General features: G+C 43.7%; 1 protein-coding gene across 2 annotated transcripts; it reads right to left on the bottom strand.

Moving 5' to 3' along the window:
* Positions 1 to 11,606: 11,606 nt before the first annotated feature.
* INSC (INSC spindle orientation adaptor protein) lies at positions 11,607 to 120,322 on the bottom strand (the record flags this gene model as incomplete). Of its 2 annotated transcripts, XM_080911384.1 has the most annotated exons (13): positions 11,607 to 12,061; positions 15,378 to 15,454; positions 17,266 to 17,421; positions 19,977 to 20,043; positions 27,052 to 27,230; positions 31,446 to 31,617; positions 49,688 to 49,813; positions 55,595 to 55,708; positions 69,014 to 69,137; positions 71,287 to 71,339; positions 72,290 to 72,635; positions 94,575 to 94,675; positions 120,227 to 120,322. In XM_080911384.1, the coding sequence occupies 13 exons, from the start codon at positions 120,320 to 120,322 to the stop codon at positions 11,933 to 11,935; spliced, it is 1,740 nt and encodes a 579-aa protein (XP_080767510.1). In that variant the 3' UTR covers positions 11,607 to 11,932. The 2 variants fall into 2 exon arrangements, with proteins under 2 accessions (XP_080767510.1, XP_080767511.1); XM_080911385.1 differs by lacking the exons at positions 49,688 to 49,813; positions 120,227 to 120,322 and having other exon boundaries at positions 94,575 to 94,669.
* Between the last annotated feature and the right edge of the window lie 629 nt (positions 120,323 to 120,951).

A 120,951-nucleotide genomic window follows, 5' to 3' on the forward strand; every position in this document is an offset into this window, starting at 1 on the left:
CTTATTGATGGGGTCTGTCCATTCAGAAAACTTGTGTTGTAAAGTGCATACAACAGCATATAACTCCAGCTCCAGGATATCTGATGCCTTCTGATGACCTCCCAGGGCACCTATACATATGTTGCAGATGTTTACAAAGGCTCTCTCTCTCTCTCTCTCTCTCTCTCTCTCTCTCTCTCTCTCTCTCTCTCTCTCTCTCTTACACACACACACACTTTTTAAAAAGGGTCTAAAACCACATTCTTGTCTGTCTAAAGCAACACTAAATTATAATGGAAGCTTGAGCTTTTGGTGGACATGAATCCAGTCCATCTCAACCAAAGGCACTTGATGTATATCAGCCACATGAACTACTTACTTCATCCTGGTTGAAGGCTCCATATTTACATCTTTATAAATTTTCCCAAAGAAATAACTGGGATTAGATAATTCTAAAGAGACAATTGGGTAGTGAACTTGTACCTAGGAGCCAGTGGACCAAAACACGACAGGGTTTTCTTTCTTTTTCTTTTGCTTTTTTCCTACACAAAGGACACAGCAATTGCTAAGCCTGATCCTGAAAACAAGGTCTTTGTTTTGTGTGGTTACCACATGGTCTCGTCCTCTCTCTTTGGAATTTGACAAGCAAATTGGCATTTGTGTTTCTGAGACTGTCATAGAATAGTGATTGTTAATTATACCCTAGATGTCCTGCCTCATTCTGCCATGGATGTATTATGCTAAATGTGTTTAGTGAGCAAAAGATCTTAAATTTGATTTCAAGTTGCCTATCTCAGCATGCCAGTCAGACCCGCCCCAGGTCAGAGAGCTCTTGAGGGGGCTGCTGGGAGTTATCCTGCTTCATAATCCCTGGTTCTAACATAGAGCAGGAAGTATTCAGAGGGTCCAGCAGATGTCAGTGTGAAATTCATGAACCTCTTTGGGTTGCATATTAACATATGGGATTACATCACCCACTGCCCTAGAAAAGATACTGTCTGAATGTTAGTTTCAGAAACAGTAGTTTGCATGAGAATCTGTCTCTCTAACTGGTAAAAATTCTGACCTTACATCTCAACCCCAAAGCTAGATTAGAGATGCAGTTTTCGTGCTAAAGGAACTTCAGGGAATGAGATGCATGAATAAGGTGTCTGTCTCTAAAACTAAATCTTCTTATGCCCACTGTCTGGTTTTCCCTGAACAGCCCCACTGAGTTGATTCTCACATATTGACACCCATAGCCAGGGTTTTAAGTTATTTGATGCTTTGTCATTAGCAGGTGACCTTGCCACACCAGTCATGGGTATGTCAATATCAATATGCCTCTAATTTTTTAAATTTTAGGACTCTTTGTATATTAAGAAAATGATGGGGACTATATAGCAAGTATGTCCACCAGTTAGATTTAAAAACTATTGACATTTTACTATGAGTGCTGACAGTCTTTTATTTTATTATTAATTAAATTGTCTAATATACTCCTTCCTAGTTCCAGCTCCCTCCCTCTGAGCATGGTTTAGGGATTACCTTTAAGTTAATGTGTATCACCCCTGTAATTGTTTTTTGAAACTGATATAACAAAGCCCTGTAAGCTAGGTGTCTTAAGGGACAGCGATGTATCCTCGCATGTTTCTGGAGGCTAGGCCCTCAAGGAGATGGCAACCCAATAGGAAGTCTAACATTATTAACTAACCTGGACCCCTGAAAACTCCCAGAGACTGAGCATATACAGGCTGTTCTGAGCACCCCTGAACATATGTATCAGAGGGCTGCCATGTCTGTCCTCAGTGGGAGAGGATGAACTTAATCTTGCAGAGACTTGATGTCCCATGGTTGGTGAGGGGGGAGGGAGGCTGCCCTCTCAGAGGCAAAGGTGAGGGGATATGGGAGAGGAACTCCGAAAGGGGAAACCAATGGGGGGGGGAGCATTTGGGATGCAAATAAATAAATATATAAATTTTAAAAAGATTTTGAAGCAAAGGTATCTAGCAGGGCTATGGTTGTTAATACTGTCAACTTAACAAGATCTAAAAGTCACCTAGGAGACAAGCCTGTGTGGCATATGTGAGGGATTATCTACAGGGGCTGAGGGAGGGAGGCCGGTCTTTGGGATGGGAGTCTGAGGTTGAGCAGAAGGTGAAGTGAGCCCAAGCGGACTCACTGCTTGCTCCTTCCTGACAGCAGCCACCACGTGACAAGAGACCTCAAACTCTTGCTGCTGTGACTCTCCAGTCAGGATGGACTGCACCCTCAAATTGTCAGCCAAAACTCCCTTCCTTAAGTTGCTCTTGTCATATAGCTTGGCACATAAACAAAGAAAATCAGTATTAAAAGGGCCTCTTGGGAGATCAGGGCTAGCTTAGCTCTTGCCATCTGAGCTCCTGGTACTTCCTTGGTTGGGGCAGCAAAAGTACAACTTTATATAATACCCCTTGCAGGTAAGCCTAAACTTCCTCATGTGCCTATCATATTTGACTAGAGGCCCAGCTAACTATGATAGGACTTCACATTAATTAATTACATTTGCCGTGACCTTAACCTCACATTCTAATACATTTTCTCGTATAAATCTCAGGGGAATCAAAGTCAACCCACACTACCATCTAAGTGCTATTGCTTTCATAATAAATCATTTTCAAATAACTGTGCCATAATACATAATGCATTCCCAACTTTGGCATGAGTAGCATTGTACTGAGCCTATTTTTCAAAACCTTCTCTTTTTTAACCGAAGGTATATTTTTGAGAAATACTCCCATTCCCAAGACATTTACGCCACTTCATCATGTGAATTTGTCACCATCAATCTATTCTCTCTACTGAAATGTAAAATAACAACACGGTTCAAATTGGCACCTAACCAGAAATAATAAAATCACGTATCTTAGACATGGCTCACGGGAGCTCTCTGATTTTGGCCCTTGCTGAGATTGTGTGGCTCCAACTGCCTTTCACATCCTTGCAGTGTCTGAGTTCTTACCTGTTAAGGATATTCCAGGCAGTAAGAAGAAAGCTACTTCATACTGCAAAACACTGTTAAACAAGGAAGAGGTTTTAACTGATACATAGGTTTAAGTGTAGTGTTTTGACGTGTCTAAAATGTCAGCTGAATGTCCCAAGCTAAAGGTATAAACCTTTAGGGAGTAGGTGGAAGACCCATTTCCTTGACCTCTAAGAAGGTCTTTAAAATAGGGAATTGATCTCACTCCTTTTGTTTGTTTCTTCTGAGTAGATATGCTCATTTTTTTTGCAGATCGCAATGTACTCATTCTGGACTGTTGCATTAACTTTTCAAAGGTAGAGGAAAAGAAAGTGGAGATTTGGAAATAATATTTAATAATAGCTTCCTCATGATGCATAGGGTCATTCAACAGAATTGGGAGGCTGTGGCTGCCTCTCTCACCTTTTCTCTTTCTCCACTCACTAAATTTAAACAGTGCCTGGCTAGTGACTGCACATCATTGTTTATTTGCGTATATTAAACATCCTCATGTGTATTTCCAGACTGTTCAGTGTCTCTTCATATGCTCTTAAGATGTTAATGCCACAAGGGTGTTTTTATTGAGCCTTTTATTGATTCTTTGTGAATTTCATACTATCTCACTCCTTTAACCATGACTCGCACCAAGCAGCCAATCTGCAAGGACCTTCCAGACCTACATGACCTTCTAGGCATGCCTCACGACCTTTCTGCTTGTGTGCAGTCTGTGCTGCTCAGTAGTTTTTGTCACTGTGCCCAAGATCTTGGGAAATGAAGTAAATCTCGATCAGAGAGTCAGAAAACATGGCATGCCTGAGGTAAGTTAACCCACAGCAGAGGTAAGAGACCACCAGCAAGTCCAAGGACTCTGCAAGGTCATCTAAGACATAAATAAAGGAAGGCCATGCTTATAGAGAAATATCACAAGGTCCCTGGTCACAGAACTCCCATGATGGATGAACATACAAGGCTTCCTAGGAAGTCATCTCAGACAAAGAGATGCCAACAGCCTTACCCAGTACCACTTCTTAGATGGTGTTGTGACATCCAGATCTGAACTCCTTTGGCTTTTCTGAACCCAAGCAAGTGGATCTTAGAACATCAATGCAAATCCCACTCCCTGAAGATTCCAGGAGAAAGCTCCATGACAGTTCTAGACCCTGGATGCTCAAGGAAATTGCTGGGAAATAAGATAGAAGCTACATTCTGGAGGCTACAAGGGATGTTGGAAATGAATTCAGGGAAGAGATCCACTTTCGTTGCCTGATGCTCTGACTATTAAAATAACTCATTCAGGACAAGTATAGAGAACAAGGAAAATCTTGTGTGAACATGTATTGTTGACGTGGCATGACCATGTCAAGAACCCCAATGCCCCAGATCCATGCAAGTAGTGAAGCCTCCTGTGGGTGAGACCCAGATGAATGGTAAAACTTTCCTCTGGTCTGAGTGTGAATGAAGAGGAAGTATGCTTTCTTCCCCTTGCAGTTTACAGCCTGAAGATTACTTCCTACAGAGTCTGCTTCTAATTAGTTAAACCCACCTCCTTGTTCTGCTGTAAATAATAACCCTGGCTTTTTATTTATCTTATTATTATGAAATAATCCTACCCCCTTGTTCAGCTGTATGCAACAATTTTACCTCCCTGTTCTACTGTGTATGATAAATACGCTGAGTTTCTGAGTGATATAGCTTCTCCTCCAGAAAGCCATTGTACCCAGTCCCCGCATTTCTCAGAACACAATCTGTCCTTTATTCATGCCATTGCAGCTGACAGAAAGGCTGATCCCTGGAGATACACTAGGGCACCCAGCTGGTGCAATGGCTCTGGCAGTAGAGTTAACTCCCCCAAAGCCCTGTGAAAATACTGGATATGCAGATGCTCCTAGAATGCTAGTGCTGTAGAGGCAGAGACCGGAGGATCCTGAGGACTTGCTGCCTAGCCAGTCAAGCTGAATTGGTGATGGATAATGATAGGGGAAGACAACCAATGTTAGTATCTGGCCTCCATGAACATATGTACTGTGTGTCCTCCACACATATACCAGACATTCAAACAAGCAAACAAGTAAGAATAGCTTGTTCAAATTTTGGAAATCCTCTCAAAGGCCCTTCGTACAAAAGTGTCAAGTAGAAATAAAATTGTGTGTTAGCTGTTTGTGTGATGTGTCCTCCAGACATACCACATAAATGGATCTCCCCAGGTGGACTTTGAAATGCTTCAGAGACATAGATCAGTTCATTGCTAAGTCTTAACTAGTGTTAAGATCCAAGAAATAAAGGTTTCAAGCACCCTTAGAATTAGCACCCAACCCCACCTACTCTACTCTCCCAGCCACGGCCATGGCATTTCTCGAGAGTTACGTGTACTCAGAGAAAGCACAGTCCGGGCAGGAGCAGTGAGTAGGGCTTATATTCCAGAAGCTGCTCTTTGTCCAGCCTTCCCTGAAGACAGATACTCAGTGAATCTCATCTACCTACGAGGCAATTCTCCGCTGTCACCTGTAGTCACCAAGTCTCACCCTACAGCGAGAAATTCGTTTTGTTTTGTTTTGTTTGTTTTGTTTTGTTTTGTTTTTTTAACTTAATGGTGGATTCTGCCTACACTGAGAGTGATTCTCTCTCAATCTAGAAAGGAGAGAGGCCATGATCATAAAAGAAAATGCCAGGCTACTGTGTCTATAAAGGGATGAGAGTCTTGCTTCTGAATAATGACAGGATTTAAAACATAAGCACAGAAAATTTTATGGATTTTTCTATGGACTTCCAGTTTCCTTTGAAGGTTTGAAATCAAACGAGGCTCCCCCACCTCTGTAAATTGTGTGTGTGTGTGTGTGTGTGTGTGTGTGTGTGTGTGTGTACATTCACATTAACACTTAAATATCCTCATTTTTGCTACCAGCAATCAAGTAGAGTTCCCCCTCTGAATAAAAGTCACTGTGAAGGAGATAATAAGATTATGAACATAGAAATTTTCTCCGATTCCTACCTAGAGATTTTAAGAAGTAAAATAAATACATCTGTTTCCGAGGCTGTGGCACCTTGAAGGTGGAATCCATAGTGTGCACTATCCACTTGTCTTGCCTTTTTACCAAAGCTTGAGTAGAAATTGGAAGTCATCAAGGGATTCTGCTTTCATTAAGTTATAGTCACTCCCAATCCTGTTCTTTCTCTCTGAGAAAATAATCATGCTTACTTCAGTAATTTCAACAAATAAAGATTGTGAATATGTAGATATATATTAATTAACTTAGAATGGCAATTATTTTCTCAATGAAGACACACACACACACACACACATACATTCAAGTGTAGATGTGCCAAGGACAGTGATTATCAGCTTTGGTCCAATCCTGTTGACCATTACTAGTTGAGTGTTCATGGCAATGAATAGTTTCTCTGATATTACGTGCTTATTGGTAAAAGGGGATCAGGAAGGAATCCTGAGAGCTTCTCTAGAATTTAATGATGTAGAGCCTGCACAAAGGCTGATAGAGAGCTGATGCTAATCATGGCAGCTATCTTAGGGTTTCTCTTGCTAAGATGAAGTACCATGACCAAAGGAGGAGAGGGTTTATTTGGTTATACTTCCACATCATAGTCAATCACTGAAGTCAGGACAGGAACTCAAACAGGGCAGAAATCTGGAGGCAGGAGCTGATACTAATGCTGTGGAGGGATGCTGCTAACTGTCTTGCTCCCCATGGTTTGCTCAGCCTGCTTTCTTATAGAACCCAGGACCACCAACGTAGCACCTCTCACAATGGGCAGGCCCTCCTACATGTGGGACCAGGAAACCTGGTCAGACACAACTGTGAAATTAGGCTATGCTTATTGAGAACTTGTTCTTAGACACTATTCTATTCACTTTGCAATCATGGAAACATTCAGGTATGACCTACAACTCTATGACTCAGGTAATATCATTTCCTCTTCATATAGATGAGGAAAATAAAGCACAGTGAGACATGCTTCATGCCCAAAGATTCACATAGAACCAGGATTCAAACCGACAGCATGTAGTTTTAGCCACTCTGCTTTATAGCAAATGAACCCACCTGACACCAGCTTACCACCTCACAGTCTACATCCAAGATAATCCCAGCAATGACCTCTACTTCTTTTTCTTCCTTGAGCCACCAGCAGCCCCTCACGGTATATTGGCTAAAGGAAGGACTATGGCTCTAGATAAACCTCAAGCCTTTCTAGAAAGTGATTGCTACTAAGTTCCTGCTCTCTGTGTAATTGGCCTCTGAAGTCACACAGACATGGGTTCAATCATAATCAGCATTAACTCTGTTTTTTCGTTGTTTTTTGTTTTGTTTTGTTTTGTTTCTTTTACGTTGCTTCTTAGTATCTTCAAGCATCAACTTTCAGTTGCAATGGAGACTTCCTCACAGCACTGCCATCACACCTTTTCTGCTGATCACAGTGAGTCTGCAGAGAAGATACAGAGAGATAAATGTTGGCTTCCAGCTCTCCCTCTACTCCCTCTCCCTCTCCTTTTCTCTCCCTCTGGTCTGTGTGCATGTGCATGCCTGTTCTTTTTATTCAGTGTGGAACTCCAGGCTACAGGCTGCTCTGCCAACATCCAAGATGTGTATTCCCTCCTTAGTTATTTCTCTTTGGAAAACATCCTCATAGATAAACCCAGAGGTGCATTTTCCAAGTGATTTTGAAGCCATTCAAGTAGACAGAGAAGATAAAACACCACAGTGGGATTAAAATTAATCCAATTCTTTGGGACAAAATTAAACAAATTGACTGAGCTAACAGCTGCCTCTTTTCTCCCTCTTTAAGTCTCAGATTTTTCTGCCTGGAGACTTTATGCTGTTATGACTTTCAGCCTAGAGCTCCCCAGGGGCCCAGAAGCTGATTGTCCAAGCTAGTAGAGTCTATGACCCAAAGACACTTGAAAATTGCTGAGGCTTTGATGACCTCACCAGTTAGGGCTTAGTTATGTCATCCTGCTTGGGGGTTATGGGCATATCCTTTTCCCACATCCTGTGGATCAGAACTCTAAACTCTACCCAGATCCCTACTTCTTTCTCTCATTCCTATTTTAAACTTCCTCGCTCAAAAGATCACCTTTCTGAATTATATTGACCTTTAAGCACTTTAAGTCTTATTCTGAGTTTTTCATTCAATGTCCAACTCCCTTTCTTATTCTGTCTCGTTCTTTAGGTTATCAGTAAAGCTTCCTTTAGGTATAACACCATATCTCCATACTATGAATGTGTGTTGCACAAAGACATTGCTGCAGGGACAATAATTACTTTGAGGTTTAATAAGTCAGGACACGGCATGACAAAGCTGTGAATTCCCTGAGGACAGGACCTCTCACTGAGTATCTTTCAGTGGAGCAGGCATGTTGTCATTTGCATCTTGGTACCTTTGAAGAGGCTTCTTTCTTACTGAAAACCATAACTAATATTTGAAAACTAGACCGATACACCTACTGCTCCCAAATTTCATTAACCACATAGAAAGCCAATAAGACAGTCTTTTTGACTTTTGAACATTTTCTTTAGCTCTTCACTTGGAACTCTTTCCCTTGAAGTCAAATTTTAGTGCTGATGTTCCCTTCAACTCTCAGTGTTTAATCCATGCGCTTACTCATAGCACTGCTCTATCATAACTGGCAATTGTCTAGGTAGACCCAGAAGGGTAAGGCATAAAGGGAAAGGAGATACATCTTTGGTTCTGGATGCTTCATTCTCATGAGAGTAGTTGTCTGGCGAATGAGAGCTGGGTGATTTTGACACAAGCAGGTCTATCTCCATTGGCTTCCATCCTGCTCTCTCCTCAAGGATCTGGTCCCTAAATATGCCATCATATGGCTCTCAGAGCAGCAGACAAGACAACAGGGGACGCCAGAGGGAAGTCAGATATGAGCAGACATCTGGTCTACTGCTTCTCCGCTCACATCAGGGGCTGAGTCTCTGTTATATCCACAATTGCTTCTTTGGCCTGGGGCAACTTGGTTATCTCAGATAATTTTGGTACCCAAGGTTGCTAAGAGCAGTCTACTGTCAACCCCTGGTTGGCTCAACAGTCTCCGGTGATTCACTGAACTCATAACTCCCCAAGTAGTCCTTTTACTAGACATTTTTATTTGAATTGAGTTGAATTCTATATCCATGACTCTGCCTGATATTCATACACATTTGCAAGCATTACATTAAAGATTTTCAACATATCTATTACTCCTTTTCCTTAATCTCAGCTATTTTTGTCTTACTGACCAACTAGCCTGCAGAACTAGTGAGCAGAACTTTGACCTGCAACCCACCAAGTCTTCAATCTGTGTGTTTAGGGGAAAAATCACTTTCTTCCTGTCAACACAGGCTCCGGTTTCTTTAATAACTAAATGCAAAGATCAACTAAACCAGTGGTGCTCCAAGTGGGGGTCCAAGTGGCATCCAAAGATTCCCAAAGTCAAGGCTATTTTCATCACTCCAAAGACTTACTTATTTACCTTGTATTTTCACTTGATGACATTACTAATGGGACATAAGTAATGGTAAATAACACTGTGCATTTGAGGTTCAAGAGAGTGGCACCAACTGTATACTCCTACTGAATTCTGCCACAACCTCTAAAGTCTGAGTAACAATTCCACTCAGGAATAGTCTTAATGCAGTACTTGGAAATGTTAATTTTAGTAAATATTGATCCTTTGGCCTGTGCTGTTTTAGTTTCTGGAACTCTTATTGACAAAAATGAGAACTGGACTCAGCATTTTAACTTTATTCCGAGCTATAAAGGGAGTCACCTCCAAGGAGAAGGCAGATACATAGCTAAATTGTGATCTAGTCATTTTCCCCACTATTTCTACTCAAAAGATTAACTGACAGGCAAACAACAGACTGAAACATCTGAAAGACATTTTTCAAAAAGAATGAACCAAGTTGGATGTCTTTCAAAAGAAGATAACTGAAAATATTTGTCCTGAGTAATATGATTTGTGCTTTCAGGCATGGTACCGTTCCTGTATTTTGAAATCCTGATGAGACCAGGCATGATATCAACAAGGCATGGTAAAAGGTGTCAACATCTAAACAACCATCTCATGTAATTAAATGAGATCCATCAAAATGCTTCTCGCTTCAGCTAGAGAGATGGCTCAACGGTTAAAATCCCTTACTCTTCTGGTACAGAACCTGGATCTGGTACACTCGCATGGTGGCTAATAGCCATCTATAACTACAGATCTGGAACATCTAATCTCCATGTGTACTGCACACTCATATTGCAGAGACATACAAGCAGGCAAAAGAAACATATACATAAAATAGAAAACAATCTTTGAAGATAAATAAAAACTAAGTGTGCAAGCTTTGGACAGGGACTCGGAGCCATTTATTTGGTGTCTGAGCACAATTGTCTCAGCCATAAAGAGATTTTCTTTATTTCCTCATCTGCAGAGTGACCTTGCCTGGCTAGGAAAGAATTAACTAAATAATATATGGGTAAAGACTAATGTATTCATAAGAAATTAATGTAGAAGCTTCAAAGCAAGTGCTTGAACTTAGACAATAGCATGCAAGTGTCCCGCTACTCATCACTGTCACTCTAGGGGGTCTATGGAACAGCAATGGCTCTGGCAATAGAGTTTGCCATATTCATATTCCAGCATAACTTATAAACCACTATCCTCAGCCAGGTGATCTAGTAGTATGATCACATATAAAAATATATCCACGAACAGTGATGAACTGCCATATGATTATTGTGAGGAATAAAAGAGGCATTAGGTGCTTGGCTCAGGACCTGAAGCAATATATTAACTCGTTTATATTAGTAATTGGGTGTTCGAGAAATATTTCTTGACCTTTATAAAACCATTATCATGGGGGCAGGCAAGATGGCCCAGAGAGTAAGGAATTTACCATCATACCTGTGGACCTGAGTTGGAGCCTCAGGACCCACATGGTATAATAATGTAAACAACTTCCACAAGTTATCCAGTTATCCTTTGACAGACAGACACACACACACACACACACAAATCATGTCACAGCACAATGACATCATAACTTTCAGGTCTCACAGATGCGTAATACTACTGAGCAGCAACATTGAAAGAGGAGCTTTGTGGAGAGGTTGGAGGCTCACTCATGTGCTGTGAATATTGTCACCATGCTCACTTTCCATCTATGAGCCTGGGGACCAGCCATAGATGGACACAGAGCTGGTAAAAAATTCTCAGTCTCAGGCCATTTAGGCACCACCTCCTCCCAGCAGCCTCCTGTGGAGGACTCATGTACCATGTCTCAGTGCAGGACACGCCTCACCAGAAGGTATGGGTTTCCCAGGACAGAGGAACCAAGGGAAGCTAAGTTTGGGTATATTGACAGTCATATGTTAAATATTCTTATAAAAACAAGACAACTCTCTCTGTGCCTTAAACTGATGGAGAAGTGCCTGTGGCGTGAAACCATGAGAACCAAAACCCGAGTTTAAAGATACAACGCAAGCAGAAAATAAAGATATATTTTCATAATTCCATTTATTAAAGAAAAACATTTCCTTACAGTGTATCTTTTCAACTGCAAAATTCACTGTAAATTTCTGAAAAAGAATAAAGCTAACTTTTAAAAAAGGCTGGGTAGTTAAAATGATCTAATTCAAAGTTGGGCTTTTTGTTTGTTTGTTTGTTTGTTTTGTTTTTTACATAGGCAAGAATATATTTGAGAGAGAAGAAGCGCTAGAAAGGGGAGTCACCTGTGACAGCCTGTCATGGTAGCCTTGACACAATTCATCTTCTGCATCTACATAGCCACAGAAGCCAGAGAGAGAAAGGGGTGGGGGGAAGAGATTCCCGAGGACCAGCTACTCACTGATGATTTCTCTTCCTGTTTCATGTAAAAAATAAATTACATATAAATAAGGAGCTGAGAAGGGATAATGAGTTGAGTGCACACAGTGTGTCTCCTCTCCCACGCACAGTGTGTCTCCTCTCCATGCCCCCTACACAAAACTCTCCTCCATATTGCTACAGAGCAAGAAGGAATCCACAAGCCGAGGCTGGACCAGCTGCTGGAAGTCAGAGTCCTGAAGGCCTTCGGGACAGACACCAGCCAACCGACGAAGGGCAGCCTGTGGAGAGAAGAGAAGACACTGTCAGACTGCACCCCACATGGGTATGTGCTTCCTTCAGCTGCCCCAGAGATGCATTTGAGAAATGTCACATACGAACCAAAAAATTTCATCTGATTACCTGACCCTTGTCTGATGATACTTTAAAAAAAAAAATCACTCTGGGAAACTATTCATTTTAAAGATCTGCTTTTAAGAATCTAGTCAAGTAGTGATGTATGTACGTTCAAAATGAGTTCTTCCCAGTGACTGGAACTTCCAGAGGCCTCCATGAACTCAAATTATTGCTCTCAATGAGTAAATTCCAGAAACAAGGGTTATTCACCCAAAACTGCAGCAAGTCCCTCACAGAGCACTAAAAGATGGGAAGAAAAGAGAAAGGAGGCGGGGAAGCTGGAGTCAAGGTGGAGAAGGATGCTGGGAAGTCAAAAGAGGGAGAGATGGAGACAGGCGGAGGCAGTATAGTGAGGTGGCCTCGCTTTTGGATGCTCAAGTATTAAATGAAGACAGTTGCCTACGGAAAGCTACTTTGCTATGGAAAAATCAATCAGTTTGCCAAAGGCAATCAGTGCTATTACTTTCTCAACACAAGAGAATTGAATTGTCCTCCCTCCACCGGAGGACAACCTTCAGGCCAGAAGGAAGGCATAGGAACAGAAAAGAGGTTCCCAACTCCACCTGCCTGGCCAGGCTCCATGCATCTGTCATCTTGCTGCCCAGAGGCCTGTACCCAATTTTGGAGCCTTTAATGAGCTAGACAATGGATATTCCCCAGCATCAGTGGGCAATGTGGGCAAGTCAACCAACTGTAAAGTCAGACAATAAATAGGAGCCAAAGTCAAGGTCATGTAAAAAGTCATAAGTCAATACAAAGGTGTTTCCCCTTAGAACATTCTAAAATCAGGGGAGAGTGATAACTCCTCCTCGAAGTTAAAACAGTGAGACTAATGCCTTGAGAGAGTGGAAAGGAAAGAGCATGGCTAGAAACAAGATGGTCTGTTCAAAAGGCCCAATCCTCCAGAGAATTATATCGAAAGACAATCGGGAAACTAAGGTTATACACTGTGTATTTCCTGCTTTTGTAGCACAGAAGGATCCTGGAAAATATCATCAGATGGGGATTTAGCTCTGAGCCTCCTGGGCTGTAACAGAGTTGCAAAGATGGGGTTTGTTTGGGGTATGGGTCAAGTCAGTGCTGCCAGGCAGAGTTGCACAAGAACTGGAAAGAGTAGGGGGCCTTCAAGTCTAGTGCCAGGGCAGAGCCACACTTAGAAGGTCAGTAAGTGGACAATATGTGAAGGAAATAGTGAAGAGCCATGGAAAATTTAATGCATGTCTGATACAAACACCTTAAGTCAGACTCTCACAGGAGAATGCACTCAGCACACACATGGGGGATGGGTGAGAAAGTGACCACCCACTTGTCCACAAGAACAAGTGTAGTCCCTTTCCAGTTGAAAGCTCTCGAAGAGATCAAAGATATCAGCCAAAACGTCTATGTACTCTCTCAAGAAACGGTGAAAATGCCAGTAGTAATAGCAAGAAGCCCTCACGATGGAGGCATCCTAGTGTCCCAAGTGCTCTCGGTGTCCTTAACTTTAGCTATCAAGCCCTTCAGCCTGGCAGTTGCCGCTGCCAGAGCAGTGAAGATCAGGGAGTTGGGGACAATGACTATGTGTTTGTCAGCTAATAATTCTTCCTCATTTTGTTTGATAGAAAAATAGGCCCAAGAAGGCCCATGAACTCGGAGGAGAAAGGCTCTCTCTCTCTCTCTCTCTGTCTCTCTCTGTCTCTCTCTCTCTCTCTCTCTCTCTCTCTCTCTCTCTCTCTCTCTCTCTCTCTCTCTCTCTCTCTCTCTCTCTCCTTACTAATTCCTCTCCAAACAGCACTTTGGTTGTCAATGTTGTAACAAACTGGATCTTTCTGATGTCTGACATTGCTCTTCAACAGAAATCACAGACATCTTCAGACCCCATAAAAGATATTGACAGTATCTCCAAATAGTATTTACTGTCACGATCAATCACATTTTAACATGCTGTGTGCATAAGTATAGAATAGTTTTTAATGTAATTGGTGCCATTTTCAAACTCCACATTAATTTTCTATGCATTTAAAAATTGGGAGGGAAACTTATTAGGAACAAAAAATCCAGACTGGATGGGGGGGATAGAAGCGGCTAAAGGGGGTTAATATGCTTGAAATACACTATATACTGTGTAAAATTGTGGACAAAGGATTCACAGAAGAGATTAAAACTCTTCCCCAGACTTCCAGAGGCACAGTGGAGACGAGAGTGTCCCAAAGGTCATAGAATAAAAGCAGGAAAGTGTTTTTTTTTCCCAAGTGTCCGCACAACTATATCACCACAGCCTAGCAGTGGAAACAACACATAAATTCAGCAAATATTTACTAGATAAGAGTTATAGCACTTTGATCTACTCAACGACACACAGCTCCCCAAGGACATACCCGCTGATGGCAATGCCAACTGCTCCTACAAATGCACAGTGCCCATGTGGAACTCCCAGAGATGATCTGAGCTAAGTCTAAAATGGGACAAGAGGAAGGCTTTGCAATAACTCAGACTTGAAGAAACCCCTCACCCACAGCTTCTCCCATGTGTTCTTGAGGGCCAGAGATTTGGCGCTCTCTTCTGAAAGCTAACAGCTTCTCCATGAGCCCATACTTCAGTCTGCTCTGTGGCTTGTCACAGCCCATAGGAAGACAAGTGTGACCAGAGCATGCACTGCCCATCTGCTAGAGCAGGTTAGGTCAAGGTGAACCCCTTGTCCCCAGAAGTGCAAAGCTCCTCGGATGCACTTGCTTGGGTTCAAGGAGGAGATCTTAGCATCTGGTTGAATAACTTTCAGTTTGTCATGCTTTCTGCTGTGGGCCGGGCAGAAGTTTTCTCCTGAGAGTAAAAGGAGAAACCTTTCTCATCATTGTTCACAATGGACAGACAGCTGTCTACTTCCTTGCCCCTGTATTCTGGAGTCTTCATAATATCAACACTACCACTTAGCAACCCTACAGCTCACCTCTCTGGCTTCAATCTGCTACTGGCAGTACCTAGGACCTAAAAGGTCTCTGGGGTGGTAGGAGTTGGATGGAGAACAGCTTCTCTCTATCCTCATTTTACATATAGCTTTCATCACATTGACAGGAATGAACATTAGCATTACCATTTTAATATGAGAAAGAAAAGCCTGGAAAGGTATCAAGGCTTAGCCAACTCTGAAAGAACCAGCTGCCCTGGCCTCAGTCTACCTTCCTTAAAGCCCTGGGGTGAGCTGAAGGCACGTTGAGAACTCACCAAGCAGGCTACCAGGACAGCGTCGCTACTGTTCCTCTCAGAGGGGGATCTGCAGAGCTCAATCAGGCGAGACATACCTGTACAAGACACAAGCAGATCACGACAACTGAGTCAGAGAAGCGTAGCCAAGTGAGCCGGAGGCTCCGGCCAGCTTCACTCACGGTACATTTTAGCGCCTATCCGCAGAGGAGAAGCTGAACCAGCTGAAGGAATATTTCCAAGAGACTTTCTGCTTCCCGCTCAAGGGCAAGAAAAGTAGTGTCAAAGTCAAACCCCTAAGTGCCAGAGCAATGGCCAGGGCTGATTGTCGCCAAACACTGTGAGCATATTGCGCATTTTCTCTAAGCAAGGTCTCTGGCGCACATACTTTCTGTTTTACGAGTACAATGTTTACCATTCATGCCTAGGCACTGGGCTCTCCCAACTACATTGCCCCAGCTGGCTATGTCAGAAAATACATCTTAGCTAACAATATAGAAAACGATAAACCCCATTAACATTTCCAACAGGTTTACTGAGAAAATGTTGTCACACGCCACAAAGAACATGTATGACCTTGCTAAAACATTCATCAACCCACACAGAGAAGCAGGGCCTGTTCCATCTATCAGATGGGCTTTGAGCATCAGTCTCCTGATTCTCACGTGTAGACCATTCTCCTGGAATCACTCAGGGCGGGTACTCTGTACCTGTAGGTTCTCAACCTTCCTAGTGCTGTGACTTGTAACACTGTTCCTTGTGCTGTGGTGGCCCCAACCATAAAACTATTTCATTGCTGCTTTGTAACTGTAACTCTGCTGTGGTGGAACATAAGTATCTGCAGGGTGTGCACAGGTTGTGCACTGCTCTGGAGCTTAGCATAGAATGGAGGTTCTGGGAATGTTGGTGTAAATAGGGCGTTAACAACAATAGATAGAATTAATGGATATACTCAGCCATTAGAAAAAATGACTTTATGAAATTCCTAGGAAAATGGATGTATTAGAGAATATCATCCTGAGTGAGGTAACCCAGTCACAGAAGAACAGACATAATGTGCAGTCACTGATAATTGGATACTACTCCCAGAAAGCTCTGAACATCCCAGAAACAACTCACAGACCATATGAAGCTCAAAAAATAAATAAATAAAAATAACAGGGGCCAAAAAGTGGAAGCCTCAGTCTTTATTAGAAAAAAAAACAACAGTAAGTGTATATAGCACCCTCTCAGAGTGGGGCACACCTAGACTTTAAGTTATTAATAACTCAAGAGCTAAAAATATAGCCTTGTGACAATTCTTGGTATTTAAAAATAATTATGTTTAGTTTTTACACACCAAGAAAACTTTGATTATTTCCATGTTATGTTTTGTTTTACATGTACTTTATGCTCATTGTAACAAGTAAAATTTCAATGTATACTATCAATCCTTTAAAAAAAATCAAGTATGGACAAAAATATATTCATATAGTTTTATGCCAAATGCTTTTAAAAATCTGTACATATATCTCTGGTTTTTGTTTCTTTTAAGTAAAGTTGTAAGAAGAAAATAAAGGATTAATGGATATTCTGATCATAAGTAAGTGAAGCAGTGAGCCGATAAATGAGAGTCGATGAATTACTGAGAGAATAAACCTATGAATGAAGAATGAGTAAAAAATGGTGAATAAAAGGATGAATGGTTAAGTGAGGGAAGTAATCAGTCTCTGAAGGACAGGGCTCTGCTCTCTCTTTTCAGTTTAGACAAGAAGCTATGCCCAGGGTTTCTACCCCAACATCTCCCAGCACGGAAAGAATGGGGCTGACCCGGGTTGGTCCTAATCCTCTGCATTCTGACGGCACCATGAGATCACTCCTGCCATCCCAAACTTCCCGTCCTGCACCAGCCTCAGCCGGCCCCACTCACAGCTCAGCCGCACGGCCTCCCGGGCCACGTCTGGGTCTCGGCAGAGGCGGGCCAGGGTCACTGCAGCTTTCTGCTGTACTCTTTCACAGGCTGCCACTTCGGCAGGCGTCCCAGACCTTGGCTTCTCAGACAGCATGCCCATGATGAGATGGACACCTGGGTGAGAAACAGCAGATGGTTTGGACAGTTTGGCCTCGCTCCCGGTGTAGAGCTTTCTCAGTGGAGCTAGCGGAGAGATTGCAGAGCTCAAGGAAAGCCTGGGGTAGGAGAGCCTCCGACAGAGGTGCCAGTTGAATATGGTCACCTCTTTCCTTTCCTCCTTCATAGGGATGCGTCTGATTCTAGCCACCAAGTCACTAAACAGGAAAGAAACTTCCAGAGAAACACCCCCACTTTTAAAAATACCATTATTGATTTTTATAGTGTGTCTCACACTGGGTAATATGCACAGTAAAGAAACAGTCCCTTCAAACATCGAAACAGCCTCATGGGCATGACCACGGTGATTCTACTTTACGGTCAGAATGGGGTAAGCCTCTTGCCCAAAGCATGGGAATGCTGGGTGGCTGGGTGTAACTTAGATGGCTGGTCCTTGTCACTTGATGGGGCTGCATCTGAGACAGGTCAGACGTGCTGAGTCCCAGAGAACAGGAGGTGCCTCCGGATTAGGCTGAAGAACCACCATAGCAAACGCACTAAAGTGAGAGTCACAGACTGGGGCTCTGTTTAATCATTCAGGGTCTCCTATCTCCTCCCAAAACAAGATCTGTCTCCTGATGGTTCTATATAGTGCGCGCGCGCACACACACACACACACACACACACACACACACACACACACGCACACACACACACCATCAGCCTGCCTTTGCTGACTCTCTCCTGTGTGAGCTTCCCCCAAATCGCAGCCTCCTAGTCCCGATCAGCCATCTGAGAACTTAAACTAGGCACGATCTAAAGATAGGCTTTACTTCATGTTGTTGTTTCAAGAATTATATTGTAAAAAAAAAAAAAAAAAAAAAAAAAAAAAAAACGGAGATTTCTGATTTCTAACATTTACCTTCCAAATTGGCAATACTGACTCCAAATATATCTCTATATGGCCAGAAACTTATTTTTGTTGTTTGTTTCCAATTCTGTTTTGTATACAGATGAGGATGTGCTATGCATCTCAAGCTCCCTGGCCTGGAACTCAAAACCCTCCTACTGTAGCCCCCTGAGTGCTGAGATTATAAGCCTGTACCTACACAGCTGTCTTGAGTTTACTATTACTAATGAGATTGGTCTAATACTTGTCCACTTTATCCACTTCACTGAGTGTCTGGGTCTCACAGACATCTATGTTTGTCACCTGTGACTTAGGACTGAGCTTTCAGAGTCAGACTATTTAACAGGGTTTTCCCTGACAGAGACCCAGGAGTCTCCTGGCTTCTAGTGACCCCTGTGCACATCCCTATTATTCGGATCCCTCAGATCCTGCCTTCCTCAAACTCTCTGCATGAAATCCAGTGAGACTCACACTGTTTCCTAAAAGAGAAGGTAGGCCTGGTGCAGGGTTCATCCTGGGCATAAACAGTCTCCAGACACTCTTTGTGGTCATCCTGAAAGCAAGCATTGCTATTCCCCACTTTTCAGAGGGAAAAGAGAGAGCCTATATTGTTTGCAGATAACAGAGCCAAGATTCAAGCCCACCAAGTATGGCTTTAGTGTTCATGCTCTGTTTCCCCCAACCCCGTGACTGTACTACTATAGATGGCCTAGCTTATATACCAGCACTTCAGATCAGGCAATCCCTGGTCAGGGAAAGCCTTTAGGGAAAATGTGGAGCCCTATTAAACTTCATGTCCTCGATGCCAGGGCACACAGTAGGTTTCTGCCCCTGTGGACTTGGTGAGTTTGTCAACAGCACTTTGCGAGCCACAAAGCACTCTCCAGATGGCAGCTACCCCAAGCTCAAAGGTACAGGCAAGTGGCAGCCTGCTGTCATTGGCCACTTGAGCCAAGACTCCAAGTGCCTAAGGGGAGCACAAGTGACACCACGCAGCCTCTCCTCTTGGCCTCAGCTGGCTCAGCACAGTTTCTCATTATTAGCTCAATCACATGAAATTAACACAAAATGGTGTGTTTCAATTAGTCTTGGGGGCCGGGGAAGTGTGTGTTTGTTAAGACAGCGGGGCAGCCTGGGGGAAGGGACTTTCAGGAGAGCAGAGGTACCCAGCCTCCCAGTTCACTCTCATTAGTGTCTCTGGCCTCCAACTGCTTGCTAATTGCTCCCTTATTCCTCAGTCACAGGAAGCCCTGGCCAGCCTAGCTCTGTTCCCAGCTGCAAGGCAACCCACCTTGTCTTTTGACAGAGACCGCTTACAACAGCCTTCAGGCTGACAAGCCCAGTTTCACCTCCCCTTGACCGGGAACATACAAGGTGGAACAGAGAGGGCAGGTTGGAAGGGAGAGGAGGGGAGACAATCCTGCTGCTCTTTCCTCCTCCCCTCACCCCTTCCCACACATTAGCTTTCCATGGAGGACAAACAAAATAAGGCAGTTAAACAGCAAAACAGCAATGTCTCCCCACTTTAGGACAACCTTATTTACTTCTCCCTACCTGACATTATCTTCCATGTTTTCTATCTCCTGCTAGAATTTAAGCTCATGAAGGCAAATAAGCCCAAAGGCATATACTCTGACGATCCATGCAGTATTCCCAGACATACCATTTTCCTGGATAATGTCAGAGGCACACTGCTCCAGCACAGACATGTTTGCCAAGATGGTCACAATCTGAAAGATGGAATGAAGAAATTATAAAACAAACATGTAGGGTCCCCACTGTACTCTCTGCAGGTAGGTCATATGAGGGCTGAAGAGCTTCTGTCTAGCCTGGCTCGTTCCTGTACTTCTGCGTATCCTTCCATGGTACTGCCTTCTATTCTCAGGGGCTCCTGCCAACCCAGATGTAAGCCCCACTAACTGATGCCCATTAATCAGTGGGTGACTCTGGGATAGTCATGTGGGGTTGCAGTAGAAAGCAGACTCATGCTGGATGAGGCTGAGGTCCAGTTGTTTGAATGCAGAGACCTTCCGTCTAATTCCTACAATTCCAGACCACTTTCTCTCTTCTGTTCTGGTTTTGTCTCCTGACTCTTTGATCTTTGATTGGGTTCCCCAGTATCAATTTCCTTTTCTGTGACTTACCTTCTAAATGAATTAAGGCTGAGCTCAAGCCAGAGGGCATGCTGATGAGAAAGTTCAGTTAAGCCACACTTTACAAATCTCTGATCTACAAGCCTCACTTACAGATCACCACTGACCCTGACAGTGACACTTTTATTAACGATAGAACACTGACATTTCTTGAACATCCAGCCTTAGTTACATTCTTTTGGGCTGTAACACTTTCCCATCTCATAGCATGATCAACAGGTCTCAGTGAACTCATAGCAAAAATAAATAAAATAAAATGGATTAAGGTATTTTCAACAAGAGATCCACACTGTAAATGGTGCCAAAAATTAGATAGTTAGATAGATAATAGGTAGATAGATAGATGGATAGATGGATAGTCAGTCAAGGATGGAAGTATGGTGCTATAAACAAAGATGGCCTATGACACTGTTCCTTAAAGAAACCTCACAGTTGCAAATGTGCCTGGAGACAGCATGTGCTGATAGTGATTGAAATAAACAGAAAAGTCTAAAGTGTTCCTCCCTGCTGTGAGCCCACTCCCTACAGAGCTTCATCATAAGCTGGTGAGATGGTCTAACCAGGATCCATGCTCTGCCCTGAGATGGCAAGTGATTGTATCAGAGGACAGCATGGGAGCACAGTCCTGAGGATGGATGGTAGTACAGCCAGGAAAGAGCATTAGATGGATTTTTAACTGGTTTAATTTAAGCTTATCGCTCTCCTTAAAAGAGCATCTGAAAGCTCTCTTACACAGGAAAAACAGTGTTGTCATACTAATAGGACATCTATCACTCCACCCTCTCAAGACATATGTTGGCTGTGGAGACAATATCTCTGGCCTCTTCCCACTCTGATCTGATCAGAGACTAGACATTGGAGGAAGACAAGAAAGCCCCTCAAAAAATGTTATTCTGAAGTCAACTGTGTTCATTAGAGAGGTGGTAGGTATATATTGGAAGTTCTTTTTCTCCTGCTTTAGGTTAGGGAGTATTTGTGTGCTCAGAGGAAAAAGTTAGAGGGAAGAGATGAAATATAGATGCAGCCCTTAAATGGAAAATTCCCCAATAGCCATAAAGAGCAGTCATAAGAGAGACATACAGAGCTATGTCTGTTAGATTACAGTGCATTCCAGTGTCTCTGAGCTGCCAGCAACAACAGAAACAGAGCCTGTTCCTCACCACACAGACAGGCATTTTTGTATACAGACTTCTGTTTGACCCGGACATTCATGAAGAAAGGAAGGAAGAGATGGAAAGAGGAAGAAAGGAAGGAAAATAAAACCTTTGTCTGCAGCAACGGATTCATTATATGGCAATCATTAGCTGAGTCACAGGCACCAGGTAGGTCTTTGTGTTGGACTAATTTAGATCCTGTTAATGAAAATTACTTCCTCCTTACAGAGCCTGTACCCCATGTGGCTTTCTGAGGTGCAGATGAAGTAGTCAATTAAACACAATTTGAATAAATGCCAATTATACCCTGCTTGGAGTCTCCCATTTGAAACACACTTGTATGCACTGTGATGGAGAGGGAAAAGAAGCCAATGTTTTCACCTAGCAGTTAGCCTCCCAACTGGAGTTTTAAAGACAACTGGTTTACCTGGCTAGAAGCAGCCTAGCAATGCTGTAAGGATATGGAATGCAGGAGTGAGGTTCATAGTTTCTCTTGGCCCAGGGTTATTCAATTGGTGTAAAATTAAAGCCTGTTTGTCCTGACCCTTCCATAGTTAATCTGGTGAGCACAGAGAACACTAACCTCAAGAAATGCCCTGGATGAGATGTAATATAGGCTCATGTCCTGGCTCCATCTCTTGTTATACACACGACTCTAGCAATGCTACCCAGCCTTCTGTGCTTTGTTAGTGAAAGGGTATATATTTCTTATTGCTGCTATAACAAATTGTTGAAAACTTTGTAGTTTAAAACAAAACAGTTTTATTCTCTTGCAATGCTAGAGGTCCTAAATAAATCATAGATCATAACTTTTGCGCTCTCTCTCTCTCTCTCTCTCTCTCTCTCTCTCTCTCTCTCTCTCTTTCTCTCTCTCTCTCTGTCACACACACACACACACACACACACACACACACACAGTAAGCCTAGATTTCTCCATGGAAAAACCAAATGAACTGTAATCTGTGTGACGTGTACTTCCCCCCTCCCAAACCATTTCTTTCTCAACTGAACACTGTGGGACTGAAGAAATTACTTAGTGCTGCCAGGGCTTGGACTCCAGCATCTAAGTAACAAATTGAAAAAGCTTCAGGTTAAAGGAGAGACCTTGCCTCAAAAGAAATAGTTGGAAAGCTGTAGAGGTTGCCTGACATCCTCTTCTAGACTCTGCAACTGCACACACTTGTCCATACCCCCACCACTTTAAATAAATGAAAAAATAAACCAATAAATAAGTAATTCTTTTAAGGGCTTTGCATTTTTGTATATCCTAGGAAACCTTTGATTTGGGGGGGGCTGCATCTTTAACCAAACTTTTCTATCTAACTCTTTCCACTCAGCCCACAAACATTCATTATCCTAAAATGAGAGAAAAAGAATTTTCAATAATGAAACCTGAGCCATTTTCACTGACCCCACTCCTCTGTCCTCCTCACATAAAATCATATCATTACTTTAGACCCACCTAGATAACACTCCTTGGTTAAGAGCCTTAATTAATCACTGTGTAAAATCTCCTCTGCTATGGACAAGAAGTTATTCATCGATCTAGGGTAATAGATATGGATATATTTGTGCAGCAGTACTTGGTATACCACAGGAGATCAAATAGAAGTCATAAAACTATCACACGTATTCAGTGTGTCTTGCCAATCACCCAGAACACTTGTTAAATAAAACAAACATAACACACATCTAAGAAGCAGGTCCTGGAAGGACCCAGACCTTGCATGATTTATTAAAGGAACACTAGCAATATGACAGGTACATTAAGGGGCTGAACACTGGTGTGACCAAAAGGTACTAGGAATGAGAGATCCTCTCCAGGGAATAAAAGGTCTCATATTTGGAGGGTTCTATGGTGGTCCAAATGAGAGTGGTCTACCTTTATATACTTGAAGACTTGGTCCTAGTTGGTGGAACTGTTTGATAAGGAATAGGATGTGTGCCCTGTGTATTAGAGCTCTGTCACTGGATTAGGCTTTGTAATTTCAACCGTCCACATTTCCATTCAGCTGTCTGCCTCATGTTTGTGGGTTAAAATGTGCGATTTCAGCTACTGCTCCAGCATTGTGCCTGCCTGTCTGCCTGCTGCCATGATAATCATCAAAACTATGAGCCATAAATAAACTTTTTTCCTTTCTAAATTGCCTTGATAATGATGATTTATCACAGCTATAGGAAAGTAACTAAAACAGAGCATTCCTGGCTAGAAAACAACTAGCGGCTTCTGTGGCACTCTGAAATCTTTTTCCATTCAGCTTACAAGGGTCGTGGGAAAACTGAAGTAGATAGCTAATTAACCCAGACCATCAGGGGATCTGCCATGTCAGCAGTTCAGTAATAAATTTTCTAGTTTGGTAAGATGTATGTTGGCTGGATTTTCTGACAGCAGCACACAGACAAAATGCTCATCTTGCAGTCTTCTAGAGCGAGTAGTCAGAAGATACTTGCTCACAGGTAGATGTGAAGACATGGCTAGGGCTGTGTCTCATCCCTGAAAGTCTTAGGAGTCATTCTCACCACACCCTGACTCCACCAACACCCCTCCTCACCTGCTGTGCTGTAGGGTAGCACTAAAGAGTACAATGCATAAAAGACACATGAAGTATGCCCAGAACACCTATCAGAGACAGATCGGCTGGCCTGACAGACCTTGTGACACAGAACACCTGGATTCATCTATTGATGAATCATGGGTCTTTCTCTATGTTGCCCAAGGATTCAAGCCAAAAAAGAGCCAATATTCAAAAAATTACCTCACATTACTCTATAATCAGAAGCTGGTCAGCAATGTCAAGTATAGCTCTTAGATTCTCTCCTGCCCCTGCCCATATTCTTTCCTTTTTTTATAATTTATGTGCCCATGTATGTACAGTTGCTGAAACCCAAGATGAATTGTTCTCCAGCTAAGTATATTGAATGGGATGAACTGAACCTAGGGCTTGCCAACTCAGCTAGGATGACTAGCCAGCAAGTTCCATAGACTCACCTGTATCCTTTCAGCACCAAGATCGAAGGTATCTGTTTCTATGTTCAGCCTTATCGTGGGTTCTACAGATTTGAGTCAGGCCCTCATACTTGGGTAAAGAGCATTTTAAAACTGACACATCTCCAACATCTCCAGAGCTACAGCTTATAGTACTTTTCAACCACACACACACACACACACACACACACACACACACACACACACACACACACATCTTGCATATGTCCACACACAACATGATGCTACATTTGTTGCCCATTACTTCATACCATATGACATTCTCCAGTGCATTAGCTGTGTTTCCAGGCTCTCCATTCCTGCCCTAAATTAGACACTGCCATATAGACCCATCTCAATCTATTCTATTCCAGTCCCCTACTCAGTACACACTTTGGTTCTAAATGCTTTATGAACACCATCCTATTTAACCAAATAAGAGCCAGAGAAGAGAAGAAATGTCATCTTCATTATACAGATGAGAAAATTGTGTCTTAGAAAGATTAAGAGATTGGTCCAAGGACACACAGCTAGGACATGACAGAGACAGGATTGGACTAAAGTTTTTCTTAAACCCAAGACATGTTGTTTCTACTCATATTCACATACACGGCAGAGATTTATAAACTATGGAGAACTTTTGAGACACAAGTCACTATTTCAACTCCCAGGAATAGACATCTTTGATCAATGAATTTTTGATAAGTGGTGTTGGCATTGAAGTCCCAGAGAGGGTACAAAATGTGATCATTCTAAAATGTCAGGTAGAGTACAGACTTGTATGGGAAATGTAGGCAGCACACAGCCTCTTTGAAAGCAATTCACAGAAAGGCTCATCATGTTTCTGTTATAAGTACCCTCCACTTCAGAGGTCACTGACACTGGTTGTGCAGGGCCTTAGAAATGTCCTTCCCACCCTTTCCTGTTTGTGGTTAGATCCCTGAACAGCATAGCCTCTGCACAACACCCCATGGGTGAGAAACTACAGGGTCATGGAAACCAATAAGTAAGCAGGGTCTTCTTCCTAGGTATTATACATGTGTGCCACTGTACCCAGTTTTGGGGAGTTGAACTCAAGCTTTTGTGTATGGTAGGTAAGCATTCCACCAACTGAGCTACATCCCTAGGCTAGGATAATTTTCTTGGTGCCTAATGTCCAGATGTAACCGATACCATCTTCTTCTAGATTAGCAGAAGTAAGTGGCTAGGGTCATAACTGCCCACACCCCAAGAGTGAGTACAGAATGGGATTTGTCAGTGAGGCTTTGGCTTGACTGATTAAGTGGACTTGGCCTGCCTATATGATAGAGGAGTTCTTGCTGTCCAAACAGAGGTGCACTAAGTACATGGGAGGCTTTGCACAGCATTGGCGTCACTGGCATGCTCATTACCGGAAGCCTCACTGGGCATTTAATTTCTTAAGTATTTCAGGGGGGGCGGTGAGCACTTCAAAGCCCAATTCATCTTCTTTGTCTTCATTACAGAGAGCCCTCTGATCACCTTAATCCTCCCTCTGCCACAGCAAAGAGCCATTTGTTTCTTTAATGGGTAAGCTCTCACTAGCTAAGTGGCTGCTCAGAGCCAGGGCAGAAGGTGAAGCCATCCTGAGGACAGTGGGAGATGTGCCTGGCTCAGACAAGGGGTAGAAAAACTCCTGAATCAGATACAGGGGGAGTGTCCATCTGCCTCTTACTTGACAACATTCTCATTGATTCCAGGTGTCCTTCTCCTAAGTGTTGGTAAGACTTCATGCAGGGGGGTGGGAGTGGGGCCACCACTCTTCACAGTCAAGTTAGGGACTCTGCCGAGTCATGGGACATTCACACAGGAAGCAACACACCATTCTACACACAAGAAGACTGCCGGCTCCCACTCAGTACTATGTAGTGGGACATCCATTTACTTTACAGCATCTTTGTGATAGAGTCTACACCAAGAGTCTGCAGTACCTAGTTTCTTTGATTCCTACTTCAACTCTGTAATTGTGTATAAGCATTTTACAAATGACAAAAGAATTGTCCAAGGTAATATAATCTGCTGAGTCTGTATCACCTATCTCCAAGAAGCTTGTTCTTACTGTCACTACTTGACATGACCAGAGTAAGCCTTTGAGTAAGGCACTTGATGGTGAAGGCACCTGAAATCATGCCACATAGAAAAGAGGCTAAACAAGTGGAGATGACTAGCTAAAGAAAGAGACCATATATGTATAGATTGTGTAGTGAAGACCAATACAGAGCAGAACCTCCAGTCCTATGCCCGTGACTAACACCCATGACTGCAATAGACACTGGATATCTTCATCGACTTTCAGAAGCCAATCAAATCGGGCAGATAGCTAGGCCTGCGTGAACATGATCTCTACCTGTTCCCCCCTTGACAATCTTTGGGCTTGTCCAGCTCTAAAACGTAAACTACAAAATCTGGGCCTTCCTGGGTTCTCACCTGGTCCCGAGTATAAGGTGTGTCAACTCTCTGCTTGTCACCACAGGCTTCCAGGAGGACACGGATTGCATTCAACTGCAGAAGCATCTCACAGGCCATTTTGTCAAAGAAGGTGATATTGGCAAGGGCCGCAGAGGCCAGCAGGAAGACTTCCCCTGATGAGGCCTCTTGGCACAGTTCTGGATAGTGAACAGGAAGAAATAGTTCAAGGCAAGTGTTTTCACATGATCTCCCTCGGTCCCCACAATAGCTCTGGGAGACCATTTGGGTGGGAGTCTTGGTATTGTTTTTAGAGATGAACAAATTAGTTACTAGAGAGGGAACTATGTCATCTGCATAGGTAGCAGAGATAGGACTGGAACCCTTGTATGTGATTCCTGCTCACCAAAAGTGTTTATTGAGTGACTCCTAGGTGCTTAGAGTTACAAGATGGTAGGATGGACCAAACAAGTCACATTCTTGTCCTTGCGATACTTATTCACTGCTAGCAGACAAGAGAAAGAGAACCTTTGAGCATTGATATAAATAATTGCCAACTTGATAAATATGAAGAGAACTCAGTAAATGCTATGAAGAATAAATGAAGACCTGTGGGTCACATAGGAGATGTCTCTAAGTACATGACTGTAAAGCTGAAGCCTTAAGAGAGAAAAAAAGCCAGTCATGAGAATGTTTGAGGAAGGACATGTTCTACATTAAGAGAAGTGATGTATGCAAAGGCCATGCGCAGAAAGGAGTTCCCGTTTCTCCAGTGATATACACTGGGATGCTATGTTTTCCTGAAGGAAGATGCTAGAGTTAATGCAGAGACTCTGCCTTCCAGACATCTTCTATATCTCCTTTTGGTCTCAGATGGCAAAGATCATCTGGATTTAGAAAGTACTACACAGCTTCTGATGCCAGGAGGGCTCTTTCTTCAGTCCTAGTGGTTAGAACCCAGCACTAAATAAATGCCCCCACTTGCCATATGTAATTGTGCTAATGTTTTTTTTTTTTTAAAGAACAGAACCCATCATCCCATCACCTAACATAGTTGCCTTGGCCTCCACAGAACCTGCAATGGACACCGAGATCAAGAGGCACTGTTCATGGTTTTATTTGTCCCAATGGTCCTAACTTCTAAGTCTCAGTTCCAACCAGTCAGGGTGTGGCAGATTAAGCTCTGTGCTACTTATAACAAGTGTGTCACTTCTACAGAGACAGAGAAAGGAAGGCCACATTCCGGAAAACAGACAAGCAGAGGGAGAAAGAACAAAGACAGAGCTGAACAAGGCCCTGTGATAATCCACACTTCAGAGTTCAGACACTGCCATTGGTTTTTCTTAGCTTGGCTGTAGCTGTGGGATGTGGGATCCCCTTAAAGTGGGATGGGCAGAAATATCAGTCAAACACCTACAGTCTTCCTTGTTCTGTGCCGGTGCTTTTGGATCCATCTTTAAGGAAGAAAGGGTTATGTGCAGATATGAAAACTGAATCTCACAGGAGCAGCCACAGATTATTTCTTGAGCATTTACTCTAGGTCAGGGACTGCTTTAATTTTCACTTTCACTGCAACTTTACCAATTGAATACCTGATATTGTGACTTGCTGAGTTCTTACACCCATGTCAACCTGATCACAAAATCCTCATTCTTTCTATACTTCAGGTTGTCTACTGTTTCAGCTCCTCGAGTCATTCTCACTGATACCCCCATAAACATGGGTTTCAGTACTATTGGAGAGGCACTGCCTACCTACCTCTAAGGTACTGTTTCCCCAGTAGAACAGCCCACATTTGATCACCGAATATCTAGATCTTACCACTCAAGAGCAGGGTCACACAGATTAGCCAAGTGACATCCTCATAATGGATGCTCCCCTCATCTCCTGGCTGGGGTAAATCATTGGGAGCATCTGACTCTGTCCAAGCTTACATCTCTATACCTGGGCTTTGGTATGGGACCACTCTAGTGCTAGATTTTTCCTTGGGGGCAAAGGGTACCACTAGCCCTCATGCACTTGTCATTGATACTGACACACTGATTATTTAGCACAGCCATCTAAGTGCCTTTTAATTTTGCTGCACATTTATTTGAACTACAGTCTGAGTCATCTGGGATATGTAAGGAAGATTAAACTGAGGAATCCAGTGACTCACTTATAAATGTTTCCAGGGAATGTCAAAAAATTGGAGGGCATTTTGCACCAAAGAACAGAGCCCTGGCATCATGCCCAGAAGACATATCCCATCTGCTGACTCTGTGAGTAGGTTAAACAGTGCATCTTCCTGGGGATGGGTTAAGTAAGAAGGCTCTTCTTCTCTGGGGATTAATACAGTCTGGGAAAGAAATGGGAATGGGTATGTAATAACAGTAAAAGGTTGTTTGGAGTATACATACTTTAGATTGTTTATTATTTGGAGAGTTTCTACACAGTTTGGCCTTTAGTTCTTAGATTAAAATATGTCCCTGCCCCTAGAGACACTGTAAGTGTGGCTGCTGTGTCCCATGTGTGTCAGTAGGTGGCAGAGAGGAGAGGGGCTATGTCTACTCTCAGCGTTCTGACCTAGGAACATCTGAATAATTAGCAGCCTAACACTCCCTGGGGGGAAAAAAGTAAGCTGGAAAAGACCAGGGGGTGAGTACCATGTGGAAACCAGAAGAATGCCACCTGAGATTTCCAACCTGGGTGGGAGCGAAGCTGAGACTAGAACCATGATGTCTGGATATGGAGCTAGGCTAAAATAACACCTGTACAGTGCCGTGCCATCCTGAAGGCAAGACCATGCCCCAAATGACCCCCACCTGGTGCCAAAATGGCGTAGCAGGCCATAGCACTCCTGAGACAACACCAGACACTTGGAGACCCTGCCTGCCACTAAGAGGAGCACGTGGTGGGGAGATAGAAGAGAAAGAGAAACAAGGATGTGAGCACAATAAAGAGAGGCAGAACTGGAGACTGGGGGGTGGTGAGGAACAGCCTGATGGGAGTAACTGGTGATGCTGCCAGGAGCCATGGTGGGGTCCTGGTCTAGGCTGCCATTGTCAGGGGTTACATCTGCATCATGGAAGGCCTAACCTGGAAGCATAAGAGCGGGAGAGATGACCCCGCCTCTATCCAGAGTCAGTACTCAGGAGAGTGGGCCTCTGTACATTGTGGGAGTTTTGGGTGAGCCAACCCCCAACCTCAGAGGGTATGAGCATGAGAGAGCTGTCCCTGCAACTCATCTCTCATGCAGTGGCATAGATGAAGGAGAGATACCCCTTCACACACACACACTCACACTCCCTTACCATCTGTAACAGATGGGAGACCGAATCCTGGGGTCATGAGAGCCAGAGAGCCCTGCCCCTTACCTGCTGTAGCACAGGCCTTGCACCTCATCTGGACAGCATAGTAGAGCTGACCCTGATGGCAGGGGTGTGGGTGAGCCGGTCCCAAGAGTGTGAGCATGGGAGAGTTGGCTCTGCCACTTGTCTGCCCTGTGGCAGTATGGGCAAGGGAGAAATGCCTCCCCTGCCCTTGCCCTTGACACCTACAGCAGGAAGAAGAGCTAGCCCTGGGGTTTTAAGAGTAGAGGAAAGGCCCTGCTTCTTGTCTGCTGTGTAGTGGGGCACAGACAAATGAGAAACACCCTCCTCCCCTGCCTCATCCCTGGCCACCTATGGCAGGTGGGAGAGCTGACCCTGTTCCTCACTAACTGCAATGCTAAAGAGAGTGGGCCATGCACCTAGCATACACAGCAGGGTAGAGCCGGCCCTGGTTGAAGAGGTTGCTGGTGAGTGATTCTGAGAACAGAGCACTCCCTTGCTGACTATCTCAGATACCTCTCATGCTCAGATCCAGGGCTTTGAATTGGTCCACCCCAACATCGATGAACTGCTAGAGTACATGAAGGGGCCAGTCCTACAAATCCAAAACTACAGGATCTCCACAACACCGGTCAACAACGGGATATCCGAGGACACCCAGTGAGGTTCCAGTATTGACAGTGAATCAGAAGCCAGAGGCATCATACCAGACCAATAAGTCATTGCAATGATTATTTGCAAGTAAAGACCTGTAGACAAAAGGGCATACTGTGGGACACACTGACATACTCCAGCTTTCACAGCAAGATTTTTTCCCCTGTTAATGGGGAGGTTGGAAGGGTGGAGGGTGGGTACAAGGGGCAGGAGAGATGAGTGGGATTGGGGTGCATGATACAAAGAGCTTCTTACATTTCAATAGGAGGCTCTTGATCACGTGGCTCCCTGAAGCTATCTCTGACCCATCAATAATGAGTTTTCAGCTAGTGTGACTACCAGATTGTGAGTCTGAGCAAAGCAGGTGGAAAGGCCCTCCTGGTCCTTCTTGAAGACAATCGTGCTGAGGCCCTCTCACCTAAATATTCCACCCAAGCCAGGGTAACTCACTGATTAGCGCTGTCACAATCTCCTCCATGTTCTCCAGAAAGCTAGTGAGGTGCTGGGTGAAGGATAGATGTGGAGAGGTAACCTGGGCTACCACGGCTGCAGCCTCAGCTCGAGTGGCCTCTGAGTGGCTGTCATCAGTCAAGATGTCGGCTAAGCACAGGATACCATCCACCTGCAGACAGAGAGAAAGAACTTCCTAGTGTACCTTGACAGGGAGAATGTCACTGCTTGTGACAGTCATGAGACAGAACCAATGCCTCTCCCCCTTTTGAGAAGCACTCACACTCCTTATGGAATCAGAGAAAACCTGAGAAGGAGCTGCTGACCCTACGTTGTCTCTGCTTTGAGCCCGGGAAAGATAAGTGACCAGCTGTAGGCTTCCTAGGGAGCAGACAGCAAGTCACGTGTCTAGGGGCTGACCTTGGCCAGGCAATCCCTGCAAACTGCAGGAGAAACAATGGTTATGTAGTGATCTTCTGCCCTTGAGCTCCAAGCCAGGCTCCATCTTTTATGCTGTGTGACTTCACATCCCTGACCCTACCCCCTCAGACACCAGAAGGAGGTCAGCAGATGGTAAAAATAGTTTACACCTTATCCAGAAGATGAGCCCAAGAAGTGTGGAAGATGAGTTTAAGTGTGGGCCCCCTCCACTCCTCTTCACCTTCGACAGCATGCCGTCACTGCCTTCCTTCCCTGCTCTGGTCTTCCACTGAGTTTCCCACAGAAGGAGTGCACTGCTTTCACGGAATCCTTGGTCTCTCTGTCCAATCAGAGAGATACAGATTTTGTGGGAAACATATGCCAAAAAAAAAGGCTCATTTCCCAGCCTACCACAGCCAGGCCTGCTCTTGGGACAGTCACAGAAGCCACTTCTAGAGCGAGCCAGGTTCCACACTTAGTAGAATGTATATGCCATTGTATCCCTGCACAAAACATTTCCATGTCACAGAAAGAAAAACTTACAAAAGACTGTTCACTGCCCTGGATTCTTAACTGTCAAACTTGCTGATTTTGGACCGAATAATCTGCTCTTCAACACCTGGGCTCTGAAAAGAACTTCCTCCTAAAAGGTCACATCTGAGCTTAAAACCCACCCTTCATCAGGCGTCAGTGGGTGGGCTTTAGAGGAAGGGGGCAGGATCTTGCCACAGTGTACCTGCAGCTCCTCCAGATGCTAAGATGCTAGGAGGTTGAGAACCAGCACTGGAGGGGAGGAGACAAGAGATGAAGGAGGAGCAGCCCTGACTGATGGCCCCCTCCCATCTGCTGCTGACTTAGCCTCCTGTCTCTGCATCCCTACATCTTGCCACTCGCTCTAGTGGCCCCCAGAGCTTGCCTTTCATTTGATTAATAACCTCCACCTCTGCCTCCAGTCCTGCACCTTCTCTTAAATGGCTCCTGGGACCTGAGAGGTCCGTGAAAGCCATTGGCAATTTCAGACTCAAAGGAGACAAATGTGGAAACAGGAGTCCAGGGAACAATCCACAGTAAAACCCACCTGGAAGTGTTTAATAAAAGGAACAAACAGTAGTTAGCCTGCCCCTGGCAGGACTGGACTCAGGCCAGGTATTTTATTAATAGGCCCCTGGAGAGGTCTGTTTGAGCCCACAGGGCAGCTGCAGGCCTAAAAACAGGAAGCGGCTCTATTGCCAACATAAGAAGCCTCTCAATTGACTGGTTCACATCCCCCTTCCTCCTTCAAGCTCAATCAAGAGTGTTGCTAAGAAGCTGCGAGGTCTCTAATGGGAAAATATCTCTTATCGATCTGGTGCTCTCAAACTCGTCTTGACTGAAGTTACTGCTGCTACCCTGGTCTCTGACTCAGTTGAAGCAGCAGTCAGACTCAAACAAGTATGCTGCCCTGATGTTCAGCAAATCTGAGTTGGCTGTCCCAGGACCCAGCAAAACCCAATGCCCAAATAAGAACCCCTCTCCCTGGGCTGGAAGTAAGTCTGCGGCCTGATAGAGACCAAGTGCCAAGCCTTGTGCTTTGGAAACACGGAACCAGAAGAGAGTGCCCTTATGGTGGAGGAAATGATTCTCATCACAGAGTACTGTCATGAAAAGTGATTTCCCAAAGGACACTGCACTACCTCAGAAAGCTACCCTTAAATTAACACATCCACAAATCCTGTGTGGAAAGATGGCTTCCTCTGGCTCCCATGCTCAAGTACTTCTAATATCGTCATCAGATTTTAATGCTAAAAGAATATTGTTTCTCCAAGCGAGGTAGTGGCTGCATCAAATTAACTGTGATTTATTTAAGAGAGAACCTCTGAGCTATCTCACTGGATTTATGGTCAGGCCAGAAACCTGCCTGGTAAAAGGTCAGCAGAACTTTTGTACTACTCTGGCATTAGCAATACATAGTGGTGTGATTCTATAATCCTATGTACCTGAGCCTCCATTCTGCATGCATAGGGACCACACCTTGTTCACTTTGAGTTACCCAATGCCTGGCAGTACTGGGCTTTCAGGAGATGGAAAATAAACACCAGAAAGTAACATTTGACCTAAAACTTGAGGATACATTGTAGATTAATACAATAGAAGGTGGCATTGTATTCAGGAAAGGACTGTGAGCAAAACCTCAAAAAGCATTAGAACAGAAGCCAACTCAACAGCAATTCCACAGATCCTTAACCCCAGGTGGCTCCTGGATTTCCCAGAGGACCTGTGGGGCCCTGGATATCCAAATGATGAACTGCCCATTGTCTTGCCTTCTTCTAGTGTGTTGCACATGCTTCAGATTGCCTTTGATTAACTACTAATTATAAAATAAATCATTACTTCAACAAGAATCACATGACAGATATTACTTATTCTTATATACAATGCCTATATAGCATACATATTCATTTATACTAAGAAGCTATATCATTTATGTAGGAAAATAGAATGTGGAAATATATCATTATTTGTATACATCTAAATACATTGAATGTATAAATGTGTAAGGGGTAAGATGGCTTATAAGGGATTCCAATGGTAAAATGGACAGGACACCTATGGGAAGATCTCTGTGTGTTGATTATTCATAAATTCCAAATCTTAGAAATAGCATTAAGCTAAGACTTCATTTTCATCTCATCTCTCTGATCACCTACCATTAAAAAGGCCTCACCCTGGGCTGTGTCTCTGTCTTAAAAACTAAGCTGTATGGCTTTTGTAACATAAATGGTGCTACTGTCTACAAAAAGATGTTGTTTCTCCCACAGACTTTGTTTCTCCCGGTGCTAATGAAACTCCTTCCTGTCACTGTGTGTGAATGTGGCCCGTTTGTTTTTGCAGCTGTGTGTTATTCTGATGTGCACATCCATTGCAGTTCATGCATGCATTCTCCTGACAATGTCGTTTGTGGGCTTGTGATCCTGGACAGTGCTGTTACAAATATCCCTCTAAATGTCTTCTGTCAGGTATGTGCCAGATTCCCTGAGAGTCTTAACACAAAAATTAAGCACAGCATTTGTACATCTCTATTAACACTGCTAATTTGCTTTGCCATATGGTTGTAGCAAGTTATACTTACAGACATTATAAAAAGATACTGAGCATGATATCCTTCTCTAGTTTTATAATTTGCTTGTAATTTTTAATAATTTGATGGTTTTGGCTGAGCGATATCCTCAATAGATACTTGGTCTCTAGTTAATGGTGCTCTTTGGGGTACTTATGGAACCTTAAGGAGATGCGGCCTTGCTGGAAGAATTGCACCACTGGGGGAAGACTTTGAGGGTTTATTGTCTAACCCACTACCTCCTCTCTCTACTTCCTGTGTGCAGATTAAATGTGGTCAGCCAGCCTGTCCTGGGCCTCTGCTGCCATGCCTTCCCACAACTATAGACTCTCCCTATAGAACTGTGAGCCAAAATGATTTTTTTCCTTAAGTTTCTTTAGTCCTGGTATTTAATCACAGCAACAGAAAAGTAATTAATAAAGATGAGACATAAAACTGCATTTTAACATGTGTGAATCAAAACCAGTGAGGCTGACTCCTGTATAGTTTTGCTTTGCTTTAGGTGGTTTGCTTTGGCTTTGTGTTTGGTAAGCTTAAGGAACCTGTTTATTACGTCTTGCTTGCTTTTTTTTTTTTTTTTTTTTTTAGATTTGACAGAATACCTTTCTTTAATTGTGGTATTTTTTCATTTTTTTTCATTTTTATTGGATATTCTCTGTATTTACGTTTTAAATGTTATCCTCTTTCCCTTTACCCATACCCCTCTCCCTCTCCTTGCTTCCATGAAGATACTCCCACTCCCAACCACCCACTCCCACATCAATGCATTGGCATTCCCCTACACTGGGAAAATGAGACTTCACCAGACCAAAGGCCTCTCCTCCCACTGAAGCCAGACAATTCTATCCTCTGCTACATTTGCACCTGGAGCCATGGGTCTCCCCATGTGTACTTATTAGTTGATGTTTTAGACCCTGGGAGTTCTGGAGGGTTGGTTGGTTGGTTGGTTGGTTGGTTAGTTGGTTGATACTGTTGTTCTTCCCGTGGGGTTGCATGGGAACTTTCAGCTACTTCAGTCCTTTCTCTAGCTTCTCCACTGGGGGTCCCCATGCTCAGTCCAATGGTTAGCTGCACTTGCTTGCTTTTCTATTTGGTGGCTTTTTGTAGGGGGCAAGTCTTGTTTCTGATGCTGTTGATTTCCCTTAGTCTGTCACTGGCAGGCTACCACAAATTAGTCACTACACACACCATGAGGTCCAAAGCTCCAATTCAGCCCAGCTCACTACAACTCATCACTGAAGGTTTCCTGTCACTGGGCTATGAGACTTTTAGCCCTGATGACAATTCTTAGAATATCAGTAAGTGCAGACATTATGACCAGACCTATTAGTCTGAATTCTGCCTGACTCTACTACCTGAACAATTTTCTTACTTACCACTTTGAGCCTATATCCTAAAATCTAGGTTACTAATGGCAGTGTCCCCGGCTTTCATTTTCCTTCTGAGATGGGTATTTGAAACATCAACTTGAATGGGATATTGCAATTATCCAATGAGAGACTGCATGGGCAGTGCCTGCCACATGGTAAGATCATTCCATCCTCCACCCATCTGTGGCTGAGCTTTCTCCTGGTGTCGGGAGGTCCTCTTCTCGGTTCTGTGTGGCTCGGAGATTCAGAGACTCCCTCTGAGGTCCCCTTCTGCAGTCTCCTCCAAAAGTGAGAACCTTGGGCCTCTGGATAATGGTCAGTCAGCTTTCCCTCATTGCAACAAAATACTGGGGAAAATCACCTCACTGGGCCTCTGGTTGTGGTGTTTTTGTGGCTTTGGTGTCTTTGCTTCAGGCTCTTGGCAGCACAGTGAATCATGGGAGCCTGTTACAGAGAAGGCCTGTTCCCCTGATCGCAGCCCTCTGGTAAAGAAAGGAAAAGCCAGAATTCCAGTGTCCTCTTGAAGGGCAATACCAATGTCCTAGCTTCCTTTCATTAATCCTTACCAGCTCCCAGAAGCACCACAGGCTGGAAGAAACAAGAAACAAGAAACAAGCTGGTGTTGAGGGAGAGGTGGGGAAGAATCGTAAGCTCACAGAGGACTCCTTCACATTCACCTTTGCCCCTCTGCAATCCTTACTCCTGATGCTGAGACCTCTCTCCATCTTGGCTTCCTCTCCCAGGACTCCAGCACAGTCCATTTCAGAAGTCTGTGCTCCCCTCTGCTCATAGCATCTCCCTACTCTCTCTCTTAGCCTCTTCCCCTCAACAGCTGTCTACCAGCTTTTGCTCTGTGCTATATTGGAAACAGGACTCAAATCCACACGCCCTTGATGTCTTACTCCGGTCACACTCAGAGCTAAATCTTGCCCCTTTTACCGCAGGATGTACATCTATATTTCCAAACTCTTACTTGATCATTTTATGTTTATTGAAAAAATAATAATCGGTATAGATGGTCGGTCCATGAGTACCTCAAACCTAACATGCTTCAACCTTAAGTGTCGTCCTCATTCCCTCTCACTTCCTGTTTCAGACCCAGGTCAGGTCCCCTACGTCCCCAGACAGAGGCCATCTCTGTCCTCACAGCTGCCATACCACTATGGTCTGATCACAGTCACAATATGCATCCCCAGGATGCTCTGTCCAGGTTACATGCTCTCTAGTGTGAGGTTCCCGGGGTAAACACTGCACTGGATCCCTCTAGGTCCTTGACACCCAGCAGAGGATTCAATGGCCAGACTAGTATGAGAGGAATGATAAGGAAACAGGTAGAAAATCAAGAAGAATACTCAGGCCACACAGGACAGTTTGTTAGCTCTGGTTCTTGTTTCTGATCTCCTTGGCCAGTGCCTCGCACTATGGAGCCTTTGAGAAAGAAAGGGAGGAACTGGAGAAATGGCCAGGTCAAAGGAGGTCATTCAGCTCCTAAGAAAAGGTAAGGAGCAGTCCTGCCTGAGGCCAGCTCCTTCAAATACTAGTCCAATTTCAAGGCTGTCTCTGACCCCTAATTGCCAGTTTCCTATCGGTAGTCATAAAGTTGGTGCCAAGACAGTCCTCTAATCAAAGCACTTACTAATAAAATGGCTGCTAAAAGCACTTACAGATAATTAGCTCTTACATGGAGTGCATATGTAGAGATGAGTATGGTCCTGGGACCTGAACAGCAGGACCCATGTACCTGGAGTTTGACACGCAGAGATTTTCACTGAGGGGAGAAGGAATGTGAAACGTGTGTATCTGGGGCACCCAACGTGTAGGAAACACTGTCATATTTATGAGAAGCATTCTCCCATTGATTTCCAGGGGGGGGGTGGTCAGAGGTGGCCATTATAAAAATTTGAAGGAACACAGACTGTATATGAAGACCCATCAAATATCATTGAGACTGGTCAGCCACCTTGATTTTGTGTTAGAGCATTTGTTTTGCTTTTGCTTTGTGTTTAGTCTTCAGTGAATGTCAAAGAGCTAGCTAGTGGCTTATAACAAAGAATTGTGTAAAAGTAATAAAAACTTGACCAAGAGTTTCAGAGTATCTTTCCACCCTCCCTCCTCCCTTTCCTCCCTTACTTCCTCCTCCTCTTCCTTCTTCTACTTCCACACCCCTGAGTATACACTATCCTCAATCTTAAAATCTTCCTGTGTGAGCCTCCCAAGTGCTGCAATGCCAGGCATGCACCACCATGCCCAGCTCCTAAACATGCTATCTCCTTTGTGATTCTATCTATTCAAATATCTAAGGCCTACAGGAAAATTAAAAACAAATAAGAATTCCAAAGAGACTAGAATCCTGTTCCTGGGTCTAGGAAGAATCGGTAAGATCCTCTAGAATATAATCAGTTAAAAAGAAATTTGAACTCTGTTTGGAAAGAAACAAAAAGACAAATAAAAGCCAAGGACAAGACAGAGCATTGTGGGTCAGAAGCAGAAAGAAATATATGAAATATGAACCAGGTCGGGGCAAGGTTTATGATAAAGTAATGACAATGCCTGTGGTCTAAGCCTTCCCTCTATAAAATGATATCCTGGTTTTAGACCTATGGCAGAGATACCGATTTAATAAAAATCTACAGAAACTAAACAAGGCTTCCAAAGGTTTCAGCATCCTCCCTTCAGCCAACATACCCAGGCTCCGCTCCATCTCTCCTGTTATTTCAATCACAAGTGGGTAAACACAGGCATCAAATCACAATAGAAAATGGAAGAGTAAGTAACAGGGCTTATGTGGTCCCTCGGAAGGAAAAGAAAGCTAATACAGCAGAGGAAGGAAGATGCACCGGCAAAGAAAGTAGAAAGGGGTATCTTCAGTGGAGAGCAATCATGGCTTGAATCACTTGGAACTAGAAACTAATCTCTTTGTTAGCAGACACTTTTTCTTAGAGCACATAACAAATAGATGTGCAGGAGTGGCTGTTCCTTGGGTCAGTGTTAATAGTCTTGTGCTATATCAAAATGCCAAGTTTTCAACCAAGTCCCGTGGAGGCCCAGCTAGGACCTGGGCTGTAGCCAAAGTGCTTAGGTCTGGGATTATCAGATGACAATGCCATCATCTGGGGGAATATTAAAAATTACAACACTAATTGAGCTTGGTGGCTCATGCTTTTAATCCCAGCACTTGGGAGGTCTCTAAGTTTGAGACCATCCTGGTCTACAAAATGAGTTCCAGAGCAACCTGGGCTACATAAGGAAACCTTATCTCAGAAAATGTATTTGCATATACATATGCATATGCGTAAATGTGTGTGTATGAGTGTGTGTGCGAGAGTATCTTTAATTTAACCAACTGAGTTGTTTTTTTTAATGACCTGTCTTCTTTTAAAAGTTCTTTATGTGAGTCCTGGGCCAACTGTAGTATGAGAGAGTTGGCATAGCCTTCAGAGTTTGGAGAGTGCTGCCTTCTGACTAGACTTCCTCAAGATACAGCACACACATAGCAATAGACTAGTCACACATTAGCTTTCCTCTGAATTCAGCAGCAAGACAAAGGGATACATCATCAGCATCTCCGCCTAACACCGCACTCACCAACGCAATCACAGGAGAAAAGAAACAACGGTTGGGAAGAAGCAAACCCGCCATTCCTTATGCTGTCCTTCACACATGGTTCAGATGTGCAGAAAAATGGGAAGCAGTCTTCACGCTACTGAAATGTATTAGCAGATTTAGGACAACTTCTGGATACAATATCAAGTATATATTTTCTGTGTATTAGCAGAAATATTTCAAAACTGGTCATTTAAAGTACCTCTTACATTGGCATAAAGCATGGCTATGGATAAGTATTTAAAAGATGTGTGCGGGGTCAGTCCTCAAAGTCTACACTAAGGAGCAAGGTGCATGCATTATGTTCATTAGGCACAATACTCTAATTGTTTGAAATGTCAAACATATAGAAATATAGAAAAACTCTTAATTAAAGTATTGGCAGGTATTATATAGATTCCAGCAAGCTAGTTATGAAATGAATATAGAAATATAAAGATTTGCCAATATTATCTTAAAGAACAAAGAGAGTACTTGTACAACTCAATATCAAGCTTTTTTTTTTTTTTTAAATTGGGAGACTCAGTGTTGTATTGGTAAAAGGAGGGTTTAAAAAGACTATGAGAACAGATGGTATTCACTGCTTCATTTACACAAAGGTGTCACTTGGACTTGGAGATGGTCTTTTCAATAAATACTATAGGCTCAAATGGTCAACTGTATGAGTGAAAAACTCAAACATTGAGTTTCACACGAAGAAAAGTAAACGATGAATCAGAATGTGAACAGCAAACCAATGAGCCTCCCCGTGACGGGCTCGGCTGACCTCGCACAGCCCAGCATGGGAAGAAAGTTTCAATAAGGAACTGTCCAGACCGGATTGGTCTGTGGGGTGTGTCTGTGGGGATTTGTCTTGAGTGTTAGCTGATTTAGGAAGTCCTGGCCCATTTTAGGTGGCACCAGTCCCTAGGCAGGGCCTCCGGAGCAACATAACAAAGGAAGAAACTTGCTGAGAGCAAGTAAACAAGTGCAAGCATGCATTCAGTACTCTCTGCTCTTGACTGAGGATATGTCACCAGATGCTCAGAGCTCCTGCACTGGGGCAGCCCGACCCCCCCGTGACACACTGTAATCTAAAGTTGCCAGCTCAAACCAGCCCTTTCTCTCTGTAAGTTGCTTTCTGTTCAGATATTTTGTCACAAGAACAGAAACAAAACAAGGGCAGTGTCAAACAAAATACAGGCGAATATCCTCAGTGTTCTGGAGAAAGCAAGGATTTCCTAAATAGACAGAGCAGCACTCACTATAAAAAGAAAGATCAATAAATACGACCTTAACGAAATCAAGAATTTCTGTTTATCAAATGACAACGTTCAGAGAATGATAGAGCAAACCGCAGGCTGACAACATTTATTCTCCCTATGTCTATCCAAAAAGAGATTTGTGTCTAGAATGCATTTTAAAATTTATAAATCAATAAGGCAAGACAAACGATGCAATGTTTTTAAATGAGAAACTATCTCAGACTGACATTTCACCAAAAAACCAACAACAACAAAAAAACGAACAAGCAAAAAGAAAAAAACCAAGACAACCAGATGGACAACTAAGATCTGAAACAGTGCTCTGAATCATTGCTCATCAGAGAAACAAACTTTAAAATCATAATGAGACATGAATTTGTGCCTGAATAAGTCAGAGGCAGGGGACTGCCTCATAGGTCTACAAGCATCTTTCTCTGTGCTTCTGAACTGGTCTAAGAAGAGGTCCCAACACTGCTCTGGAAATTGAACACACTCATCATCGCCACAGATTCTCTGTCCCCTGTTTCCCTTTCCCTATGAGCCTCCTCTTTTTCCTCACAGTCCTTCCCTCTTGTGGGAACCAACAGGCCCACCACCACTTGCTCTAGACTGTCAGTACCAGAATGTTGAAGGAAGGGCATCCTTCTGGTCCAGTTCCAACCCAATCTACACTGATGCTCACAGAGGCTCAAAGATGCTCACAGATGTTCACAGATGTTCACAGAGGCTCACAGATGTTCACAGAGGCTCACAGATGTTCACAGAGGCTCACAGATGCTCACAGAGGCTCACAGATGCTCACAGATGTTCACAGATGTTCACAGAGGCTCACAGATGCTCACAATCTATCATTTCCTTTTGCTTCCAGAATCCCTGTGTCCCCTGCTTCCCTCCTAGTAGTGCTTCTCCACTTGAAGGCCAAAGGACAGCCCAGCATTGGCAGCAAAAAGAAACACCCCTACCCCCAGTCAGTCCCCCTTTGTTATGTCCCCTAAGCTACAGTTTCTCTTCCCCACAGCATCAGCTTCATGTCCCCACACAACTTTCTATCTTTCTGAGTCCTTTGGGTTCTGAGAAAAAAGTGCACACTAAGTAATATTTTATTCACAGACTGGAGTCTTCTTGCCCCTGGTCACCACCACACAGAGAAGGAAAAGAGCTTTCCAAAGCAGAGTACAGTGTCAGAAACTACAAATTCTGCATTTGACTTCTCTGGAAGCATCACCCCACACACCCAGGAAATAAGTACCAGAATTCCCAGCTGAGAAAGCTTAACACCCTCATGTTTTCCTACATCGCATTGTGTCTTACAAAATGCATTCCTACTCCACATGCTACCAGAAAACATTCTAAATAGTTTTGGGAAACACCCTTTAGAAAACCAATAGCCAATAGAGAACAGGCCTCACTGTTAATGGCAGTGTGGCAGCCTCTCTACCCAGGAAACATCCCCAGTCTCACGTGCTTGCTCTTTTTCTCACTTGTCTCACATTGACTCCACATTCTGGCCCACTAGCCTCCTATGCATGCTTAGAGATGCAGAGATTTGAGTCTGGGATCTGAGGATGGAGGGAAAGAGGAGAATCTGGCCCTAGGATGCAATTGGATGTAGTTCACATCCTACAGAAATAGATTCAAATATTTTAGCCACTCTTTCCTCACTGAAGGACCCACCTACACCTCCATCTGCTGCCTTAACTTCGCACAGTCTCCTGAAACTGCTGGCAGGGGCTTCTATACCTCACATCAGCCCTATGGTGGTAAGAATAGAATGGTGTGTGTGTGTGTGTGTGTGTGTGTGTGTGTGTGTGTGTGTGTGTGCTAAAAGCATGCAGAAGATCATTACTCCAATTTTACCTCTAAAGAGCTAGGAGGGGTGCACGGTTACATATGTAGCTGGACAGCATCTCCTGTCCTGCACGCCGAAGGGCAGTGAGTGGCAGGGAGCATGTTCAGTCGTAACCTGGGAGCCAGGAAGGTTTCTGTGCCCAACAGACAGCGCAGCCAGAGGCCAAATCCCATCAACCCACATGACGGAATAAAAGAAAGGACTCGCTCTTCCAAGCTGTCCTTTGACCTTCACATGCGCACCAAGGCACATTCACATGGCCACGCTATTAAAATTAATTAACTGTAAAAGATGTATAGCTGATCCTCCGGGATAGCCTCACCAATAGGGGTTGGGGCTTGGTAGATTGCAAGATTGGTCTGAATTTTTCACCTAGAGGATGATATCCCCGTAAGAAACATGAGTTGTCTTAAATTTTAGCCACTGCCCAGCTCACACATTGCAGGATTTATCTTTTGGTCCTAACTGCCGATTCTGGGGTCCAGAGCCCAGTAGCCACAGCATCAACAGGAAAAGCCCGACAGGGCTGCCAGTGGAGCTCATGGCCGCAAGGGGCCGCTGTTGCACAGCACATGGTGTCCCACAGAGCTCCAGTGTGAATTAGGTATCCAGACTGCTAGGCAGCTCCACCCCTTCCAACTCAGCTTGGAAATGATTGGCAGGGAAACTGCAACTCTCAGCTAGCACTCTGAACAATACAGGCCCACCACGTCCTAGTAAAAGCAAGAGGGAAGTACACGGGATGAGGATAAGGTGGGGAATTGGATTCCAGCTTTTCAAGCCTTAATCCTCTCTGCTCCTTCTCTGGGAGACAGACTGGAAGTTAGATTGTAAGAGAAAGGACTGAGTCACACTCCAGAGAAGACTGGGTCACTGTTGTCCCCTTCCTCTGCCCTACCCCACTCAGAACAATCCAACTAGCTGACTATGGTCCTGAGGCTCTGTTCAGTTCCCAGGGCAACAGAAGTCCTCAGGTATAGGGTGAAAGCAGAACTTTTGCTGCAAAGAAAAGAGAGCAGCATCTGGGGGTTCTGTTTTCAGAGTTCTTAATCAAGAACTTCTCCTAGAGAGAAAGAAGGGTCTGTAAGATCAAAGACCCGGTACCCACAGCGGCCCCAACCCCCGCGCTCCGTGCTCTCCCCACATAGCCTCGCTTAACTATCAGGACTGGATCTAGCAAAGTAAGTCGCTGCCTTGTACTGGGGCTGCACACTGTGGCCGCTGCTGCCGCTTTTGCATCGCAAAAGGGAGAAGGGATCTATGTGAATGAGAGAAGAAAAGCACAAGGCTCCCAGTTTGGCCCCGTGCCTTCCCATGTCTACCCTTGTCAGCCTCAATTTGAACTTCTGTAAACCAGAACGGAGGTGGCCACCACTCCCTGCCTTACTTGAATAACAACTGTAAAATTAAAGGATTCATTTCTTTTAAATGTACTATTCCTGACTCATGACCACTGAGCGGAGCACAGCCGGAGACTTCTAGTAAGCCGGTAATGGCGCCCTCTGTACCACTACCACCACCAAGCCCACTTCTTCCTGCCCAGCGTCTTTGCCTAGACCTCCCTGTCTCTATTTTCCATGCACCCCAGAGCATAAAAGGTGAGCTGCAGACGAGGCAAGCAGCAGCTTCCCTTCCCACATCCACCCACGCCCCAGAGATTTTCTGCCTGGACTTGAAATTGAGTGCTTCTACCTCCCCTGATCATCCTTAATTTCTTTATCGATTTTCATTAAACTCTCCCTTTGGCTCTAGGACAAAGTAAACTAAATCCGTATTTCTCACCAAAAAAAAAAAAAAAAAAAAAAAAAAAAATGGGGGGGAGGGGAGGTGATGGGGTAGAAATAAAAAAATAAAAGAATGTTCTTTGGGAAGTGAGGCTTTCTATTGTCTATGGCTAAAGGGAAATTTCTAGAACCGTCTTGAGAGCCCGCTAACGTTGGCTGAGCACTGGGCTTGCAAAGTTCCTAACCGCGTATTGTCTCAGACCTGTATCTTTCTGTTCTGCAGGCACCCAGCTCATCTGGACCATGTGTTCAGCACTAGTCCTGATCTTTGGGCCCACTCTCTGAGCTGGCAGTACCTGGCCCTTACTAGTCACACCTGGGACTCTCCCTTGGCCACTGCAACATCCTTGGCACTCAGTCTCTTTGGGGGACAATGCTGAGTCTTCCAAGACCACCATATAGGACAGACAAGCTAGACATAGGAAGCATATGTCTCATGCACAGATTGCAACTGTAGACTCAACTTACTGTTACCCTCTGACAAGGGAGGTACCACTTCATCGCACAGAAGACAACACTGGAAGCCAGAGGGAAGTAAGCTCCTTGGGACCATTTCTTTCTCCATGAGCCATGCAGTTCTTGGCAATGCCAGTCTGTGAGGTGTCAGGAATGCACCTCTGACTTGTGAACCTTGGGAGTTCGGGGTGTCTGCTCTTGTTCCATGCTGATATGTGGGTCATCTTGCTCCAGGCATCTCCCAAATGTGGACCTAAGAACATTACCATCTCTGGGCTCCCCTGATCCACTGAGCATGGAGTTCCTTAGAGACACAAAGCCCCACAGATCAATGACCAGCCACAGGGTCCTGTGCATTTCCCAAGACTGCTTTCTTCTGCGCGTCCATAAACCCACTGGGACCAGATCTCCACTGACTCTCTGGTTCTCTTCCACCAGGAATTCTGAAAGAAGGGAGGCTTCTTGAGGTCACAAGCCAACCTCACTCTATCTGTAATTCTGGGCTCTCCATGTTTAGCCTTTGGAGCAAGCACGGGACCAGTTAGGGAGACATGACCATCTGCCAAGGACCAGAGAAAACCTAGCTGCCTTCTAGAAGTGTACCTGGTACCACAGTGTGGAGCCTGTGGATGAAATAAACTAGATTTCCACAGGGAAGACCCCTTAGGCCTTTCTAGGGAAACCTTCCCTTACTAACACCTTGATCCTAGCACCAAGGGAGCCACTCACCTGTGGTTCCCATTTCAGAAGGGCTATACCACTTCCTCCTACAGACAGTAAGTAACCTCCCAGAGTCCAGTCTCTTCCAAAGTCCTCACCATTAACACTGCCCCAGCCACAATGATGAAAACTGTAATTCAGCCCCATGGTGCACTAAGTATACAATAGTACCATGAGAGTTCACTGTACTTAAATCAGGAAAGTATCCAAGAGGCACAGGAAGCTATTCCAAGTAACTTACAAGTCCTCCAAACTTAATAAGCACAGTAAATCAAGTTTAGACGAAAGACAGTCTTCCTCTCGACATCTGCAGGGCTCAGCTGCACTGGCAAGATGGCTTCCCAATGGACAAGTGATAAAAGGATTCATCTGGAGAGTGAGCATTGGGCAGTATGAAGGGCCAAGTGAGTGGATTAGAAGTGGAAGACTGACAACCAGAAGGAAGGAGCAGCACTAAGTGACTTGAAGTGGGTGACGGAAGGACACCAGGAATTTATCAACCCTTAGCAATCTAACTTGGAGGAGAGGAATGCCCACCATCTCTTTTCCTTTGGGGGCAGGACAAAGGAACCTGGGTTAAGTTACAGGAACTTTTTAGTGTTCTCGAGCATTCATGAAGCAAGCAGGGCAGGGACGCAGAGTAGCATTGGAACCAAGGCTTAAACCCTGCCTCTAACATTTGCTAATGGGGTGATTGTTGACAAGTCACAAACCTCTCTGTGATTCTGGCTCCTCATCTAGAAAAAGGAGGAGTTTACAGTGCTCAGCCCATAAGTCACTGGTGTGTATTGAAGGCCTGTGTGCACTAGAGTATCCCAGGTCCCAGCACACACTGGGAGTCTCATTGATTAGCATCCTTTACCCTCATCTTCAGAAAGCAACATATGATATTCAGCCAACCCAGCTCTAGAAAAGATGGCTGTTTTCCTTCCTTCCTTCCTTTCTTCCTTCTTTCCTTCCCTCCTTCCTTCCTTCCTTTCTTTTTTTGGCTTTGTTGAACAGGGGCAATGGACTGTCTCCAGCCATAGCAGCTGCTTCTATGAAAGTGCTTCTGTGTTTCTAACTTGTTTTCCTCCTGCCGCCCCGAAAGCTCACTAAAGCCAAGCATCTGACGCATTTGAAGGTCCGGTTATCTCAGTCCCCTACTTACTCCTCTATGCTCCCTGCCAAGCCCTACCAAGCCAGAATGAAAGAAAATGAGAGGCAAACCTCTCGTCTGGCCATTTAGTTCCTATTCAGGAAAGAGTTACAGGATCTGGGGTGATGGCAGATTACACATCACGTAAACTTAGCCATTCCCTGCATTGAGTTTGTCTGCCTCATCACCATGCAAACAAGTGTACACACAAAACCCCATGCATCCACACTGTGAAGGACAGAAATGACAACTGGTTCAGTCTTGGGATCTAGGATTTGATTTGAACTCTCCCACAACCTTAGCTATAAGGCATGAAACAACTAGCATCCCTCCTCCAAGCCTATTTGCTCACTGAGTACCAGAGCCCAGGTTAGGGTATCACTAACCTCAACGTATTACCTGGAATCTAGGACTCTCAGCATACCCCTAAGTCCAAAAGCTTCTAACCAAGTAGGAAGAAAACATTCTGCTATCTTGCTGTGTGGCCTTACACAAATGGCTTCTCCATTCAAAGACAAACCCTTGGGCTGCAAATCACTCACTGTTCACCTTCCACCTCAACAAAGAGCGCTTCCTACTCCGCTGCCCGTTCGTGGGAATGGATTTCAGAAGAGGGAGGATGGGGAGGCAGATGGCTGGTTGCCTAGGAGTCCAGACCTAAGCAAAGAAACTGGGAAAGCTGACAGCCATCTATGAAGAAAAGCTGTTCTTCCTCTAAACAGAGCACATACATGTTCCTCAAGAACAGATACAGAGCATCCCAAATCCCACAGTTGCCACAGCTGTCCTGAAACACACTGAGCTTTAAGTTACAAGAATATTCAAATCAGGTTGGAAAACCCTCTAATATTAGTTTAGGCTCCTCAGCCCTCTAGGCTAGCGCCCCTCAGATCTGTATGCAGGCCCAGACTCAGCCTGAGCAGGACTTAAGAGTAGCTGATGTTGGATGTATTGTCCCAGGTTGGGATGACACACAGGCACCTAGGGCCTCCAGAACACCAAATTCTTTCTTTGACCCCACACTTCCTGTGATAAATTGGTCCAGCAAGCACTTGGATTGGTTCTACTTCTCCTAGCCAAGCTGTGTAGTCCTTCATGGATTGGAGCCCTCCCTGCTTACATAGACACATGTGATTAGTTAGTCTTGATTCTCAACTTGATTGGATAGGTTGACATCTAGGAACTTAGTAAAGCATAGGTCCAGGTGTGTCCATAAGGAATTTTCCAGAGAAAACTGACATGTGGAATTGGTGGGGAAGACCTCAGTGTAGATAGTGCCATACCATGGGGCAAGGCCCAGAGGAAATGAATGCAAAAGGCCAAAAGGTCCTCTGTCTGTTTGCTGCCTCCCTCTGTCTTTCTTTCCATAGCTACTATAACATAACACATAATAAAGTAACCGAGCTTATCCATCTCCTTTACCACTGTGAGCTATGATGCATTGCCTTAACGAAAGCCCAGTGCAACAGATCTCATCTCCCTTGGACTGAACTATGAATCAAATTAAACCCTTTTGTTTAAGCTGATGCTCTCAGACATTTCGTCACAAAGCTGGAAAACTGACTAGCGATGGACCTAATGGTATCTTGTGTTCGCCATTTCACCCACCAGTGACCTGGATTCACTTCCTCTGGCATCCTGCTATGAAATGACCAAACATCCTAAACTTTCAAGCCACTCTCTACGTACTGAACTCTTTTGGCCAGTCACCCCACCCAGAAAATGCTTAGTGTCCCCTTCTGTTGCTGTGAACCATGAGACTGTGTTAATTACTATAAAAAAAAGTTTCTAGTTGTGGTAGGGATCAACCCTTAACACACACCTTTAATACACAATGAAGGTAAAGTTAGTTTGTAGAGGAAAGAAGTACCAATATTTGAAGTGATGTCTAATTGAGTGGCAGACAAAGCAGATCAGAAAGATTTGACAGAATAGAATACGCCCAATTCTCACAAGATGAGAGACGGAAGGGAAGATGCTTAAGAGAGCAGTGGAGGCAAAGAGGAGGAGAGAAAAGCTAGTTTTTCTGGGAGAGTTGTAGAGACAGGTTGTAGAAAGAGAACAAGTTAGACACAGATTAAAATCAAAAGGAGTCATAGAATAAGGAGCCAGAAGATTAGAACAGATTGCCAGAGTTAGTCTGAGGCCAAGAAGAGCAAAAGTCAGAGGCCAAGAGAAGCCAGCTTAAATCAGTCATCAGACTTTCAGCTGGAACAGCTGAGTTGAATCTGGCCAGAGACCAGAAAGACCAAGAAAGGGCAAGCTTATTCAGCAACAAGTCTCAGAGTTTGGAAGCTTTCTAAACCTAGATTGGATTGTATAGAGGTTACAAGTTTCCAGAATTAGGCATAGATTAGCAGACAGAGGCAACAAGCTTCAGAGATGACAATTACACCCTATCATTCCCAGTTAGACCCCAGAGTCACTTTCCACTTCATTTCATCAGATTTCAGTCAATGTTCCTAATAGTTTCTTCTGAAAAGTGCCTGGTGGAAACGCATTAGGATAGACTTGCTCTAGGAAGAGGACCAGACTTTGGCCCATGAATCAGCTGCATTTACCTTCTCCAGCTGATGGACGCCCTCTTCTACACAGCAGATAGAGGCCAGTGTGCGGAGCGCCTGGGGGTACAAGCACCGGAAGCTGTCCTGCCTGCAGACCTTGAAGAGGGCTACAACCCCACCTTCCTGTGGAGAAGAAGAGAATGATTTTACCCTGTGATATTCCCTAGACTGACTCAGTAATAACTAACAGCTCTCGTTTGGCAGACATGTTCTCGGTCACTCTTCACACAAATTAAACAACGAAATCCTCATCCCTGATTGCCCAAATGGAAAGTATGCTTTGGGGGCCAGCAACAGATAGAGTTGAGGATCAAGACCCTTCAGGTCAACCCTCTGAAGAGCCAGCCTGCAGTCACCAGAACAGGTCCAGTAAACTGGTAAAGCAGATCAAAGGGCAGAGTCTGGAATTCAGTGTCTGTCTCTATCCCAGCAACCCTGATGCTTCTTCTTGCTGTTTTCCCTGTTATGGAAGGCAGGCAGAAAAGAAGTTTTATATCAAATCCAGTATTTACCAGACAATAAAAAAAAGCAAGCCACTAAAGGCTGTATGGTGAAAGCAATTCCCCTACATCCACTTGACCTTTACTCCTGCTTATAGAAGAAAGCAACTGTTTTCAGGCCACTCCTGCAGCTCTTGAGTGAGATTCTTTGTCTTTGGTTGGAACAGCTAATGGAATCTTTCTTTCCTGTCTTCTCATGGAGACCGCCCAGTAGTGTGCATCCCAGAAGGAATATGGGTATAAGAAGGATTCTGTAATCACACCGTCCTCCCATGTACAGAGTGATAGCAGCAACAGACCACACAGGGGACACACCACAGTACTCACAGACCAATGGCGACACTACCTTATGAATCCAGAACAAAAGTTGGTACTCCCTCTGGCTTTGACTCCTTCTCTCTCTCTCTCTCTCTCTCTCTCTCTCTCTCTCTCTCTCTCTCTCTCTCTATCTATCTATCTATCTATCTATCTATCTATCTATCTCTATCTCTCCCTTTCCTGAGGGCCAGAGGGTACTTAGAGGTGGCACTGAGTGAGCCGGGAATCTAAGTCCATCAGATAGTCACTTTTAACTTTGCCCATCACTCTTGAGTCTACCTATCCTGGTACCTGTTCCCAAAATATTATAGGAAGGTGAGTTCAGCAAAATACTACGCCCTGTCAGGGTTTTGTTGTTGTTGTTGTTGTTGTTGTTGTTTGTTTGTTTGTTTTGTTGTGTTTTGTTTTGTTTTTGGTATACTTACCATGTACCCAGCTCTGTTCCATATTCTGGAGATAAAGCCATACCTGGTAAAAGGTTAATGAGTGAGCATCCTCAGGAGAAACAAGGACCACTATAGCCCAGAATGACTGCACTGAAATAACCTTAGATCTCCCTCCCCTCCACTCCAGAGGCTCAAGATCCGTAGTTGCTCTAAGAGTTTTGCTTCTGACCACTATAGGAATGAAAATGAAGGGCTCTGATTTGGGGGGGTGGTTATTAACTAATTCCCGATGTTCTATAATCAACTAACACTGATAACAAACCTTCCGATTCCTACTTTCTCCTGAAGTGGTTGCTTTGATGAGGACGAGCTAGGAAATGCATTCATAGATTCAAAATATAGTAGTTTATCACATGCCAGACACTGCCTTGGTTCCAATCCATACTGAACTCATGGTTTGGCAGGGAAGGGAGATGGTTCTAAAATCAGGAACAAAGCTGGACAGAGATGCAATAAAAAGAAGCATGAGGCAACGTTCCTGGAGCAGAGAGCAGGAACCCTCCGATCTGGGAACAGTTTTCAGAATGACAAGACAGAACCTCTCTGATTTCTAATGTGTATCTTCCTACCCAGAGGCAGCTCTGGGTTTTCATCAGAGAAGTCTCTTTGTGTAGTGGGCAGAGAAACTCACAACCTGTCAGAGTGTAAGGGCTAGGTTTCTGTGGAGTGCTCAGCCTCAAATAGGATCCATCTTACTCTGTCCTCAAGAGCAGAGAGTCACTACACTCAGGACCCACAACAGCCATGGTTGTCTGCACAAGACCTATGCAAGACCAAGCTAGTCAAGCACTCACTCCTGACTGAGGAGCTAGGACAGTGGACGATGGATTCTGGGGGAGGGAGAATCAGTTTTTCTTAAGGATGTGGTTCCTAAGAAATACATACTCCAGTAGATGACTCTATACTCAGAAGTATATAGGGGCACAAAGAGGTTATTTTCAGAAACATTTAAAGAAAATAATGAACATGGATTGAGAGAAAATCATAGATGTCTTAGAAAAGCTAGGGGTTGGGAGTGGATATAATCCAAATAATTGTGTTGCACTATAAAATTATCAAAATATAATAAAATTATTGGGGTTTGGAAGGTTTGTTCTCAGTTTTTGTTTGTTGTGTTGTGTTATATTGTGCTGTGTTTTTTTTTTTTCCTTAAGGAACCCTTTCCTTAAGATCAAAGATGGGAAGATTGTGGCAGCCTCATTTGCCTCAGAAGGCACCGAGGCCAGAAAATCTATCTGAGCTCTGAATTTGCACTGGGTCTTCATTATGACTTTTCCCAAGCCTGTGAAAAATGCCCTCTCTGTCATTTTCAGTTATAGAAAGGAAAAAAAGTCCTAGACCTGGATAAAGGGATTCAGGTCTCAGGTCCTGGCTCTAAATCTGATTAGTTTGGGTTAAAATGCTGTGTAACTGTTGCATGGGGAAAGCAGCAGAGGTGATGCGTGTGGAAGGACCTGGATCTAGCTCTCTGGACAGTGCCATGAGAGTTAGGCTATAGAAGACTTCCTGATCAGAAAGTGGGAGTGTCCTTAGTGAAATGTATGTAAAGGTCCAGGGCATGTGACAGTGGGAAGCAGGAAGGAGAAGCATCGAGTTTAGATGGATTATCTCATGGGCAACCCTAGGGCCCTAGCCCAGGATCTGACAGCAGCACTTACTCTGGGGCGACACTAGGATAGCCTGAGTTAGCAGATCACGCTGCTGGCTTGGGTCTATTTAATTTTATAGAAAGCTCTGGGCTCTAAGCCCAGATGCATAACAGTATAAATTATTCAGACAGCCTGGATGAGCTGTTATAATGCTGGCAGGGGCCACTCTAGGGTGTGTAGGATGCTGATGGAAGGAATCACAGAGGAGTTGAGGTGACTGTGACACAGCACCATAGAGTTTTATGTCCTCTGCTTGGGGAGAGGAGAAGATTAGAACCATCATCATGAGATGATGGCTCATTCATGGGTATCTGAGTTGAGATAGACTGAGAGGGCAGACCTCAGATTGCTCATCTGGAATCAGTTTAGACATGGAAATGCCCAAAAGCTCACAGTGGGCTCCAGAAATGTCATGAGGAAGACCACATGGACTCCAATGAGAGTTCCTTATTGAGTGTCTGAGGTAGGATGCTTCCAACACTGGACTTCCATATGGTGCTTCTGCTACTAGAACTCAACCTGCCATTTTCTAGAATTAAAAAAAAAGGAAGGTAACCCTGCATCTTCTCCACACTTTCACCCTCAGTCTGCTTCATCCCAAGGACCTGATGCAGTAAGGTTGGGGAGAAAATTAGGATCAGAACACCTGGTTAAAAATTCCAGTTCTATATGAACTTCTGAACTCAGAACTTCAGACAAGCCCTGACCTTTTGCAAACCTGCTTCTTCCCTTTAAAGATATGTATTATGGGGTCTGTGGAGATGGGCTCAGTGGGTAAAGCACTTGGTGCACAACTGTGAGGACCAGTGTTCAGATCCCCAACACCCAGATAAATGCCCTCTAGTCTTAGGAACCCTCATAAAATTTTAGCACACAGAGGTAAAAACAAGGATTCCCAGCATAAGCTTGCTATCTAGATTAGCCAAGTCGGTGAGTTCTGAATTGAGAGAGCTTGCCTCCATGTACAAAATAGAGGGCAATCAAGAAAGACAGGCAACATCAACCTCAGGCCTTCAAAGGCATGAGAAGCTGCATGGACATGTGGCCCTACACACATGTGCACATGCATACACACATAATACACAAAGAATGTATGAATCTTAACTCTTAACACATCTAAGGGTGGCTGCTCACCAGATGGGATACCCAGTAGAAAAGCAGCACAGTCTCCATGTAACTAATGAAAAACACAGAGACATAGAGTAGGACATGGGAGGAGACAATGAGAAGAAAGAAAGAAAAAAAAGGAGAGGAAAAGAGTGGGGAGGAGAACAAGGGGGAATGAGCCACAGTGCTATGAGGAAGTTTAGAATAGCCAGAGACACATCGCCTTTAATGCTGCACAGCCTAGTTCAAATTCTATCGGGTCCCATGTCCCCACCTATGCAGTGGGAATGGGCTCTGGCTTCTACACAGGGCTTTGAGTAAGTTTAAACAACTACTCAGAACATTGTGTTTAAATAACTACTCAGAACACATGTTCTTTTTTAACACTGATGGCCTACATCTATTATCATGATCAACATCATCACTACCACCACCACCACCACCACCACCATCACCACCACCACCACCACCACTACCACCATCACCAGCACCAGCACAGTGACCAGTTCCAGCTTTAGAAACCCCAGGCTCCATGTCTCTCCAGCTCTTACCAAAGCCTCCCAGTTCGGACTTTCAACAGGCTCACCCAGGAATAGTTAATCATTCATTGTGTGATGCACCAGGAGCCAAGAAAGAAATGATGATTAAGACAGATGGAGCTTTTGGAGCCAGGACTTTGCCTTGTCAGGGAAAGACTCTAAGTTTTCAGCAATTAATCTTCTGAAATGCAGAAAACGTGGGTAGGAAAATCTGGTTTCAAGCATGAGTTGGGCAAGATGCTCAAATACTGTGAGTGCTGGAGGTTTTGTGTGTACCAGATCACTGATGCTCATCTTAGCAGATGTGTATGGACCAAAGACTGTAACTATGCAAAAAGGACCAGCCTAAAGCCTCCATGGTAGGAACAATTGGATCAGCTTAAGTTTCTGTTGTTTTGTCATTAATATTCAACAAGACTCCTACAATAGGCTTCCCTTAGAGAGGCTATGGTAGGGCGTGGCTCAAAGCATCAGGACAAATATCTGAAACTTCTAGCCATGGCTGTCAAGTCCAGGTTACACTGAGAGCCTGGAGCTGTGTGGGCAGCTGGGAAGAGAGTGGGAGATGTCAGGAAATGGAGGAAGCAGTGACCAAACAGGACAAACAGCTCACCATGGCTGCTTTTCCATTGGAGTTTGACAAAATGACAATTGCAGGCTTATTTTTCCATCAGTGTGACTAGACACTGTGGTGGACTAGGGATGTGTCTTAAAATCCCCACAGTTCTCAAAGACAGGGATGATGGCCCCAGGCCTTGGCTAGCCTCCTGCCGCAAGCTAACACCAGGGCCAGGATGAGAACAACCTATGGTCCTTGCCCAGGTCTTTCTCCCACTGGGCATGCTGGAATCAACGTTAACTCAGGGTGGGTTCCAGACCTCTGAGAAGACTAACTAGCAGGAAGTTAAACACTACCTTTGGCTTGGATTCAAATTGCCTTCTGGTGTTTTCATGAAAGAGGAACATGTTGGTGGGGAAGAGGGGGAGACAGGTGTTTGTCATTGTCTACATGAACAGCACCAGCACACAGATAGGAAGTTTTGGGCCAGCCAAAATTTGCCACTTATTTTTTAAGAATAAAGTGTCTTTTGTTCTAAAAGAAATTCAGATAAGTCTGTGTGCATTTAATTGCCAGTCTGGAGTTGATAGTTTGAAGAATATCTTTGTTCTGCACAATATCATGTGACCTCTGCAGGCCAAACCCCGCCACCAAGCTGAATGATAGAATTTGTGGGGGAGAGAGCCCAAATACTCTCTCTACTTCCTTTGCTCCAATACTACCATATGCATTCAAGTAAAATCTCAATTAATGCCTCCTAAAGAAAGTCATAGGCATGAAATTCACCTTGGCTATGATGCGGCACAAAGGAGCCCCCTCCTGGGTCAGGCTGAACAGATTCCCTGTGGTAGACTCCATGATGTAGATATTGTCTGAGGTATCAATTTTTCTCACTAGTGCCTAAGAAAAAAAGAAAAATCAGTCAGTTAACTTATTCCCACCTATCCACTGATCTTCAGTTGGCCCTTGCTTCTAATAGCCTCTGTGGGATCTACAATCCTACCCCACCTTCTTGTGGGAGCGATAAGACCTTAACTGTAGGTGATGTCTGAGCTCAGATGCAGAGATAAGGAACCATTTCAAACCAATAGTGCATGGAGATCAAGTGAGCTGTACCCTGGTTCCTGACTGCCTCTGCAAATACCAGTTGGCTATGCAATAAGTTCACAATGACAACAGAAACCGTGGTTGAAATAAGCATCAGTGTGACAGCAAAACCAATGCCCACAGATACGTCCAAAGAATTTTCTCACTTTGGGTAGCTGTTAGACAAGGATGAACTCCAGTCAGGGATGGGTTCAAGGGCTGAGTCAAGCATGCTCCAGTGCCACGCCCCTGCCTGGGGGACATTTTCACTGGAATATATCTATGACAAAAAGTGGCTCCAGAATTCTACTGGCAGGTAGGTAACTCCAAGAGTAATGAATGCTACTACTCACCAAAGATGAAACACTCTACTGTGTGTGGAGAAGGTTGCATATAGGACCACAAAATTAATGAAGAGCCAGGAAAATCATTAACTAATAAGATATGATGATGATTCCTAAAGAGTTTGGCTAATTTCTAAGGGAGTGAAGCCTTACTAGTTGAAATCATTTCATAATCAGCCATTAGCTTTGGCACATGTGACTTATTGATTATCGGCTATTCTTACCTACTAATGAGTGCAGTTGTTCAAGTTTCCCCTGGAAACTGTGGATATGGAGACCTGACATCCTGGGCTTCCTAGGAGAAGACAAAATCTGCAAAATATGGGTGCAAAGCTCAGGTATCCTTTCAGTGGTTCTCTGTTTGTACATATGCATGTGTGTGTACAAGTGTGTATACCTGTATATATGTGTCTGAACATGTGGGTATGCTAGTGTGCATGTATGTGTTTATGTGTTTATCCGGACATGTGTGCATGCATGTGTGTATGTGTTTGTGCAACCACATATGGGCATGTATGCATAAATATATCTGTGCATGCATATGTATGTGTATGAAAGAATCTGCACATGTGTACATGCATATGTATGTTTGTTTCTCTCCATCTATTATTTTGATACAATGTCTATCACTGAACCCAGAGATCAACAATTCAGTCAGTGAGCTCAAAGGGTCTTTCTGTCTTCCGGTTCAGCTCTAGAATGTCAGACGTATACCACTCACCCGGCTTCTTTAACGTGGGTGGATCTGGGATATTGAGTTTAGGTCTACATTCTTGTACATAAATCAATTTGCAGGTTGAGCCATCTCCCCAGCCCTTTTTTATGTTGTCTTAAAACAGTCTCATCAAGTCAAGATATCCTTGAATCTACAATCCTCCTGCCTCTGCATCTGTGTGCTGAGATTATAGACACACACTACAATGCCTACACTATTTATTTTTACTATTAAGGTAACTATGTTTTTTAGACATCCTGGTGTTTCAGAAAGGACTCTGGAAGGAAGATCCAGGCTCTAGTCTCAGCTCGTCTTTAGCTCTCTGTGCTAATCGAGAATGCATCTGACTAAGAGAAGATTCTGAAACTAAAATGCCTGAGTTCATCCGATCCCGGCTCTGCCACTTGTGGTGCTGAACCCTGGAGCAGATGATTTACTATAGACATTCTTTGCCTCAGTTTCCTTGTCTATACAGTGTTGGAATAAACAGCACTTGTCTCTCTCTCTCTCATGGTGAGGATGCTCTTATCCCAACCTTGTCAACAGAGACAATGTCTGGAGGAGCCTACCACAGTAAAGTAGACCATCATTAATGGTCATCATTTTGTGGGCTTGGAAAAATGAGACAAAATTCTTAGGACTTGGTTTCACCACTTATAAGATGATTCAAATGACGAGATTTGGGTCTCTTTCTCTCCTTTTTCTTCTTTATTTAAACTCATAGAATTCTTCATATGCAGCATGTTAATCCTCTGCATAGAATAGTCTTAAATTAAGTGTGTATTTAAGCAAACTACATTCAAAATAAAATTTTTGATTCTCTAAGATTTGGTAGGTACCTCCTGCAAGAGACCCAACAAAAGCTAGAATTGTTAGCCAAAATTTGTCAGCATGAATCTTTGTAATGAACAGGCAGGTTATGCTCCTTCCCACTGTTTCCATGAGCGGCTACATAAGGAATACACGTTTAAATGGAGATGTAGATTTTATATATTGGGGTCTTGTACCTAAATGATAATTACCTAATGTTCTTGATGAGTGTTTGCTCTTGAAGCAAATTATCATTAAATTAAACAATTCAAGCCCAGTGTCTTCTGCAATCAACTGCTAATATTAGACCATTTAAGTCTGAGAATAAATTCATGTTAATGTCTATACACACAGCAATTACACCCCAGATTTATCTCAAGGACACAGATAAGTTATAGGCATACTTTCCTACAGCATAAATTTGTAAAAACAGGTCAAAAGCTTCTATAGAATCCAGGAAGCTCTGAACATTGTCAGTCTGAACAATGGCAGTCTTCAGTTCAACTCTCAATTCATATTTGAGGAACCTAAAATGCACACAACTGATCAAGGTCAAACACTCACAGTCCCTAGAAGCTGAGCTTTGTCCCCAGTTTGATGTTTAACCCTTGTGGCCAGCTTTATTGGGTTTTACATCACCATGGAAACACACCTGTGGGTGCATCAAGAAGAGTGTTTCTAGAAAGGTTTAACTGGAGAAAAAAGGCCCATCCTGAAAGTGGGTGGTACCATACCATGAGCCAGAGTCCCAAATAGGTTACTACCAGCATTAATCACTGCTTCCTGACTAAGGTCTCAATGTGACCAGCTACCTTACATTTCTGCGTAAGTGCCTTTCCTGTCATGATGGACTGCATCCCCAGTTCAACAGTATACCAAAAGCAACCCTTCCTTCCTTTAAAGTTGCCTTTATAAGACACTTTGTTACAGTAACAAAAAAAGTAACAACTACTCCCTGAGACTCTGCATTTCTACTTTAAAGACAAATAGTCCCATTACTGATGTGTACATGACTTTCCTTCAACCATAAAAGCTAGAAGGCAAAGCAAGTATGTCATCCAGTCTTATCTGAAACCTGGTTTGAGTCATCATCTATCAGTCAGTGAAGGTACCAGATCTCTAAAAGAGGCAGAGAACTGACCCAGAGGCCTCTGCTGATGCCAGAATCTTCCATCATGTTCCTGCATGAGTTCTAGGTGAGATGGAGCTCAGAATGTCTGTGGTATGGAGGTCTCCCCCAACTGATGCCTTCTACTTTTCATTCCCAAAGTCTTTCCTCCTACTCATGTCCTTTTCTTTGTCAGACCTGAACACAGCATTCCTGAGCACCATCAGATTCCTTTCTTTATCCCCAGGAACAGCATACATATCTTGGTAACTGATACACATGAACACATTTGTAAAAGTCAATTTTAGGAGGGAATATTTGGCCTAATTTTTGCTTTGTAGAAAATCAGGAAAATATTGGAGACATTCCAAAAAGACACTTCATTCTGAATTATAAGAAGAGAGACCAAAAATTATAGACAAAAAAATTTGACTTATCGGGATGAGTGACAAATACTTTCCTAAAAGACAGACCACATAGAAAGAACAACAAAAATAACAATGTCTTTAAAAATAGTGAACTTACGGGACCCCACAAATTCCACCAGAGAACTCCTACAGCTGATAAACAAGTTCATCAAAGTGGCTGGATGTAAAATTGACTCAAACAAATCAGTAGCCTTCCTCTACTCAAAGGACAAACATGTGGAGAAAAAATTAAGGGAAAAGATACCCTTCATAATAGTCGCAAAAAATATGAAATACCTTGGTGTGACTCTTACTAAGCAAGTGAAGGACCTGTATAACAAGAACTTCAAGCCTCTAAAGAAAGAAATCGAGGAAGATCTCAGAAAATGGAACGATCTCCCATGCTCATGGATTGGAAGAATCAACATTGTAAAAATGGCCATCTTACCAAAAGCAATCTACAGATTCAATGCAATCCCCATCAAAATATCAACCCAATTCTTCATTGAGCTGGAAAGAGCAATGTGTAATTTCATATGGAATAACAAAAGACCTAGAATAGCAAAATCCATCCTCAACAACAAGAAAACATTAACAGGAATCATTGTCCCTGACCTCAAGCTATATTACAAGGCAATTGTGCTAAAAACTGCATGGTACTGGTACAGAAATAGGCATGTGGATCAATGGAATAGAATAGAAGATCCAGAAATGAGCCTTCACATAAATGGTCACCTGATTTTTGACAAAGGAGCTGTAAACATTCAATGGAAAAAGGACAGCCTATTCAACAAATGGTGTTGGTCCAACTGGCACTCAGCATACAGAAGAATGAAAATAGACCCTTTATTATCTCCTTGTACAAAGCTCAAGTGCACGTGGATCAAAGATCTCCACATTAAACCAGGTACACTGAAACTATTAGATGAGCAAGTAGGGAAAAACCTTAGAACACATAGGCACAGGAGAAAATTTCCTGAACAGAACACCAATGGCTCGTGCACTAGGGTCAAAGATTGACGAATGGAACTTAATGAGATTGCAAAATTTCTGTAAGGCTAAGGACACTGTCAAGAAAACAAAATGGTAGCCAACAGAGTGGGAGAAGATCTTTATTAACCCCACATCAGGTAGAGGCTTAATATCCAAGGTATACAAAGAACTCAAGAAGCTAGACACCAGAGAATCAAACAACGCTATTAAAAATGGGTTACAGAGCTAAACAAAAAGTTCTCAATTGAGGAATATCGAATGGCTGAGAAGCATCTAAGGAAGTGCTTAACACCATTAGTCATCAGGGAAATGCAAATCAAAACAACCCTGAGATTCCACCTCACACCAGTCAGATTGGCCAAGATCAAAAATTCAGATGACAGCAGATGCTTGTGTGGATGTGGAGAAAGAGGAACACTTTTCCACTGTTGGTGGGGTTGTAAACTGGTACAACCACTCTGGAAATCAGTCTGGCGATTCCTTAGAAAATTGAACATAGTACTATCTGAAGACCCAGTTATTCCACTTCTGGGCGTTTACCCCAGAGACGCTCCAACATACAACAAAGACACATGCACCACAATGTTCATAGTAGCTCTATTTATAATAGCCAGAAGCTGGAAAGAACCCAGATGTCCTTCAGTAGATGAATGGATGCAGAAATTGTGGTACATTTACACAATGGAGTACTACACAGCAATCAGAAACAATGACTTTATGAAATTCTTAAGAAAATGGCTGCATCTAGAGAATATCATCCTGAGTGAGATAACCCAGTCACAAAAGAACAGACATAATATGCAGTCACTGATAATTGGATACTAACCCGAGAAAGCTCTGAACACCCCAGAAACAACTCTCAGACTATATTAAGTTCAAGAAAAGAAAAACAAAGAAAAGAAAAGAAAAAAAACATTATGTTTGCTCCTTACACACCAAGAAAACTTTGACTAATTCCAGATTACATCCTGCTTTACATGTACTTTATGCTCATTGTAACTAGTAAGATCTTAATGCACACTATCAAACCTTAAAAAAATGCCAACCAATAACAAAAATGTATTCGTATACTTTTATGCAAAACTGCTTAAAATTTGTACATTTATCTTTGTTTTTTTTTAAATAAAGTTCTTCAATTAAAAAGTAACAATGTCTTTAAAACCAGAAGAAAAAGGAGGAGCAAGGATGTGTGAAGTCTTGCTCTAAACAAGGCTCTAGAAAATACAGCATTGTCAACCTCATCTCAGTTAGAAATAGCTAATGAAATTTATCATTTGGGAGCTATAAATGTAGTTCCCAGGAGAAACCAGGAAAATATTGTGAGACTTTTCCTGAAGCTTTATGTGGAAAGTGTGTAGTTGGACAAAGTGGGCCAAGGAGTGTCACCAGGCCTCAGCAGATCTGATGGGCAAAGTGGAAGGACAGACCCTGATCTATTCCTACCAAAGAAGGTTGCACTCTCCTAACTCCTCCCTTGAATTCTGATACCTCACTTGACCAGTAAAAGCCAGTGCCCAGTAGTGATATGCCAGGACTCCCAAGACTAGGTCATAACAAGCCTTGAACCTTCCACCCGGGCTTCTTGAGAGTCCTTTCTGAGCTCTGGGGTGTCATGTAAGAAATCTGAGAACCCTGGGAAAGCTTCTTGAAGAATCTCTGTCTGTACTCTCCACTAAGAAGAGACTTACAACATACATGCACAGGACATAAGCTAGCTGGAGGTCATCAAACTATCTTCTCACTACATAGCATCTCATTGAAAACTGAGAGACATGGGGCTCACTCAGCTAAGCCGTACCCAGATCACATGACCCTTACGATCATGAAAACTATCATTGGGTTTGTTTTTATACTTTAACGAGTTTATAAAGCATGGATAAACGTCACAAAGCTCAGCATGGATGCTCCAAAGGGTAGACGGATAAATGTCCATATGAATGCTCTAGGAACTGGGATGGGGAACTGCTTACGTCCTAGAGAACAGACTGGAGAAACCATGACTCGGGATAGAGGTGGAGAGATGGCACAGAAAGACTGGATGCTATGAACAGAACCTGGAAAAGTACCAAGCGAAGCCAGAGTTGCATTATCTGTTTCTCAGAGGTGAAATATCTCTTGATCGACAATACCCCATTTAGGAAGGTAAATGTAAATAGGATGAGAACCAGAGGCTTTTGAAAAAACCAAATGTGGGAAAGTTCATTTCTTTCAAGAAGACAAACTATCCCTAAGTCTATACAAAAATGAAAAAAGAAAAAGACAACAACACAAAAGAATGTGCCAGAAACCTACAGTATATGAGAAAAACTGCCCAGATGCAGAGGCCATATAGAGCCTGGATGAAAAGGAGAGTTTGATGGAGTCTCTTTGGAAGTCATAGTATATCCATGGAAGAGAGAGAATCAGGGACCCAGATCACTACTGAAACACAGTAATGTACCCCAAAGAAATACTACTCAAACCTGAACTGTTCAGAGGCATGAAAAGATGGTTCTGCGAGCAGTGTCTAGCTCCAGAGCTAGCCCTCGGGGTCCAAATGTGCCAGGGAGCTGCCCAAGAGTGGAAACCAAGAAGAAATCTTCCAGAGGAGCCAGGGGACCAACGTCCAAAGCAATCTCCTAGTGGGAAGTACAGACAGTAACCTTCCTGCCGTATGTTATTTGTGTCTACGATTTTGCACATTTTTAATCTGACAGCTAAAATTTTTCAGCATCGTATTATGTAATTTCCCATAGATTGTATGTATGGACATAAAAATAAAATCCCTGCATCACGGAGATGTAGAAACATCTTACCATCATCATCCATTTAAAATATGTGAAAAATATTTCTTTGACATTTTTATAACTTCTCATCATTAAATTAATATCGTCAGTGTACTTTCCTCTTAAATTTTTTAATGCATTAACCTAAATTTTAAAGTGTGTGATTGATCACCCTTATGATACTTATCACTGATATTTGACATTTTATTTTATATATAAACTATAAGGTTCCAAGTGTCACAGACACACAAATTCAAGATTTTCAACTGGTTGATTGGCGTCACAGTTACCATCAGAACAATTAGTGAACATAGAAAAAAATCAATAACTACAAATTTTACAAATGAATATTTTATTGTAAGCATATCTTGATGAAAGATGTATTTGGAATCTATTGCATTGTTATATATAATCAATTTAATTAGTCCAGTTGCCAGTAGTTAATTTTACAATTTTAAGTATTAAAAGATATTATAGTTCTAGTATAAATACTTTGACAAAAAGACTTTAGCTGGTTTTTTTAAACAGTACACATCAAATCTGAAAAAAAAAAAAGAAAAAGAAAAAAAAAAAACAAGCCCATTGCATTCAAAGAAAAAGAAAATGCATCATTTAGGTCTTTGGCTCTTCTCTGATGCTGATCTTTCCAGCTGGGGTCACAGTTTAGGAAATATGAGAAATGGCTGAAGGAGATGGCTTTAACTTACATATATACTCAAAACAGCCATTTTAAAGGACTGATATACCCTACCACTCTTCTCTTTGTCCTGATCCATACACTATTCCAGAATAAAACAGATAAAAAAGATAAAATAACTAGAGATTCCCACTTCTCCCTCAACCCCAATTTTGCATTCTACCATCTATCTGAATTCAGAAAAACTCACACTAGAGAAAACAGGCAATTTATGATTATAACTTCTCAACACAAAAGTGCAAAATCCTTCAGGACTAAGCATGGTTGCCTAAGGGTTTTATTGTTCCTGGATAAAGATTTCTCCTTTATTTGATTCCCCTCCCAGGATTTTGAAGGACAGGGGAGCTGGGATTGTGAGAATCATATGTCTCCTCTAAGAAGTTACAGAAGTGCTGGCAAAATCCACATGCATTCCTGGGAGAGAGAAAAAAAGTGAACATTGAAGATCTACAAATAGTTTCACTTAAAATGCTATGTGCATACATGTCTCCTGGGACTTGGTCAGGAAACTGAGGAATGCAGTGCATCTAACGGGGTTCAAAGATCTCCAGCTCAGGCCACCTGGAAAAGTTCTGCCAATGCAGGGTACCAAAGAATGCAGACCAAGTACGTTCATGTAAAGTACTGGCAAATTCCTGACTTTGCAGGAAGGAGAAAAATGTCCAAATGCCTCTCTGTGAGAGCAGGGACATTTTTACTCCCATATATGGTAACTGCAGTAGCATAATTAATCTGCAGTGGCTGGCTTTCCCTCACAGGTATATGTTCGCATAAGCCTGTGGCTATGCACAATTCAAACAAAGACTGTGGCTGGCAGCCTTTCCAGGCCTCATCCAAGACTCTATTCCAGTTTTTCTCAGCTGTAATGCACATTTAAGGCCTCTGGAAGCCCTAGCGATGAAATCTAAAGATGAAATAATGCCTGGAGTTTCTGCCCTTGGGACTGAGAACTGACCTACTTCCATCTTCTCGGCTTGCACAGCAGTAGTGAGGTAATACTGGGTCTGAGGTACTAACTTTCCGGGCACTTCAGTTAGGATTGGGATGAATCTGTCCCAGTCAATATCCTAAAACCTGCTCCCCATTCCTGTGGAGACTGCCTAGACTGTAGCCACGAAGGAAACCAGACTGCATATACTGGCTAACTTCGGTTTCCAACTGGACAGGCTCTAGAATCCCCTAGAGGGCATACCTCTGGGAATGCTTGTGATTTCTAGATTAAGCCAACTGAGCCAAGAAAACTCAACTGTGAACGGCACCATTCTACAGGCTGGGATCCCAGCGTAGGTAAGGAGACTGTGAGCTGAGCACCGGAATTTACCTCTCTGCATTCTCACTGAAAATATGGTGTGACCTCACTCACAACCCTGCTGCCCTGACTTGAAGTCATTTGCAAACGTAAAGTCAAGTTTCCTCTAATTTCTCACATTGCTCCTAACAGACTTTTTGACAGCGATGACTGATGTGTATACCCCTTGCAAAGAAACGGGAAGAAACCTTCCCCGGCCCTGGTTGGGATAAACAGTAGAAGTGAAGTTTGATGGAAGAACTGTCTGGAAATCCTACTTCATCTCTGGCATGTGCACTTGGGCTGCCTCTGCTCTGTGTTCCTATTTCAACCTCACTGCAGCCTTACTTTACCTGCTCTGGACAACATGGGCAAAAATCTGAGAGCCACAAACAGAAGGAAATGTTAGGCCAGTCGTCAGGAAATCTATACGTGATTTCACAGCCATGACACCATACACTGCCTCTCAGCCACCTAGAAGTAAACTAATCGCTGACAATGGACCCACTAAGGAGTTGGGTTATCCTTTGGGGCAGCGGCTTCAGAAAGATGAAGGATGACCCACAGACAGCTGGGTTCCCTCTGCTCCATCTGCCACCAGTATAAACAGTACCATCCTTAGCAAGTAGTTAAAATTACATCAGTACACAATCATGAAATTAGGACTCTGCTGTAGCAAAAATTACTGTGTTGTTTTAAGACAGGGCATACTGAGAGTCAATAATATACAATCCAGAAAGTGTCGCCAAGTACCTTATTTCATTTATCCCAGCCCAACCCACTATAGCAGTGAGGAAAGCTAGGGTTAGAAAGATTAGGTGGCTTGCCCAAGTGTGCAAAAGGACTTGAACTCTTGGCTCCAAACCTTCTGCCTAGTCTAGTACTTCCACCCCATAATGCCCACTTTCATAGAATTATCACCTGTTGAGAGAGAAGAACATTCAGTTTACTGCCTCTGTCCTCCAGTCATTGCTGACTCACCTTAGCCATGGGGCTTTCCTGGGGCATCCCTCCCACTGCTGGGAAGCCCTGCTACTCCATATGCAGTATCCTGAAGGGTCTGTCTAATGAGCTTAGTCCATTTCTCTTGTGTACTCCAAAGAACTTTGTTAGATTTTAATGTGTTTCTAGATTGTGCATCTCCTGCACCCTCCAAATATTCTTCGGCACCCTCCCCCTTTGTTCTTGGAGTGTCCTCTGAGTTTACATGATGAATAATTGTCATTGTCAACTTGACTAGATTTGGAATCACCTAGGAGATACACTTCTAAGCATGACTGTGGGAATGTTTTCAGAAAGGTTTAACATAGATGGTGTTAGCCTTGACTGTGGGTTGTACCATTCAGCATGCTGTAATTCCAGGATGAATAAAAACAGAGGGTCTCCTGAGGAACTAACAGTCTCTACTCTCTACTTTCCTCTTCTCAGATGTGAGGTGTACAAGCTTCATGTTCCTGTCACTGTGAATCCCTGTCACACAGACTGGTTCTCTCTTAAACTGTGAGCCAAAATAAATCCATCTTCCCTTAAGATGCTTTTTGCTGGGAATTTTGTCAATAATTAATCAAAGGTCCAGAACTGGACTTGCTTATGTTTCAGGATAAGTCATGACAATATGGAATAATATTATATTATTATTGTTCTTGTATGGATGGCTTCAGTATTTCTATGTGGTTTTAGAGAGATTACCCCTTCAACAGCCAACATAGTTCCATGGTGCTAAAAGAATGTCTGAAATGCATGCTGCCAAATGCATCGCCCCAGGATCCCAGCAGAAGTAAATAAACATTTAACTTTTTAAAATGTAGTTCTAACAGTTTGAAACATACCACCTGGCCTTCTCCTCTTGTATGGATCAAATCATCAAGAGATGTGTACCTTAGAAATATGTGGACAAATCTAATCAAAGGCCCTGTTGCAGGTAGACAAAGATCCTGTGAATGTAAGAGGATGTGTCTCTGAGCTTGCCTGTGAAAACATTTTCAAAGAGGCGTAAGGAGAGTAGAAAGTCCACCCTGAGTCTGGATGGGACCATCCAATGGATCCTTGGGAAGATCTGAAAAGGATAATGAGTATCATAGAAGTTCCTATGCAAATAAGCAGGTTTTAGTTTATTTATAGCGAGACACCCCAGGTACAAGTTTCTGGTATCATAGTATCACAGGTTTCCCTAGCATCCTAGGGAATGACACTGAGTCCCTGGTTTAATAAACATGTGTGTACAACTCAACACCAGAGATCTTGTCTACAACCAATATTGTTCCTGAGGTCACCACTGCCTTTCAAGGGAATTTGCTAAGAAGTTAAGGTTCAGCTAATCTCCAGAATGAGTATGGCCTGTAAGGGACATGGAATTCTGGGAGGAAAGGGGGGAAACACTAAGAGAAGAAGTTATGAGGAAGAAAATAAATATGCAGACACATCAAGGACAGACTTTGTTATCCCTCCCTGAGAAGCAGAGCTGTGGGGATGTACCGGTAACACAAGAATAACAGATCAGCTGCCAGGCCAGGCATCAGAGACCTGGACAGTCATACCTCCCAGTAGGGCAGGAGCCAGCCAGAAGCTTAGGAATATGTTCCACCCTGAATAAATTCAGAATGAGGGATAAATAGAATGAAGCTTGGCCTAGGATGTCAGATACATGGCCCAAGTCTCCAGAGAGTCCTGGCCTTTCCCACAGCTCTCTGACATAAAGCAGAAGAAACCCTATCACATGGCTTTCTGTTCATCATGCACTAGATTTTCCTGCCAGTATGAACAGTAGTACTTTAATCCTTAGTTTGTGGCATGAACCCTAAAATGAACACTCTTGCTCCTCTATGTCATTGATAACACTGGTTCATAAACTAAGAATGCTTATCCCAGAGCCCCTGTGCCCAAGAGCCCCAATGTCCATAAAGTACCAAAGAACAAGCAGCCTTGAAAACCCCTCCTTACACTTGTTTCTGATCCTAAGGACATGATGAGTAGCCTTTGAGGACCCTCCTGTGGCTGATGGTAAGGGTACTTAGGACCAACTGCATTGGCACAGGAATAGGGATATGGACCAAAGAAGGACTTGCAGAAGAATCAGGCCATAAGAGCTGGGCCCTATGCAAAATGGGATACACACAGGAAAGGAAGAGAGGAATCTCTGAGCTCATCGGAGAGGCCGATTTTGGAGAAAATCAGACTCTTATTATTTATGGGAGGCTTTTATTTGGTGGTGGGAAAGAATGGTAAGTATGTGACACAGTATTTCTGAACTATAAATAACATGTAAATAGCTCTTATAATGAGAACCTTACGGAGCCTGCTGTATTGGGAGGCATCAAGAATAACAAAGTCAGGAGAGGGAAATAATGCTCTTCACTTCTTACTTTCAGTCCTGGGAAAGTTTCACCTCACAGATCACGCAGGGGATGGGGAGGAAAGCCATTAAGGACCCTGATGTAGACTTTATTGTGAACCAGTCTATGGTATATCTGTTGTCAGACTACAGACTGCACCACACCCTCTTTCTGGAATCAAGTATGAGCCAGCCTAAAAGCAGAGGATGACCTTTCTGGTGCTCTCTACGGCCAGGACTTCAAAAATTGGCTTATCCCCCATCAGTAGCTTAAGTTTTTCAAGATCAGTAGAACCCCTGTTTGCACTGTGACTGCTCAACAGAGAATCTGCTCAACAGAGATGATTCAAGGAACTGAGAACAGTGCTCAGAGATACCCCAGGCTCTGACAACAGCTTGCCCTGTGATTTTGACTAAATCTCTCTCCTCTCTGAACTCCAGTTCTCACATCTGGAAACTCCAGAGTCGGGTTAGAAGTTCTGGAAATACTGACAGAATCTTCACAATCTCCACGTCGATGCTGGCATGGACAATGGTGGTCTGGAGAGGGTTCCTCTGAAGAAAGGCCACTTGGCATTTTCTCCCAGTCTGGCTGAATCACTCAGTGCCCCTCCCTCCATGCTGATCCCACAGTGTCCTCTGTCTCCCAGTGCACACTAACCTGCACTTCCCGTGTGAGGGCCAGCTCCAGTAGCTGGCCAAAGTGCTGGCCCAGCATGCTCAGAGTCTCACTCACACAGGCCTTCATTGACTTCAGAACATGTTCGTTTTCCACCTGGAGGCACCTGGGAGGAAGAACAAGGGAGTGGGCCACCAGAAGGGGTATTTGATTGGGCCACAGCTGTGGCTAGGGCAAACCTGACTTGCTCAAAGCATGCTTTGTAGGAAGAACATACTAGAGGGAAGAATCAGGGATAAAATCTGCCAGCCTGATTGTTCCCTGGCCTTTTGGTGTGTAGAGAAGTGTTGGACTCATCACATTGTCCTGTTATTGGAAAGTGCTATCACCAGAAAGCAACAAAGTCGGTGGGTTCTCCCTGGGAGAGTGGGCTGTCATTAAGGTCAAGTAGTCGGGTTTCAGTGGTGCCTGGGGTGGAGGGGCAGTTACCTTTGGAGAAGGTAGTGCTCTATAGAGTTTGTAAGAATTGCCACCTACCAAATGGATGAAACTAGAGAATATCATCCTGAGTGGGGTAACCCAGTCACAAAAGAACACATATAATATGCAGTCACTGATAATTGGATACTAGCCCCAGAAAGCTCTGAATACCCAAGAAACACAGACCATATGAAGCTCAAAAAGAAGAAAGACCAAAATGTGGAAGCCTCAGTCTTTCTTAGAAAAAAAGTAAGTGTATAGCATGCTCTCCGAGTGTGGTACACCTAGACCTTAAATCGTTGATAATGCAAGAGCTAAGAATGCAGCCCTGTGGCAATCCTTGGTATTTTTTAAAAAAAAATAATTATGTTTAATCTTTACACACAAAGAGAACTTTGACTATTTTCATGTTACGCTTTGTTTTACATGTACTTTATGCTCACTGTAACTAGTAAGATTTCAATGCATACCATCAAACCTTTAAAAAAAATCAAGTACTGACAAAACATATATTCATATAATTTTATGCAAAAATGCTTTTAAAATCTGTACATTTATTGCTTTTTTAAAAATGAAGTTGTTAATAAAAAAAATTGCTGCTTATATATAAACAAGACTCAAACAGTGGCAATGCCAAAGAACACATTAACATGGAAAAGATAAAGTCTGAGGATCCACCTCAGACAAAGACCCACAGGCAATGAATGACTATGGGAGAAGAGTTAGCCTTGCTTCCTATTGGTTTTACAGTCCAAAGTGGTCAGCCTTGAAACTGTATACACACACCATCAAAATAGAAAAATAGACTCAAAGTTGTGTGTGTGTGTGTGTGTGTTATATGTACATATATGCATATGTATGTATATAACAATAAAATAACCAAAAGAAATAAGACTATTACATTGACAGTGGGGGGTATGAGAGGGCATTGAGGAAGAAAAGTAATTATCATTCTATTTCGGTTTAAAACTTATTTTTAACAAGGAAAACAAAGAATTGCTGCTATGATGTAAAAAAAAAAAAATGCTGCTTCCAAAGTTTCCCTCACTGACAAGAAAAGCAGAGGGGATTAGTTGAAGTCCACCCCATGATCTGAGGCTACTCTATCCAGAAAGGAAAAGACTCTCCGGCTTCCCACAGATGCCAGAAGCTAGGTTTGAGGTATGAAGGGTGATGGAGCATGTCAACACACACTCAGGATATAGGTCAATATAGGGTTCACTGTGTATGTGTGCATCTGAGTGTGAACTCATCTATGTTTATGCTGCGAGAGAGCGGGGAGGGGCGGTGGATGGATTCCCGTGGTCGTATGAGTGTGTGTTTATATGGCTGTGTGAGAGAGAATGGGTGCCTAGTAGTAGCTCTGTCTCTGTGCATATGTGTGGATGTGTGAGTTCATCTTTCACACTTCCTGGCTCCAAGGGGGTTCTCCAAATCTGAAGGAAACATTTCCCCCATTATAGGCTTACCTCGAACAACTTTCCACAATACCCAAGGTTCTCTTCTATCTTCCCCTAGCCTCTGATCATGAGACAAAAAAAATCTCATAGGACTCTTTCATTATTTTATTTTACTTTTTGGTTTTATTATGCAGCTCTTGCTGGCTTGGAACTCATTATGTAAGTCATACTGGACTTGTAGTGATCCTCCTGCCTCTGCCTTCTAAGTATATCACTATACTGACATCAAGATAAATTTTTGAGGTTTCTGAGAATGCACAGATAAAGGAACTCCAGTCTACCACTACCTAGTGCAATCACCGATACCCAGAAAAGAGACTAGTCCCTTCCAGAGCCAGAAGGACTGGCCAAGCAGAGAGCACAGTGTTCACTTACCTCTCTGTGACCGCAGAGAGCTCAGAGCATTTCTCCATGAGCAGTTTCTCTGCCTGTAGTAAAGAAAACATCTCCATGATTCCTTTGAAGACCAGCTACTGCACGGGGCCCTCTGGGTCATGAAGGTGAAGGGGGAGACAGTCACAGAAATGAGAGCACACTGTGACCTGGGCCACAGGTAGCAAGGAGGTCAAGGTCAGCTGCTTTGAGAGATTAAGGAAAGCTGGCATGCAATTTGTTATACTGTGGGACCTGGAAAGCCCTTGGGAGGAAGAACTATTTTAACTACATTTAGAGAGTGGGTGGATACTCACTGTCTGTACAAGGAAGGAAGAAAACGTTTGAGGTGAAAGATAAGAGAGAGAGAGAGAGAGGGAGAGAGAGAGAGAGAGAGAGAGAGAGAGAGAGAGAGAGAGAGAGAGAGAGAGAGAGATCATGATGAGGAGGGTAGATTGACTTTGGGAAGATTCTGATGTGTTTTGGAATCAGAAAAGCTGGATCTGAACCTTCTTTATGTCATCCCTTGCTTAACTCGGAGCAAGTGGCTCAGCTTCAAGAGTCTAACTCCTCAATCATAATACGACAGTACTAGCTTGTTCAGTCAACTGCTTGACATGTTTTACATGTTATTAATCACATTAGTCCCTGAATAAATGCTGCTATTCTCACCTATAAGCACTAAGACATAGAGGAGTCAAGTAATTTGCCAAAGTCACATAGTGTAGACTGATAATTGGAGCCATGCAGTCTGTTTTCAGGTTTCTTTTTAAAATATACTTAACCACTGTCAAGCTTCTCACAGTGAGTGTACAGGTTAAATGAATGTTTATTAAAAATGAAACACAATGCCTTACACAAATATATGTTCATTAAATGTCTTCACCATCCTTCTCTACTTTGTTACATGGCAAGGAGACCACTGACCAGGAAAAGTTCAGACTCCAGAACTCAGAAAGGCATTCCCACATCCAGCACCTATTAGCTCTACCCCAGTATGGCTGACCTGGTCCATTTCCTGTGAGGTTGTTCTGCTGATGGTGCTGTACTCGCTGACCATGGAGCGTGCATGGCACGTCAGACGCACACTCATGCTGTGCACACGTGCCCAACGGTCCTGGGCCAGCTTCTGCCCGATCCTTCGAAGCTCTGTGCTGATGACCCATCCCCGCCTCAAGAGCAGCTGTAGAGGATCTCCTGGGCCAGGACCACCTGCTAGGATAAGGTCACCCTGCGTGTCTTCCTCCAGGCTGATGGGCTTTGCCTGCAAGACGCACATGCATTCACACTCAGTCATGAGCTTCAGATCCTCCATCCAGCGCTGAACCGAGTCCACCTGCATGAAGTGTAGCCTGCAACCAGGGAACAGAGGCAGGGTGAGTGCCAACACCCAGTGCTTCCCAGACAGTTCCCATCCCATGTCACCAGTGTTCACAGAGCATCTGGTTTAAGCTCAGCATTATATTTCCAACTCTCTCCATCGTTTCTCATGATCACCTTCCAACAGCTAGTAAGATGGAGACGCAATTCTTTGAGAACAGGTGACCAGACTGATGAATGACAGGCCATGACCCTGACAGAGGTATCAAATAAAACTGGCATAAAGTGAGCTGTGGCAGACCTACATGGGTATATTGTAGCAGACCTCATGGGCATATTGTGTGTATTTTCTTAAAATAATGCCTTGCAGAAAGTTGGTAGCAATAAAAGTAGTTTCCCAAAGAAGCAGAAAATGCAATGTACAGAGTACAAACAAAAGAGAAGACACACAAATGATGCTCTGGAGAAAATGTCCAAAGAAAAGGTAGAAATCCTAAGGGTTCTTTGGGGGTCAATGACATCAAAGCCTTTTTTTTCTTCCTGTCTTTCAACTTTCCTCTAACTTCCAGTTTGTCTATGGTGTGAATGTATGCTTATAATGAACCAGATTAACTCCATTTAGTCAGTAATTTCAGACTTAATGAGACACGGAACACATTATGAGTTCAATGTACTTAGTATGGTGTAGGTGTTGGTACCGTGGGGAAGCCGACACAGGGTTTCCACTCACAAGGAGCTTCTGGGCATCTTGAAGGAAGAAGATGTGTGAGGAATGAAAAAATGTAGGAGCCCTAACCATCACCTTTCATCAGGACAGGACAGTTGATTACAACCTCAATCAGACATGTATGAACCTTGAGTAAGCTGGGCACTGGGATTCATGGCTCACTGCTTCTAGTGTGGATGCAAATGAAACTGTCCACCTTATGCCCCTGCCATGATGCCTACCCAATGAACTGAATCTTCTCATATCATAAGCCAAAATAAACTCTTCCATATGCAACTTTTCTCAAGTATTTGGTCACAGCAATTACTTGGATGTACCTAATACAACTCCCAGGCAGAAAGACAAAGCTTTGGCACTAAGCTGTCTTAATCCAGTCCCCTCTCTGTGCTGCCAAACTAAGAATAGAGTCACGGCAACTGGAGCTGTTGCCCGCACACAGTGCTGATGATGGATCTTCGGCTATTGAGGAGAAACTCCAGAACCACTAGTGTCATCTCTGATGCCTGTGAGCTTCACAACTCTACCTGAAGCATATGAGAATCTCTAACCAGATCTTAATCAGCACCCTCCCAGAGACTGTAAGTCTTCCAGGGATTGAGAGACTGACCTTTCAGGCAAAGATAAGGAAAGGTGCCCTCAAAGGAGTCAACCGTGGAGCAGGGTACTGTTGTTTGGACACATGGAGGCAGAATATGTTTGAGATAGGCCAGTCAAAGGGACAATGAGTCAGTCCCTCAGATTAGAGTTTTGCATTTGGGAGAGCAGGAAAGGTGGGGAGACAGAACTGAAAGTCCCGATGCACTGTTGAAGGGTGACAGGGCATCACAGAGGGCTGAAGACTGGAGGGATAAGATGGATGGGTAAATTACAGCATTAAGAACCACATGACAGGACCAGCTTTCAGCACACTTCTTGAGAAAGAACACCGACACTGGATTTTCTGACTGGAGACACACTCACCCCTAACCAGCCAGGGTGTGTTAGCCAGCTCACTGTGACTGTGACAAAGCACTCGAGGTGATTTATAAGGAGGCAAGAACTGGTTCTGTTCTTGGTTTTGGAGCTTTCAGCCCATGGTGACTTGGTTCCATTGCTTTGAATACTGTGGTGAGACATAAGTGCTTCATTCAAGGCTGTGCCCTCAGCAATCACACTTGATTTCCCTAAAGCCCCGCCTCTCATTCCTCAACTCAACAGCACTGGCTGGAAACAAAGTGTTCAACGAAGGAACCTTTGGAGAACATCTAGGAACCAAGTCATAACGTATCAGGGCGCACAATGCAGCCTCTGGGGGGCAGAGGCAGAAAGGAGAGAAAGTCACAAATGGCCCAAACCTAGACCCATCATGGAAAGCCTGCAGACCCAACGCTTAAGCATTGGTCCAACTCCTCATCTCCGACCTGCACAGGAGGCACACACAGTCCTTGCTCTTGAAAAATCTATGATAAGGATGAGAAAGACAGTGAGGTTTTAGATGTGTAAATTAAAGTCTCAATCAATTTCTCATTCTCCTGGCAAAATAAGACAGAAAAAACTATTGATTTCTCCGGGATATGCATGTTTGTGCCTGTATGTGTCTGTTTGTGGTTATGAATTCATCTAGGTGTCTATATTACTAGATGCCCTCCTGTGTGTCTGTGTGTAGGTTTATCTCCCAACCTGCACAAGTGCTGAGATGTGTGTGTGTGTGTGTGTGTGTGTGTGTGTGTGAGTATGTCTGTGTGAGATGTGTGTGCGTGTTTACCAGTTTCTAGTCTCACATCACATAAACTTGATTAAAAATAAAGGAGGTGGAGCTTGAGTGTGGGCTCAGTGACTCAATTCCAAAGAAAAGTCTAGAAAAGGAAAGAGATAAGTAACTCGGTGGTGAAGATTGACACCATATGGCCTGGTGATCCAGGTCAGCATCACGAATGTTAGCTCATGTCCATAGCATGCATCTAGTATGTTAAGAAGTGCATGTCAGCACTGTGGTATTCTTTCTTCAAAATACATGACTTTAATCTCCTGGTGAAAAGGCATCAGACAAATCCTAATTATGGGTTTGTGCTGGCTACTTTTGTGTCAACTTGACACAGCCAAAATGTTTTTAGAATAGGGACACTCGGTTGAGAATCCCTCCCACAGTTTGGAACCTGTGGTGCATTTTCTTGATTGCTGATTTGGAAGAGTTCAGCCCATTGTGGGTGGCACCACTTCAGGATAGGTAGTCCAGAGAGTGAAAACAGAAAACAAAACAAAACAGAACAAAACAAAACAAAACAAAACAAAAAATGAACACATTCGAACAAGCCATGAGGAACAAGCCCATAAGCAACCCTCCTCTATGGCCTCTGCTTCAGCCCCTGCCTTCTGGTTCCTGTCTGAGTTTCTGCCCTGATTCTCAAGTACATCTCAGACTTCATTGTGGGTTCCAGGCAAACTTGGGTGACAGAATTGAACCCTGTCTCAAAGAATAAATGAGAGAGGGTGGTGTCACCAGCACCAGGGCTCCCTGACAGTTTCTATGTCATTCTTCCATAAGGATCTCCAGGATTCTGATTCTTTTCCAAATAAGAAAGTCTTTTCATGAGTCTTTTTTAAAGCTTCTTTCACCCTTAGCATCATCATATTTAAAATAAAAAGAATAGAATCTCCCACTTAGGGCTCATGGAAGGTGTGAGTTAAGCAGTGAGTGCGAGGGTCAGACAGGCTGCAGGACAGTTCGCTGCTCCTCACAGTCAACAGGACAATGACTATAAATGCAGTAATGATTAGCACTTACTGAACACAATACACATGCTGAGCCCAGCCCTGTGCCAAGAGCTCTATGTGAATTCTTATACTTGCTCCCCAGAACAGCTTTCTCCATTAGGTACCTTTTGCCTGAGATGAAAAGCGTGAGGTGCAAAAAGCTAAACTCTAAGAAAAAAGATATATTTCTGAGATCAAACCTTGTTCCCTCTCACTCAGGATCTTGCCCTTTTCTTTATATTCATATATAGTAGGCATCAAAAGCTATCTAAATGAGCCAAGACCACATGGCAGACATGAAGAAAACCCTTCAGTGAGAGCTGAAAATATGTTCTGTACTTATAAGAATAAAGTATCTATATTTCTTGCCCTGAGGTAAAAAATTTAAGACTTGGGCAAAGTAACTAACCCCCCTCCAAAAGACATGGTAATAATGAATTCATTTTTAAATACAAATACTTGAAGCAGATGTTAAGAGGAACCAGGAACATGTGTAGGGTATTTTACAAATGTCCCTGCTCTGGATAGTAGAACTTGGGCCCTTAGCCCTTGTCTGAATAGTGATTCTCCAAGGAGTACAGCCTAAAGCTCCCAGGGAAAGTACCTTCCTCACATGACATCAATAACACACAGAACAATCTCTACCAGCTGGAAACAAGACTGAGAATAGTGAGGGCTCTCTCTCAGGCAGCCCTGGCCAGCCTGCTTCAGTGACTCTGATGCTGCTGCCTGCCGGCTTGTGCTGCACATGCATCTGACTTCTTGTCCTGCCATCATGATAGGTCATGGCAGTCCCTCAGGAGTCTCAGGAGCTCTCACAGTTTACCTCATGTGTGTCCTTGCCCTAGTAAATCACAGGAGAAGCTAACTCAGATTTGTCTCCCACTAACTCTTAGACCAAGTAGTGTCTAGTGGTCTCTAATGCCACATCCAAACATGTCCCCTCCTCTTTGCTGCCTTCCTTTCAGGCTCAGGGCATCCTCTCAGTACCACTGCAGACAGTTATGTTAGCACTCCCTTCTAACTTTTAGGTACTGGCTCCAGCCATGGCTCTGGATCTTTTGAGTATCACCGTGGCTTCTGGTGGGCACCAGTGTTTCCTGGATTACCTGGCTTCAGATCCCAGCTTTGACATCTACTGAATACCTGATAAATTACATAGCTTCTCTGTACTCTAGCATCCTTGTGGGCAAGTGGGGAAAGGTCATAGTGCCTCATTCCCAAGCTTTGAGCACCATTAAGAGAAGCAATCATTTTATTTACATACTTAAATATAATGTGGATATATTTCTATTTATTGTAAAACACATATAAGACTGGGCAGACAATACTATTATATGTGATAGTTATTACAAGAGAATTTTTAATAAATCAGCATATGAATCACCATTAGATACTTAGAAGTGAACAAAATAAGAAACATGCTGGAAAGATGGCATGACATAGTTTTCCTGTCTCTCCAAATCTCCACATACAAACTCAGCGAAGCAACTCTGGAACAGAATTTTTCATAGCTAGTAAGTACCAAAAGCTGAGATGAACTTTCTTTCTCACCAACTACAAGCATGAAGACTGAAGATGTTGGGATGAACCAACATCTGATGGCCCTTGTGAGAAGATTAGGGCAGCAGTGGGTGGTAACTGATGACTGTCAGGGCTGATAGCAGTATCACAGGACTTCCCAGAAAACATGAGAGAATTGTGTGCAAATGGCAGCTGCAAGTTCAAGGATGTGCTCAGCTCTTCACTATCTGGAGGACAGATGAATGGTATGAACCCTCAGCACTGACCTGCCACAGATCTCTCCTATCAGGGGAGTGTGAGGGACACCAGAGGCAAAGGAAGGAGGGGTAGAGATAGAAACCCTGAAGGGCCAAAGCAGAAAGTCAGAAGGTCCTAAACCCCACCTGCTCCTAAGAGCTCCTGATACCTAGCTTCACATAACAAAAAGCAACACCAAGCCCTTAAATTGCATCCTACCTACAACTCCTGTAAAAGAACAGAGAATATAACACTATTCCTACAATGAGAAAATGAGAAAAACACACATTCACAAAGACTCTATGCTTAAAGGCTTACATTTTTAAGAAAATTAGGTAAGACTTGAAGGAGAAGCAAAAAATTCTCAGAATGAAGATGACCTAATCCAGAGAAAACTGAAAAACAAAATAAGCACATTCATTCTAGACAGATATGATATTAATATTAATAATAATATTAAACATGTATGCAATAATGCCTCTTAAAAATCAGATAGAAAAGGGGAAAACCTTAAAAAAAAAAACCAAGAAAGCTATAGAAGAATTTAAGGGAGAATGATGAATATTAAAGGTGGGGAACAAGCTCACAGGAGAGATGTTCTAGAAGACGGAATGAAAAGTGAGAAACCATGAACACTGAGAGCTGCACACCAGAATTATACTTAAAAAAACACTAAAGGGACATGTCAAAAGAGCATATTGCACACAAGGAAACAAAGACATCCATCCTAGACTTCGTCTGTTAGAATACTAAACAGGAAACAAGCCAGCTGTGGTGCCGCAGTCCTGCCCTCTCTGCATTTAGGGTCTGAAGGGAGAAGAATCAGATATTTATGGTCATCACAATCTATGTACAAGACCAGAAGAGACTACATAAGCCTGTCTAAAAATAAATAAATAACACAGATTAATAGAGCTAACTGAGAAGAAGAGGAGAAACGAGGAGATGTATGGAGGGGCCCCTTCCCTTGTACATCTAGAAGAAAGTACACATTATCAATTAAAAAATAGAAATTTATGCAAACATTAGATATTTTTGGACCAACATCTTATTATAAAGTAGTCACAATGAAATACTCAAGGAAATGAAGTGGAAAATTAAAGATTTTTTTTATTCAGCCATAAACACTCAAATAGAAAGTGGGACGGCGAAATGGCTCAGTGCTTAAGAGCATTGGTTTCTCTTCCAGAGGACCCAGGATCCATTCCCTGGCTTCATATGGCAGCTCACAACCATCTGTAACTCTAGGTCCAGGAATCTGATGCCCCCTCTCCACTCTGAACTCTATGGATACTGTGCACATACATGCAGGCAGGCAAAAACTCAGACATATAAAATAAATAAATATTTTTAAATACTTAAGGAAGGGCTGAGGAATTCTCCTGCTGCAGGATGCTTGCCCATCATGGCCAAGGCCCTGCATTCCAGCCTCAGCAGTGAAGCAGACAATTAGGTAGATACAATCTTCAAGACATTGACAGTGGTTAATAGAGGTGATGGATGGGGGAAGAGTCAAAGATTAGACCTGATCTGTGACTGCAACAGTAGAATAAAGTAGAAAGGAACTTGGACTCTGATTGAGGCAGATGTCTAAAAACCTTCCATTTCTGCTTTTCAAGATGTTTAGTCTGTCACTGCCCTCCATGGGACTTTATTCCACACAAGCAGATGTGTCCCACGTGTCCTCACAGAGCCCATCTGGACATTCATTCTTCTACAGAACCATCATTTACTTAGTGCCTAACGAGCCAGGATGTGTGATAAGCCAGCAAACAAAACAACCAGACATCCCCCTATCGAGAAGGTGCCTGGTAGGCAGAAAAGTAAATAATAAAAAACAGAATACATGAGAACTGGTCATTTCTACTGAAAAGTTGAGGCAGAATAGGGGCCATCAAGAATCTTCTGTGAGGCACAAAGTCATTGCCATTTTAAGTGAGTGGTCATGGTATAGCCTCCTGAAACTGCAAGTCATGAGCAAACTCTCTCAGGAGGCAAGGAGATTAACCAGAATAAAACATGGGAACTGAGTGTTCACCACAGATGTTGGGACCCAGGCAAAGGCCCTAGGGGAGAACTAATAGGGAGAGAGGGTGGCTAGAGTGAGGTGTATGGGAGAAGGATGAGTAGAAGGTAAGCTCAGAAAAGGGTTGGCCAGCACATTGGTGGCTTCTGAGGCAATATAAACACTTTGAGGTTTGTTCTGTGTAATAGAATGCTTCTTGGATTCTCCTAGGACTATCATCACAAGTATCATTTGGGACCATCCAGCCCATATACCTCTCTGTAACACAGGATCTAACCCATTTATTCATTTTCTCTGTCTCTCTGTCTCTGTCTCTCTGTCTCTGTCTCTCTCTCATCCTCTTCCTCTGTCTCTCTCCCTCTCCTCCCCCTCCCCAAGTCCCTCCTTTCTCATCAAAACAAGTCCTAGATTAATTTAGAATAGCCTAACCTCCATGATCCAAAACTACACGCTGTTTACTAGACAGCCAATTTAAACATAATAATTTATGCAATGAGTTATAAATAATTGACCGTGTGGTCGGGGCTTTAACTTCCAACCCTTCTGCTTCAGGCACCAGTGACGCCCAAGCTAAGTGTTGCTTACATTTTCCACTGTGTTAGTCACTCTGCCTCTGCTCTTCCTGTCAGTCCCGTGTTGGGCAGCACAGCATGAGTCTCTCCAGGCACTGGGCAGACAAGTCCTGAGTTCTGCGTCCCTCTCCATGCATAGTGAACAGATGATCTGAAGGCCTTCGCCCCTCTGCAATGCTAATAACTCAGTGTGATTCCCCACTAGGGCAGCATCTGCTCACTACTGGAAACATTAGTGAGACTTTCTTCACCTCAGAAGACTGTGCAAACACTTCATTCAACCATTATGTGGTAAATGTTCCCTCAGCTCCTCTCTCACCTGTCTCTGCACTGACCATCTTTCCCTAGCGAACATTTTACCCTGAGATTAACCAGAAACTACCAAGGTTATTATTAATCCTGCCCACTTAATATTTGCCTTCTATGCCCCATGATATTTTCTCTTCATTAAACTGCTTGGCATAACACAGTAAAAGATAGCATCCTATGTTCTGGATAACTCCAGGGGTCCTGACAAAGAGAGGTGGGTGCAAAGTACTAAGAGCAACTAATAATGCATTCCAAGGATGGAATCTGTAGTACTCTCTCAAGAAACAGGAGACTCTGAAGGTATCTATCTGACTTTTTTCCTTCCTTTTCTTGAAACTAACATAGATTCAAACAAAATAGTTTCCGAGAGAAACTACTTATTGACAACTATCATAATTAATAACAGATATCATATTTAATAAAAAAAAAACACCCTGGGTTTGTTTGTGAGGAATTTTCTGGAATAGTTTAAGTGAGATGGGAAGGGTTACCCTAACTGAGGATAGACACAGTGTGACCCCTGACTCACACTGCCTCAAATGTCACATGACCAGCTGTCTCCAACTCTGCTGCCATGGCTTCCATGATATGAGCCCTCAGACTGTGAGCTAACAGAATCCATTCCTCCTTCACTTGCTCTCATCAGGCATTTTATCACAATAATTAGAAATAAGGTCATTTCAAACACCTGTGCAAACCCAGAACATACCCAGACCTGTCTTTGTAGAAGCCCTTATCCTCACTCAGAGAGGCTCCTACAGTGTGCCGGCAATGGGGCTAAAACTTGGGTCCAGAACATGAGGCACACTATTCTGTTTTGGATGCTGAGCGATGTGAATCAGGCCCCTGTTTCTGGCATAATGAACTAGCCTGTGTCTTTGACAGTTGTTTCCTCTCTAATGACTCTCACTCCTCCTTTGTTTATTGACATTCTAGGTGTCTTTAGCTTGAAAGAAGTTATTGATACTCCCTGACTTTCATTAATTCCTTCATAAAATTATCTTTGACATTGATTGATTGATTGATTGATTATGTGAGCCCTCACATATGCAAATGTAGAACTCAGAAGACAGCTTGCAGCACTTGATTTTCTCCTTCCATCATGTGAGTCCCAGAGATCAAACTTAGGTTGTCAAGCTTGACAGCAAGCACCTTTACCCACTGAACCAGCCCATGGCTTACCTTATAACCTCTGTGAAGGTATGTGTGTGTTGGTTCTGTATTTGTCTGAGAGTCAGCAGGAGAAAGACCTGACTAAGAGCCCCACCTATGCCAGCCACCCACTTCCCATCTTAGCATGACACTTCTGCTCTGGGCCTCAGTCTCTCACCTACACCTTGTTCCCATTTCCAAGTCCTTCCAATCCCTCAGTCCCAACCTTCTCCTCACAGGCTGACTTGTCTCTTCTGAAGGAGCCTTCTTATATGCTCCACATTCTGCCTCACACTCCACAGGACCCCACTGTCTGTCACTCACTGGTCTTGTCTGTATAAACCCTTGTAAATGATCTATCCACTAGATCCCAGATTCTTACACTGTGAGTCACCACCTCATATGGTATTGCATCACAAAACAGTTCCCATGTGCATGGTGACCAAAAATTAACTCCAAACCAAAAGCATAGTGATACTGGGTATGCTTCAGACGTACTCAGACAGCACTGACTATTGTACCATGAGACTTTACTGCAGAGTTGGCAAGCAGGCCGAGGCACACTGGGCACCCAACTGCATAACAGTGCTTGAGACACCTCAGCTCAGACGTGAGACTCCTGTTACAGTTAGATAATTGTAGTGCCTCTACTGTGCACTCAGTATTCTGCTCTTGGGAAGACTTGAGGGCTCAACTGTAGAAAACAAAGACTTAATAGTTTCCCATCATCATCCTCTGCATGTAAATACAAAATTAGCACATTCTTGAATTATGTTAGAATGCTTGACTTTAAAATTGCTGCTCCAGTTGCTAATTTGAGCTTCATAAAAATAGTCATTAATTTCAGCTTGGGATTAGGATAGAATTATCTAACAGTTTCTGAAATGGCACATGCACACTTCTGCTATTTCGTACTTTGTGTTTACATGAACAGCATTCTCAGTATTAATAATGATGAAACTATTTAATTATAAAATCAAAATACTAATCAACCCCAAAAAACCGAAGTTGCCCTATGTTCTGCAAGGTCAGACACTCAGCTAAGATTTAATTTTTATGCAAAAAGAAACAGCATATCTAATCTCCTTAGCCTACAGATATGTCTCTCTACTTGATATAATTGTGTACAAAAAGAGTTGCTTTAAGATAAATGTGTTCCTGATTATATAAACTAATAAACACCTAGTTGTTTTTATGCCTAGTTTACATACCTATATACTTAAGGTTAAGTAAACATTTCTTTGGGTAAAATGGGTCAAGGTAGATAAACATTCAGAAGTCTTGCTATACCCTGTGCAGGTCCAGCCTATATGTGCTCACCTCTTGTTTACCCCAGTTGCTGGGCCTAGCACACCAAAGCTGTTCCCTAGATATATGAACTAAGCTTAAACACCTTGAAAATGACAGTGGCAAACTCTGTGTCATAGGGTTATGAAGACCCAGGGAGGAAAAGAAAGACTATGGTGATTTAGCAGCCTGTATTGAGGAAAACTCTATGCCAGTGATGGTATGGTGCTCCCCATTATCATTAAACCAGCCCCCCTGTGACCCTGGAAGGGGTTCTCTGAGGATTTCTTACATATTTGGAAACTAGAGCTTAGTGAGGCTGGGTAGCCCATCACACAGCTCAGAAGTAGCAATGTTGAGTGCTGAACCCAACACTTCAGACTCTAGAGCCTTGTTCTTTTTTTTTTTAACAACTTTATTTTACAAAACAAAGATAAATATACAGATTTTAAGCATTTTTTTGCATAAGATTATAGAATACATTTTTGTCAGTACTTTTTTTTCAGATTTTAAAATAATTTTTACATAAAGCTGTATGAATATATTTTTTAGTCAGTGCTTGATTTTTTTTTTAAAGGTTTGATAGTATGCATTGAAAACTTAATAGTTACAATGAGCATAAAGTACATGTAAAACAAATAGAGCCCTGTTCTTAAATCTACATTAAAGGACCTGTGAATGGCTGTTCCCTGTGCAGAGCAGGGCAGAGTCCTGGAGTAAAAACTACAAATGCATCTACACACACAGGAGCTCAGGTTCAGCTTCATGACAGCTCCATGGAGCTCCACATGAACATTAAACAGAAATAAACTACCCTTCCCCACTCTGTTGCTCTGTTCTGTTCCCTGCCTCAAAGAAGTTTTGGGGTTTTGTTTTTGTTTTTGTTTGTTTGTTTGTTTGTTTGTTTTTACTGATATGCTCCACACCACAATCCTTACAGATCAAGTGTGCCAGTAACCATCCTAAAACCACTATGTCATTCTGTGAAAGCCAAGAAAGAAAGTAGGTGCCATCTCTAGAGGCACCAGCCACCTTTACCGCCTGCCAGGTTTCTGATGCTCCCGTCCCCTCCCCTCAAAAAATGGGCAAACCTCAGGCTCTAGCACAAGTCCCCTGCCCCTAGTCATGGGAAGACTTGGAGAGCAGAAAACCTTGCTTTGAGTCGCACAGTTGGCTCTGTGCTCCAACAGGTCCCCCTATGAGAAGTCGTCCATCCTACCAAATGCCCTAGCCAGGACATGACAGGCCTGAGCTACAATCAGATGTTATCTATAGACTGCCCTATACCAGCAGAGGCCCTAACAAAGCTCATTAACACCGTAAGGTGAGGCGACACCAGCAATCGAATTTGAAAATGGTTCTGTAAGGGTAGCCAATGTGTTAAGATCCAGCGAGAAGCCAACGGGGACTCCAAGCCCCTGTGTACACTGTCTCCTTTCATCCAGTCCACAGCAGTATGTAAGAAGGACTATTACTTCTTCCAGATGAGGGGAAAACACATGGTAAGTCCACAGCAGAGCTGTCACTCAAACCCAGGCCTCCAGGGCCCAAAGTCTTAGCTACACTAAACACCAGGCTGTTTGCCATCAAGAAGCTGTGAAACAGTAGCCCATGATCATGGAGGGTGGAGCATGACCTCGCCTGGGAATATTTACACAAAGGAAATAGCATCTACCCTGTTCTTAGAGGAGAGGAGCTGGCCAAAAAGACAAGAGAGTTTCTATGCAGAGGGGGACATAATGCTCAAAGGCAGAGAGGACCAAATTAATACCACAGCAGGAGCTGCACTGACAGAAGCTCCTGGCAAGGAAGGGGTCTGACTGGTGCCGATCAAAGACCTTGAAGGCAGTAAGTTTAGGAATTCAATTTATCCCTGGGCAGATTTGGAACCACTGATGGTGTTTTCAGGCAGAGGAATGACATGTGGTGAAATGAGTCAGGAGGAGAAGGAGGAACTCGGGGTTAAATACCAGTCAGGAGGCTGCCTGAGAGATGGTGTTGATGGAAGAGAGAAAACAGAGCCTGAACAACAGTGCCTGGGGAGAGAAAAAAAACAGGGCTGACCTAGGAGGGAAGTGGGGAACATGAGGAAGCGAGAAAAGATCAAAATTGATCCCTGGATGTTGGGTCCCAGTGGCTGAAGCTCCCTTGCTTGGGACAGAAAACACAGCCAAGCAAGAGCTGGTTTGCATTTTGTTTGGTGGCAGTGTGAGGACGCACCATAATATGTAGAGGTCCTAGGTCACTGTAGGGCAGAAGGAACTAAGCCCTGCAGAGATGTACATCTGAGAGTCCTCAGAGTCTTCCAGGGATGAAACCAGGCAAGAAAACACATCCCCTTCCCCAAATGCAGCCCAGCACCCACTCATCCATTCCCAGCCTTGGTCACTGGGCCACCACAGAATGCACTGTTCTCCTCAATTTCAGAGTCTGAGGACTGTGGCTCATTAAGGTTTGGACTATGTAAGCACTAACATCCCATAATTGCATAGCTTGCCTGATGCTCTGTCATTAGCTCTCTGGCTCTATGAGCCCCACCTCTCTATTGGATTTACTGACTGACCCCAACATGTCTAGGTAACCAGAGAAGCTCTGGCTCTGTGGTGGGGGCTCCTGCTGTCCTTGCCCACCCTAACTGCTTGAGGTTCAACCATCCTCAGTCATGAACTTTAAGCTGCCATCTCACTGTGCATGAAATCTGTCCTTTGCAAGTACAGACAACTGATTAGATTGCTCACACAGAGGAGAATTGAAAATTGAGGCCAAGGCAGAGGGCCTGGCAGTGAGTCACTTTCCCTTCATGGTGGAAAATCACCAGTCTGGAGCCTGTAGGGGTCTCTGCTTGAAGAGCCAGAGGAGCCGCGCTGGGACTGGGGCTCAGTTTTTGCCATATCCGTGATGAATAGGGACCTAGGCCTGATGCTACTAAGGTTGTTCCTGTGACTGAGAGCAGGTGAGGGGTCCTCCCAGGGTTGGGGTTCCTAGGGGTCCTGCCATGTCCCTAAAGATATCCTGTTCCTTACGTTATTCCTCTATGCCTCAGACAGAGGCTTTCCTAGACATCTATAATGAGGTGACTAAGGCCCCAAATCTGGATTTTTCTGGAGTCTTGCAGACTGCAAACACAACTCCAGATGCAACCGCACACACCAGACGCCTGGCCAGATGATGCTGTTTAGACTGGAATTATGCAGGGTAGGGTTAGAGGAAGTTATAGGGCTCATCTTAAGGAACTCCAGAACCCAGCAATTCACTCCTAACACATTTCTCCAGAACTTCTCTAGGCCAGCGGGAATAGACCACCCACCCAACCAGTGAAGGATTGACAATTGCAGAGCACCTTTTATGATATCACCTTTCAAGGTAGTTTGGTGATCAGAACTGGCCCATCAACCTTACAGATGTAGAAACAGGGATTTAAGGGCACTGTGTAATTTGCCTAAGACCACACCCCGTGCCCCTGACAACTGTTTTAATAAACATCCTGGTCACTGTACTAAGTGCTTAACCCAATCTTATTTGCTCACTGTAAGGCTCAGGACTGGCTTGGTCCCGTTATAATATATCTCTGATTCTGTATTCTGTAGCAGAGCAGGGAATCTGGGGCTACATCAACAGTGGTACTGAGATGAATCCATCAGAATTCTCAGAGCCTTGGTTGGGGTCTCCCCAGCCCTTCACTGTCCTCAACCCCATCTTAGATTTCTCCCTTCAATCTTTGAAGTCCAGCACTGGGGGAAAGACTCTAGGGCTTATCCTTTTCATACCAAAGGGACTACTAGTCCCATCTTGGCAGACCTGTCTCTGGCCTCCAGCTCCTGACACCAGTTCTTCATCCCTAGCTTATCCTACTGGTCCTGTATATAGTGTATAGTGGTCCTGTGTAGGATGCACAGCTTATCCTACTGGTCCTGTGTATAGTGTATAGTGGTCTGGTGTATAGTGTTCTCCAAACTCCTGGAGCCGATAGTTAGTGGGGATGCTTACACCTGTTCTCTGCTTGGCTCGTTTTAATGTCTTCATATTTGAAGTAGAATTTTCAATTCAAAGCCTTCCAAATCTGGAATTTGGTTTGCCCCCTCTCTCTTTCCTACTCGCTGTGCAAAGTGAGTTCTATGTAAAGAAATGCTGGTTGGTTTTTTTTAACAGAAAAAGCACTAAGAAACAGTGTTTGAAATTTACCATGCATGCTGAGCTAGGTGCTCTAGGATTCTGCAGAGGAGATGCCCGTGATGGTTTAAATGAAAATCCACCTCTTATAGGCTCAGGTGTTTGAATATTATCTCAAGTTGGTGGCTATTTATAGAGACTTAAAATGTATAGCCTTGTTGGAGAAGGTATTTCACTGGAGACAGAATTTAAAGTTTTAAAGATCTAAGCAATTCCCAGTTTACTCTCTTTACCTACTACGTGAGGTTCAAGATGTGTGAGTGGTCAGCTCTCAACTTCCAGCCCCAGCCACCATGATTGTTACATACTGCCACGCCGTCTCTGGCATGGTGGGCCCAATCCCTCTGATGGAATCGTAAGTCCAAAATAAGCCCTTCCTTTTATAAGCTGCCTTGGCTACAGAGTTTTATTACAGCAACAGAAAACTAGCTAAGACAATACCAGAGTATGAGCTATTTGAAGGCAGACCCTTTAATTATGCAGACATGTTTCTTCCTCCCCGAGCATGTGCTACACATGTCATATGGGGTTCAGCAGAGAGTCATGGGAGAATAGAAAAGAGGTACTTGACAGAGCTATGGGGGTCCCTATGAGTTTCCTGTCCTTATAGCACGCTCTCAAGTCAGTGGGATTTAAAAGATAGCTCCAGACAGGAGTATCATGTGCCAAGAAGGAAAGACATGGGATCATGCACCGCAGAGGTGGTAATTTGCCAAGTGTAGCCAGAGGGTAGAGGTGAGTTTGAAAATGACTAAGTAGGATGCAGAAGCCTGCTGGAATGCTTTTGCCTGTGGGTTTATCGGCGTCATACTCCAACAAATCATGGCAAAACATTTTTCCTTAGCATGCATCCAGTCAGACCAAGGTGTTCCATAGATGCTAAACAGAGCCCACCCCCAGAGGCTGAAAAAACAACCAACCTAGTATACTCTACAGTTCCACCCTACAACTGAGCAGGCCTCCTGCTAGTCAATGAACTGCATCCCCAGTTTGTGGCACGAAAGATAATTGTGCTAAAAAAGGGACCAAACCAAGCAAACCTCAGCACCATACTCTCAGAACTTTAAATCTAAGAAAGCCATGGGGGAATTTGCTCCCGCTTCCATTCCTTGGATGAAAAAATTAAACCTTGGAGGAGAAGGTTTGCCCAAGGATACACAGCAAGTTGGTCATAGGTTTGCCCCTGGTTCCCAATCATGTGCCCTGATGCACCGAGCTCTCCCAAAGGAGATTTGATGAGCAAATTATAGACTTTCTCATTTCCAGTGAACTTAAAAGTAAAGGCTAAAACTATTTCTGAATCATTCTTCATTAGATGAAAAAACGGGTCTCTATCAACTCTCACTCTTTCAACCAATTAAACCTCTGGCTCCAACTCCAAGGGCTCAAGGTAAATAGCTCCTCTTTTCCCTCCAAATAGCATTTTTCTTTGAAAGAAGAAAAGAAAGAAGGGAGGAAGAACTGGAAAGAGGGAAGAATATTGGGAAGGAGGGAGAAAAGGAGAGAAGGAAGGAAGGAAAGAGGATGGGAGGGAGGGAAGAAGAAAGATTAGCATGCCAAAGACCAAAGAAAAGTCCAAGAAAGAATCAAGTCCCATTTCTGAGCTATGCATGTTTAATTTCTCTTACATGAAGCTCCCTAGAGAAGGGCTTGTTCGTTCATTAAACATCTGTGGGGATTTGGGATGAAGGACATACACACAAGAGCCTGGTTGTGTGTGCCCACCAATGTGAGTGCAGATGCTGACCAAGAACCAGTAACATTCTTCATCATTCTTCACCTTGTTGCCTTGAGACCAGAGAATGACCTGAACTAGAAGGTTGCTGTTTGAATAAGCTAGACAACCCAGGGGTGCCTGTCTACCCCCCACATCCCAATGCTGGGGTTACAGGCACTATGTGGCCATACCTGGAATTTTATATGTGTGATGAGAGTTCTGCCTAAGGTCCACATGCTTGCAGAGCATGCCCTCATGCCCACTTAGCCATCTCCTCAGGCCACTGAGCATTTGATAAACACTTATTCATCCAACAACCACTTAGTGAGCTCCTATAGTATACATTGTAATCGTAGGCAAGGTAACCCATATAAATGAGATACCCAGTTGGTCCTGGGTACTGAAGACACTCACAATTGGATGTCCTTGATCAAGAAAACTCTTAATATCACTTGAGTAAAGGAAGAAAAAGAATGAAATTGTTTCTTTATAACAAATCCCTGCCATAGACAATTACTGGAGGCAGGGTGGGGAAATGAGGTTATGAAATATAAGCCAGGGAGGAATTGATTCCCCAAAAGTAGGGAAGGCACCTGAAGATGAACCAGCTCCTAGCCTCAGTTTCCCAGGCTTGCATTGGAAGGATGAGCTCAGAGGGAACTCGAAGCAACAACATTCAATGCCTCTGTTGCCCCAGTTCTCAGAAGCGTACAGGAATTTATATTCAACCTAATCTTAAAAATAACTACTGAATCACTCCTGTCTGCCTTTTCAAGGTCACACACCATGTTGTTGTGGATTTCTCGTGGGAAACGGGAGAAGGGAGGGAACTTAATACTAGCTTTGATTGGTCGGCTTTTTGGCTTAAACAACAGAAAAACATCCAATTTTCCCATTGACAATTACAGTCTTCACTCTTCACCACAGTCACAGAAAATGACCCTCAGCAGCAGAACAGCAGCCACAGAGCAGAGCGCACACATGTAAGCCATTACTGACTCAGAGCCAGGCTGACCTGCAGTGGCCCTCACTGGGTCTTCATAGTAAGCTGGACAACCAGGGGACCACTCATCACTAGCTACAGAGGACCCCAGCCTCGGTCATCGCAGACTTCTGGTTCAGCAGAATTCTCAAGACAGAATCATGCTCAGTGAAAGGTCCCAAGAGTTGCAGATCAAACTCAATCAGACCTAGGGGAAGTCACTTGATAGAGTGTGAGTTTCTTGCTGACGGGGAGCATAGCCAATGAAGTTATTACTAGTTCTCAGCTACACTGTATCGTAGAAGGTCTGTGGTCCACACTCAATAAATATGTGTACAATAGGTTCACAGGAGGCTAATAAACACAGGACTGCTTGCATAGTTGAGTATGTGATGTATTGCCCCAAGAAAACTGTAAAAACAGACTGGCCTGAGTCTGACCAGCACCAGGAACATCCTGGTGCTGCTACTCAGCAGGTCTGGCACCCTCTCAAGCCTCAGTTTCCCCATGAGATGCAGAACCTTATAAATGTTTCCAGCTTTCTTCTTTACAGAAAGATTTGTTAGTCGGCTGTTTGAAGCATCACAGTTGTAAAACCATCTGTGCATGCCCTCAGAGCCCCTCCCACAACTGCCCTTTATTCAGAGAGAAACTGTGGACAAAATATATTTTAGAGAACGGGAAGGTTACTACTGCTTGTCTTGGCCTAGAGCAGTGGTTCTCAACCTTCCTCATTCTTCAATGTTCAGTTCCTCGTGTTGTGGTGACCACCAGCAGCTGCATTATTTTATTCCTACTTTATAACTGTAATCTTGTTGCTGTTATGAATCTGATATACAGGGTATCTGATATGCAACCCCCAAATGGGTTGCAACCCACAGGTTGAGAACCACTGATCTGGAGGGTCCTGGGAGACCAACCTCTGCCCTTGGCTATGGGCAAATATCTAGATGGGATCAATTAGTCTAGGAAGGTGCACCAAAAAAATATAAGCAGCAACATCCTGTGGGTTTGAAAGCAAGCTGAATGCCAGCATTTATCTCCCTTGTTCTCAACCTGTGGGTCACGGCCCTTCGGGGGCAAGACTACCTTTCCATGGGGTTAAAGACCACTGAAAACAACAATTTATATTATGATTGATAGCAGTAGCAAAATTACAGTTATGAAGAAGCAGTGAGAATAACATTATGGTGGGGGAGGGTCACCACAACATGAGGGACTGTATTAAAGACTCTAGGAATTAGGAAGGTTGGAGACTACTACTCTAGTCCTATCTGCTTCCTGAATATGAACACAAATGTGATCAGCTACTTCATCCTCCTGTTACCCTGTCTTCCCTTCCGTAGTCAGTCAGCACCCTCAAACTGTAAGCCAAAATAAACCCTTTCTTCTTTAAGCTGGTTGACTGGTTGTCGTTGTTCATTTGTTTTGTCCACAGTAATGAGGAAGTAACTGATGCATAGAGTTTGTTTGAGCAAAGCGTGGCTCTCTCCCCAGGCAGCGCTCTGAAGCAGACCAGATCACAGGACTGTATGGAGGTGGCATGGGCGGTGAGCTCATACATGCTGCACACACACGGGAGACAGAACATCCCCCTGACTGTCACAATGGAAGGACTCCAGTCAAAGAGTGGCTGGTGGCTTCTGACCCACGACATCCTGAGTTTCATTTTCCTCTTTCCCCTGAACTTCACTTTGCCTGCTGTGCAGCAGAAGAGGTGTCCCAGCCCACTGGCTTCTGTTTTACTCTCCAGTGACAAAGCAAGGTGGAGCCTCAAGTCCTAGTCACTTGGACCTACGAACCACTCTGATCCCAAAGCTCCCTCTGAGGTCAGGTGAGCCACCGTCACGATCCAGTTTAAGCACTCTCCCTTACACAAATACTGACCTCCACGGGCCTCCTAGCATCTACCCTGGACTTTGAACACTGCCTCAAAGGCCGATTCATAAAGATAACAGTGATTGTATAGGCCACGGTGAAAGCGCCATGAGCAGCAACATGTCATAGAAAGTGCTGTGTATGTGAGCCAATGAGGTGATGGGTTGGGTTAAGGCCAGCCCTTTATCTAGCTGTGAGGACCATAGCGCAGTTCAGTGCTAGAGAGGCCTCTGCAGTAACAGTAGTCGGCTACTGTCTGCCAACAATATAGTATTCAACTGAACAAGCTAAGCAAACTAATATCCTGTAAGCATGGACTAGCTTTCTCTGTGAGCAAAGCCCACAACACACACGATGGGTCTCCAGACCCAGTATTTTGTTTTGCTCTGTTTTGTTTTGATCTCCCAGTATTCTCTTTCCTTTCCTTTTTCAGTTTTTTGTGCTTTTATTTCCAAAACAGAGTTTCTCTGCGTAATCCTGGCTGCCCTGGAACTCACTCTGTAGACCAGGCTGGCCTCAAACCCAAAGATCCACCTGCCTCTGCCTCCCAAGTACTGGGATTAAAAGCATGTGCCACCATGCCCAGTTATCACTCAGTATGTTCAATTAGCTTTGCAATGCTAGGTTAGGAATATGCAAAAGGAAACATGCCTCCCAGTCTCTTGAACTGACCTACTGCCCCCATCAGGAATACAACACTGCAACCCCTTGCACAGGTCACAGCTCTTACACCCAGTCCGAATACCTGGAGTTCCCAGGGTGCCTACTGCATAAGGCAAGACAGATTCCTATATCATGTTCATAAATCTAACTTCTGCTTCCCCTTAAAACTTCAGAGGGTATATTGGAAGTTGGGAAGAGGAAAAGGAAGGTCAATATGGAACCAAAGAGACATAAAGACTACCAAGATACAACTGTATCCTTTGGGGGGGGTACTATTCCTTATCTGAAGAATCTAATGGTTGAGGAGTTCCTATGCTCCAGCAGGCTTTACCTTGCACCCTATTTGTGTGTGAGAGAGACATGCAGACAGAGATACAGAGACACACAGAGAGAATATATAGTCTCATTTAAAAAAACTACTGATATAAGTATAAATTATTCATAGTTCACAGACAAAAAACTGAAGTTCAGTGATGTCAGGCCAGAGTCAAGCTGGGGCAGTCTGGCCTCTCCACTGTTCCAATCACTTCCCCAGACCTAGGACAGGCTCAGGACCCTTGCCAGAAATGTTGGTGTTTCATAGTCCAATTTAATGTCACACAGAGCAGGGGTGGGCAGCTCAGCAGTAAATAGTAGTCTCTTACATAGCTCTGATATTTTGCATATATTAATTGGATTCGCCCTACATCACCCCTGCATGGGATGCACTGCCATTATGCTTCAAACACGAAGGGACTGGAGGACAGATGAGGCTCCAGAATTTTCGCCAGTCACATGATGACTAAGAAGTAAAACCTAGTCGTAAATCCAGGTAGCCACATACCATGGATGACCACACTTGATCATCTCAGGAACGCTCTACCACCACTATCCCAAGCTGAAGCTGCCCCATCTCTCAGGCATCCTGACAGCAATGTTTTACCATGGTCTGAGTTTCACCATACAGACTACAAAGATATGACCTCTTATTATCTGCTTCTGGCTGTACAGAAAACCTTAAATTACACTTCTAATGGTCTTCTGTGTCCTAGGGAATGTGCAAGAACTGAGTATCAAATTCCTATGCCTCTTCTAACAATGGCTTTAAGAGAACTGACCATACCTTCAGAAAGAGAGAGAGAGAGAGAGAGAGAGATTGACTCTAGGGAGTTTTAACAAACAATTCATTCCTTTTTTTCTTTTTTTGAGACAGGGTTCCCCTGTGTAGCCTTTGCTGTCCTAGAACTCACTCTAAAGACCAGGCTGGCCTTGAACTCAGAGATCTGCCTGCATCTTCATCCCAAGGGATCAAAAGTGTATGCCACTACCATCTGGCCCATTCTTTTTATTGTAAAAGCCAAATTATCTTCTGTGTACCCACCTATCATTCATCATTTATCTATTAATATATCTATCTATACAACACACACACACACACATTCAAAAGTCAGATGAGCAGCACAAAAACAAAAGTGAAGCAACTTAATATTTCTAAAAAATCTGGTGAAAAGTTGCAGCTATGGGAAAAAAGAGATATAAGTAAAACAAAACATAACAGAATAGAACACAAAAGGACTCAGGGGGATTATATTTTCTTTAAACAGTCTATCAAAAGATCTCAACAAATCAGAAAAGAAACAGTATTTTAATTATTGCTGTCTGGTGGGGCTGAAGACAAAGCTCCTATGATGATGGAGGGTATCTGGGATCCAAAGCTAGCCCAGCTGTCGAAAGTCTAAAACACCAGGCTGCAAGGCTCCTCTAGAGGCCAAGTGTATGTACACCGGAGTCACCAACTATCCCAGTGCCTGAGCCTAAAGACTGTCTAGACACACAGGGTCTTCATGTCAACTGGGGCAGCCACAGAAAGCTCATCAGGCTTAGATCTGAGATCCTGAACTTCCACCATGGCCTCTGCCAAGTCAAACATGCACTGGCAGCTCTGTGTGGACTTTCTAGCGGGTGCAGGCACACTTAACAGTTCTCTTCTGGGTAGGCTAAGCTGTGTGACTTACCTCTGCTCTTGCAGAGGAATGGAATCCAGGTGCTGGCCTCCAGGTAGTGCCATCATGTTAATCCCAATCTGCAGCAATGCCTGTCCACAACGGTCTGGACCCTGAAAAGACAAGCCAGGATGGGTCTGTTAAGAGAAGAGGTAGAGTCTCTTTACTTCTCAAATCTGGGTTATAAGAAGCCAAAGTAGGTGAGAGAGAAGCTCCTCTTCTGAGCTGATTCACAATCTGATGTCCTCACACAAGTAAGGCAGGACTCAGATGTGACCTTATTTCTAAATCCCTAGCTTACTTACCCCCTGTGATCTTTCCCTTTGTCCGACTGTCAAATATTTACCCTTTTGGTGTGTGACTAACATTGGGATACACAAGTCAGCCAATATTGTACAGGACATACGCATACTTAAAAAGCAGCCAATGCACTTCACTTTAAATGACATCATTTCACTTGAACAGCAAGTACAGAGCTCAGGATGTGACCTAAAGCTCAGTTCAGGCCACTGAGTCATGACAGAGTAGATCTTAGGAAAAGTTTTTTTTTTTTATTCTAAGCAGCACCACCAGTTGAGAGAGACAGTGTCCAATTAGTCCCAGAAGATAACTCACTTCTACTTCAATAAGAGCATTACATAGTCATGAGAGAAGCTAACTGCAGAACAGAGCTGATGTGCAGAGAAAAATTATCTGGGTCCCAGATCATGAACTCTCTGTAGTCTGGCCTGCCTCTACACTTCCTACATCTAAGATCATATCAATTCTTGTCGGTTAAGTCAGTGGACATAAAGGTCTCTGTTCTGTTCAGCCAATAGCATACCAATGGAAAGAAGCGAATGGTTTCGAAACTTCCCATTCTGGACCTGAGAGTGCACTTGGCCTTCTTGAACCTCAAGGCAACATGTTACAGGGTTGGTCATCCTCCCTCATAAAACTAACCGCCCAGCTGTTGATCTGCTCTGACATCTTCCCTATAGTGATTCAGAAGGAATTTTCTCCATATTCCCTTTTCCTTTTCTTCCTGTAGAGTGGTCCTCTAATCCAAGCAGAGTGTGGATAACTACTGTTTTAATAGCAATACTGTTACCCTGGTAGATATATCTTTCCAGGCAAGTCCTCATTGTAGCCCACAGACGCACAATTGTGTAGGAACATTGATGATTCTTTTCCTCCTCTAGCAGCTTAAATAGCACCTTCCAATGCCACAAAAATGAACCAGCAGGAAGAAAATTCCAGCTCAGCTCTAACTTGATTTCTCAATGTCTTATAACCCAAATGGATGGTATCTTCAGCTATATGGCTTTACCATGTCATTCTGGTGGGCAACCAAGAGCATTGGCAATTGTCTGCAATGTTCTGGATCAAGAAGGTCCTAGAACACAGAGACTATAAAGAAAAGCCCCAGTTTCCCAGGGTAAAATCTAATTGTGATGAGATGACAACATGAGACCATTCTATCTTATTTCTATCTTTTTCATGAAGAAAAAGAGGCAAAAACAAACAAACAAACAAAACATATTGAAGAGGGAATTGTGAGGCAGTGGATTGTGCTACCAGACAGAAGAAAAGCTAAGTCATTAGCAAAGTTCAGAACCCTGATAAAACTCATAACTGAGAACAGCAGGTATTCAAACTATCTCCTGATTAGATACCTGTCTCGGAACATGTGACCATTGACATCCTACTAAGAAGACCATGATATAGCATAGAACTAAACCAGAGCCCTGGCTCGTCACAGACCCTCAGGCCCCCATTCCCAAATCCTCAAGGTCCCCAGCAGTGCTTGGGTGCACAAGAGGATGGAAATCCCCTTTCTCAAGTCCTCATGGTTCCCAGTAGCATCTGTGTGCCCAAGACTTTGAGAACCACAGCCTCAGTCCTGCACCTACCATTTCTCACCTAGAGGAACACTGGCTGGGACCCCATCTTAGACTGTGTTTAGCCTCCTCTGAGCAGCATGTTATTGTCCTATGAGCCTGATAACCCAGAGGCAAGGCAAACCTACAAGGGATTAAAGTCTAGGGTAGGTTAGAAGACTGGCAGTAAGATGGTTGACAACATCAAGGTCCTTTATGGTATAAACTGAAGGATTCTGCAAGCCAAGGAAAAGGAAGCCATAAAACACTAGAGGAAGCCCTGGATCTGAGTTCATTGAATCTGAGGGACCCCAAGGAAGGACAGTAGTTATGAGCCAAAACCTAGATGCAGATAAATGTTAGAGTTTCTCTGACAAGATTTCAGAAATATTGTTAGAAGACCACAACATTATGGCAGCCATTTCTAATCCATTACGTGTGTGTCTTCAGACAGGAGTAGTGGGTGTTTCATTCACAGCTACCCAGAAGTGATGCAGGTGGGGCCCACAGACCAACAACCCTTCATTAGGTATTCTCTTACATCCTGACTTTCCACAGGCTAGGATGTCCCTTGGAGACATTTGAGTTCTTATGTATTACTAACCTAGTCAAAGGCTCAATGTTAAGATTTTTCATTTTCAGGGTGGGACTAGGCTCAGGACCCTACACAATGACCACCACAGAGCCAGGGGTCTCTGTAGTACTGTAGCATTCACTCATGAGGATGGCAAATAGATGAGAGAAACTATCTGGAAGACCGGATGGTAAATACCAGACAATCAACCTAGGTGATATTTATGAAGATTTCATAACAATTTTAATAGCTAATATTCATGGAGCATGAACTGTGTTCCAGGTGATCTTTAAAGTGCTTCATATATGATTAACACATCGTATTTTACTGCCGTCTTATAGAGAAGTGTGTACTGAAGAGACACACTAAAGTTCCCATCTGAGACTGGAAGACAGATGCTGAGAACATGAAGATGATAAGCGTGACTCCCTTCCCCAGAGGTTATGCCCATCTCCAGAGGCCTTCACTAAAAGCCCCAGTTAAAGCATCAAGTATGGCTGCTACCCTTACCTTTAGTAGTAAGAACTGCTCAGAATGCAGCTCTCACAGAATCCCCCCACCCATTTCTCCACTTCCTGTTGATGTCTACTTATTTCCAGCATCCCAAAGCCCTGAGTCCCACCTATCCTCTGAGCAAAGGTTCACAAAATTAAGAGCAATCCAAAGCCACATTGTCTATCAGAAAACCAAGAACAGATTCAAAGGGATACCCTGCTTCTTACTAATTATGGAAGAGAGTTTAAAACAAAGAGGATGATAAATTCAAACCTGGAGTCTACTTAATTATCACATGACTTTGGAAAATCAACATCCGTCTGTGACAGTGGTTCCCTCAACTATTCCTACTCCGGAAGCTCTTTGAGGATTAAGTACAGGCAAAGGGCTCTGATACTGTACTTGGGTAGGTGAACAGAGGGAATGCCTTTTTTCTTAGGAAGTGGAGTCAGGAAATTTAAATGAGGTGGAAAGGACACATGGAGATGTAAACAGGAAAGAAGAATCCTCTGCCCTCCACTACATCACTGCATGGATTCTGTCTTAAACTTTCAGTCACTGTTTCCCTGGATGCTGTGTCTCCCACACCGTGAGTGTCTGTTCATGAGGACTTGAAGTCTTGAGTATCTTGGACTTAATTCAACTTAATAGATCAATTTATGTGGCTTAGTTCTGTTCCCAGCTCCCATTAGAGACAGCTTTAGCTCATCTCCATTTGGCTAAGGTAACTGTTCTCCTGCAGGAAGCTGAGACTATTTACAGTAAAGTACTCCACTAAAACCAGCAGCAAAGGGTGTTTCTGCTCTTATCTAATGGAACAGTCTGGGGACAGCTCATAGCACAGCTGGGGTTGTTTAATCTGCTGAGTTCTGTAGAACTGACCACAAAGAAGAGACAGTAAATACTCTGAAAAACACTCAGCTCCAGAAGTAGTGCTAGGCAGCTGCTTGGGGGAGGAGGACTATCAGACATGCTCTGGTCCCTCTTTCTCCATGACTTCAGAGTGCACAGGATAAAAGTGAGGTAACAATCTTGACAGCCCACTCTCTCTGTCAGTCCACCTTTCGAGCTAAAAAGTCTCTTAGAGAATATGGCTTCGTTCAGGAAGCAAATAGGACTTTTCTAGTGCCCCCATATCTGTTTGCCAACTGCACAATGGGAATCTTCAATATTGTAGGCATTAAGACAGCCCGTGAACAAAAATTGTTCCTTTGGTCTTTAAACATATACCCCTTCTTCCTAAGTCTGAGAAATAACCCTGCCATTATGAATTTTCATGAGATTATATATAAACAGAAAAGAATGGGCATTTGTATCCTGAAGCTTTTAAAGCAGTTACAAATATCAATCAGCCATTGGAGATGATTGGGTAAGAGCCATTGATGGACTCAAGCAAGAAAAAGGCAGCATTAATGGCGTAATTCAGAAGATGATGGAAGCTTCCAGAGAGAATGCTAGAGTCCTGCAAACATAGGAGAAAAAGAAAGAATAGAGAAGAGCTTTTCAGGTAACAGTGAATCTCCTTCAACATCTGAACTTGGGGCTCAGATCTGGGGTAAGAATAGGGATAGTCATTGGAGCTAGGCATCCTACAGCGATCAGATACTTCAAGGACTCTTATTCCCAGGGGACATGCAAGAAACTAAGCAAGCTGCCATCTGGCTCTCCCTAACAGACTGAGCCTCATGAAATATAGAAAGCTCTGGCTCCCTGGAGAATTCAATCAGGACCCTTAGAGAAAGCATGGTGGCTCCTCACAGCTGTCAGGCCACAAGGGCCAAGAAGCAGGCAGAACAGACCTCAGAACTCACAAAACAAGTCTTAACGCCTCTAGGCCTCCACAGCCCTGTGTAACACACAACAGTTTCAGCAAAACACACACAGGGTCTGAATCCTCTGCTTGGTGAATGGAATCTATCTATCTACCTTCAAGACCTTACCTAAAAGGCCATAAAAATTCTATCTATGAAACTATGTGGCTAACTAGTCAGGATAGAGACTGGTGATAAGGAATAAACAATCCAGTCTTCTTAGGGTACCTTAAATCATACTCTTAGGATATTACAGTTTATGGTAATCCAAGGTGCCACAAATAACCATGAAAAAAGGAGCAGGATAAACATTTAATGGCTGTAAGACACTGCCCTACAAACTGCGCACTCAGTCTTTAGAAGAGTTCCCTGAGTTTAGTCACTATGTCAACCCCGTTTTGCAGGTAAGTAACAGAAACAGGGAAAGGGCAGAACAGACCTTAGGACTCACAAAACAAGTCTTAGCCCCTCTAGGCCTCCACAGCCATGTATGATACACATATGGAGAGACAGGTTCAGAGGGGTGAGGGGAAGATCAAGATTGCTAAAGATCACAGCTATGTTTCAGACATGCACACATGTCCAATAAACTGCTTGTTATCCCTCAAGAAAACCCAATAAGCCTTTGCCTAGGAGAGAGCTGTAGGAAGACCAGCCGTGGCCTCACAGTGTCTGCAGGAGAAAGGAGTTTTGGTGCCCGGTTATACATCTGGTACATCCATGCCTGCTTTTAGTATTTGCTGTGGTTATCAAGGACAGGGAAGCAGAGTAGTGAGGAAAATAAATACAAGGGTTCTGATTGAGTACTGTCCTTTGGAGTGAGACAGATCAGATAAGAGGAGGGAGCCACAATTGAGAAAATGCCTCAACAAAATCTAACTATAAGGAAATTCTTAATTGGTGATCAATGGAGGATGGGCCAGCCTGTCGTAGGAGGTGTCATTTCTTAGCTAGTAGTCCGAGGGTCTATTTAAAAATCAGGCTGAGCAAAACGTGGGGAGAAAGTCAGGGAGCAGTATCCCTCCATAGTCTCTGCATCAGCTCCTGCCTCCAGGTCCCTGCTCTCACTGCTTTTGATAATGAAGTGTTATCTGGAACTGTGGGTAAAATAGACTCCTCCTAAGTTGTTTTAATCATGGTATTTCATCACAGCAGGAGTAATTCTAACTAAGACACATGGCATCATGAGCAAGATGTCCCTACTAGAGCCCATGTTTCCCAGTGCCTGATTTATACACCACCCATTCTCTACATGGTATCACCCATCCAAGCAAACCACCATGTGGCCTCAATCAAATGTCTTGTTTGGAATCAGGAAACCTATGGCTACCTCCATGGTGTGTCTTGAAATACAGCCTCCCTGGTTCTGGGGCAATGATTACCCAGCTTCCCTGTGCTTTGAAAACTGCACAGGAGCCTATTGTTCCTGGCACTTAATGAACCTGGAGATTCTGCAAAAGATTATAACTGAGGGCAGACGGACTGAACTCTGAGTCCTGAGGTTGAGTATTCCCTGCAAAGAGGCTTGCCGGGACTTTTGAGCCTTGCGTACCAGAGCTTTGTGAACTAAAAATATACATTAGGGGGGAGGGGAAGAGTTTAGACTTCCAAGTTCACTAGTGTGTGACCTTGAACATCAGGTTATATTTCTCTATAATGTGGAATATAATACATAATTAGTATAAAATGGGAATTCTGTATATACCAGTAAAATCACGTGTGTGTGTGTGTGTGTGTGTGTGTGTGTGTGTGTGTGTGTGTGTGTATTATTAGTGGGTACTTTGTATAAAGATTGTTCCATGTCTCTTTCTCTTCTGGCAAAGGACATAAATGCAGAAAGAAGACAGAGGCCATTCTGCCAACTCAACTCTAAGTATTCAAAGACCTTTTCTTCTTCAAACTTTAAATGATTACTTCTTGCTTTCTAACTTTCCCTGATATAAATATTATCCAAGTGCTCAAATGCTACTTATCTTTGATTTGCAGAAGAGAGAGACCTTCCCCACTGGGCCCAGATCCCAGGGTGCTAAAATTAACCATCACCATGTTCTCAACTAATGACTTACTGGTTGTAACTGCCACGAACAGACATAACTCTCAAATAAAGGCCATTAGAGAAAATTGAATAGCTCCAATGTGGAGAAAATTTGGATACATCATATTTCATAAATCACATTCAGAGGTCACACTGGGCAGGCTATTTCCTTTTCTGAGTCTCACTGAAGACCCAGGTCAAAGGGGTCTATGTACTCTCGAGATGGAGGACACAGGGAGGAGAATTTACAATATCTTATATCTTTATGGATGCATTTTTCTTTCTCCTTAGTCCATGAAAGGATGATAGGAAAACACCAACAACAAGGATGAGACAGGCTGTGGGTCCTTCCTGTCCTGAACCCTTCACTGGAGTTTATTTACTATGTGGCCTTGGTATCTCAGAACACAGAAGCCACAGAAATCCATGGCTGCTTCTGCTTCAGCGGATATTTTGTTTTCATCTTTAAAGTCAGACTGGACCCCATTTTGTGTTGTTAGATTACCCTAAGGGTAACCATACAACGCCTGAATAACAGTAATAACAGAAGTTATTAACAATCTAAGAATCTACCCTGACCCCAAATGTCAATTAAAGAGATACTACCTGAGAAGTTTCATGGCACCCCTTCATGTGCCTGATTTCTTACCAAAATGTCAAAAATCTGCTCTCCCCTCAAAAGGCTCTGTTAAATGCATTGGAAAGAAGCAAATGAAATTTGAATATAAAGACAAGTTAATACATAGAAATTGCTATCATTTGAAAATTCAAGTTCCCATCAGGGTTGATAAAAATCTAATAGCCAATGTAGTAGCCCTGGAAGATAGAGTCTAGAGAGCTAAGTAATTATAAGAGTGAAATCCCTGAAAACAGATGAATACTATCACATAAAAGGCTCACAAAATGGGTTTGCTCTCCTGATCTTTCCATCTTCTGCCACATGGGGACCAGTTCTTTCTCCTCTCTGGAGGATGCAGAATTCAGGAATCATCTTGGAAGCAAAGACGTACCTCTCCAGATACAAAGCTTGGGAGGTTCTTGATACTGGATTTTCTAACCTCACACTATGAGAAAATATCTTGGCATTTGGGAATAGTAGCATAGGACAGAAAGCATGCATTGAACAAGCACAAACACTAAGATATTTCTGTGATTAGCAGCATTAGCCCTAAAGAAACAACTACCATTCCAGCTCCTGTGTGACTGAAAGATTATGGGACATTCAGCAGAGAAGTAAACCTGAATCAGAACCTTGGCTCAGTTACAATAGTAAAGTGTTCTCACCAACTTAGTAGTGACGAGAAATCATAGACAAGACATAACTGACTCTGGGGCTTGACTCATTCTGAGTTTATAAACAGAATAAACCAGAGTGTGAGCAAGCACAATTATTCTCAGCACACTACTGAGATCGCTGTAATGTGCATAAAGAATCCTTTAAGGGGACCCTTTAGAAATTCCCCTTTTAAGGGTATGTCAGATACACTGTCTGCATCTGCCTACTCAAGTTAACTGTCTAGACCTCAAACATGAAGGCCAGAACTCTGTAGAATGCTGCATCAACAAGACTTATCACTATTCCTAGCACGCAGTGTCTATCACAGAATAGGAGCTCAGTCAGAGTGAGGGTGGGCTTGAATAAAGTTCTATCCATTCTGAGACTTTGAATCTGTCACCATGATGGCCATTTCTGCTCTGACAAATCCATGCATAACAACAGCCAATATTGCTACAGTCATGCAATTCCAATATGCCTTTTGTCATGCTCTAACCAATGGTACCTTGTCATCACTTAACTGGAGCCATCTTTACTTTTTATGAAGCAGTGGGCTGTCTTTCATTTCATTATAGCTTAAATGCAATTGATTGTTATATCTGGCACGTAACTATGTGCCAAGAACTTTACTGTTTTGAATAAATAAGCATATTTACACTCTCAAATATCTAAAGCAATCAGGGCCACTGCTGTCCCTATTTCAGAGAGGTAGAAAGAAAACAGAACCCCTTTACTTTGCTAAATTACATGGCTAAAAAGTTGAATGGGGATTAAAAACACTACCTTCTCTGCAAATCCTCCACAGTACATCACTGTTTTTCAACAGCTAACTTTTAGTTTGCAACAGAGCCCATTTATCTAAGTATCATTCTTTATCTCCCTCTTTCTTTCTTTCTATTTGTTTATTTTAGAACCCATTTCTTACACAGAAAACAAACATTACATTTTTAATTTCAGTAAAAAGATAGATCAGATAGTCTAGATAGTTTTCCATGAAAATTGATTTTCTTTAAGTATTGAGATATTTATTTATAGGTATCAGTTACTACTCTTGTTTCTATGATGAAATATCTGACAAAGCAACTTAAGGAATTAAAAGGTTGATCTTGGCTCATGCATGGCTGTGTAGCCATCATGGTAGGAGGTCACAGCTTCAGGAGGACAAGGTTCATGTGTCCACAATCAGGAAGCAAAGTGATGAACCCAAGCACTCAGCTGGCTTTCTCATTCTTTCCCTTTTATTTAGGCCCAGACCCTAGACTAAAGGCCCTAAACCCTACCAACATTCAGGATGAGTCTTGGCTCCTCAACTAAACCCCTTTGGAAATACACCATAGACAAGTATCTCCCAGCTGCTTCAAAATCCAGTGAAGCTGACAATGAAGATGAATCACTTTATGGCCTTAAAAAATATATCACTGATCTGGAAAAAAAATAAATCTGAAAAGGCCAAAATAGGATGAGGTATCAAGGGAATGTTCTACTGATAGCATCTGTGAGATGTCACACAAATGTGTATCTTTTGTGTGGAGGGGAAGGGAGACAGGTACTAAAGCCTAGAGATTATCCAAGAGGAAGAATCAAATACAAGTCCAGAAGAAACGAAACTCAATGCATAGAAAAATGAGAAATGAACCTTCTCTGCAAAATGTCAGCCATAAACGACGAGAATTAATCACCGTGGCATGACCCCCATAGAAGTTGTGGGTTGGCTTTGCATCGTCCGTTAGGGAAATGATGACAGATCTCAATTAGAAAATTTCATTCCAAGAAACAAAATAGAGTTCTTGGAAACAGATTCAAGAAACAAAGGCTGCAAATTATAGTCATGTAGCTCCAAGAAAGAACCAAAAAGAATTAAAAGATGTAATGGTGTGTCAAATGATAGAACAAAGGAATTATCCAAAATGCAGCTCAGAGGACACTTTTAAAAATGAGAAAACTAAGGCTAAGGGCAAAAAGTGGTATGGTCTAGTGAGCATTTCATCACAGCTCCAAGAAGGCAAGAGAGCGCACGTATGATGCAGCAGTCGAAGAGAGTAGCTTTCAAATCCAGAAATAACAATGAATGTCAAGCAAAATAAATACAAAAGGCCCATGCATCTTAGAAAATTAAGAAGATTAAAGAATACCAAAGATAAAGAGGATTTTGGAAATACCCAAAGGTAAGCAAATGCCACTGCACAATGGTTGGCATGCTGGATGCATCCATAGAAGAACAAGAATTAAGTGAACAGAACTGTTTAGCATCCATGGGTATGTACAGAAGCATGTGTACCTGCACACACAGGCCACACACATAATACTGTACATATATCACACACATACCACACACACACCACACACATACCACACACATACCACATACATACCATACACATACTGCACACACACCACACAGACACACCATATACACACATCACACACACACCCCACATACACACCACACACACAGACACACACACACGTACATACACCACCACCACGTAAAATATATTTTTTTTAAAAAAGAACAGCACAAGAATGAAAATATATAAACCTATCTATCCTATATATATAACAAAAATAAAATAAAATATGCTAAATTAGACAACAGAATCCAGTATCAATAAGAAGAATAATACAGACTGGCTATTACAATGAAACTCACCACATTAACAAAGTAGAAAATTATGACTATTACCAATAGACAAAAAATAAATTGATAAAATTCAATACTAACTAAGGAAAAGAAAACATTGGTCAAACTAGGACTAAAAGGGGCTTTCCTTAGACTGGCCAGTCAATCAGCTTGCCTCTTATGGGAACAGAGTTTCATCAATACTATGCTTAACCCATGGAAAACATGACCTGTGAGAGCAGATGCCCAGTTTCACCACTTGGATTCATCATTACATTAGAAATCTGATGTGGAGTAGAAAGAAAGCCATCTGAGAGAAGTGTCAGAAAAAAGACTGTCACTATGAAGCATGCGGCCACAGAGTAAAACTCACCTCTCCTTTGTTCACCGACTCCCACAACCACACATACGTTAACCTGATTCCCTGGCCAAACCAAGAACCAATGCATCTGTGTCTACCCGGACACTGTACTGGTAGCTCCTTCTAGTTCTTCTGCGAATACAGGATGAGTTTGCTATTCACTGCCCATACAATGTTTACAAATAAATCGTCCTTAAGTTATAAAGGCACTTAAAAATTTGTCAATAAATATACAAAAGTGAGGTGTAGTTCCAATCAACAGCATATGGGGCGGACAGAGGAGAAAAGACCTTCAACAAGAGCAATAAAATACATAAGAAAAATGACAATGACTCTTCTGTGTAAGCTCTTGACTGGGAAAATTATAAAATACTACTAAAAGTAATTAAGAAAGGCCAAGGTAATCAAGAGATCATTCTAATGCTGAAAAGTACCAATTTACTATTAAAAAGAGGAATTCTAGATAAACTCCAACAGAATTCTTCCTTAGAATCTGACAATGTGGGTCTAAAATACACATAGCCAAGATATATTAAAAATAGGGGACTTTTCCTACTGGTAAGTTTTTTTTTTTTTTTACTAGTAAATAATAATGAGTTTTGATCCTAGAAAGAATTTAGGAAGTGGAATAATAGTCTCAGAATTTACCCCAAGGAATATTAAACTTGATTAATACTGATGATAAGAAGACGGGGTGATGAATTCCAAACTCACATATTTCCCAACCACAAGCAGAAAAGGAAGCAGCAGCACTGTTGTGCCTGCCTCCCCTCGTATTGCTGCTCCTGAGCCCAGCTTTGCTCCAGAGCAGCGGTGCCTGGGTCAAAGGAACAGAGTTTGCTTTTGGAGCCTCTTCTACAATAATAAGAAATGAGCCCCAACTCCAGCACCACGACTATGACAAGTCTTCTAGACTATTCTTCAAGAAGTGGCTTTGGGGTCATTGAGACATCAGGGGAACACATAAGTAGGTCTGTAGAGTCCCCAGAGACCAAACCTTAGGCTAAGCAATGGACCTAAGCCCCTCCCCTGCACACTCACACATTCCAAGTGCCTGCTGGAGGCTATGGGTCTTCCTGTGCTGTTCTCCTTCTGAAAGGGGAAGGTTTTCCTTGTCATGGTACCAGGCAGCTTTGAAGCTAGTGAGATTTTCAACTGGCTGTGAATGAAAACTGTCAGAAACTGTTCTTAAAGAAAGCCACATGAATGCACCTGGCCCCACCCACGGACAGGACTCTCTAGTCAACCATCTCTGAGAGCAGTTTCAGGGTAATCTTAGTCAAGGTCAAGAGAGAGACATGTACAGTATCCACTCTGCTTCAAGCCCCAGTTTTATAATGATGAAGATGGGTAAATTGCCCTTTTTATAGGATCTCCTCTTTCATTGGCCAAGGTATGTAAATGCATAAAGTAAAGCACAGACATTTCGGTAGCATGAGTTCAATGAGATGCTTAGCTTTTTCTTGCTATAGGTGTGGACACTCTATATGCAGACATCCTGGCAGGAATGTACATACTCTAAAGAAACTAAAGTGGCTTGATTATCAGGTTATCAAACAACTGTCTCCAAGAAGTGGGAGTTCACCCAAGACCTGAAGCCTGGTGCTGTCCAGGAGAGGGTGTCCCCAGGGGGGAAAAATGCACAATTCTGACAACTTGTCATTCGACGTTGCAGGAGAGACTGGAGCTGAGACAAAGACAATGGATAGGACCACACTTTGACCAGGACTAGTTAGTTATGCTACTTGTTTCCTTCTATTTTAATGTAAACCTTCAGGCACAAAGGAACAAAACCTTTTTTGTTCCTCTTCCAAGTGTGACCACACTGGGCTCTCTTTCTGGGTTTTGCAGTGTTACTGCTATTGAGATAAATGGTAGTGTAGATGTAGTGCTGTCAGGGTCCAGACTCCAATCTTAACAACCTCAATAAGATATAATGGCTTAGGGTCCTATGTGCCTCTTCTCTAGGTCTCCAACTTCCCCTGTATAGGAGGAGAGGCTGGGATAGACGAGGGCCTGCTGCTGACCTACTATCTCTACAGTCTAATACCCCCTCCCCTGCCAGAAGCGTGTGAAAATCATTTATGACTATGACCACTTATGACCACTACATCCTAGTCTTACTCTGCGCAGAATCCAGGCCACTTTATGAATTTTGTTCAAAGTTGGTTTCAAGTGACAAGTGACATCAGGGGTTTATGCCAATAATAAATGTTCATTTATCCTGCTGACCTTGTTAGCCACTGGAGCCCCCACATTACTGCCCTCCCAGATGCTGTACCTCTAGGTACATCCCAACAGCATTCCTGCTACCTATACCCCAGGGGTCCTCGCCCAAGGGGACAGTCTTGCTGGGCTTCCATCCCCAGCCTAACCTGCCTGTGTTCATGTCAGTCTCAATCCCTTCAAACACAATCTTCACAGTAACACCCCGGAAACCAGCTACACTTCCATCAGCCCCATGTCCCCATGTACATCCTCCTCCCAGCTGTCAGACCCTGGCCCCAGCTCTCCCCAGATCTATTAGTATCATCATCATGTACTCCCTTAGGTTCCAGCCTCAAGAACACTGCCCTATTGTCCTCCAGACTGAACTGCTCACCTTATAGGCCAATACTTGGTATAATCATGGCCATGACTTGAAGCTTACTCTGGCCTGCACAACAGGGCTACTGCAAGACTGCAGTGTTGGCTCCATTTATGCTAGATTTGCTGAGCATGCTTGGCTTCCTAACTGTCCACTGACCTCCTATAACACACTTTGTTTTCCTGTTAGGGCCAAAGTCCCACAATGATATGCCCATGACAGCCAGTATCTAGCATGGCGTTACATGTGTTAGAAACCACCAGGCCTGGTGCTTGAGAGATGGCTCGATCATTGAGAGCACTTGTTGGTCCTCTAGAGGACATCAGTTTGGTTCCCAGCACCTACATCAGGCAGCTGACAATGATCTGTTGCTCTAGTTCCAAAGGATTGGACAGCTCTGGCGTCTTCCAGCACCCATACTCACAAACTCCTATCCACACATATTTGCCAATACTTCAAATGGATTAAAATTAAAATTAGAAACCCCATGAGGCATAGTGGAGAGATTCTATGAGATAGAAAGAATGGATGTTCACTGAAGACAGCCCTCTGTCCCTTGAGTCTCTAAAAGAAGCTCCTAAGTCCTCTCTGTTTTCCAGCTCCCCTTTCCACAATCTATCCTATTTGTAGCAGCCAAAGCAAGACAGTACTCTGCTTAACCTTTCCAATGTCACTGTCACTGGGACTGCTGTATGAATAACAGGCAGAAAACTTCTGAATCTGACTGCCACACCTCTCCTCTTTTGGACTTTTTCCTCAATTCCCTCTGTCCCTATTGACCTTATTCACTAATGCCTTCAGTGGGCATTGCCTTTCCTCTCCAAAATGCTCACATAGCCTGCACCTTTCCTCTTCCAGGGCCCTGCTTGATCTTAACCAAAAGGCTGAGACAATGCTGAAGTCTGCTTAAATGTCTGCTTATCCAACCCTCCCCCACCCCGCCCCACACTTGGAGCTCCTTCACCATCTCTTAACATTTCTAAATAGCACTGAGAACCGTGTTTGCATCCTGCACACGACCTGTTAACTGTCCTCCCAAACCAAAAAGCAAGTCCTGTAAGGACTTGACACTGGCTTTTGCCAGCTCTTGCTTCTCAGGTGTCTAGAGCAATGCACAACCCATAGCAGATGTTAAGTAGATGCTTGAATAGATGTAACAGTAAGTGAATCTGTAACTTAGACCCTTGGCACCCTGGGCAATGTTCCAAGATGTTGCTATCTGATGGAACTGCTTTGTCCTCTCCTGCTCAGTTCCAACCTTGTCTGAGACACCAGATGGATGGCATGCATTTGGAGAGCTTTGTAAATGACAGTTCTAAGAAAACTGAAATGACAGCATCTATAGTGGCTGTGCTGAGGGTATCACTGCCTGACTTCTAAATGCTATATTTTCAAGCTTGCTCTCCCCATGCCTTAAGCCTCTCTACAAATTCCACAGGACTGAAGAGCAATCAATGAAAATAAAGATAGGGTGCCCTAGAGGGAACTGTTTATCTTACTCTTTGGGGCCCTGACCTCCTCTGCAGAATCCTGTACTGCCTACTTAGTTATTGGGTTGAGGATCCAGTTCCCTAAGTTATTATGGAAGTGAGGTCAGGAAAGTAGAGAGCAAGATAGAACCGAGGAGTTGGAAGCAAGGAAAGAGAGCAGGACAGCAGGAAAAGAGACAAAGACAGAGAAAAGGCTGCTGCATTTAATCAACAGTACCTAGTCAGCATAGTGCCCCCACCCCTGATGTCCCCTTACCTGAGCCTCTGGGTTGTGAGGACAATGGATTAAAATAAGGTCAGAGAGGAGGAGATCCTCAGCTTTGAGTGTTGCATATAAATCCAACATCCATTCTTGTTTGTGGATGGTTGAATAGGTAGCAGATGGGTGGGTGGGGCAGAAACCAAAAGCAGAGGAAACAGATTGGTGAATGACTGGTGAGTGAGGAATGCAGAAATAAGTGAACCAGAGGGACCACACGGCCGATTCTAGTGCTTGACTTCTTTACAGGGCGGAGGGGGGCTGGGTCTGTAAGCCCCACTCTGTATTCCCTTTGGGTTTACATCCAGCAGAACAGCATGCTGGCGGCAGCTGACCCTCATAATCATTCAGGAGACTCATTCAGGCTGCTCCAGGGAGCTGTCCTTCCACAGTAACAACCTTTCACGCCACTCCTCAGTTGTATGTGCTCAACAAACCAGAGGTGGGAAAAACAGAGATCCAGAGTTCAGGGATAGCATGCCTTCTCCAGAGCACTTCTTGGGATTATACAGAAATTTGATCCCCATCTTCACAAATCTCTTGGGTGATAGTCTGAGTCACTGGCCCAAAGGATGGTACACATTCCAAGATGAATGTTTTATCTTCATCTTCAAATTCAATTTTCACTCAACTTTTCTTTCTGGTAAAGAGTATCATCGTCTGTCTGATTGTTCCATAACACGTCATTCATCCCTCCGCTCACTCAGCCCTTCTATCCATTCACCCAGTGTGTCCCTGTGGCATGTGTCAGTAACATCTACCAACCAGGGTAAAGCAATGTGCAAAAGTGTAATGTCCCAGATGGCACAGAGTACCATAAATTTTTTAAAAGTATTTATTGTTATAGGAAAACAGAAATCCCTAATGGGTGAGGCCGTGAAAGCAATACAATGTGTCTGAAAACTTTATAAAACCGGATTTTATCTAATCATGGATGAGAAAAGAGAACTGACCTGAGGGATAAGTGGGAATTGGTCAGGTGACGATAGAAAGGAAGAACATTCTAATCAGAGGAGCAACCAACCCTTGCAAATGACGGCAGAGCTAGACAAGGGAGACTTGTTGGGCACACATGGGAATTTGATCTTTACCTCAAGATCAGTAGAAAGTAGGGGAATGACAAGACCAGAATTGTTCTGTAGCCTCCTTCAAGTGCTCTGTGAAGAGGACTTGGAGAACAGTCAGTATGAACATGACTGAGTTGCTCATGTGTCTAGAGTGGTACCTTGAACTAGGGGATGCTGATGAAAACAGAGAGCAATGATAGACTTGAGTAATACACACTAATACAACAGGTATGGGGGTGATGAGGATGGTGCCTTCATCTCTCTGGCTTGTGCAGCTGTGGGGATTGAAAGGTCATTGTGTGAGATCTGAAACACCTGGTGAGTGTCCCATGTGCCTAAGGCTGACAGTGCAGGAGGGATGACAGAAATTCCATTCTGAATGTGTTGTGTTTGACAGACCTTGAAGACTTCGACTTGGGAGACCTCTTGTCTGCATCTGTGCCAAATCAAGTGCTGCGTAGTATTGACTCTGCCTTGACTCCATCCTGGCTCAGCTCAGACCCCTGTAATTATTCCCTACACAATTAAAGCAATTCCCTGATTCTCTCTACTTCCAACGTCTCCTCTTCACATCTAAGTCTTTAGACATCATCTCCTGAAAGAGGCTCTCGCTGAACTACCCCACCCTAACATACACTCTCCCCATTAGTATGTACTTCAGGTTCACAGGGCTATTGATTCTAAGAAACACTTAGCAACATACTGTGTTGGTTCACCATGGAAGAAAATAAGACATGCATGTCCTAGCTCTGCCAGGAGAGCAAATACACCAACTAAGAGGCATAGGTTGCCTTCAGTTGGGTTTCTAAATGTCATTCCTCCATAAAAAAATGCCTGGGCTCTTTCAGGTAAATGACTAATTCCAAGGATGGAATAAGGAAGGATCAAAATGAACCCAACTTCTTGCTCCATCAGATAATAAGAAAGCACTCAGAACCATGGAAACAAACAGAGAAGAGACAGAAGCCAGCTTATAACAGCTTCCTAGTGACTGAATTTGAGACCATGTGGCCATCAAACTAAAATAATACAATGCTCGACTCAGCCAATGCATTAAGAATATATGAGACCCATGAGTAATCTGATAGTAGAATAACAATAAATAAATATAAAAGAAATAATTATTTTAAAATTATGACTGATAAATGACTATAAGTTTGATGGCAAATATGGTATGGTTATAGTCTCAAGACATCGCTCCACAAGTCACTCATCAATTGGAGAGGACACCAATTTTGCTGTGAAAATGATAGACATCACCTGAAGTGAGCAATGACAGCCTTGGTCACCAAGAGCCAGAGAAGTCCCATTCTGTGACTTGCTGAAATGAAGACATTTGCCTGCCCAAACATACAGCCTGACTCCAGCCATGCAGGACACCAAACACCCAAATTAGAGGATATTCAATGTAATGACCACCTGCACTATGGTCAAGAAAAAGAAAGAGAAAACTAAAGAGGCACAGTAGCTCACAGCATCCACACAGTAGATCTGGAGGAAGACGGTGTAGCCACAAAGATGATGTCATGGCTGTGATCTTTATTGGCAACTTTACTGAAACTGAAATGAGCCAGGAGACACACTTCTGGGCATGTCTTTGTAGATGTTTCCAGAAAGACTTAACTAAAGAATAGAAACCACCCTGACTACAAAGGAGGCAGTAGGAAGCCAGATGAGAACAAGGACCCCACTTTCTCTGCCACGATGTTCATGTCTTCACCAATAAACTACACCCCCTCAACTCACAAGCCACAAAATGCCCTCCTGTTCCTTAAGTTGCTTTTGTCGGAGGGTCACAGTGATGAGAAAAATGACTGACACAACACAGACTGTACTGAGACAGGAGCCTGCCATTCTCTAAATACACTGAAGGATTTTAGGGATAAAAAGGGATTGTGCCTCTAATTTAGCCTGTGATTAATGAGAAGTATGAAAATTTTTAACTTCTTCACAATTTAATAAAAGATATATTCTGGTAATGTATTTATAACCATGAGACATAAATTATGCAAGCAATAAAAGTGACTGTGTGTGTGTGTGTGTGTGTGTGTTTGTGTGCGCGCGCACGTGTATATGAATGATTGAGATTTATTTTCATGTTATTGAAAAGAAGGAAAAGCAGAGTGTTGTAAACAAAAAGAAGTATGTCATGTAATCAGCTGCAAACCATGAATAAAGAGGGATTTTCTAAGACAACCATTGAAAATGTTCAGTACCTTGCCTATAAATACTATCTGGATAACCGAGCCAATACCCTTTCCAAGCTCCCTGCAGTCTCTGCTGTCTTGTTTCCATCATTACTGAACACTCCCCAGGCAAAGTCACTAAAATCCCGCAGGCGTACCACTCAGAAACACTCAGGGGGGTCTGGGGAAATGGTCCAGAGGGTAACCACGTGCCATACAGGTGTGAAGTCTGGGGTTTGGATCTCCAGTACATGAAAGCCAGATGGGGACAGCAGCCCAGTGGTAATCAGTGCTCAAGAGGCAAAGACAGGATCCCTAGGGCAAGCTTACTAGCTAGACTAGCCAAATCGATAAGCTCTGGGGGTCAGCAACTCAGCAACGAATGTGGAAAGTTTGAGGAAGACATCCCATTAACACACATGTGTATACATACCTGTACATATGTGCCCATGCACACACACACACACACACACACACACACACACACAGACACAAATACATAGAGCCTATCTAGCATATTATCACATGCTGGTCTCTCTGCTACAATATCCTCCTCTTCACTTACTGAAACTTACTATGTTTCAAGATGCAAAGCACAAGCATCATCTCTGGAAAGGCCTCTCCAATGTGCACAGTTGGAAAGGACCCAGCCTGTATAGACCATACCCACAAATGGGCCTCAATGTGGGTTCTGTCTTGTCACATGGTCAGATGGTGACTTGGTGACTGTGATGCTCCTTTGTCCCTCTATCTCATGTTTAACCTGGACCCTAGCATAACTGAACTTCTATATTTGTGCCTGAGTTCTTCTTCATTATCCTCAAAACATACAGAGGGGTGAGAGAAAAGGAGCTTGTCTTTTCTGTTACCTAGAAGAAAGGGAAAACTACAGGGAAGACAAGAACACAGCAAGCTCAGAGGCTGAGAACTGGCATCTACCTCTCTTGCCAACCCAGCATCCTTTCATGGAAGTGGATGGGACAGGAAGCAAGTAGATTGTCTTTCAGGATTTGTTTATTCTGTGATGGATGCCAGGTTTCTAATAGCTTTCCTGTGCCCATCATCACTGCTGGAATAAGGAGCATCCATTTTACAGGTCAGCAAAATAAGACTGGACATCAGATCATTCTGCCTGCAAGGCTTATGTGTTTTCTTCTCACATCTGCAGTGTAAGCGACCCACCCCTGACTCCATTAGGATAGACGGCTAGGATGAAATGTTCTATCCCATGATGACATCTGTTAAACCGCAGGGCCCACCGGCCCACAATGCAGCTCACACACGCAGACCACAAGCCGCACTTCACAAGGTTTCCAAACCAAGATGTTTGGTTTGTAAGACTAGCCTTCCATTTCTCCAGTGCAAACTGAACACTATAAACAATTACTCAGCCAAACTGCTGACACCTACAGACACTGCATCATGCCTGGCAGAGTCCTGTCTGCCCAAAGACAACCTCAGGGGATCTGGGACACCCTAGAGCTTGGCACAGGGGGTACCTAAAGCTGAAGGAGGCAAACTTGGATTAGCTGTATCATGGAGCTTTGGCGGAGGCTACATTTCAAGAATAGAGATTATTCCGAGGAAGAATAAAACCACAGAAGCTCAATGTTTCCCACCCATAATTTTGGGTGGGAGATCCTCACCTCATCTCTGAGGCCTTCTCATGCCATTCACCCCTGTGTCCCAGAGAGTGACTATCCCCAACAGAAGCTGGGAAGGCCAGAAATGCTGCTCAGCCACAATGTTGGTGATAGTCACTTCCTAGTACCAGATAGAGATAAATCCTTAGTACATCCCCTAGATTACCTGAAGGAGTAGTTTTTCCTAGTTTTGGTCTTCCAAAATTGGGGAGTTCTCTGCCCCACTAAGTGACCAGTAGCCATCCACTTCAGACTCCAGAGTGGCAGACTTGGCAAGGAAGAATAGCTAATTCTACCCTTGGGATTATTTGATTTTTGCTATACTTCCATGTCCTTGTGTCTAAAATGCAAGTACCCATTTCAAACACCAACAAAGAGGTTTTACAAAACAAAAGATTCAAGGAGCCAAAGCCAGAGAATAGGAAATTGCAAGAGGCCTCACTTGAACACTCTGGTGTCCTGTACAATGATGCTCTCTTGCTGTTTTTAAGCCTCTTTCCCAGGTCAAGTTTCAGTGTCAGGAAACCAACAGAGCATAACCAGAACAAATCCTCAGCAGAGGTACAGTCTCCTCTTTGAGGTTACATTTGTCTAGAAAGGACCAAAGCCACTAAGCCTTACCCAGTAGCAGGCCCAGGGCATTTCCGCTTTCTCTGTCTGTGGTAAAATTCTTCTCATACAGTTAGCCTTGAATATGAGCAATGGCCACCAACATGGTTGGCTTAGCATGCCTGGAGAAGCAGTCACCCACACAGGACTTGAAAGGCCACCATCAGGGATTCTAACCACTGCTCTGCGCAAGCATAGCCCACCATGAGGTCTTCCTCTACAGGTAAAACACAGCAGCCTCTACAGGTAAAACAAATCTCTCAGCAGGAATTAGAGCTTTCACCAGCTTTGTGTTAGCCTCAGCACTGCCCTGCTCTCTACCAGTAAGAGAGAACAGATGTCTTTCTGACTATCTGACAGACTTGGGATTTCTTCAGTAGAAAGAGATGGCACCAAACACCATCCTGTGGCCTCCAGACCAAGGAAAGGAGTCAAGATAATCGTTCATGGGCCCTGCACAGCCTGAACTCCACATTCTTCATCCCAAGTTTTGTCTCCACAAGGCCTCAGTCATGCAAAGGGCAGCAGGGCTCAGACCCAAGAGACACAGTCCTCCCAGCAAAGCCCTGGGCAAGGCAGGGTCACATGGGGAAGGGGCAGTCATGGGGCCATGGCCAGGTTCAGGGCAAGGATCAAATCCCTTAGGGCACCCACACACTAGGGCTTTTGAGACAGAGAGGGGCTGACAGCAGAAGCCCTCAGAGCAGGGGAGCTGATCAATGCCCCAATTCATTCTAGACAATCCCCATTGTCTGAACCAGCACAGAGGCAACCATTATCTCCACCAGCCACTGAGGAGAAAATCTAAGACATGGCTACCAATCAGAACTGGAAGGGGAAGGGAGCATAAGTCACAATTGAGACATGTGAATTAAAAAAATTAGATGAAATATTTTCAGCTTGGGATGTCTCAAAAAAAGGAAGGGGGAGTCCAAACAATATGGCTTCAGTCTTCAGGGACTAACAGAATGCTTGATTGTTCATTATTCTTTTTTTTTTCTTATTCTCATTTGTTCTATAAAGGATAATCAAGTTTACAATGAAAGAAATGTAGTCTATCAGGTTATTAAAATCAAAATCAAAAGATAACTGTCCTAGTAGAATGGGGCAGCATGCAGTTCTAGGAGACCAGAGTTCGAAGGGGAATTACTTTCTTCTCTCTGCAGCAAGCCTGGTGAGCTCATCAGAACCAATCCTTATTAAACCATCTCTAAGGGTTTGGGTCTAGATGTGGACCAAAGGAAAGACATCCTAGTGGACCATTTGAACCTGGATCATTTCCCATTTCAACAAACACTGTCTTCCCTAACTTCCCAACCAAAGAAACACAATGAACGTGGACACATCACGGAAACCCATGGAGAGGAGGATGCCCTGGGCAGAGAGGTCTATTTGTCTTGATGAGACAATAACTGTAAATGTAAGTACCAGCCCCTGGCATTTGGGGGGCACTCGGTGTTCCAGGCACTGTCATTAGTGCCCTCAATGGTCTCCACGTAACTGCTGAAGGAGAGAGGGGGATGTTGAAAAGTCTGTTCCTCAGCAGCTGAGGCAGGGTGACTGAAACCCAAGAACAGATGAAATGGGTCCAGCCCCACTCAGCACACCGCCCCAGCCCAGCCTCATGGTCTCGTTGCTCTTCTGCAGCAGGATAAACTGAAGTCTGGAGGAAGCTATGGGAGCCGAGGCTTACTCACATCCTCCATTAGCCCACCTTGCCTGATGAGATTGGCCTTCTCACCTCTAAACGAGTATCTGTTTCAGACCCAGACCTTAAGGCCAAAGAGTGCTCTGTGGCTGGGCTCCATGGACAGCCCTTGTGTAGATAGAATGAGATAACCAAAGGCCTCCTGTCTTAATCCCCAGTCAAAACCCTCAGTGGAAAGTATTTCCCTATTGAGACAAGGTTTCTGAAACTATTTTTTAGTGACAACCAATAAAGAATACAAGAAGCAAAAGAGGGTGGAGTTAGAGACCTTGTCAGGGTCAATTCCAGGCTGGGTGAGTTTGCATATGCATTTACCACAGGAGTGCATACTGCATACATGTCCTTTGTCATGGGTGTACAATCTGTGTGGAGTGTGGCTGCACTGTGTGTGAATATGAATGAGTGTCCCCTGTGCCCCTATCACTCTGGTTACGAAAGTGGAGTTTCACCCCTGGCCCCTGTGGAGTAATAGATTCACTCTGATACTGGATTAGAGCTTTGAGCCTTAGTGTGGCCCAAAGCCCTGAGAAACCAAAGCTGCATGACCTACAAGCAAGACAGTCCAGTTGAGGACAACAGCTGGGGACAAGTCAGGTCACCCCAGAAAGTCTGAGTTCAGATATCTATTGCTCTTTATCCTCACCCTCTATCTGGAACCCATCTCTCAACTTCAACCTTCATCCTGCAGGGTCCTGGCAGGTTCTGTCCCTTTAGACGCCTTCCTATCCCCTATGCAGAGGCTTCCACTGTCATGACTAGACCCACTTGTGTGTCACATCTGTGACCTGTGGGCATGCTTCAGGGGACACACACACACACACACACACACACACACACACACACAAGAAAATTCCACATGATGACATCCCATGCTCAACACACTCCCTCCCACTGACACCCACTCCTACTCACAAACTTGCGCTGACACAATCACACCTGCTGCCCTAGAAATCACAACCGTCCTAGCAGCTTCAGCCCCAGCCCCTGGATCCAGCCAAAGGAGCCAGCCATCCTCCTCTGCATACTTACTCTGATCTTACAAAGCAAAGAGCACTGCGCGCAGAGTCCACCGATGAGTGGCAGCTCACAGCAGCTGGAACTCCAGAGGCTAGGAGCAAAGTGGCCGCGGGGGCGCTGGGGACTGCGCTGCCGTCTGTCCCTGCCGCTTCCCCCACCCCCAATCCCAGGCTCTTCCCCGGTGGGGCGCGCCCAGCCAAACGTTTGTCCCGCGCCAGGCACCGTGGCCTGCAAGGCTCCGCCGGGGCGCGAGGGCTATTTCGGAGCCCCTGGCCACGGTGGAGACCGCGCGCTGTCATCTGTGGGAAGCTCTGGAATGAGAACGTGGTCGGGTTTAATTAGAGACCCAGCTCACCCCTGGGCTGGGCCATCACCCGGAGGCTCCAGAGCCGGCCAGGCGAGGGCGCCCACATGTGTCCTGCATGCCAACATCTGGAGTGGGAAAGGGACTAGGCTGCCACGATAGGTTTTCTGGAGCTGAAAGAAAACAAGGAGAGATTTGGGCCCAATTTACATCCCCGAGGAGGGAGTGGCCTCGCTGAACAGCCCCAGAAATAAGACTGGGCTTGTCCACTGCAGGTGCTTCCCTTTGGAAACTCCGTTAGCCACTTAAGTCACCCTCCAAATCACAGATTTGCCAAAAATGACAGGGGGCATTGAAGAGAAACCCTACCACCTCACCCTCGCCCCTGGGCTCCGTGTCAGATGGCTAAGTCCACAGAAGTCTGGTCCTGGTCCAAAAGCTCTGGAATGCTACATTTTTAGACCAAAAGGAAGCTTCTAGTTCATTCCATCCAATGCCTCCCACTCTGCCACAAATCCCCAGGGCCTGAAAAGCCTCTACTTTGGTAGATTGCCAAGAAAAGACAGTTCTGAAGCACCTGGGGCCCTGGCAGGAGGTTTGCTTACATGTTCTGGGAGAGGAGGTTCAGTACCACCTCCATGGTACAATCCTGAGCTCCTGATGTGAAACCTCCCTATTTCTTGCTTCAGGCTCTGGCTGGCACTGCTGCTGCCTGGTCTTGGGCATACCACAGCTTTGACAGCAAATCATCCACCTTGGCTCTCTAGGAGCTTGGGGCTGCAGGTGGGCCAGTCATTCCTAGGAAAAGTCAATTGCAATTCCAGCCTGCTTCCATCCAGACAGCATGACTCTGTCCCCTGTTCTGTGAGAAGACTTTAGAACAGTGACTCTGGATCTGTCTCCCTCCCTGGAACAGGGCTGGGCCTCTAGGCAACATTTGCTGGGTACTGACATTACATCACATCTCCCTCAAGTGGGCAGGCTGCAGAATCATCTCTCCATGAGCTATAAGTGGGTGAAGGGGTAGGAAAACAACCTAGACTCTGTCCTTCCTCCACTGCCTGCTTTCCAGCCGCATCTGAGTCATATCCCCTAACTACTCCGAGCTTTACTTTTCCATACATACACTGGGATCATAACTATGTCCGCCTGCTCATAAGGCATGCAAAGCTCAGTAAATATCCAGGAAGGTTGAGATGATTTGTAGTGTGTTAGAAGTGAAGCTTGAGTCTTAAACAGCATCCCTGTTAGCAAGAGACCTTGGAGGGCTTTTATTTCTGAATCTGAGTCTAATCTTACACCTATATTTGAGAGTAAGGTTTGCTACATGTACTCTTGAGGAACTTGTGGTTAAAACTTCATCCCAGCACACACACACACACACACACACACCACATAAATGCATATACACAAGCACACACAAACACATACATAAACACATACCACACACATACACAAACACATATATACACACAGACACTTATGCACATTTGTATATACACATGTAGACCCATAAATACACACATACATGCATACAAAGGTAGAATACACTCCAAAACACATACATGCACACATACATACCCACACACACACATACACATGCATAACATGCATGCATACATGTATCATGTACATAGAAACACACATAAGTACACATAACACATATACACAAATGTATACATACACAGACACATGTAAGCACACATGCATACCTACATATGTATGCAGACAAATGCATATACACACCCTTCCCAGATACCTACAACACAGCATAGTCTCCTGGACTCCTGGGCTCCCCATAAGCCCCAGTTGCCTGGGCCTTCTCCCGTGGAGTCTCCATCCCCTGAGGGCCGCCTCATGGCTACAGCCTGGGCTGTGTTGATTCACGTATTCTTACAGAGGCCGCTGTGAGCAGCTTCATTCTCTCCACCCATCATTCTTGGCCATGGACCTGAGAAGGCCTGAGATTCAAAGGCTAATAGGCAGACTTTCAAGGCTGCACAGGACTAAGGCTGCCCCAGGAGTTAAAGTATCCTCCTTTGTACCTCCTCCCCTACCCTCTGTCTGCTTGGCTTCCCAAGCACTGCTTAATTCTTAATGGAAATTCCATCTCCTTTGCAGGCTTTAGCTGGCTCAGGGAGCCCAGACATGAGCCAACAGCAGACTCCACCCTAAGAAAAGGGGGCCTGCCTGGCCATATAAGCACATACAAACGTTCACATACACGTGGGCAGAGACATTCACAGAGCCAGAGTCTTCCCCAGACACAGCCACACACTGAAGGAAATCAGGGCTTGGGTTACTGAGATTACACATAGTACTCAAGGCCTTTGCTTTAACCATCCTATCAGCACCAAGTTCAGTATCTTTCTCATTTTATACACAAGGAAAGCAAGGCAGGGGACTCAGTAGCTCACGTGAGGCATGCGGTGACCAGCCTTACACCTGAGCGTCAGGAGCTGTGCAGAGAACGTGCTCATTGCTTTCT

The sequence above is a fragment of the Micromys minutus genome (genome assembly GCF_963924665.1).
Source record: "Micromys minutus genome assembly, chromosome: 2".
Classification (NCBI taxonomy): Eukaryota; Metazoa; Chordata; class Mammalia; order Rodentia; family Muridae; genus Micromys; species Micromys minutus.